The sequence below is a fragment of the Lactuca serriola genome, chromosome 4, assembly GCF_051521515.1.
Source record: "Lactuca serriola cultivar US96UC23 chromosome 4, Lser_US96UC23_V15, whole genome shotgun sequence".
NCBI lineage: Eukaryota > Viridiplantae > Streptophyta > Magnoliopsida > Asterales > Asteraceae > Lactuca > Lactuca serriola.
In genome coordinates this window covers 97262105-97406283 of record NC_136411.1, presented here as the reverse complement: position 1 = coordinate 97406283, position 144179 = coordinate 97262105, and the positions used below count along the sequence as shown (strand labels likewise).

General features: G+C 36.9%; 1 protein-coding gene across 1 annotated transcript; it reads left to right on the top strand.

The window, feature by feature from the left end:
- The first annotated feature begins 81776 nt into the window (after positions 1–81776).
- Positions 81777–82839, top strand: LOC145102161 (protein S40-5-like). The gene has a single exon (XM_079039532.1). The coding sequence runs from the start codon at positions 81921–81923 to the stop codon at positions 82539–82541; it is 621 nt and encodes a 206-aa protein (XP_078895658.1). The 5' UTR covers positions 81777–81920; the 3' UTR covers positions 82542–82839.
- Positions 82840–144179: the final 61340 nt, after the last annotated feature.

Here is a 144179-nt window from a genome sequence, read left to right as displayed (position 1 = left end):
ATTCTTAAAATTTCCATGTTTTTCATGTTCTTAATCTTTTTTGTCCTTGTTTTTTCATGTTGTTGATTCTTAAAATTTCTATGGGAGCATGCATGTTATTTCCTAATTCTTGAAAACAAGAAGTGATTTTTTTATTAACTACCATATATCTTCCAAAAACAAAATTGGTTCATATGAAATTATGATGGTGTCGAATTTTAAACTTTAACACAAGTTGTCATGAATTCTAAACTTTAACACACATAGATTAATTAGTAGAGTGACTTGGAAGATTATATATAACTCAAGTGGTTGTGTAACCATATATCTTTGTGGTATTATATCTCTTTAGAGCTGTGAATGTTATATATGACAAAGGTAAATGAAAAAGTAAAAGTTTTGAAAATAATATGTAGAAGGTAAATGTTGGAAACATGCAATTCGTAGAATAGTAGTGTGAATCTAAGGCAAGAGGTTTATGTTGGTGATGTTACTTTTATAAATATATGATTTTTATTTTTATTCCAAATATTTCTTGAAACATTCAAGACACTAGAGTGTGGTATTTTTTTACTATAAATTAACAATTTATTATATTTGATGATTTTTTTTAATCATTTTGTATCTTTTCATCTTAATAACATTTTTATTTTATCTGTTAATAATTTTTTATAATTATAAATATGACATATTTGTGAGTATTTGTGTACATGTGTGTGTCTATATATATATATATATATATATATATATATATATATATATATATATATATATATATGTGTGTGTGTGTGTGTGTGTGTGTTTATGTGTGCTAATATGTGTATATATTAGCATAACATGTTAAGTATTTATTTATTCATTAGACATGGCATAAAAGAGAAGTAGAGCTAGTTGGTCTTCGGATTTTGTGAACAAAACTTTTCTTGATGCATGTATCGAAGAACTGACAAGTAACGGTCGGGAGGGTAGTGGTCTCAAAGGTACTTCATGGAATACAATAGCTGAAAAACTAAAAAAAGAACATGGCTTTGTTGTTGACAAGAAACAAATGAAATATCGTTATGACTACTTGAAAAGCAAGTATGCAGTTTGGTTGAAATTAAAAAACAAAACTGGGAATCTCTACAATCCTATCATAAACACGTTTCAAATGACGGATGAAGAGTGAAAAGCGGAGGCGAAGGTAATCTATTAATTTAAAACACATTATTTTTTAAAGTATAATAATAAAATCAATTTTTCAAACAGTTGAACAAGATGGTCGAGAAATTAAGAAATGCACCCCTCCTTTACCCTGATCTGTGCACCCAGTTGTTTGACGGTGCGACCTCGACCGGTGCTGCTAGTTGGGGACCATCTTCGACACTCCCTCACCCTGCAGAAGTGTTTACTACACAAGATTATGAGGATATCGAGATGGTAGATACACCACCTAAAATGGATATCCCAGCCTCAGCTTCAACAGTACCCCCACCTACAAGTGCATCACATGCAAGTGGAGATTCGTCTGGTCGGTCCAAAAACAAAAGAGGAAAACGAAATGCACCCACGGACACGCTAGATGATGACATAAGAGTGGTTGGCAAGGAAATTATGAAGGCGGCTCAGGCGTTCGCGCAAACTAATAATCTTGACAAGGAGATGGATGAGTGTATTGAAAAATTGAAAGGCTTAGAGTGGGGAGATTCTGATCCGAAATACATCACTGCTCTTATGTTGTTTGCTGAAAATGCTGGTAACAGGAAAATTTGGTTACGCCTCGAGTCTTCGACTTGTGAGTTGTGGGTGAAAAGTGCGGGAAAGAATTTTGGATTACTTGGTTGACTTTAGTATGACTTTAGGATGTTTTTGTCTTTATGCTTTATGGATTTACATTATGGTACATGTTATGGATTTTTATGTGTAGGGTTGTTATGTGTTTTGTTTAGGATTTTTAAGTTTAGGTTGTTTATGTGTTATGTTTAGGATTGTTATTTGGTATTGACTTTTATGTTATGAATTTTTATGACATGGATTTTTATGTTATGGAGTTATATGTCATCCATTTTAATGTTATTGATTAATGTTATGGTTTATGTTATAAAATTTATGTGATTTGTATTTAATATGTAACATGATACATGTAACGCCCGCAGATCCGGGCTAGTCAATTTAGAGGCAATAGGGGTCGAAAACGACTTTTTGACAAAAAGATTATTTAGAATAAATAATCTTAACCAATTTGTAGAATATGTCACAAGGTTTCCGTACATATAAAGAACGCTGAAATCCGAGTTATAACGAAGAAGTTATGACCCGTCGAAGTTTCGCGTCGGAACCGGCACGACACCGGGAAGCGTAAATAGTAAATTTATGATATATAGAGATTTAGCCTTAGCGCTCTAAACAAAAGTCGTAGAATATGTTAAACTAAGAACATCGATAAAAAGAACGCCCAAATCTGACTTCGTATGAAGAAGTTATGATTTTTCGAAGTTTCGGATTAGCGGTGTACAGCCCGAAATTCGAATTTTAGATCGATTGATTTTTAGCCGACACAACCTAAACAAGAATCGAAGATCTCGTTATTAGTAGCGTAACGATAAAAATACAGACGAAAATGGACATCGAATAAAGAAGTTATGAGATTTTAACGGACCAATCCTGTCCTGGCCTGTTAAAAATATAACTTTAAAAATAAAGTCAAAATTAACCAACGGAGTCTAAACGAAAGTTGTAGAGTATGTCTCCACCTACGCGTGGATATAAATAACGTAAAAAACGGAGTTCGTATGAGCGAGTTACAAATTATAGTAGTATATTTACGTATTAAAATAAAGTATAAATCATGTATACGTACACATATATATACATATGTATATATCATTAGAAAGGTATCGACGATGCGGTTATTATAAAACTAATGTTGAGTTCTTTCGACATTAGTTTAGTACAAAGATCATTAAATCCATTTAAAATAGTATTATAGAGGGGTGTTTAGTTGTTTATATAACTAAAAGGTCATTAAGTAATTATGGAGGGTAGTTTTTGAAAATTCAATTAGTATAAATAAGAGCCTTGGGCTCTCATATTTCTTGCACCATTCTCTTGATTCAAGAGTCTTTCTCTCCTTATCCCCCGAGCATTTCGGTCCCTCGTGATTCGACTTCTCTTTCTGTAGTTTTAGTATAGTAAGGTGAGCGCTGAAGCGCTGCACGAATCTTTCTTAGAAAGATTCAGCGACGAAGTTCTGCCCCTGCAGAGCCCGACTCCTAGCTAAAATCCCCTTGAAAGTAAGTTATGTTTACCCTATTTTAAATATAGTTTATATTTAAAATTAGTAATGTTATTATAAATTTATAATAAATATTTGGGCTATTATTATGACTTATATAAGTGTCGTTATAATATCTTTTAACTACTCGCGGTACGGGGAATCTGGTTTAAAGGGCCGCATAGGGTTGTTGGATTTCAGAAGTGCTATACGCCAAAATGGTCCTGCCCTCCGGTGTTTTATGTCTGGCCCCTGTCTGTACATAGTAGTTGGAAAGTATTGTTTAAACGCTTATATAATAATAATAATAATAATAATAATAATAATAATAATAATAATAATAATAATAATAATAATAAGACTAATAATTAGTCACGGTAATATTAGACTAAAATCTAGTGGTGATAATACTAGGTTTCGTCAAAGGAAATTATTTTAAAGTAAACGAAGCGCTGTCCGAGTACCGAGTCACCACCTTCTCAGGTGAGTGCATAGTTACTTTCAGCTTACACATAGATATGAAGTATTTTATACAAATTACGTGCTGTGTGTGTATATTATCTGTATACTTGCTATCTATGCTGGATGAACGTTTTATACATGTTCTCAATGATTTAAACTGTATATGTAGTTTATATCTACAAAATGTGTTGGGTAAAACATGGGTAGATGTATTAGTTGTTGTGTGATAAAATGAAATAATGAGATGCCTCGTTATAGATGTTCTTGATGATCTAGTCATCTAGCGGAGTATAGATGACGACCACGGACTATTCTAGACAGTCCAGTGGAACACTAACAGGCTCGCAACCTGTAGGTGTTTATTCGAACTTTGTGTTTAACCGAACTGTGTGTTTATTCGAACTGTGTGTTTATTCGAACTGTGTGAATTGTGTGCTCACCAGATATACTCCATCCCAATGATAGTCCTTTGACTAGGTCCCTTGTGTTAGATGTTTTAGGGACGTAATGTGAGGATAACGGGAATGGGTAATTGGGTTGATTGTTTGATGTTTAAAAATAATAATTATATTATTGTGGGTTGAAAACCCTATGTGCTCACCAGGTTTCCCAACCTGACCCACTCAGTTTATTTTTATCACAGGTATTGATATGAAGTCACAATACACTGAGAGATTTAAAGAGATGTAGATCACTAGTGTAAATAATTGTAAGTTCTGTTTATGCTTATGTTTCTGTATTAACGATGACATCCCAAACGTTTTAAAATGAAATAAATACGTTTCATTGAAAATGTTTTAATAACGTATTTACCATGTTTTTCTGGGAACAAATTCCGCAAGATTTTTATAAAATGAAGTACTCTGATTTTTATAAAGCATAAACAAAATTCGGTCTTTTCTGGCCGTGAAAATGGGGATGTCACAATACATATGGATAAGGAAAGTGAGTTTTTAGGTTTCCTTATACTCTCATGCTATTGGTTCGAAAAAGAAAAAAAAGAATTGAAAGAATAAAAGCTAAGGAACCGGAAGAAACCGGGCATGCATATACACAAGATTTGATACACGGATGTCCTATACAATGTTTTGATATGATGCGTCTTTCACAAGATGCATTTGTATTATTATGCAATCATTTTACTCAAGAAATTGGTTGCAACGTAGTAGGACAATAAGCATTGAAGAGAAGATGGCTATATTTTTACATGTTATAGGACATAATGAACGTTTTCGAGCTGTTAAAGAAAGGTTTCATCACTCCATACAAACGATTCATCAATGTTTTCATGAAGTGCTAAAAGCAATGATGTGTTTTGCAAGAGAAATTATTGTACCAACATCTTCTAATACACCAAGAAATCCCTCGGAACAACATAGACGGCTAAAAAACATATTTCCTGGAGCATTAGGTACACTAGATGGAACACTTGTAAATGCAGTTATGCCTGTTGATGAACAAACTCGCTATAGGGGAAGAGGAAAATGTGAATGTTATCAAAATGTAATAGAAATTTGTGATTTTGATATGATATTCACCTTTGTATGGGCTGGATGGGAGGGCGTAGCACACGATTCTAAAGTTTTGAAAGAAGTTGCAATTAATCCGACTTCTGGATTTCCATTCCCTCCACCAGGTTTGTCATTTTTCTATAAATTTTATTATCTATATTATCTATATGATTAATTTGTCACCCATTTACAGATAAATATTACCTTTGTGATGTCGCATACACCAACACCCGTGGATTTATGGCTCCTTAACGCAATACTAGGTATTGGTTAGCCGATTTTCGAAGAAACAGAGCTTTAACAAAGGAAGAAAGGTTCAATCATGCTCATGCACAACTTAGAAATATCATTGAACGTGCTTATGGTGTATTGAAGATGAGATCTCCAATTTTAAAACGTATGGCTCTTTATCTTTTTCCAGTGCAAAGAGACATAGTTATTGCCTGTGTTGCGGTCCATAATTTTATAAAGAAATACGATATTCAAGATGACCTATTTATGAACTTTGAACAAAACACTATGGTTACTCCTAATTTGGGAGGTGGAGGAAGTGAGGGCCAAAACATACAAGGCATAGAATGGGGTTCAGAAGCCGTTAAATATATGACTACTTTGCGTGACCAGATTGCTAATCAGTTACTTTCAAATGGTTCATGTTAAATGATATACTTTTTTTTATTATGTATGACAATGTGTATTTTGGGTTTTCTATTACACTTTCTATTTGGATTTTAAATTACATATGCTTATTTTGGATATTATGTGTTAATTTTTATTTTTATAATTATTTTATCCAGCACAAAAGGACAACATAAGGATAATATGGTCATTTTTATCATTCAACATAATCAGTTAGATAAATAATCAAGCAGCATAAATTCAGTCAGATGTGGACTCAGTCAGAATTTCTAACCCAGTCAGCTTCTAACTCAGTCAGCTCTAACCCAATCAGCAACTATCAAACGACCCTTAACTCCAACGCTTACTAGTCATGATAATTTTCCTAATTGACAAATCTAGTCCCTAATTTTTATTACTCCCATCGCTAACTAGTAAGATTTTCAAAACTTGATTATTCATAAAAGTTATAATTTAAATTCGTGGATTATTATTTATTTATTTTTATAAATTTTATTATCTATTTATATTTAGTTGTTTTATTTTCAAAAAGAATATTTTTCATTTAAAAAATGATAAAAACTTCTAGACCTTTTTTAAGAATGTTAGTGCCTAGTGGTGGTGGTTAGTATAGGATGGTTGTGGTTGTAGTGGTGGTATATAGTGGTTTTAATGGTGGTGATATACGGTTATAGTAATGTTGAAGATATAATATAGTGATAGTGGAACTATAAGAAGGTTATATGATTGGTATTTGGTGATTGGTGGTCGTATAAGGTGTGAACAGTATTAAGAGCGGAGTTTATTAAATAAATTATCATATAATATATAGAACTAAGATTGTTTTAGTCATTTTGTATTTTGTATGCATTTAACTATGATAAAACTAAAAACTGTATAAAAGTGACAAATACAAGGAACAAAACTGTAATTTACTCAAAATATTATCATGAATCCGATAGTTACTTGTCCATTGATGCAAGTACAAGTCAGATGAGACCCATACAGGGTCCCTCTTTTTAAATGGTAACCATCCAATGTGCCTCGCCTCTTAATAATTTTAAGTAAAAATGCTTCTAAAGTTATATATATATATATATATATATATATATATATATATATATATATATATATATATATATATATATATATATATATATATATATATATATATATATATATATATAGGAAAGGGTTCAATTGAGAAAAAAAAAAGGTTGAGAATCGAGGAATCATTCTCAGTCAATCATTTATTTTTGCCGCAAAAGCCTCCAATGTACCGGCAGAAATAGGAAACGAATGCACATGTGTTTTCCAACATAACATATTTCCTTAAACTATGCTAATCATTACCTTAATATATACAAAAACATAGTTTTTTTTGTTTTTTTTTTTTTAATTTTTATAAGCTATTTTTATCAAAAAATGATTTTAAATATACCAAAATTCATGATTTTTTATTTTCTACAAATAGACATCCATATTGATATAGTTTTAAGATAAAATAAATTTTTATTTTTTTTTATATTTTCAGTTATCGTTATTTATAAATGAATAACAATGCATCGGGTTTTATTACAGTACATTCATTATTCACTTATGAATAAAAAGTATGATTTTTTTATACAATTTAAGTATCATTAACATATGAATATAGCATATAATAAACATAATATATTCATATTTTAATATTGGACGATGAATTCACTTGTGAATATTAACATAGTATATTCACTTGTGAATATTAGGTGATATATTCACTTATGAGTATTAAATGATATTTCATATGTGAATATTACATAGTATTACATAGTATATCACATGTGAATATTACAGAGTATATTCACTTGTGAATATTAGATGATATATATTCACTTATGAATATTACACAGTATATTCACATATGAATATTAAAGGGTATATTCACTTATGAATATTGAAGGTATTTTGACAAATATATATAATTTTTATATGTTATTCACATATGAATAACATACAGACTTGCATATTTGTTTTGTATTTTTAATAATCATATACTGATTCAGGTGATAAAACATATTCATATGTGAATATAACGTTGTAATTTAGTTTATGCATTTCATCAAACAGTTGGAGTGCACACACGTTAACAATTTTAAAAATGTTAAAAACATCAAGTTATCAATTCCAAATCATCATATACTTCCGATTTCGACTTCAGAAGCGACATCCTATCTCTGATCGATTTCTCAATTTGATTTTGATTTCCGAAAATCCGATTGGGAACCTGTGATTACCGATTCTAAGTCCCTCAATGTCGACTGTGACTGCAAGTCCAGAATCCAATTCCAATTTCATGAACAACGAAGAAATTCCAGTTTAGTTGAAGAAATCTGGATGATTATTGAAGGTTGGAGGAAAAAATTTGATGATGAACGAACAGTTATCGAATTCTTTATAGTTACGTATTTGAGATTGAAGGTTATTACGATATTTACAAGTTTGCCACCGTGTCTTTTATGCTTAGATTAAATGAGTGGTTGAGAATGATTCCCCCATTCTCAACCTTTTTTATTTTCTCAACTGAACCCACCTCTCTCTCTCTCTCTCTCTATATATATATATATATATATATATATATATATATATATATATATATATATATATATATATATATATATATATATATATATATATAGACACACACACACACACGTGCACGCACCAACATTCTTTACGATATGATATTTCCCCACGAGCCATTCTTAAAATGCCAAAAAAATGGCATAAAGCACCATTTCGGTCCTATTAATGCATATTCAGAAAAAAAAAATCTCGAAAGTATATGCATAGGCGACAGGTCTATATGTGAGTTTTTTATGAACCTGTGAATTTTTTGACATTTGTGTAAATATGCACCTGTCGTATATGTATATTTTTTCGAGATTTTGTTTTTCCAAATATGCTTCTATGGAACTGATTTGATACTTTATGTTAATATTTTGAAAAAGAAAGTATTACAGTAAAAAGTTCCCATATAAAGAGTGGTCGGCAGGAAAATATGGGTTTGCAAAAGTTCCTGATCATATATATATATATATATATATATATATATATATATATATATATATATATATATATATATGAAATGCATAAACCTAAAAAAAACCATAAAAATATATAAAAGAATACTTTAAGTTATCTAAGTTTTTTTGCTTTACAAACGAAAAAACCGAAATATTTTATTCAAAATCGCTGAAAAAAAAATTAAAAATAATATAAATATTTTTGCCTAACATCTCCTAAAGCTATGATGACAACTCTTGCATCTTAGGCGGTTCCAAGTGGTAAGACGCCTTGGCAATCGGGGCCGCACCTGGCACAAGATCAATCATGAACTCAACTTGCCTCTCAGGAGGTACATCGGGTAACTCTTCCGGGAAAACATCAGCAAACTCGATGACAACTGGGACCTCTAAAACTAAATTATGCTTCCCAAACCGATTATCAACCACATAAGTCAAATCACCTGCACACTCGTGTTAAATATACTGTCGAGCGTAGGCTGCCGAACAAAACCCTAGACCAACCTTGGTGCCCTCTCCATAGATAACCAGTTGTCCACCGCTTGGAGTTCTAACTACTACTTATTGGCCCTTACAATCAATCATGGCACCAAATCTACTCAGCCAATCCCTACCCATTATCACGCATACATTCCCCATAGGAATAGGGGTCAGATCAATCGGATAAGGCACCCCGAAGATCTCTAGAACACATCCCTGATATACCATAGATGCAGAAATCCCATGTTTGTTGGCGATGAAAACTCAAAACAGACACTCTAACTCCCAATATGCACCCCGAAAATCTCTAATATACAACCCTTATACACTGCAGATGTAGAAACCTTGTTTTCGTTAGCAATAGAAACCCACAACTAGCACTCTAACTCCCTAATATGAATATCAAACTCTCTATTGAAAGATCGAGATATAAATGACCGACTCGTGACCGAGTCAAATAACACAAGAGCAGGAAAAGAGTTCACTAAGAATATACCTATTAGGAGCATAAACATGAGCAAACATAAAACATATTGTACAAAATAATAAATAGAAATATACCGGTCATGGCATCTAGTGCCGACCTAGCTTCCTCTGCCGTTGGGATTCTGAACCCTTATATAGCTTGTATATTTGGATCGCGTTGTGAAAAGGTGTAATGATTATACACAATTGGTAAACAGATCTTATTAAATGTGTTGCCAAAAATGGCATGCGTTTTACCTGCAAGGACGAAAGATGTGATGGCAAGACGTGCGAAATTGATAATCTTTTTTTCAGTTTGAGATGACGTGCACTATATCGAGATGTGTGCAAAAAGCGCGATTATTTAGGATCTAAGGATAATCATTAAAAAATAACCGTTAAGTCATTTAAGAAAACGTTTCGAAAAAAAATTAATGAAAAACCTTTGAACTTCACTTGAAACGTGTGATCTCGCAACAAGGAAGTTCCGAGATAGATTTTCATAAGATGCTTCGAGGAGAAAATGAGAAAGCTTGTACATGATATTGAGTTCGAGATTGCACAGACTCACACTAAATATCAGAGGTTAAATGTATGAAGATCTTAGAGGACATTTTTAAATAGATTTGAGATTCCGAGACATGAAGAGTCAGAGCTCGGACACAGGTAAGAGGTGAATGCACATTACCATTTTGGATTTGAATTCTGATGTGAAGTTCATAACACATTTGGAGATAGATTCTTAGGAGAGATCAAAGAAAAATACCAATGTGACTATATTGATCATGAACTTCAAAGGACAGGAAAGGTTGTACAACTTAAAACTAGAAGAAGTGGTTACCTAAAAAGACAAGTAAAATTATCATATTTATTCCGAGAGGAAATGATTCTAAGATTAAAAAGATTTTGACTTCGGAATTATTTCACTTTCTGGTGTTTCCATCAGAGAGTACAAGCCTCTTGGAAGAACTGAGGATCAGGCAACATCATACCCATTTTGTTTAGAAACTCATTTAATTTGACTTCATCTAATGCCTTAGTAAAGACATCAGCAATTTCATCGTCAAATGGAACAAAAATAAGTTCAATGTTTCCTTTTAAAACATGATCTATAATAAAATGGTATCAAATATCGATGTGCTTTGTCATGGAGTACTAAATTGGATTGTGAGAAATCAGAATGGAACTTTGAGAATCATAATAGATTGGAATTTGTTGAAACGATAAGCATATTCCAAAAGCTGAGATTTCATCCAAAGAGATTAAGAAGTGCAACTAACAGCAACAATATATTCCACTTCGGCTATTGAAAGATCAATGCAATTATGTTTCTTAGATGACCAGCTAACTACTCTTCCACCCAAAAATTGACAACCACCAGAGGTGCTTTTTATGTCCAATTGAAGACCACCATAGTTTGAATAAGAATATGCTTGAAGGAGGAAAGTCTCATTTGCTAGATACCAGATTCCGAGACTCTTGGTACCTTTGAGGTATCGGAATATTTGCTTAACCGCCAAAGATGAGACATCTTTGGATTGACCTAAAATATGGCACACAGACATGTAGAGAACATTGTGTCTAGAGGAATTGTTGTTAGGTAGACTATCGATCCAATCATTCCCCTATACTTCTTTTCATTGACATCAACACCTGATGGGTCCAAGAATATCTTGTGTCCGAAACCAATAACAACCTTTGTAGAGGAACATGTGTGTGACAACCCGATATTTCGAGACAATGTAATGTAAAACCGATCAAATCTAGATCAAAATAGAATTTTCCTAAAATATTATTTGGGTTAATTAAAGTAGTGGGAATCGTATCAAGGTTTTCGTACATATAAAGAAACCTAAAATCTGACTTCGGATGAAGAAGTTATGAATTTTTGAAGAAATTCTTTAAACACGTCATTTTAATAAATAAATAATAAAAATAATTTCGGAATTTGCCAAAGGAATCTAAACGAAAGTTGTAGATCTTGGTCTCACCTTCGCGTGGATATAAAGAACGTCAAAAACGGAGTTCGTATGAGGGAGATATGAATTTTTGAAGTTTATTTAAAATAAATATAAATTTAATTATAAACTCCCGGTATTATCCGAAGGGGAGTCATCGGATAGGACCGAAGTACGCCCTGCGTACCTTCGTACGCCCCGCGTACTGAGATCAAGGGTCTCGGATCGTCCACGTCGCCCTATCCAAGGTTTCCGACCCGCCCGTCCGACCGACCCGTCCGACCCGCTGTCCCATCCGACCCGCCGTCCCGTCTGACCCGCCTCCCCACCGATCCGTCCCATCCGAAGCCGAGGCAGTCGAGGCTTCGGTCATGCATGACGTACGCGTACGCGCTGCGTACGAGCGTACGCCCCGCGTACCGAGGCGGTTCAGCCTTCCTATAAATAGAATGCGAGGCTTTCCGGAAATTTTGCTCACTTCTCTCTTTTCTCTCACGATCTTGCCTCGATTTCCGTGCCCATTCAAACCCGAAGCTCTGGTCTTTTTACTCAAGTCCCGAGGGTCGATTTTACTCCCGAGAATCCCGAGAAAAATCCATTTCCCAAGACGAAACTTTGCCCGGTTTTCCATCTCGCTTTCTTCAATCAATCAAGTGAGTTCATACCCCTTAATTTACCTTTTAAATGTTCTATAAATTCTTTTATATGTTTTCAAGGGGGGGATACAAGTTAAATACTTATAGTTATTGCTTCAATCACATGTGATTGCATTAATCACATGTGATTGATAACTAGGGAAACCAGTGATTTTATCACTGTTCAAACTGTCTATCAAACTGTTTTACTTCAAAATGTTTTACAAACCCATTTACTCTTCAAATTATATTACAACTGTGATTTAAACCAATGTTCCTTATACTTAAATTGTTTTAACCAACCCTATGCCTTCAAATTGTTTTATAGATTGACATCAAGTCGATCTTTCTTTAAAAATAATACTTATGTTTCAAATGTCTTATAAAAACTTATTTATGCTTTTATATTATAAATTGCATGCCCATATATGTATAGATGTATAAATAATGTTTAAAAGGGCTTAGGAAGGCCATCCACCCTATTTCATTTTTCTCGATTTGGATGTGGTCTGGTGGGATTTCGGGTGACCATCCGAAGGTCGTTTCAATATTAATTATATATCCATTATACATATATAGACATAAAAGTAATTCCATATTCATACGTACTAGCCACACCATTAGTAAGTTACCATCGGGGTAACACAGAATCATACTATTACAACTGCTAGATCAATGAGTCAGTTCATTCATGAGTCTATACTAGGAAGAGAATATATGCAACTATACTATGAGAACATATACAACTATACTAGGACGAGAAACATTTCATCACATATGCAAGAATACGATAACAAATGTGATGCACTGTATCGGAGCATGCGTTAGATGTCATGGCCCGAGTTGTAGCCAGAATTCTCTTGGAGGGAGAGCGTTGAGTTTGCGTATAGATCTATACTGGATTGACTATCCTACACCTTGCTGCTAGCTACAGCCGGACCTGCAGGTCTGCGGGTGCCAAACGTCATTCCGTTATTACGACCGTTCTTTATGTCGTTGTTATCAGTCGATAGTATGGTGCAATTATCACATTATACCTTAATATAAATTCGGTTTAAGGTAATTAGTACAGCAGTAGTCACTATAAAACTAAGCTACAGTACTACAATGATTTACCCATTACATATTTTTAGTGATAACCTCACTTGAATTTTAATGTACAAACTATATTTTGTTAAAAGATAGTTGCACTTGGGAAATTACACACTTTTACAACAAGCGAACATACAAAACAGTTAAAGCCTTGGTAGAAGGCTACTATTTTAGAAAATATAGGTTTTTCTGAGAGATTCAAACTTTTACAAACACTTACATACATGAACTTATATTTGAGACATGTTCAAATATTTTTGATAAACAAACACCGACATTAAAATACTTATGAACTCACCAGCTTAATGCTGATAAACTCTTTCAAAATAACTTGTATTCTCAGGTCATCAGTAGACAGGTACCGATGCCAGCTTTTGAGATGATGGAGCGTACTCAAGACTCATCATATTATTATTTTGATTTACGTTATATTTTTGGTGTCTAAAACTGTACAGAACACGCTTGTATTAAAAATATATATTTAATGCAATGGATGATGTTGTTTGCTTATTTACATTTACTGTGTTGTGATTATCTTACATGACGTCCTCCGCCCCAGAACGTTTCCGCCGTTCTTGGTTTTGGGGTGTGACAGATTGGTATCAGAGCATTGTTTATAGTGAATCAAGTATATCAACCCATAAAGGATATACTAAACTATAAACCCATTTGGGATTAAACTCTGACCAAGAGTCTATACTTTAAATATTAAAATATTTAATTAAGTATACTAGTCTGCATTCATACTAAAACCAGTGTCACAACGACAAGAACAAAAGTATTACGATTGTTAAATATCATAAGTGAGCTCGGGGATGTATGGTCAGTCATGGGAATGGCATAGCCTGATCAACTATGCCGGTCTTAGGAGTGATTAGCACATGCCCTAGAATGGTTGTGATAGGTTAACAAGTCTAAAAACTTACCAACCATACTACAAGAAGATCAGTAGAACTTAAGCTAAAAATACTATAGGTGTATTTTGTACTACTAGTTACACGTATACTATATTCTTAGACCTCCCTTCTCGCGTAGATCAAATGGCTAGATTCCATCACGGCGACCCGTACTTTCCAAATAAAGGCAATGCCGGGTGGATCAATGAAGAGCCCGATGATGCGCATCCAATCCCTTTGGATGATCACCTCGCAGAAGGCTTTTCTGATGGATCCTACTCTGAGCCTGAAGTCAACAACCTACCGCTCATAGGTCAAGCCCGAACAACAATCCTCGACCAGCGTCTTCCAGGTCCTACTCCCTTGTGGATAAACAACTTGAATCACTGGAGTGATGGACAGGGTCAACCCTTACCATACTTTGGGGACCGAAGCTTTTGCAACGTCAGCGATGGGGGCTCTGCTGACCGAGCTATGCCTGTCATTATCCACAGAATAGCTCGTAAAGTCGAGCAAGGTCGAGCAGCCATCGACCGGGTCATAAAGTTTGATGCCAACTCAGGCGTCAACACAGTTCGCATCCATCGTCTTAAAGAAGACATGGAACGGACCCGGAGAACAAATAAAACCCTGCAGTAGCAGTTGGCTGCCTCACGAGCTGAAATCTTGGAACTTCGAGCTCGTCAGAGGACTCAGGATCGACACCTTCAAGAGGTGTTTCGTCAAGTGTCCGACCGAAGTACTCGCCCGGGGAATTCCCATCGCCGTTAAACGATGTCTAGTGCATCTCTGTCTTTTGATTAAAGAGTAGTCTTTAACATCTGTGCTCTAAGTAGCACTTGTCTGTAAAATATTTCTAGCTTTCAGTACTCAAAGTTGAAATCTAAGAACTGTCAAACTTTTCTATATGGTATGATGTAAGACCTACTGTTAGGTCGATTTTCCCAGAACTTATTACATCAGTAATACCAGTATAATTGAGATCTGTCTATCTGTGGAAAAAAAATCGATACACTTGTGCTTTCCTACTAATATTTCTTATTGTGGTTTCAAGCACTCTTTCAACTGTTGGACTATGGTTAGTTAGTCCATGTGTCACTCTCACGTTGCTTACAAATTGATTCTTACCATTTTCTTATCTTTATAAACTTATAGCTGAAAGATGCCTCCTCGCAAATCTCCCAGGAATAATCCTGCACCACCACCTCCTCCGCCTCCGATCATCGATACTGTAGCCCTAAATGCTGCCGTAGCTGCAGCAGTGGCAACTGCCATGGCTCAGTATCACTCTTCTGATGCTAGCAGAGGTGGAACCCCTGTGGAATCAACCCCGGTTGAAACCCCTGTGCGCTCGAGAGAGTGCTCATACAAGGATTTCACAAATTGCAAACCGAAGCCTTTTTACGGCACCGGCGGAGTCATTGCCCTCTCACAATGGCTCGAGAAGACTGAATCAATCTTCGAAATCTGTTCATGCCCTGCGGCGAGTAAAGTCAAGTACACTGCATGCACCTTTGAAGGAAAGGCCCTGACATGGTGGAACGGCCATGTTAAGGCATTAACTCTCGTTGTAGCCAACGACATAGGCTGGGAAACAATGAAAGACCTCATGACTGAGGAATACTGCCCGAGGGGCGAGATCCAGAAACTGGAGCAGGAACTCTGGAACCTGACGATGAAGGGCACCAATGTGGTCGCTTATACTGCCCGATTCAGCGAGCTGGTGGCCCTCTGCCCCAATATGGTTCCCACCGAGGGGAAGAAGATCGAGAGGTACATATGGGGGCTAGTGCCTCCGTATCAGGGGAATGTGCTAGCGTCAAACCCCGCTACCTTTGACAGTGCCAAACGATTGGCACAACGACTCATTGACCATGGAGTCAAAACCCTTGCAACCACAACCACCCTAGCCATCCCGGAACCCTCCAAACCCGCTGATACTAAGCGGAAATTCTGGGATGAAAAGAAGAAGCAACAGGCTGCCAAAAAACAGCAAATTGTGGCAATACATGCCGCAATAACCCCTACTGCTGCTACTACTGCTCCGGTGAGTCGGTATGCTGGAAGTTCGCCCAAATGCAACAAATGCAACTACCACCACAACGGCCCCTGCCGTGAAATGCAGTGCTCTAACTTCAACAGGAAAGGACACACCGTCCATTTCTGTAAGTTCCCGGCACAACCTATCAACCAAGTCCCTGGCTCTGGCACGAGCCCAACCTGCTATGGATGTGGCGAAGCAGGCCACTTTAAGAGGGACTGCCCCAAAGCGAGGAATGCTAGAGGAGCAGAGAGGGTACTAGCTATAGGCCACGGGGAAGCAGTTGCTGACCCGACAGTGGTGACCGGTACGTTCCTCCTCCGTAACTCCTATCCATGCATTATGTTCAATAGTGGAGCGGAGCGAAGCTTCGTAAACCATAAATTTGCTCGCATGCTTAATCAACCACCGCACGCACTCAAAGAACTATTCACAGTAGAAATGGCTAATGGAAAAACTGAAAGTACGAGTAGCATATACTTAGGTTGTACCCTAACTCTAGATAACCATTCATTTCCAATCGACCTCATGCCAGTAGTAATAAAAAGTTTCGACGTTATCATTGGCATGGACTGGTTAAGCCTTCATCGTGCCGACATCATGTGCTTCGAGAAAGCAGTCCGTCTAATCGTTCCGTCTAACGAAACTCTTATAGTCTACGGCGACAAACCCGGTGCAAGTCTTCGCATCATATCAAGTATTCAAGCACAGAAATATCTACGTAAGGAATACCATGCATTCCTTGCTCACGTCGTCGACACGAGCCTCAAAACGAAAGAACTAAAGAACATCCCTATAGTGAGCGACTTCCCCGACATTTTCCCAGAAGAACTACCCGGGTTTCCTCCGCAACGACGGGTCCAGTTCAGAATCGACTTAGCCTCGGGAGCTTCCCCAGTAGCCAAGTCGCCCTACCGCTTAGCACCGGCTGAGATGCAGGAACTCTCTAGTCAACTTAACGAATTGCTCAGCAAGGGCTTTATAAGACCGAGTTTCTCACCTTGGGGAGCACCGGTCTTGTTCGTTAAGAAGAAAGACGGATCATTCCGTATGTGTATTGACTACAGAGAACTTAACAAACTGACAGTCAAGAATCGTTACCCTCTGCCTCGCATAGATGATCTATTCGACCAACTGCAAGGGGCGAACTATTTTTCTAAGATTGACCTGAGATCCGGATATCACCAGGTACGAGTGTTAGAGGAGGATGTGCCGAAGACAGCCTTCCGAACTCTTTACGGACATTACGAGTTCGTGGTGATGCCATTCGGATTGACCAATGCGCCCGCAGTCTTCATGGATCTGATGAATAGGGTATGCCGACCTTACTTGGATCAGTTCGTCATCGTTTTCATTGACGACATCCTGGTCTACTCCCGAAGTAAGAAAGAGCATGGCGATCACCTGCGACAAGTTCTAGAGACCTTACGAAAAGAGAAGCTTTATGCGAAGTTCTCGAAATGTGAATTTTGGATCCGGAGAGTTGAATTCTTAGGACACGTAGTAAGCGAAGAGGGAATCCACGTGGACCCATCCAAAATTAAAGCCATTGAGAACTGGTCAGCACCGAAGACGCCTACAGAAATTCGTCAATTTCTAGGTCTCGCTAGCTACTACCGCAGATTCATTCAGAACTTCTCTCGAATAGCGAAACCCCTTACAACTCTAACCCAGAAAGGTGTGGCCTTTGACTGGGAAGAGAAACAAGAAAGAGCGTTCCAAACGCTCAAACGAGCCTTGTGCACCGCGCCAATACTATCCCTTCTCGAAGGAATAGAAGACTTCGTAGTCTATTGCGATGCATCGAATCAAGGGCTCGGATGTGTCCTGATGCAGCGAGGTAGGGTCATCGCCTATGCCTCGAGACAGTTGAAGACACACGAGGTTAACTACACGACCCACGATCTTGAACTAGGAGCAGTAGTGTTTGCTCTGAAGATCTGGAGACACTACTTGTATGGAACGAAGAGCACTATCTTTACCGATCACAAGAGTTTACAACACATTTTCGATCAAAAGGAGCTCAACATGAGACAACGACGGTGGGTCGAGCTACTCAGTGATTACGAATGCGATATTCGTTATCATCCGGGTAAAGCCAACGTAGTAGCAGACGCCCTAAGTCGGAAGGAATATTTTGGTCGCAAAGTCAAGTTATTATCGATAACCATCCATTCACACCTGACTAAGCAAATTCAGGTGGCTCAACTTGAGGCCATGAAACCTGAAAATGTGTCAAGTGAATCCCTTAGAGGAATGGATAAGAATTTAGAAGCCAAGGGTGACAGAGCTTTATATTTCATGAACCGGATCTGGACACCGAAACACGGTGGTTTCTGAGACTTGGTCATGACCGAGGCGCATAACACTCGGTATTCCGTCCACCCAGGTTCAGATAAGATGTATCTGGATCTTAAGAAGCTATACTGGTGGCCTAATATGAAAGCAGAGATTGCTACCTTCGTAAGTAAATGCCTTACTTGCGCAAAGGTTAAGGTCGAGTACCAGAAGCCCTCTGGTTTATTGCAACAACCAGAGATCCCGGAATGGAAGTGGGAGCAGATCACTATGGATTTCATAACCAAGTTGCCCAAGACAACGGGTGGACTTGACACCATATGGGTCATCATTGATAGATTGACCAAGTCTGCACACTTCCTGCCTATCAAAGAAACCGACAAGATGGAGAAACTTACGAGAACATACATTAGGGAAATCGTACGGCTACATGGTGTACCTATGTCCATTATCTCCGATAGAGATAGTAGGTTCACCTCAAGATTTTGGCAATCACTACAACATTCCCTAGGAACGAGGCTGGACATGAGCACAACCTACCATCCTCAGACCGACGGACAGAGTGAGAGGACCATCCAAAGACTGGAAGATATGTTGCGAGCCTGCGTGATTGACTTTGGGAAGGCATGGGATGCTCATTTACCCCTTGTCGAGTTTTCCTATAATAACAGTTATCACACGAGCATCAAGGCTGCTCCATTTGAAGCTCTCTACGGCCGAAAGTGCAGATCCCCTCTGTGCTGGGCTGAGGTGGGTGATACCCAATTAGCCGGGGGGCAAGCTTCCGACAGTAATCTCACCGGTCCGGAGATCATTCGGGAAACGACAGAGAAAATCGTTCAGATCCGCGAACGATTGAAAGCCTTTAGAGACCGACAGAAGAGCTACGCTGATAAACGAAGAAAACCTTTGGAATTTCAGGTGGGAGACCGAGTCCTTCTCAAAGTCTCACCCTGGAAGGGTTTGATACTCTTCGGCAAGCGTGGGAAACTAAATCCAAGGTATATACGGCCTTTCGAGATTCTGGCAAGAGTCGGCCCCATAGCTTACAAACTCGACCTACCAAACGCACTTCGTAACGTGCATTCTACATTCCACGTATCTAACTTGAAAAAGTGTCTATCCGACGAGACTCTTGTAATCCCCCTCGATGAGATCGAGATCAACGAGAGCCTCAACTTCGTGGAAGAACCTGTAGAGATCATGGACCGTGAGGTCAAGCAGACAAAGCAAAGCCGTATCCCTATCGTGAAGGTTCGCTGGAATGCTAAGCGAGGACCGGAATTCACTTGGGAACATGAGGATCAGATGAAACTGAAATACCCTCACCTTTTTGCTTAGTTATTGGTAAATTCTTACTTGCTTAAATTCTAATTTCGGGACGAAATTCCTTCTAACGGGGGGATGATGTGACAACCCGATATTTCGAGACAATGTAATGTAAAACCGATCAAATCTAGATCAAAATATAATTTTCCTAAAATCTTATTTGGGTTAATTAAAGTAGTGGGAATCGTATCAAGGTTTTCGTACATATAAAGAACCCTAAAATCTGACTTCGGATGAAGAAGTTATGAATTTTTGAAGAAATTCTTTAAACACGTCATTTTAATAAATAAATAATAAAAATAATTTCGGAATTTGCCAAAGGAATCTAAACGAAAGTTGTAGATCTTGGTCTCACCTTCGCGTGGATATAGAGAACGTCAAAAACGGAGTTTGTATGAGGGAGATATGAATTTTTGAAGTTTATTTAAAATAAATATAAATTTAATTATAAACTCCCGGTATTATCCGAAGGGGAGTCATCGGATAGGACCGAAGTACGCCCTGCGTACCTTCGTACGCCCCGCGTACTGAGATCAAGGGTCTCGGATCGTCCACGTCGCCCTATCCGAGGTTTCCGACCCGCCCGTCCGACCGACCCGTCCGACCCGCTGTCCCATCCAACCTGCCGTCCCGTCCGACCCGCCTCCCCACCGATCCGTCCCATCCGAAGCCAAGGCAGTCGAGGCTTCGGTCATTCATGACGTATGCGTACGCGCTGCGTACGAGCGTACGCCACGCGTACCGAGGCGTTTCAGCCTTCCTATAAATAGAATGCGAGGCTTTCCGGAAATTTTGCTCACTTCTCTCTTTTCTCTCACGATCTTGCCTCGATTTCCGTGCCCGTTCAAACCCGAAGCTCTGGTCTTTTTGCTTAAATCCCGAGGGTCGATTTTACTCCCGAGATTCCCGAGAATCCCGAGAAAAATCCATTTCCCGAGACGAAACTCTGCCCGGTTTTCCATCTCGCTTTCTTCAATCAATCAAGTGAGTTCATACCCCTTAATTTACCTTTTAAATGTTCTATAAATTCTTTTATATACAAGCTAAATACTTATAGTTATTGCTTCAATCACATGTGATTGCATTAATCACATGTGATTAATAACTAGGGAAACCAGTGATTTTATCACTGTTCAAACTGTCTATCAAACTGTTTTACTTCAAAATGTTTTATAAACCCATTTACTCTTCCAATTATATTACAACTGTGATTTAAACAAATGTTCCTTATACTTCAGCTGTTTTAACCAACCCTATGCCTTCAAATTGTTTTATAGATTGACATCAAGTCGATCTTTCTTTAAAAATAATACTTATGTTTCAAATGTCTTATAAAAACTTATTTATGCTTTTATATTATAAATTGCATGCCCATATATGTATAAATTTATAAATAATGTTTAAAAGGGCTTAGGAAGGCCATCCACCCTTTTTCCTTTTTCTCGATTTGGATGTGGTCTGGTGGGATTTCGGGTGACCATCCGAAGGTCGTTTCAATATTAATTATATATCCATTATACATATATAGACATAAAAGTACTTCCATATTCATACGTACTAGCCACACCATTAGTAAGTTACCATCGGGGTAACACAAAATCATACTATTACAACTGCTAGATCAATGAGTCAGTTCATTCATGAGTCTATACTAGGAAGAGAATATATGCAACTATACTATGAGAACATATACAACTATACTAGGACGAAAAACATTTCATCACATATGCAAGAATACGATAACAAATGTGATCCACTGTATCGGAGCATGCCTTAAATGTCATGGCCCGAGTTGTAGCCAGAATTCTCTTGGAGGGAGAGCGTTGAGTTTGCGTATAGATCTATACTGGATTGACTATCCTACACCTTGCTGCTAGCTACAGCCGGACCTGCAGGTCTGCGGGTGCCAAACGTCATTCCGTTATTACGACCGTTCTTTATGTCGTTGTTATCAGTCGATAGTATGGTGCAATTATCACATTATACCTTAATATAAATTCGGTTTAAGGTAATTAGTACAGCAGTAGTCACTATAAAACTAAGCTACAGTACTACAATGATTTACCCATTACATATTTTTAGTGATAACCTCACTTGAATTTTAATGTACAAAGTATATTTTGTTAAAAGATAGTTGCACTTGGGAAATTACACACTTTTACAACAAGCGAACATACAAAACAGTTAAAGCCTTGGTAGAAGGCTACTATTTTAGAAAATATAGGTTTTTCTGAGAGATTCAAACTTTTAGAAACACTTACATACATGAACTTATATTTGAGACATGTTCAAATATTTTTGATAAACAAACACCGACATTAAAATACTTATGAACTCACCAGCTTAATGCTGATAAACTCTTTCAAAATAACTTGTATTCTTAGGTCATCAGTAGACAGGTACCGATGCCAACTTTTGAGATGATGGAGCGCACTCAAGACTCATCATATTATTATTTTGATTTACGTTATATTTTTGGTGTCTAAAACTATACAGAACACGCTTGTATTAAAAATATATATTTAATGCAATGGATGATGTTGTTTGCTTATTTACATTTACTGTGTTGTGATTACCTTACATGACGTCCTCCGCCCCAGAACGTTTCCGCCGTTCTTGGTTTTGGGGTGTGACAATGTGTCCATAGAATATTTTTTGAGAAGCTCGGAAATGTATTTTTCTTGGTGTATAAAGATTCCTTTGTTGGTTTGTTTTACTTAGGCCGAAGAAGAAACTTAATTCACAATTCATGCTCATTTGGAATCGACTAACCATTAACTTGGCAAAATCAGCAACCATTGATGAATATGTGGATCCAAAAATGATATCTTTATCGTAAATTTGGACTAGCATGAGATGTTTTCCATTTGATATTCGAAATAGGGTAGGATCGAGAATTCCTCTTTGAAAACCGGAAAGCTTGAGAAATTCGGTGAGAGTCTCGTACCAGGCGCGAGGAGCTTGCTTGAGGCCATAAAAAACTTTTCGGAGTTTGTAGCAATAGTTTGAATAAGAAAGATTGACAAAACCGGGGGACTGTTGGAGATACAGTTTAGTATATAGTTCAACATTAAGAAAAGTACTTTTGATGTTCATTTGGTAAACTTTAAAGCCTTTATGAGCTGCATAAGTAAGAAAGATTCTGATGGCTTCAAGACGAGCAACAAGAGTAAAGGTTTCATCATAATCAAGTAATTAAATCTTAGAGAATCATTTGGCCACTAATCTTGCTTTTTTTTTCAAATGATAACTCCAACTTCGTGTAGCTTGTTTCGGAAAACTCATGTTGTACCAACAATAGGGTGATCTTGAGGAGGAGGGACGAGAGTCCACATGTTATTTCTATCAAATTATGCAAACTCTTCTTGCATGGTTGTAATCCATTCAACATGTTCTAATGCTTCCTTGATGGATTTTGGTTCAACCGTCGAGATAAATGCTGAGAAATGACATTTGTTTTTATGTTAGTAGCAGAGCGAGTTTGAATAACAGCCTTGAGATTTCCTATGACCTAGTTTGGAGGATGATTGTTTGTCCAGATGTGCAATCTCGAAAGCTCTGCTGCAGCAGATGATCCGATATCAATAATGGGGTTATGTTGTTCCCCATGAATAGTATGAATTTGAGGATGATGTTCCCCCTGAACTTCTAAAGCAGAGATATCTACATCGTCTTCGTTCGGAAATTCAAAGAAGTTGGCAACGCCTTCGTTGTTGTTCGAAATAAGATCGAATCTGGCGAATTGATCTGTTGCATCTTGGAATCCTTCAGCAATTAATTCAAGATAGGGAAGACCATTCTCCCCCTCAGCCTGATAAGGTTGAATCGAAATGGAATCAAATGGAGGAAAAGTGGGAGTCGGACCAGAAACATTTTAGGAAATTAGAGTAGTGGTTGACAAGGACGGTCTTGATCAAGATTCTGAATCAAGAGCTATTTCTGATGGTCCGAGCAGGGTTTCAAAGTTAACTTCATGAATAATTTGAGGATTCGGACATCCTGGCAATGGAGCATCGGATTCCATGATGTGGGTTGTGACATGGGTTGGCCCAGAATTCCGAACATAGTTGTCATCGAAGGTGACATCAAAGCTTTCTTCAATAACACGAGTATAATGATTTTGGACTCGGTAAGTTTTCGATTTAGCTGACTATCCTAAGAACATTGCTTCATCGGCTTTGGGTTGAAACTTCGTGAGTTGATCACGATTGTTTTTACAAAGCACCTACAACCAAATACGTGTAGGAATGACATACTCGGCTTGCGACCATTCATGACTTCATACGGTGTCATGTTGAGGCTTCGATTAATGATGCTTCGATTTTGAGTGAAGTAGGTAGTGGATATGGCTTCAGGCCAAAGATAAAGTGGAACAATTTCAAAGTTGAGCATTGATTGTGCAATTTCAGCGAGAGTTATGTTTCTTCTTTCAACCACACCGTTTTGTTGTGGAGTGTAGGGAGTAGAGAAATTGTATTCAATGCATTTGACGGAGAGGAAGTTCTCAATGGTGACATTGGTAAATTTCGGGCCATTTTCACTTCAGATTCGTCTCACATGTAGTCTAACGAGAACTTTAATTCCTTTGATAAAGTTGATAAGTTTGGAGGCTGTCTCAAATTTCAGCTAAGGAAGAAGACCCAAGTGAACCTTGTAAAATAATCAACAATCACAAGAATGTACTTTTTGTGATGCAGACTTTCTATAGTGGAGGGTCCACAAAGATCAATATGAAAAAGTTCTAATGGTTCTGAGATTGATTTTTCAATAATAATAGGATGACATTTCTTCAATTTCTTCCCACATTCACATGCAACACACAAGTGATCATTTTCAAACTTGAGGAGTGGCAAAATCTGACCATTTCATCGGAAACAAGATCATTCATATATCAGAAGTTTAGATGAACAAGCCTTTGATGTCATAACCAACTGACATCAGGAACAAGTTTTAAGAGTAGACATAATTAAGTCTTGCCAATGATCGTGTTGATGTATAAATGATACATATTTTTGTTGCGATTCGATTTAATTAGACATTATTTTCGATCTTCTATCATGACATAGCTATGCTTTTTACATAACTCAACTCTTTGGTTAGAGTCGGTCAGTTGAGCCACACTAATCAAGTTATGCTTCAGTTCAGCAATGTACGCCACACTTGAGACAGAGAAATTACCATTGGTGTGTATGCCATAACCTTGGATCTGAGAGTTTGATTTGTTTTCATACGTCACATAGCAAACATTTGGTGAGAGTTTGAGATCACATAGAAAGTCTTCTGCCCCGTCATGCGCATGGAACTAGCACTATCAATATACAATATTGTATCTTGTTCCGAAGCACTGAGTATCTAAAGTTAGTGAATTTTGGAGTTTTTAGGCTCCGAGTTAGGTTTTGAGACTTTGGCATGGGCTTTGGACATAAGTTGTGACTTTTGAGCAACGGTAGTCTCGAAGGGATGGTTCTGAGATACTTTTGGAAAAAAGCAAAAAGCCATGATTTTTCATTAATCCAGAAATCATATTCAACAATAGCTTGTTCTGGAACAACTTTTCTTCGACCAACAATTTTTCAAATTGTAGGAATCACAGTGTCACTTAAAGTTATAGTTTCTTTTTCAACACTTTTAACTTTCCACTCAAAATTTTGTTTTGAATCATTTGAAATTTTTTGAGTAACAGTGTTCTTTGCAACTCATTCTTTGTTGCTACTTTTGATGGAACATTTAGTTTTGAAAGTTGTTGTGGTTTGATAATCGAACCTATAGATTTAGCAATTAATACAGAGGAAACTGTCTGAGAAGAGTTAGTTTTGGTGAGACGAGTATCAACATCAGTCTTTTTTGGAATGGGACTGACAACCTTGGTTTGAGCTACCGAACTAGGAGGGTTGGATGACCTTTTAAGAATCTTAACATGCACAAAAGTGTTGTGGTTCCTAGTGGATGGACTAACAGTCTAAGATACTTTCTTCTTGGAATTCTCAATGAATCTAGAATCATGTCTTGACCTAATTTCCATTTTGAGGGAATTTTTGTCTTTTATCTTCAGATCAACGGCATCTTTCCTATTTAAAGACGGTTTTTTCCTAGAGTCAGATGATGACTTGGAAGTTTTCCCAATAGATGGGTTGTTAAACTTAGGCTTGATTGGCACAAGGGTCGTCATTGAAATCACTTAAGAACTAGAAACAAAAAGGTCAGATGATTAATCACCTAAGATTTCTTCTTCAACATCACTATGTAAAGATGCGCAAACAAAATATGATCTATCAGAGTCAGGTCCAGTTGTCTCTAAAATTATTTCCTCAACAACACAATTATTAGGAGGACTAAGGTTCGAAATCTGAACTACAGTACGGGTACTGATAGGGAATGATTTTGAGGTTTGATTCAGGTCCAGGTGTATCAGAGGCGAAAGAGGTGTGAATCAGGAAATTTGACAACTATGGGTTGAAACTTAGGAATCAGAGATTAAAACTGGTCCGAGGTCTCAGGAAGGGGTGACAATGGTGAGACAGGGGTGTCCGAATTTTTGTGGTTCGAAATGTCTCCCATAAAAGTAAGATTTTGTAACTCCTTCAAGGGATGAGAAATAACTTTCAGAAACTCACTTCCGAGACCAGGTGCTTTGGAGAAAGGATGACTAAAATTATAATTCATTCATTCAGTTGCTTCAAGAATATCTATGGCATGATATAAAGCATCAATTTTGGCATTCAGATGTTTGTTATCATAAACTAAAACATTCCTTTTAGTATAAGTGATTTCACATTTGTCTTAAAGAATGATACATTCATCTTGACACACTACAAGTTCTCATTTTAACGATTCTATCTTAAGCTTCCTATCCTCGAAATGTAATTTAAGTCGATTCAATTCACTTTCCATCTTCTCACTCGCTTCTATGGTAGACTCATAAGCTTTATAGATGATGGTCATATCTTATTAGATCTGGGTTAGTTACGGTTCACAATGATATAAATAAAAATTATTATCAGTAATCATAGATATTACCTGTTGAACAATGCTTCTGTCGGGTGGATAGTTGGTTTCCATGTAGAAAACGTTTGTCTCCTCATCTTCATCATATCCTTTTGATTATCAAGACCAGTAGCCTTCATCGCATTCGGTTGTTTGTCTAGCCATAAGACACATGTTTCTTCCAGTGCTCTCATCGTCCTTAACTCCAGATGACCAATACCCTTCAGCATCTCTTGTCACAATGGTGACGAACACTTTTTCACTTGCAGCCATCACTTGGGCTCGACGGGCATAGTATGCAAAATCCTTGATCTTTGGTTTCTGTGTGGCTTCAACCATCCAATCTTTGGCAAATTGATTTCCATGACCACACTTGTGACAAACTATCTTGGGTTTGTATGATTTCGGATTATCGCAAGACTCTGAGGGATGACTTGGTGTAGAAATTTTGGGTTTATAAGTAGGTGGGATCTCTAAAGGTTTTTAAAACGGTCGAGGATTACTCTAGTGAGGGGCTTGGAAACAGTTATGATATGGTTTGAGAGTGGGATTCCATGGACGCTTGTATTTCATGGACAATAAAGCAAACTCTTATTGAAAGAGAAGTTCAGAATGCATAGCTTCAAGATCGAGGTCTCCATCAAACTGATAGTTGGAGTTATTAGGAAGATGCATGGTTAGTGGAGTGGGTTGAACAGATGGAATGGGAGGGATAAAAACTTTGAAAGGGTCCGAAATAGAGGGGTTTGAGACTTGAGGATCGAAACAACTAACAAGAGCTAGAGGAGTTCTTTTAATGTTTGTGCAACATTTAATTCATGTCCTTGCAGCTCATCAAACAACTGGAAAAGCTTCAGCTTCTTCAGAGATCCATTACTCATAAGACACGATTTACATTTCCCCATCCTTTACCAAGGCTGTTGATGAATTTGATATTCTATTCTAGTGGACTTCGGACAATCCCATGAGTTGTCATGTTGTTGACGAAGATTCGATATCTATTGGAAGCCGAGGCAACTGATTCATCAGGATTGGTGGTGAAAGTATCAAAATGGTTGACAACTTAAGTCAGACGCTTATCCTTCATGTTTTCTGAAACCCTCAAACAGATCTTGGAGAGTGTCCCAAATCTCTTTAGCAGATTCGCACAACTTAATGTGCTCAAAGAGAGAAGGATGGACACCAAACACCATCTTGAAAAATTCCACTTGATCTGCATGCAGTTTCTTGATGTCGGTCGCAGTGAGAGTTGTTGGGCGCTATTCTTCCTAGCCTGAGAGATTTGCAACGGCATCTCTCACAGTTTCTCTGACCGGAACATGTGGACCTTCTTTCACAGATCTCCATATTTCTTCACCTTTTTCCTTAGCAAGTAAGAATTTTCCATTCTGAATTTCCAATGATCATACTCTTCAAAAACTAGCAATGGGGCATGAGAAGGGAAACCTACGCTATTTTTTATTTGCATTGGATACATTTTTTGAGAATTAGGAGTAGCGATTAAAGTTACGATACTATAGCAGAAGTAGTATATAGAAACACTTTTATCATGAACACATAAATGATTGAAATACCAAGGTAATTTCAGATCAACTATAATTTGTTCATATGGATTCAAAGGAAAACCACTCAACCTTTGATTCCAATTGTGAGTATGATAATCAATGCGCAAGGAAAAGGTTTGACAACTCATACCTTGAATCAATATATAAGATCAACTTCTGTTCTTAAAGGAAAGTGAAAGTGATGTGAAGAGAATATTTCTACTCTTGGATTAACACCTGAATCGTTCACATGTACTGAAATGGTGAAACATTCACTCTTTATATAGTGGAGGAGGAACATAGTACAAATCGGAAAACACTCTTAGGACTGGACAATAATCAGTGTTTGACAAACTGATATCTAAAAGATACACATAAATAAGTCCTATAAACTGTTACATCAAGGATAAGACAAAATGCATTAAATGCGTGAACAGACTTCGGATCTCGGAACATCTTGATCTCAGACTTGATCTTCATTCTTAGAACATCACCATATCTCGGACTCAGCTAACATCAGAACTAGATTTCTTGGGACCTAGAGGTTCACTTTTCATGTTTCAACATGTACTCCTAGACATCCAAAACTCTTATTAAATGCTTAATGGCTTAAGTTCTTATGTCCATTTTTCAGATCCATGCCTAAAATACCCTCAAGATTCATAAACTTTCCAACTTTATGACTTTGTGTGTCCATTAAGATCTTAACTTAACTTCTTAATCCATTAAGACCTTCTAAATGATGGATGGAGCAAAACCAACCATTTGAGACCCATTTTTATGACTAAAACCCCTTCTAAGGCTCTGAAAAGACAACTTAATGGGTGAAGAACCTGCTTTGTTCATGAATCATCATTTTGGGACCAAAAAGAAGACTTAAAGAGAAAAAACTTAGATCTACAAGATAGAGTGAGAAATATGCAAGCTTTATACCTTCAAGATGTTGCAAACCATGAAGAAGTCCTAGATCCAAAGTGCACTCAACTCCAAGATCTTCTCACCACCTTCTTCTTTCTCCAAAACTCACTTTAAAGCTCATAGTTTGTTCTATCTTGCTCTAGGGTTACTTGAAGGTTGAAATCACAGAACGAGGTTAGGTAAGAAGAGGATATGAGTCCATAAGATTGCTTAAATAGGATCCAAAACACTAAAATTAGGGTTTGCATGAAATCCACGTATGCCTTGTGTACGAATCTATACCCAGCTTACTAAGATGCACCTTAGTACGTTTAGCGTACACACACGTACGCATGACGTACTAATCATTTCCCAATTTTTTTCCAAATTGTCACTATGGGCCCCTTTTCTCACTTTCTAACACTTAGGGACCAAAATGCATTATAATTCAATTATATAGCCATATTTAGAAGTACCTAATCACCGAGATGTTACACATCGTAATTCTTCTTTCGGTTTTATGTTGTCTGTAACCTCTGCCTGATCTATTGAATATGATCCATCGTCTGGGGAACCGCATGAGTCCTCCCCATGACCCTGTGGCCAACCACTCCCCAGAAAATTGGAGTACTATATCTCCTCTCATGTAGAAGCTCATACGGAGGTGCACCAATGTTGGAATGATAGTTGTTATTGTATGAAAACTCAGCTAGAGGGAGGTAGGACTCCCAAATCCCACCGATATCAATGACACAAGTCCTCAACATATCCTGAAGCTTCTAAATAGCCTTTTCACTCTAACCATTTGTATGAGGGTGATAAATAGTGTTGAAGTGAAGTCTCATGCCTAACGCTTCATGAAACCTCTATCAAAACCGTGGAGTGAATCACACATCACGATCAACATGATGGAAATCAATACACCACGTCGAGAAACAATCTCGCACATATACACGTCAACCAATTTCTCAGCCGAAGAACCCTCCCGAATGGAAAAAAATGGGCAATCTTAGTCATGAAGTCGATGAAAAACAAAATGGCATCAAATCCCATGGTCGTCCTCAGCAACTTGGTGATGAAATCCATGGAAATTTGCTCCAATTTCCACATGGGAACCTACAAGGGCTGCAACATGTCATGCGGTCTCTGGTGCCTTGAGAATCCCATAGGTCAAGTATCTCTCCACAAACCAAGCTATCTCACGCTTCATGTAGGACCACCAATAGCTAAGTTCAGGTCCATGTACATTTTTGTGGCTCCAGGATGTATCGAGAACTTGGACTTGTGTGCCTCCTTTAACAACGTCTTTTGGACCTCAAACATAATCCCTGAATGCGAGCACTATCCGCCTTATGTCTCAAAGCGTTGGCAACCACATTGGCCTTCTCTACATGATAAATAATCTCACAGTTATAATCCTTAACCACGTCAAGCCACCTCATTGCCTCATGTTCATATTCGGCCGATCCATAAGATATCTCAGGCTCTTGTGATCCATGTAGATGGTACACCAGAACCCCAGAGATAGTGTTTCCAAATCTTGAGGACAAACACTACCTTCCCCAACTCCAATTTGTGTGTCAGACACCTAATCTCATGAGGCTTTAGCTTCTTGGAAGCATACACAATGACCCTACCCCGCTGCATGAGGACCGCCCCCAAATCTATGATAGAAGCATCATAGGATACCACAAAATCCTCAACACCCTCTATAAGGTTCAATATCGGGGCCTCATATAACCTCTGCCTCAGAGTCTCAAATACAACCTGCTGTTGACACCCCTGTAGAAATCCACACTCTTCTTCGTCAACCGAGTCATAGGAACAACAATATTGGAGAATCCCTAGATGAAACTCCGATAGTAGCATGAAAACCCTAGAAAACACCTGATCTCATATGGGAACTTTAGGACTTCCCACTGCATAACTGCCTCAATCTCGACCAGAATGACCGAAATCCTATTATGATTGACAAGGTGTCCCACGCACTGAACCTCTTGTAACTAGAACTCACACTTGGAGAACTTGGCATATAGCCTCTCCTTACTCATAATCACAAGTAGCTCTCGCATGTGCTCCTCATGTTTCTTCGTGGTCTTTGAGTAGACTAGAATATCATCAATGAAAAAAATAACCAACTGGTCGAGCATGGGTCTACATACCCGATTCATCAAATCCTTAAATGTTGCAGGTGTGTTGGTGAGCCCAAACAACATCACCATGAACTCATAATGACCATAGCAAGTATGGAATGCTTTACTCTCCACATCCTCCTCTCTGACCCTCATCTGATGGTATCTCGACCTCAGATTAATCTTAGAGAACCAAGATGCACCCATCAATTTATTGAAAAAATCATCAATACTAGGAAGTGGGTAATGATCTTTAACATCAACTTGTTCAACTCCCGATAATCTATGCACACACGGTGAGACCCCTTCTTCTTCTTTACAAACATAACCGGTGCTACGGAGTGTGAACTACCCGGTGTGATAAACTTCTTGTCCAAAAGCTCCTATAGCTGAGAGGAAATCTCATGCATCTTTAGTGGTGCGAGGCAATATGATGCCTTAGCAATCCGAGCCATACCAAGTTCATATCGATCCTAAACTCCACCTGCCTCGCAGGAGGCAAACCGGGTAATTCTTCTTGGAAGACATCTTGAAACTGCCAAACCACTGGCATATCTATAACCGCAACCTTCCCCTCAACTTGATTGTCAACCATATATGTGAGATAATATGAACATCCACGTTGCAGATACTGTCTAGCCCTAGCAGCTGAACAAAAATTCGAACCAACCTTGGTACCCTCGCCATAAATGGTTAGGTCTCCCCAACTTGGGGTTCAAACCACCACTAGCGACCTCTCACAATCGATCATAGCTCCAAACCTAGTCAATTAGTCCTTCCCACAATCACGCTCACATCCCCCAGAGGGATGGGAAAAAAGTCAATCAGGTAAGGAACCCCAGAAATTTCCAAAATACAATTAACTATAAACACTCGAAGTAGGAACCTTTTGTTCGCTGGCGATGAAAAATCAGAACGGAAACTCTAACTCCCTAAGGTTCATGTCGAAATCCCTAATGAAGGACTTAGATACAAAGGACCCACTCACACCCGAGTCAAAAAGCACAAGAGCAGGCAAGAAATTCACTAACAAGGTACGTATCCGGAATACAAACATAAGCATACATAAAATAATTTTAAAGAATAATAAATGAATACATACTAGTAACGAGGTCAACCATTTCCCTGGCCTCCTATGTTGTAAGCTGAAATGCATAGGCCTTGGCCTTCGAGGCCTCAAGCCTCTCGTGTCATCTATCTATGATAGAATGGGTAGTCAGAACTAGTGTCTGAACAGGTCTAACATCGAGCAATGGACAGTTGGCCTTCACATGGACAACCTGATCACAGTGGTAACAAATCCTAGTGCTTGGCAGTAGAGCTTGCTGACGACACTCCCTCACCTACTTACCCTCCATGCTACAATTGCAACACCTTGTCGTTGATCGGTATTCTCTCTCGTGAATCTCCCCGCACTTGCCATAAGTGTGATGCCTCTGACATCCAGATTGTGAATCAGCATGCTTCAATCGCTTCGTTGTTGGTGGTGTATGAACTGGGGTCTGGTTCTTTTCTCTTTCCTAGGTCTCATTCTCAATCTACCTCCCCAGAACGAATAATTGTGTCTCAGAGAAGGAACTATAATAATGAGTCGACACAAACTCATGAATCTCTGTCTTTAGCAGCATACACAGGGCAGAAAAGGGCTCTCTTAGTAAAAATCTTGATGATCTCTGTCACCGACTTTCTCGTCTGCTTCAGCAACAGGTACTCTTGGGCTAACCTCTCCATCTCCACCAATGAAACATACGTAGCGCAGAACATATTTGTGAACTGCTCCTAAGTCACTGTGGCCTTTTCCACATGAGAATAAGCACCATTCACCAGCTTCAACCAATTCTTAACCCCCAAACGAAGAAGGTTCAATGGGAACTTGACCTTCTGGTCCTCTAGGCCTGAGCATCTGAAGAAACAACCCTCTACATTTGATATCCACCTCATTGAGACAATTAGCTCCTTGACCCCATCCAACTATGGGGGTTTCGTGTTGCTGAAGTCTAGGTACTGCATCATCCATCTCCCCTGAAATCCCACAGCAGCAACGGTTGTAGTGGCTGCAGTTACAACAGCCTCAGAGACAGTAGCATAACGCTCGTCGAATAGCTCAATCATGGTGATTTTGACAGAACCAAACATCTCTGTGATAGCGTCCCTCACTTCTCTAGTCACCTGGGTGGTGATCATCACGTGAATCTCATCATCAGTCAATCCTAGAATCTCCTGTCGGCAACTCCTGATCCTAAACCTCTCATGATTGACATACCGAAAATAATCTGGAATACATCAGAAAATCACATCATACTCTAACAAATCTCACTCGATCACTCAATACTCAGAAATCCAGACATCCTTGACACGTGTATGGGTCTTGTGCTTCCAGTAGTACGTGTGACATCCCCAAATTTCACGGCCAGAAAAGACCGATTTGTTTATGCTTTGTTCTATAAATCAGAGTGATCGTTTAAAGAAAACGGTTGCGGAATTTGATCCCAAAATAAAATATGATAACCATTTATCAAAACATTTCTCGAAAAGAATGTATTTTCATTAAATAATAAAACCTCGGGATGTCATGTTCGTTACAGACCAAAAGCATAAACAATATAAAATAGATCTTACAATAGTTATTTAACTACTGATCTATAATCCAAAATCTCTCGTCAAGTCCACCAACTTATACCCTTGTGCCATTACCTGTAATGAAAAGAAAACTGAGTGGGTCAGGCTTGGGAGCCTGGTGAGCATATAGGGTTTTCAACCCACAATAATATAATTATTATATTTAATCAGCAAACAATCAACCCAATTACCCATCCCCATTATCTTCTTAAGGTTTTACCCTAAGAACCAACTATCCTTCATTCATTTACTCGTAAGGAATTTGGCACGAATTCCATTGCTGCCAAAGCTTATTTATCAAGTACTAAATCCATAGTTATCTGGCGCTAACTTCATAGTCACCAAGTTTCACTTAACAAGCGCTAACTCCATAGTCGCCAAGGTTTACTCAACAAGTGCTAACTCCATAGTCACCAAAGTTTACTCAACGTGCGCTAACTCCATAGTCGCCAAGGTTCATCAAATAGGCACGAAGTCACATCGTCGCCAAGGTTTATACAATAGGCACTAACTCCATAGTCACCAATTATTCCATTTACCTATGTTCTACCCAACAATTTTGTAGATATAAATACTTACACAGTTTAAATCATTTAACACTTGTATAAAACTCCAATTTCCATGCCCATCTCAAATAGACAAATAACAAATAAACACATAGCACGTATTTGATAACAAATACTTCATATTTATGTGTTAGAAGAAAGTAACTACACACTCACATATATAAACAACAATATACTTAATACACTCAAACCATACTTGTATTATTATCGTGTTTATGAAAGGTAGTATACACTCACTTGATCAGAAGATGATCGGACAGCACTACGACTTGCAGAAGTAGTATTCTTCGGTAGATCTGGAAGATCTCCACAAAAATCGAACTTCTCGCGGGCAGAGCTTCGGCTCAGGAACCGCACTTCTTGGGATCTTCGGGATCTCGGGACTTGCTTCGGGGCTCGAGAATAATACCGGGGCTTCGGGGTATTTCTGGCACGCAAATCGATGCAAAACGGGAGAGAGAAGAGGGAAAATGAACAAAAGAACCGGCTGCCCTTGCATCCTATTTATAGGAGGCTGGAGCCTCGGAGTACGCGGGGCGTACACGTCCGAATTCGTCACTGCATGCGTCATCCGAAGAACTCGAGTGCGAAGGTTGTCATGCTTCGCTGTACGCGGGGCGTACTTCGGATGAGTCCGATGACTCGCCTTCGGATAATACCGGGATTTAATAATTAAATTTAATTATTAATTCATTAATAAACTTCGAAAATTCATATCATCTTCATACGAACTCCGTTTTCGACGTTCTTTATATCCACGCGTAGGTGAGACTACGCTCTACGACTTTTGTTTAGACTCCGTCGGCTAATTTTGACTTTTATTTTTATTATTTATTTTTAATAGGTTGGGACAGAAAATTTCGTTATAAATTCATAACTTCTTCGTCTGACGTCCATTTTCACCTAACTTTTTATCGCTTCGATACCAACAACGAGATCTTCGATTCTCGTTTAGATTGATAAGGCTAAATATCACTCTAACGTAAATTCACTTTTTACGTCGCGCTGTGTCGTGCCGGTTCTGTCGCGAAACTTCGACAGGTCATAACTTCTTTGTTATAACTCGGATTTTGGCGTTCTTTATATGCACGGAAACCTTGTAACATATGATGGGTTTTGGTCATAAGACATCCTATGTGCTCATACAAACCCTAATGCTTGGATCTAGGTTTCTCTATTGTACATGCTTTGAATCCAAGACTATAAACCCTAATTCTAGCATTCAAGTAATCATATTAATCATAAGAATAAGTTTATAATGTTACCTTGATTGTTATGTAGCAATAACAATCCCAATTCCTCCTTGGATTGACTTTGGAAGGCTTAGAGTCACAAGTGTCACTCGTCTAATGGTTCACAAACACCATAAGCAAGTGGAGAAGGTATAAAGAGAGAGGAGAGAGGTAGGAATTCGTCCTTAGATGCTCTAGGGATCAAGTGCACGAAATCCTAAGGCCTTAGGGGTCTTTATATAGGGTTGGGATTAGGGTTTCAGTCCTTATCCTTATCTAGTTACTTGCCCATCAAGCAACCATAAGATAAGCCTTGGAAATCCCTATCTCTTGGACCTTTGGATGATTTTAAGGATATCCTTATCCTTGAATTCGTACATCCTTTAACAAGGATAACCATTGCCCTATTTTGCAACTATCACATAATTACAATTCAGCCCCTCTAGTTTAATTAATTACATTTGATCACAAAACTAATTCTTAATTAATTATTGACCAATATTAATTAAACAAATATGATTTCTCCTTTAATATATTATTCTTATAACATATTAATAAATCATAATAACCTCTCTCTTTATTTATTTCTCCAATCAAGTTGCTTTGGTGAAGGCAACCCAAAAGGACCATGCACCATCGGGTCAAGTACATACCAAAATAGTTATGGACTTAGACACTAATCCAACAACATATACTACAACTTAGTTAGGATTATTCATACTAAGTAATCTTCTATCAAAAAGTCATTTTTGACGCTTATTGTCTCTAAATTGACTAGCCCTGATCTACGGGCGTTACAGCACGGGCCTATACTACCTTCCATACCTACCCGTATTTGTCTCGAAAGATCGTCATGAATTTACTCGGCCACAAGGCCCAAGAAACTAGGATACACAAACGTCATATATATACACTCTTAAGAGTAGCTAACCATTCCTAACACTGACTTTCTAGCAACCATACATAATCATACGTAACACTAGATTCGATAGACATTCGAATAATTCATTCTACCTTAAGCCCACAACTAAATAATCAACAGGATATATAGGCTAAATTAAACATTTTTTAGGCTGTTAAATCTTAGTTATGTATAACCATTATTCACATACTAAGCAGCTACATTAATAATGTCATTTCCACATATCATATCAAAAAATCCCCCTAATCATGTAATTCCTAAAGATCTCTAGCCTATAAACTAGCATGCATTTCTAACATATCATCAATACACATAAAAAAAGTGTGGGTATCTTGGGGAATAACTTTCCTTCGCTCCGACTGATTATACATATCACGTTCTCTTTTTTTATTATTTTAAATTTAATTAAGAAAAATATTTTGCAGATCTATATTTTGATTATGGAATCACACAATTGTTTATCGAATTCTCTCAAACCAGGGCTCTGATACCAAACTGCACTATCCCAAAAACCATGGTAAAATTTTTCATTTTTATAAAACATTTTCACCAAAACCATAAGATAATCAACCATTTTTTCTAGTAAAATCAATAGAATCGAAGTATTAAATAATCTCTCAAAATATAAATTTGTAGAGGATGTATATGATCACCCCTTCGTTATGACCCGCTCATCAAAAGTGCCTGAAAAACATTGAAATCCACAAATATAAGCCAAAGCATAGTGAGTTCCCCTCAAAATACCCCACACAACAATACATATACAATGCATGCACACTAGGCCCATAGCATAAGACTGGATTTCCCCTGAGCCCACAGTATCAGACTGGATTGTCCCTCCTCGCCCTCAGCTTATTACTAGCTTTCTCCCGAGCCCATGGCATAAGACTAGACTGCCCCTTTTTGGGCCCTCAGATTATGAGTAGATTGCTCCCGGGTTTGTTGGCTTACAGCACAACGTAATACCGCCTCAACCCAACCACACTATATCGACATATGCAAATAATAATCAATAGCTACCAAATACATGTTATCATAAACATCTACCAATCTAACAGATCATTACAATATACCAACATCTTACATACAAGGACACATACTACAGTACAAAGTATAGTGAGAAAACTCAAATTGCAATCTAGAACATAAAAACACTAATGACATATCCAATTACCAGCACTGTAGGTCACCTATACAGCAATCAGGGACCAAATCTTAAACTACCACACAAAACCCTAAATTTGACCTAAATTCAAACTCGGTTAAAAATTCAATGCTCAAGAGTCGTCCATCCATTTGCTACGTCGTGACTACTTGTTGGTCACATCTTGGAAGAAAGAAGATAAAATAGTCGTGAAACAAGCCATCGCCATTTTCTGACACCCAACCTGTCACGTCGTGAAGAATGCTCTGAACAACTTAATGCGTTAAAATCTTAATCCTTCAATCGAAGAAACCAAACATTCCAGAAGGCTTTCTCCATCTCAAAATTCCTTAAAATCATAGCTTTTTAGACATGTATGTCTTTAACATACACTAGTTACAAAAGTAAAGGAGAAATTATATCAAATCCCATAATATTCCAGATCTAATACAAAGAGATACAAGGGAGTCACAATAACTCTTAAAGTTGCCAACTTTATAAGTTTCCAACACTAAAACTCGCTCACAAAGTAAGAAAAGTGAACCAAACCCTAGATCTAACATGCTAGAACTAAAAAGGTAGGAACTTGAGGAATTACAAGAGTCCTAATTCATCTCAAGATGATGAGGGAATGGATTACTAGCTGAGATGATGCACCAAAAGTATTTCTCCTCTTCCTCAAGGCTTCAAATCACCAAAAGGGGGATCAAAGATCAAATATGGAGGATTATGGTTTCTTAATGGAGAATGGAGGTGATGGAGGTTGTGAAAACCATAGCCCTTCACCTCCCTTAAATAGGAGTCCGACCTCGAAATTAGGGTTTTCCATGCAAAGGCTATCACGTCGTGACCAGCATACGTGACACGTCGTGACAGCCAATGAGATGTGTGTTCCTCACCAGCACTTTCACGTCGTGACACAAATATTTTCATGTGGTAACTAAGGCTTTCATCCTCAAAATGTAAATAATTGTCCAGAACTGATACTTACCTGGAACTGGGTATTACATATACACCTAATAAAGTAATTCCCTCGGCACCCTTAACTCTTATTTGTTATAAAAGAATTCTTTAAAGATCTTCATCTTGTAAAACTCAGGACAATGTGATAATATTGAACACCAAATATAGACATTGAAGGAAGGTACATTACCATAATAGATAATGGAAGAACACATACTTTACCTTACTCAAAACAAGCATGCTTTTTTTTTACCATTTGAGTAAAGTACACAATTAAAACAATATCGTGTTTACTTTAAAAGCTTACTGGATCTGAGACACTGATTTGAATCAAGGAGTCGTTTATGGTGTTCGAACAGATGAAACTGAGATGCATGAAGAAATCTTTTTACCATTTACGTAAAGTACATGATTCTAACAAAGGCTTCCTTATATAACTACTTTAATAAGATAACAAGGACCAATTATGCCGGTCAATACGCACTTTATGCCCATAGAAGGCAAGAAAAATATCATGGGGATCATTTAAACTAATTCATGAATGTTCATTACCCAACAGTGACAATAACTTTTATTTTTTTGGTATTAGGATATGTATTGGAATGATTTCTTATGATATAATTAGCATTATTTTCATAATATATTTATGTGAATGCTCAATCTATTAATTAAAATTTTACTATTTTTATAATTTATATAATATATTTTTTAGATATAAATTATAAAACAAAGTAAAAATTAGTAAAAAGACAAAAATAAAAAGCCAATTATATTATTTTACATGATTAAAATCAAATTCACTAGGTATCTCCAAATCAAGCAAAATATAAAAACACTTTTAATTTGCAAAATATAAAAAAAAAAAATTAATTTTTTCTGTCAAGCAAAAAAAGTATAAAATTATATTCAAATCCCCGTCAAATTTTAATTCTTAGAACATGTTAATTTATTCGAAAATATTAGGTTATTCGTAATGGGCGTCACGACGAGCTTCATGGTCTAGGTGGTCACGAACCATGACCGTGTGCACCATCCTAGTATCTCATTGTGGGCAGTTTTCGTGACCTTCCGTGATGCATTCGACCATCGAGAATGGGCATGAGGAGCCGTTTGAAGCATTCCCACTTTGAGTTGAATTTTACTAGTCGTTTAACTTTTAAAAAACAAATTAAACAGAAAACGACCATTTACCTATATAAATACCATAATACACAACCTCATTTTTTACAACACTATTCTCTTTCTCTATTAAACAATAACACACACAACTTTCTTTGTAACCAAAAACAATGGATCCCAATCAAAATACTACCCCCTATCCCAACTATCGAAACCGCAAACCCGATGATGCTTTTGCTTTTGATACAACTCCCCGCCAATACCCCAAATAGAATCACCTTAAGTAGGTTTTATGCATTTGCTCCAAACCGGTTCTCGTGTTCAACAAACACAACTTTTCCAACAACAATTTTAACATTTTCCACCCTACCAAAAACAATTTAAACTTGGTTTCATGTACCAACAACCTATCCAACAATAACATTCACAACCACAGCAGTCACAACCACCACTTTCACAATCCCTCATTTGCCAGACATTGTATCAAAAACATACCCTTCACCACCACCCCAACCAAAAAAATGAATAAGAGAAGTTAACGGAGTTGTGGGTATCGGCTTCCCAAGATCCAATTAAAGGAAATTGTCATACCTTTAATTTTTTAAGAGGAAGTGAGAAGCATGTTCTATGAGATAATGGGAAGTGAAACTCGAAATCCCGAACAAATTATCTCGAAATGGCACGATTTGACACTAAAATGTCCCGAATTTGGAGACATTTACAACAACGTCAATAACCTACACCAAAGCGGGTCAAGCGATTTCAATGCGTTTAGGGCAGCTTTAAATAAAAATGGAAAAACACATGACAAACTCTTTTCCATATCTCAAACTATGGCTAACATTGAAAGATGCTCCAAAATGGGAAGAGCAAACCGAAAGAACTTCACAAAGCTCTTCTAGTTCAAAGCATTCAAGAAACCCCGACGTAACTTTCCAACAATCGGATGGGAGAACACATTCTACATCAATGATGATCCGATAGATCTTGAAAATGAGCAACCTCTTCACCAGTCCGTTGGATGAAATAAAGCAAAAAAATCAGGTTCATCGGCTTCGGAATCTAGCGTTATCAATCCTTTTGGAGACAAATTAGATCGATATGTCCAAATACAAGAGAGCAAGGCAGAGAGCATGAGTTAGATGGAAAAAAATGCTAGAAGAAAGCGCCAGTACTGTTGGATTACGTGTCTAAGCCAATAACTAAATTGGTATATACTTGAATTATTAACAATGTCCCTTTAGATTGCCCTAAAACCTAGTAATTGAATAAGATGCATTTTAGAGAGAGATATTGATTTATTGATTTATTATGTGATTAATAAATAGCAATAAATGATTTATTAATATATTATAAAAATAATATATTAATTATAAATAGTAATGTTTAATTTAGAATTAATCAGAAATTAATTAGAATTAGTTTTTGGTTTAATTGGATTAAATAAAGTGAAGGATTATTCAATAGTTGAACAAAAGACACTCTGGAACTTTCTATAAGGTGGAGGACGATTTTGGCATGATTCAAGGGTTCTAGAATATCTTGAGATAATTTGGAAACCAGATAATTACCTGATTTAAGATATCATTATTTTAATCAAGTAAGGCTTGTCTAGGTTTTTCCTATAAGCTATAAATAGGGTATTTTAGCTTCATTTTTTTTCGAACAATCATTATTTAAGAAGTATGGCCGTAAATTACCTCATCTCTCTTCTCTCTTCAAGTCTCCTTGGTTTCTAGGGTTTGGGTGTGAACCATCAGAGGCACGACATTTGTGGTGCTTGCTTCCAAGAGTATTTCAAGAAAGTGTTGACAAGTTATATATTACAGTAACTAAAAGATATGTGTAACTCCTAATTCTTGGTATGCATTAAATAATAATATACTCATTTATAGAGCAACTCGACGAGTTGGTAGCCTAAAGTTGTCGAGTAGAGACCAAAAGGGACGCGAGGTTTAAGCAATCTACTCGACGAGTGAGAGCCTCAACTCGGCAAGTAGGTATGCCAGAATGAAACCCTAATTCCGCGGTTTTGCACCCTATTTAAGCATCTTAATCCTCACTTCCTGACCATATTTCCCGCTGTAACGCCCAGGCTAGTCAATTTAGAGATCATAGGGGTCGAAAACGACTTTTTTCCAGAAGATTATTTAGAATAAATAATCTTAACCATGTTGTATAATATGTCTCAAGGGTTCCGTACATATAAAGAACACCGAAATCCGAGTTATAACAAAGAAGTTATGACCCGTCGAAGTTTCGCGACAGAACCGACACGACACCGGGAAGCGTAAATAGTGAATTTACGATAGAGCGATATTCAGCCTTAGAGATTTAAACAAAAGTCGTAGTGTTCTTTAAACCAAGAACGTCCTTAAAAAGAACGCCCAAATTTGACTTCGTAAGAGAAAGTTATGATTTTTTGAAGTTTCTACTTAGTCGTGTACAACCTGAAATTCGAATATTAGATCGAGCGGTTTTTAGCCGACAGAACCTAAACGAGAATTGAACATCGTGTTAATAGTAGCGTATCGGAAAAAAGATAAACGAAAACGGACGTCGGATGAAGAAGTTATGAATTTTTAACAGACCAATCTTGTCCCGGCTTGTTAAAAATATAACTTTTAAAATAGATTCAAAATTAGCCGACGAGGTCTAAACGAAAGTTGTAGAGTACGTTCCCACCTACGTGTGGATATAAAAAAACGTCGAAAATGGAGCTCGTACGCGAAAGTTACGAATTTTTAATGTTTGCACTCGGATTTGCGAAGCCTGATGCGATGATGATGACGTGGCCGAGTACCAGCCGTCCGATGCCGATCAAAGAACTCGCTTCGGATTGCGACACGTAGTCCTCGCATTATGCCTCGCGTACGAGGCTCGGAACGCGCCGTGTACGCCTCGCACTCCTCGGCCCAGCAAGCTCCACGTCGAACCACTGAGGCTTCGCCATCTGTCATCCCTATCCGAATTTACGACCCGCGTAACCTGCTGAACGCGCAACGTAGTCCAAAGCTGCTGGCGCCTATAAATCGGTGCGAACTCTTCCAAAAATTTCACACCTTTCTTCATTCTCTCCCTAAGATCCTTCTCTCTCTAGGGTTTCTAACCCCCCCCCCCCCCCCGCGCCCCTAAAGTCTAGGTGAGCCCCTAGCACCCTAATGAAGCCCCGAGGCTTCCGGAGTCTCGAGAAAAAAAGGATATTTCGGTTCGGAAACGCTGCTCCAAGCGAAGCCCCGATTTTCGATAAAACCCGTTGTAAGTGAGTTACGCCTACGCTATTTTTAATATAGTTTCTAATTAATTATAGTAACGTTATTAGAACCTTAAAATAAATATTTGGGCTATTATTATGAGTTATATAGTGTTGTTTAACGCTTATATAATAATAATAACAGCTAGACTATTAAATTAGTCTCGGTAAATACTGAACTAAACCATAGTGGTAATGATACTAGGTTTTGTCGAGGGAATTGTTTTAAGAGTAACGAAGTGTTGTCCGAGTACCGAGTCACCACCGTATCAGGTGAGTGCATAGTTACTTTCATCTTACACATAGATATGAAGTATTTTATATAAATTACGTGCTATGTGTGCATATTATCTGAGTACTTGCTGTCTATGCTAGATGAACGATTTTATACACGTTTTAAATGATTTAAACTGTATATGTATTTTATATCTACGAAAATGTTGGGGTAAAACATGGGTAGATGTAATAGATGAAATATGAGTTGGATGATCAGGTGAGAGGTGAAATAGACCATGAGGTGAGGGTGAGAGGTGGACGATGTGAGAAGCCTTGTACCCAAATGCTGGCCCCGTCATCTAGCAGAGTATAGATGACAACCACGGACTATTCTAGACAGTCCAGTGGAACACTAGCAGGCTCGCAACCTGTAGGTGTTGTGAACGATGTGTTCACCGGAGTACTCTAAAAACCCATTGACATGTATTGCTAGTTGACTCTCAAAAGCTGTCAATAAAACCCTGGAAGATGCGCCTAAAGGACTCTACCGGCAGAAGCGCCTAATAGAGAACCTAATAACCCCGGCAGATGCGCCTAAAGGACTATACCGACAGATGCTCCTTATAGAGAATGTCACAATTCTGGAAGCTGCGCCTAAGTGATAGAACTAGCAGATGTGCTTGACAACTGTGTCATAGGCAACGATGGTATTCGTACCTAATCCTTAGGAATGAATGAATGAGAAATAGCTGATTCTTGAGGTAGACCCTTAAGAGTAAAGAAGATAATAGGGATGGGTAATTGGGTTAATTGTTTGATGATTAAACATAATAATTATATTATTGTGGGTTGAAAACGCTATGTACTCACCAGTTCCCCAACCTGACCCACTCAGTTTATTTATATCACAGGTGTTGATATGAAGTCAAATTGCACTGAGAGATTAAGGAGATATAGATCACTAGTGATAATGAATGTATGTTCTGTTTATGTTTATGTTTTTGTATTGACGATGACATGCCAAACGTTTTAAAATGAATAAAAATACTTTCTTCAGAAACGCTTTGATAACGTACTTATCATGTTTTACTGGGAACAAACTCCACAACACTTTTATTTAAAACGTTACTCTGATTTTCAAACAAGCATAAACAAAAACGGTCTTTTCTTGCCGTGAAAATGCGGATGTCACAGTTGGTACCAGAGCAGTAGTTTAAGCGAACTAGGAATATGGATTTATTTCTAGACTTAAACTTAGAATGCTAAGCGATGATTGTGAGGTGTGAGCACTAGCTTATTTTATGAATTGTGCCTAAAATGCTTTTAATGCTTGTGCCTAATATGTTGTTATTTGTTCGGATCTATGGTCTATTGCCGACCGGATCTGCAAACCTTATGTGTTTAGGATTCTAAGCGTTTAACTACGATATTAGAACTAGCATATAAACGTTTCGGAGTGATAAGGATGATTTAAACGTTGATCCTAAATAAAGATCTTGATTCACCTTATTCGGTGAATAGATCAAGATGCCAAGGACCCCTAGTGAGACAACAAATACCAGTCGTAGTAGAAGTTGCACCTGAGCCAATCACCATGGTTGGTGTACAAGCCATCATGCGGGCTATGTTAGCTGTACAAAAGGAGGAAATGACGCAAATGGTGAATGAAAATAGGGACGAACCTACAATGCCAATTGAACAGCCCGAATTGAACAATGGGCAGTCAGAAGGAGGGAACTACAATGGGACTGTTAGTCATGCCAACCCACCAATAGTTCGACAAAACAACCAGGATGACGGAGTCGAGAGGAATGGATGCAAGTACAAGGATTTTCTGAATTGCAAGCCATCAACTTTCACTGGAAAGGAAGATCCGATCGGGGTCATGGATTGGATCTCGGAGATGGAGTTAGCTTTCATGACGTGTGGTTGCACAGGCAAACTACAAACCACGTTTGCGGTAAGCCAGTTTAGAGGAGGCGCGGTTCATTGGTGGAACACTCTGGGGAAGACTATAAGCCCCAATGAGCCCCTTAAACTGACATGGGCAGAGTTTTTGGTGCAGTTCAAACGTAAGTACCGCTTAGCCCAAAATCTGCTCGAGCTAGAAAACCAATTCCATACCTTGAAGAAAGGAAGCATGTCTATTGACGAATACACCAACAAATTCACAGAGAAAATGGAGTTCGCCTTGCGTCTTGTTCTGGATGAGCTGACGAAAATCGACAAGTACGCAAAAGGAATTCCAAGGGAGTGCGCGGTTCTAGTGCATCAGACACCTACTCTGGAAGCAGCTATCTGGGCTGCCAAATCTGTGGAGGATATGATTAAGGGAAGAACTGCCAGCAAGGTTGAGGTTGGCGAAAAGAGGAAATTCGAAGGATCGGCAAGGCCCGATGAGAAGAAAAATTCCAATACAAGGAAGTTTAGAGGAGGAGGAAGTGAAGAAAAATGGTGTGAAAAGTGCAAAAAAACACACTGGAAAATGTAGGGAGGAGGTGACTTGTTTCAAGTGTGGGAAGCATGGGCATTATGCCAACGAGTGTACATTCAACAAAAGGGTGTGTTACGGATGTAACGAGGAAGGGCACTTCAAGCAAGACTACCCAAAGAGAGATGGGCTACAAAGCCAAATGTGCTGCCAAAGCCAAAGGCGAGAGCATTTCAAATGATCCTTGACGAAGCAAATGAAAATGCAAGGATTCAGGAGTGAAGGCTTGACATCCAAAGATTGAGTTATGAAGTAGTCGTGTAGATAGTACCACGTGGTGTAGCCTATTAGAGGCATAGTATAGGTTGAAGCTGGACACCTATGTAATCGTTTCAAGGAATAATATAAAACTTTCATTTTGTTATCTGGTGTGTTAAGTTCTTATGTGATTTTCTTGTATGGTGAATTGGAAAACTATGAGACAATACTTGGGACGAGTATGAGTAGGTATGAATGGTAGTAGAGGCCTATACTACCGGAAGCACAGGACTCACGCTTGGATCAGGTAAGTCACAAGGTTACCAAGAAACTAGTAATCGATTTCGTTTTGTTCAAGTATGTAGTTACCATCATTTCGGTCATGATTAAGGAGATTATTGTTATTCCAACCCTAGTGGTCATATTGAATTGAGTCCGACTATGCCGAGTATGTTACATGGTTCAGAGAACCAACTCTGATGTAGCACCTGGCTCAATCCGGATGAATTAATCAAATCGATTAGTAGAGGTATCGCGATAGTTGCTTATAGCTAGGAATGCTACCTTTTAAAATGTGATTATATCACATTAGAACATGAAGGAAGGTATAGTTTGTTCTAGAATTTAACTCTAAGAGACCTAAGTCTAAACATGCATCACATGATGAAAGGTCATAATTTGGAGTCTAACCTAAGATAGAGAGCAGGTGCACGATCGAGTACTGCTTGCAGTCAATAAGTCTAAGAGATAGACTCAAAGGAATATAGAAGTTATAATTATTACCTAGGATGAAGATATGACGTTTGGATTCATTATACGAGCATGTTTCGTTGATGACTCCGAGACGTAATCATCCTAAGGGGAGCTAATTGTAACGTCCGCATATACGGGTTAGTCAATTTAGAGATAATAGGGGTCGAAAATGACTTTTTGACAAAAGATTATTTAGAATAAATAATCTTAACCAAGTTTTATAATATGTCCCAAGGGTTCCGTACATATAAAGAACGTTGAAATCCGAGTTATAACGAAGAAGTTATGACTTGTCGAAGTTTCGCAACAAAACCGACATGACACCAGGAAGCGTAAATAATGAATTTGAGATAGAGCGATATTCAGCCTTAGAGATCTAAACGAAATTCGTAGTGTTCGTTAAACTAAGAATGTCCTTAAAAAGAACGCCCAAATCTGACTTGGTATGAGAAAGTTATGATTTTTCGAAGTTTCGGCTTAGCCGTGTACAGCCCGAAATTCGAATATTAGGTCGAGCGGTTTTTAGCCGACACAACCTTAACGAGAATCGAACATCTCGTTAATAGTAGTGTATCGGAAAAAAGACAGACAAAAACGGACATCGGATGAAGAAGTTGTGAATTTTTAACGGACCAATCCTGTCTCGGCCTGTTAAAAATATATCTTTTAAAATAGATTCAAAATTAGCCAACGAAGTCTAAATGAAAGTTGTAGAGTACATTCCCGCCTACGCGTGGATATAAAGAACGTCGAAAACGGAGCTCGTACGCGAAAGTCACAAATTTTTAAAGTTTGCACTCGAATTTGTGAAACCCGATGCGATGATGATGACGTAGTCGAGTACCTGTTGTCCGATGTCGATCAAAGAACTCGCTTCGGATTGCGATAAATAGTCCTCGCATTACGCCCCACGTACGCCTCAAACTCCTCGGCCCAACAAGTTCCACTTCGCACCACCGAGCCATCGCCATCTGTCGTCCCTATCCGAAGTTATGCCTTGTGTAACCTGTTGAACGCGCAGCGTAGTCCGAAGCTGCTGGCGCCTATAAAAGGGTGCGAACTCTTCCGAATATTTCACACCTTTCTTCATTCTCTCTCTAAGATCTTTCTCTCTCTACGGTTGTAAACCCCCCCCCCCCTAAAGCCTAGGTGAACCCCTAGCACCCTAAGGAAGCCCCGATGCTTCCGGAGCCCCGAGAAAAAAAGGATATTTCGGTTCGGAAAAGCTGCTCCAAGCGAAGCCCCGGTTTTCGATATAACCCGCTGTAAGTGAGCTACGCCTACGCTATTTTTAATATAGTTTCTAATTAATTATAGTAATAGTATTAGGACCTTAAAATAAATATTTCGACTATTATTATGAGTTATATAGTATTGTTTAACGCTTATATAATAATAATAACAGCTAGACAATTAAATTAGTCTCGGTAAATACTGAACTAAACCCTAGTGGTAATGATACTAGGTTTTGTCGAGGGAAATTGTTTTAAGAGTTACGAAGTGCTTTCCGAGTACCGAGTCACCACCGTATCAGGTGAGTGCATAGTTACTTTCATCTTACACATAGATATGAAGTATTTTATATAAATTACGTGCTATGTGTGCATATTATCTGAGTACTTGTTGTCTATGCTAGATGAACGATTTTATACACGTTTTAAATGATTTAAACTGTATATGTATTTTATATCTACGAAAATGTTGGGGTAAAACATGGGTAGATGTAATAGATGAAATATGAGTTGGATGATGAGGTGAGAGGTGAAAGAGACCATGAGGTGAGGGTGTGAGGTGGACGATGTGAGGAGCCTTGTACCCAAATGCTGGCCCCGTCATCTAGCAGAGTATAGATGACAACCACGGACAATTCTAGACAGTCCAGTGGAACACTAGCAGGCTCACATGGAATAAAGGTGCAAACTTCATGGCTATGGAAGCCCCATGCAAGCTATAAGTTGCCATTTTAGCCTTTTGAGCTTCGAAAGTCCATGCATATGAAGAAAGTTAGGGACTTTACGTGTTCATGGAGTGCTTAGAGTCTGGATCTCAGTGAATATGCCTTAGTTGGAGTATGGATGGATTGTGGACCAAGATCTAAGTCCTAAAGGGTTAGGGTTTGGGATAAAGCCATGAAGAAGTGTTATTAATGGTTAAAGTTGGAAACTATACCCTTAAAAGGACGTTTTCAGTGTGCCTGAGGAATAAGAAGCTGAGATCTGAAGAGTAGGAGCTTAATCCTTTAAGAAGGCCCTAAGAGACTGAAGAACTCGTCGATTCCATGGAGGAACTCGACGAGTTGAGTCCTTTTGTCCTGATTCTTTACACGATAGAACTTGACGAGTCAGGGGGATGACTCTGCGAGTTGGATAGCGATTTCAAGATTTCTGAGTTATTAAACTCGACGAGTTGATAGGTCAACTCGACGGGTGGAGTCAACCCAGAATGTTGACTTAACCAGAATGTTGACATTGACCAAGGGTGATGTAGTCATTCTAACCAAAGAAAGATTTTGGATATTGATTAAGTGTTATTATGATGATGTTAGATGGCAAGTTGCGGAAGCAGCCGATAGAAACCCCTTACGGAGAGATTCAACAGCCAGATTTGCGAGGTGAGTTTTCCTCCAGTAGGAACGGGTCGAAGGCACCAATGCTGACCCATTTATGTATGATAGCGTATGACAGACTTAGGTCTGATTTCGGGGTTAGCTCGATGTAGTTTATATGATTTCGGACTTCCTTCTGATGACGGGGAAAGGCCAAGGAATGTTTGTATGCTTGACGTCTTTATGATTCTTGCATGTGTATGTTTATATGTTTCAGTCTTTGGTCCGATGTCGGGGCAAGCATGAGGAATGCTTAGCTTATATGATATGTGTTATGTGTTCCGAGCTTTAGTCTGATGTTGTGGCAAGCCCGAGGAATGTTTATATGTTTATGTTATGTGTTTATGATATATGCTTGTTGATATGTTATATGTATATCGGACTTCGGTCCGATGGCGGGTGGGGACTGATGTCAGACTTCGGTCTGATTCCGTGCGGGGCCTAATGTGGGATTCATCCGATACCGGTCGAGGCCTGATGTAGTGAGCAATGCCCAATGTATGTATTATGTGATTATATGTATGGTATGTGGTAGTTTGGGGATGTCACACCCCCAAAACAAGGATGGCAGAAACATCTGAAGGTGGAGGACTTGATATATAGTATCACAACAATGACTATAATAGTGCTCAAAGTATTTACAACCATCATAAATATAATTGAAAAAGTTACACCATACTATGTGTTTACATGTTTCAAATCAGTTACACTATGATGATAAAATGAAATGTTTGACAATTTAACGTTCCATCCTCAAAAGCAGTTGATTTCCTGTTTCACTGATTTCCTAATAATACAAATAGTTTTGAAAGAGTGTCAACAAATAAGTTGGTGAGTTCATACGAGTTTTTGTGACAACCCGAAATTCTTTCCGTTATTGTAACCTGTTCCGTTAATAAACCACGTCGATTTTGAATTAATTTCGTTTACGTTATTAAATTAAGTCATTAATTCTGAGACTTATATTATGACTTAATGGGTGTTCAAACACATTAGAAACTCATGATAACAACCCATTTTAGTAATCGGAAAAATTCTAGCATCGACCGTATCGGGTTACGACAACTTGATCGGGTGCGACCAAAAGCCACGTCAAACGTCGGTATCGGGTAGAATTCCACCCTGTCCCGAACTTAGAAAATATTTAAAGCCCAAAAGACTTCATTTTGAAGCTTTTTCACTCTCTCACTACTCTCTCTCTAACCTCTCTCCTCAAATCCAAGCATTAGGTCCAAAATCATCAAATTAAAGCTCCAAATCATCAAGGTAACTACCCTAACTCATAGATTAGCATTCTTAGCCTTCAAATTTGTGTTTAATCTATGAAAAAGGACCATGTTCATGTGTTTATGTCCCTGGAACACTCTTGGGCCGTGAACACACATAGATGGGGTTTTTGAGCCTTAAAACCCTTCCAAACCACCTTTGGAGCTTAGATATGACTTAATGGTTTAATGGATCGGACTTAGAACACCTTGAACTTAACTTTTGGGGAGTAAACATGAGTTTACTACCCAAGAACATGCTTGGGCCGTAAACTCATTATCATGGGTAGTAAACTCAATTTCAAGTGTTTAAATGCCACTTAAACACACCAATAGCCTAGGATTAAAGTCTAGAACCAACCACAATCGATTTAGGGGCCTTAAACATGATGAAAACCTTCCCTTTAGGAGTTCACGGCCGTAAACCCCCCAAGAATGGGTTCCTGCGCCGTAAACTCACATACACAAGTCAAATGATGCCCTAAATTCATTCTAAGGTTGTAAAATTGGTTTGAACCACATGTGATTGATCTAGGGCCACCAAATCTTGAAAGGAATGGACATATAGGAGCTTACGGCCGTAAAATCCTAGTTTACATCCGTAAACTCCATTTGGTAATGTCCTTGATGATTAAATCCATTCTTATGCCTTAGATTTAATCATATCAACCTTCCCCAAGTGATATTTGACCATTTAGCAACATAAAACCCCTCATCCATGAGTTCACAGCCGTGAACTCGTGTGGATTTGGTCTTAGGGCCAAAAACTCCATAAGGAGTTTACCCTTGAAGAGTAAACACATTATCCAAAGCCCTTTACGTCCGTAGATGTCACCTGGGTCACTCCAAACACTTGATTTGAAGTGTTTTCGCATCTTGGAGTGTATAATCATATCTAATTAGTGATTTAAAGTCTAATTAGATACATTTGTATATAATTTCATATTACATAGGAACCTCACGCATTATCAAGCCCCGAAAGGACACTTAGCATCCAATCCGTCATGTTTTCTCGCCTGGTGAGTTCATGCCCCTATTTTTTTCAATATTTTCACTGTTTTCAGGGGGTGAATACAAGCAAAGTGCAAGGAACACTTGTACTCAAAACTTGTTTTACATGTGTTATGTTTCATACTTCATATGCTTTTAACACTGACAGTCGTAACAAACAACCGTTTGAACTTGCAGAACACATTATCGTATTATTTGTGAAAAACGTTATAAAATGTTGTATTTTATATTTTCACAAATGGTTTTCCACATTATAACAGTTAAAAGCCTAACCTTTGAACTTTGAACATGAAACCTAGTACATTGTTTTGTCCTCGGTAACACTCCACAGAGATACGCGAGTGGAGGATCGTTTGTAACAGGATCTTTTTGTATTATTACTAGTAAATTTGTTATTCCTGTAAATTGGAGACACGTCCTCGGGAACACTCCGCAGAGATACGCAAGTGGAGGACCACTTCTATAACCAGAATCTCTTAGACAGGGAGCGTGACTTGAGTGTATAGATCTATATGGGGCTGACTACCCCGCACCTGGCTGCTAGCTACAGCCGAACCGAAAGGTTCAAGGGTGACAAAAGTCATAAAGTGATTTGGACTACTTATTGCCATATCTAGTCTATCGTATGGTAATGGAACTCGCAATTTGGATAACAGAGATTTACTTGTTAGTAATAATGGATTTAGTAACTAGTTTACTTTGTACTTATTAGTTTTATATACGTGTTAAAACTAATACTTTTCACAAGGATAATCAGGTTTTCAGTATACATCTTTTAAATTACATTTCAGATTGGTAACCAAATTTTAGGAAAATATGGGATTTTCCTGGGATAATAGTTGTTCATAACCAGAATCGTGTAACAAAACAGATGACTAAACTTTACATATAAGGAAATATGGGATTTTCTTGGATATATAACTTTTTCAGAAACTGAAAGGAAACTTGTACATTTTCAGAAAAAAAAAACCGCTTATGAACTCACCAGCTTTATGCTGATTTTCAAACTGCTTGTATTCTCAGGTCCGCATTATACAGGTACCCGATGATCCTTTTGGCGCAGACGGAGTACGTAGAAGACACATCTTACTTTTGTTCATATATATACATATTTATCACACTTGTAACACTTGGATTTCAAACAAATGCAAACCTTCATATGTAATGTAATGGTTGTTTACTTTGCTTACTATGTACATTGGTTATGATATTCAACATGAAGTCACCTCCGCCCCGGAACGTTTCCGCCCTGGGTTTCGGGGTGTGACAGTTTTATTTGAGAAAGAGTCCGTTTTCCTTGTAAAAGTGATATAGTATGATTCCAGAAAATTCAATATTTTCCTTATAAAAGTCATGTAGTCTTAAATCCCAAGACCGAGAATATGTGTGTGTTTTGTACTAATAATGTTTATAATAGTGATGTGTTTCCAAAGAAAATCCAATATTTTCCTTATAAAAGTCATGTAGTCTTAAATCCGAAGACCGAGAATATGTGTGTGTTTTGTACTTATAATGTTTATAATAGTGATGTGTTTCCAAAGAAATTCCAATATTTTCCTTATAAAAGTCATGCAATCTTAAATCCCAAGACTAAGAGTGTAATAAAGAGCTTCTTGGAGGTGAGATAAAGAATTCCCGACCTTTGTTCAAGATAACTTACAGGGGAAGGGTGTGGGGGGACAAGGAAGAGACTAGGGATGATGGGATTGGTGACAAAAAGCATGAATAGTGACATGGAGTAGGTATGGGAGGTTGCTTGTGTCATAAATTTATGGAAAAGTCAACACTCCACCTCAATATCTTATTCAATAGTTTTAATTATTAGGCAAATATTTTCCTCAAACTGTGTTTAAATTATGAATGTTTAGGGTCTTATATGTCAAAATATGAGTTTGGGTGAAAATCTCGCATTAAAATCACGAAAAAAGAGCGTAAAACGAAGAGAGGCTTACAGGCAAAAGTGTCACATGGGAGGCGAAGGCGAAGCAAGCAGATGGAGCTTCGGTTTGAAGGGTTCGATCCGAACCGAAGGTATGTTCGGTCCGAGGAGAATCGCATGCGAAATAGACCAAAGGTAGTTTGAAGCGAAATGGACCGAAGCTAGGAAGAAGCGAAATAGTCCGAACCCGAAGGCGACTTCGGTCCTTTAAGAGGCTTCGGTTCCATAAGGGCAGTTCAGTTCTTCTTAGGGTTTCGGTTCTTATGGGAGGTTTCGGTCCTTAAGGGTTGTTTTTCAAGTTATCTTCCCATTTTTAGTGATTTTTGGCCAAGTTAAGGGTCGGGAGAGATTTGGGAGAGATTTTGATAGAGTGAGACAGATTGAGAGAGGCTTCGTTTGTGACCTTTATTTGTGTTTTGCCTTGTAATGAAAGGTTTATAAACCCCGTTATGACTTGTTATGAGTGTTATATGCCCCCGAAGGGTAGGTATCAATGTTTTATCAAGTAGTTCCATCACTTACCCTGATTAGGGTTTAGATTTTCTGAACACATGATGACTCAAAGTTATACTTTGCACAGAGATAGTTGGTTGTATAGTAGTAAACATAAGGTAGACCCTAATATACAAGGGTTAGTTGAGTTGGTTGGTTTGACTTGTTGACTTTATTTGACTTTCACTTGACCGGGAATTGACGGTTGTCATAGGGGAGACTCACTAAGCTTCATGCTTACAATTTTCAGTTTTGGTTTCAGGTACTTCCAGTAGCAAGGGGAAGAGATCGGGATAATTGCAGTGAACACACCATTCGTTCCAGCCTAGGATGTTTAGACTCCGACAATTTAACATATGATTTTGATACATGGATAGTTGTTTATGGCGTTTATGAGATACACAGTTTATGGTTTTTATATGATAATTAAAACGGAATTTTTGGATTGTATTTTTGGGATGTTTCAACTTGGTATCAGAGTCTTGGTTTGAGGGATTCGGGCGCACTCTCAGGTATGTATGGACTCAAACTAAAGACTTTGTATGAAAATTTTCGAAAGAAAAATCATTTTTATAAAAAGAACATTTAAAAGGGAAAAGAATTTTTAAAAGAAGAAAGAACTTTGAAAATAGAAAAGGGTGTGATGCATACAATCACCCGAGCTCAAGTAAGTACTCCCAAATTACCCATACAAGTTTATGTTATGATATGCTTATGAGAACTGCATGCTCGATTAGGGCTAAGGATCTAGGAAGGATGCCTTATGTACTTGTTATATGTGTATGAGCTTTATGAACTTCATGCTAGTACAGATTAGTTAGTGATATGATGGCCTGATTAGGATATGCTCGATTATGTTTACTCAATGCTCGACTGTTGCTTGCTTGGTGGTTTTAGGTGTTCTAGTTATCTTTAGCTAACTAGTAGATGGATATGATAAGTTACATATTACGAGGAATAAATGATTTTAGAAGGTTGGGTTTAACTCTATTTTGCAGCTCTCGTTTGAGTCTAACCGTTGTAGGGTAAGACCTTTCATTCGAAGAATTATTTGGTCTTAGTGATATGTAATGGTATTCGCAAGCTAGTTAAGGCAAATAGTAGGGACTTCTTATGGAATTGATGGGGGAGAATGGGTTGGTGATTAACCTAGGGCAAGCCTAGGATGAGATTAGCATGAGAACAACAGTAGCAGTAGAAGGGACTTGGTGGAGTCAAGGCAGTTCTTGAGAAAAGTACGGATAGATGTGGAAGGTAGTATGGGCCCGTACTACTGAAAGCAAAGGATCCATACTCGAATTAAGGAAGGCTGAGATAAAACAGGAACTTATAGTATGTGAGATCCCCCGAGTTATGATGTGTATACTGATGTTTATTATGGTGTATTTTCCGTATGGTGACACAACGCACTAGGCCAGTCAGCAGTTCAGGTGTTGGGGAGGGATCAGGCTCGGGCTCTGGAGTCGGGCAGCTCGACAAGCAGACGATAGCGCTCATTTCATCTGAGTCCATACACAATATTTTAGACCAAACTCCTGTGATCTTCGGTACGATCAAGGAGGCCATGATGGGGTCGCGCACGTTGAAGTTCAGGGAGTTCCGAGCTTGAGGAGGTCCAGACTACCATGGGACTTAGCACCCCATTGCTAGTAGTAGATAGTTGGCTGACGTCGCCAACGCTTTCTGTACGAGCCAATGTCCCGATGGGAACAAGGTCTGACTCGCTTCCTCTATTCTGAAGGACAGGGCACGTGACTGGTGGGAGGAGGTCAGATGAGCCATTGGAGATTATGCAGTTCTAGATGCGATGACCTGGAGTGATTTCTCGTCCAGGTTCAGGGCCTCGTTTACACCAATGATTGAGATGCAGCAGCTTGCTAGGGAGTTCAAGGATCTCCAACAAACGATTGAGACGGTGACCGAGATCACCGCCATGTTCTGGGAGAGGGCCCTTCTCGTTCTGCAGTACATGGCGGACGAGGTGATAAAAAAAGGTCTGATATCATGAGATGTTGCATAGTGATATTCACCAGTTTGTGAGCCGATCCAGCTGCAAGACGCTGGAGGATATGATTGCTAGGGCTAGAGAGAGAGAGAGAAAGATATATATATATATATATATATATATATATATATATATATATATATAGAGAGAGAGAGAGAGTGTGTTGGATTTGGAGATGGGAGGAAGAGGAAAACCGAGGGGGTTCAGTCAGGGAGTTCAGGAAAGAAGCCAAAGGTATCAGACCACAAACCTAGGAGCCTGCAGAGTCGTAGCCATTGTGGAAAATGCAGCAAGTTGCACGAGGGTACGTGCAAGGCACGGACTTCAGGCTGCTTCAAGTGCGGCTGAACTGGTCAAGTAAGCAGAGACTGTACAGATACTACCACCACCATGACAGTATCACATATGATTTGCTTTCAGTACAATCAGAGGGGACACAAGCGGTCCTAGTTCCCAAGTTTAGCAGTGGCAGGGAAAGTGGTAGCACCCGCTCCTGCTACATTTAGGATTATAGACGGCCACCAGGGCCAGACAGAGGCGCATGTGGCTAGGAGCAGGGCCATTCAGTTGAGAACAAAGAAGGCACGAGCAGCTCCCGACATGGTGATGGGTATGTAACTTCTCCTTGTCTCTTTATTTATATTTATTATTGTTTATGTTTCTGTGTTTCATTATAGGATCACTCTTAGTGAATGGTATATCAGCTTTGGTATTGTTTGATTCGGGGGCTACCCGATCTTTTGTGTCGCTCACGCTCAACAAGTGATTTGTAGGGGCTCTAGGGGATCTGGATTGCCCACTTGACGTAGAGATAACAGATGATAGGACCGTTCGGGTCATGAGGGTTCATCGAGGTTGTACAATGTAGTTGTTTGATGAGCACTTTTTTGTGGATCTAGTCCCTATTCCCCTATGAGGGAATAATTTTATAGTTGGTATGGACTGGATGAGATCCAATGGTTCAGTGATCGACTGCGAGCAGAAGCTAGTGAGGGTTCAGACTCCTAGTGGGGGTGGGTTAGTTATTCAGGGCGAGAGGTCGTTGGGTGGATTGACCTTATGTTCAGCAGCAAGAGGGAGGCGCTACTTTCAGCACGGTTGAACAGGTTATGTCGCCTATGTCATGGATACCCAGGATAAGGGTAAGGCGACAGTGGATGATGTACCGATCGTGCGAGAGTACTCAGACGTATTCCAGGAGGATTTGCCTGGGGTACTTCCGGAGAGACATGTTGAGTTTAGGATTGACCTAGTCCCTGGTGCGGCTCCGATAGCCAAGGCACCATATCGATTGGCTCTTCCCGAGATGCAGGAGTTGTCTACATAGATGCAGGAGCTGCTAGACAAGTGATTTATCAGGCCGAGCAGTTCACCACGAGGAGCCCCGATCCTGTTTGTGAAGAAGAAGGACGAGTCGCATCACATGTGTATAGACTGTCAGGAGCTAAATAAGGTAACTATGAAGAACCAATATACTTTCCTGAAGATTGATGATTTTTTGACCAGCTACAGGGAGCATCTTGGTTCTCCAAGATTGACATGCAATCAGGTTATCACCAAATGTGAGTCAGAGACGATGAATTGCAGAAGACAACTTTTAGGACTCGCTATGCTCACTATGAGTTTGTGGTGATGCAGTTTGGGCTCACCAATGCTCCTCCCACGTTCATGGACCTCATGAATCGCGTGTTTAAACCAAAGTTGGATCGATCTGTGATAGTCTTCATCGATGATATCTTGGTCTATTCCAAGACTCATGAGCAACATGAGGAGCAAGTGAGGGAGGTTCTGGAGACTCTGAGATGGGAGAGACTTTTTGCAAAGTTTACCGAGTGCGAGTTCTGGTTAAGCGAGGTGCAGTTTTTTGGGCACCTTGTCAATCAGAAGAGTATTTTGGTCAATCCGGCCAAGATAGAGGTTGTGATGCAGTGAGAGGTTTCGAGGTCTCCAACTATGATTCACAGTTTCTTTGGTATAGAAGGTAATTATCGTATATTCATCCAGGATTTCTCCAAAATCGCTATTCCTTTGACCCAAATGACCAAGAAGTCGGTGACATTTCGATGGGGGCATGAACAGCAGGCAGCCTTCGAGACTCTCACGTAGCGGTTATACAGGGCATTAATTCTGACCTTGCTGGAGGGTGTCGATGACTTCGTGGTTTACTATGACGATTCGATCACGGGCATGGGTGTGGTTTTGATGTAGTGACGTCATCTAATAGCATAGACTTTAAGGTCATTGAAGCCTCACGAGGTGAACTATCTGACGCATGATTTAGAGTTGGGGGTTGTGGTTTTCGCCCTCAAGATTTGGCAGCCTTACCTGATGGGTTTTGAGCATTCTAACACTCCTATGGTGTACATGCAACCCTATAAACCTTCGATCTATGTTATCTCTAAATACATGCAAATAAGAATTTCCAAGGTTTACATCCTAACTAGCATGGCATGGGGAACGTGAATCATAAAATTACTAGTAGGATGACATACCTTTTAGTAGTGGTTGATTTCTTGGAGTTTGATAGCCTAGCACCAATAGTGTGGATGCCTCAAATGTAAATCAAAAATCACCACAAACTTTGGAAAACTCTTAAGAGAATAATGCACACTCATGAATTGGCCACCACTCTTGTACAAACACAACTAGTCACCATTTCAAGCATCATAAGCTCCTTTATATAGTGTGGAGGATTAGGGTTACATCCATGTAAACCCAAATACCCATGACTCTTCCTTTCCAAGGATCCATGGGTTAAAAGCTCCATGGATTATCCATGGAATCCCATGGAAGCCTAGCGCATTCCAAATGAGTATTAGCCTACACTATATAAATTACAAGAGCCCAAATTTAATTAGTCACCTTTTTTATCACAAAATTAACTCTAAATTAGTTTATGATCAATACTAATTAAATAATATGATTTCATATTAATATATTATAACTTATAATATATTAACAAATCATAAACATATTATTCTCAAAAGATTATCCATACAAATTGTTCGGGTGAAGTGCAACCCAAATGGACCATGCCGGGTCGGGTCAAGTGCATCTCAAATATTGTTATGGACTTAGACACCGTATCCAACAGTCTCCCACTTGGATAAGTCTAATAACTATATTTGCATATATGACTTCAGCAACCAACCAACAATCGTAGCTCTCAAAACTTTGTTGAACTATGAAGCGCCATTTTAGATAAGTGATCATATAATCCTCTGTTCTAGATATCGGTCGGACAAATACATGGAACAATGTCTTACTTATTGTCCATCAGTTTGTTTCTCGATTCCCGATTTGTTTGACATAGAACTTAATTCAACACATCAACTTAGTTTTGACCGGGCCCGGTACATGGGTCAAAACAAAATCATTGAGGGGCCCAGATATCGCTTCTAATTCAAGAAACAACAGATAAACTTCGAATCATATGCTTGTTATACTATTTGTTGAATCATACATAAGGGCACATTTTATAACATCGAGTTACCAATGCGTTAACGTACAATAAATGTATAACCAACTCATAGGCAACAATTCATATCTCTAGGTTTGAAGACTTATATGATATTACCGTCTCACGACCATTTGAGATAAATTCCATGAAGTGATGCAAGTGAGCGTGGTTTTATTCCAATACTCAGCACTTATGAGCACTCATGAATGTTGTAGCAACCATTGTTATGGCTAAATACCTTTAGTCATCTACAAGCCCAATTCATACCTACTTCCAACATATGACCGACTGTGGAAGTTGGAATAACTTAGTCATTCGGAAAGAATAACCTAGTTATTATGGAAGTCAAAACATGCAAAGGAAAACACAAGAATAATTGAATCTAATATGGTCTCAGCACTTATGAGTATAAATAAAACATCTTTTATTCATCACCATACTGATTACACATTATTCTGTTTCGATTTATCAACTTAACACTTGAATTAAAACAATAGTTGTCTCATGCTCCAAGCATGTACACTATGTTTTCTAAACAATAGTCATGCATACTTCAAGTATGCACACTATGTTTGTCAATGATCCTTACTTTGTGAAGTAGATCAACCGAACATGATTCCAATGATGCTCATTTCAGAATACCAAATCCTTACTGTAAATGTAAGAATATCAAATTCTTGGCATTTACTATAATCTATTAGATTTTAAACTCATATGCATTGATCCTCTTGCAATGACTATGTGTCACACCCCAAAACCAAGAACGGCGGAAACGTTCTAGGGTGGAGGACGTCATGTATAGTATCACAACACAGTAAATGTAAATAAGCAAACAACATCATCCATTGCATTAAATATATAGTTTTAATACAAGTGTGTTCTGTACAGTTATAGACACCAAAAAATAATGTAAAGCAAAATAATATGAGATGAGTCTTGAATGCACTCCATCTTCTCAAAAGCTGGCCTCGGTACCTGTCTACTGATGACCTGAGAATACAAGTTATTTTGAAAGAGTTTATCAGCATTAAGCTGGTGAGTTCATAAGTATTTTAGTGTCAATGTTTGTTGTCAAAACGTTTGAACCTGTCTCATTGTATAAGTTTGTAAAAATGTAAGTAAATGTTTGAAAGTGTTTGTAAAAGTTTGAATCTCTCAGAAAATCCTATATTTTCTATTAAAGTAACCTTCTACCAAGGCTTAACTGTTTTGTAAACTCGTCTGATGTAAAAGTGTGTAATTACCCAAGTATAACTATCATTTGATAAAATATAGTTTGTACATTAATGCTTAAGTGAGATTATCACCAAAATTTGTAATGGGTAAATCATTGTAGTACTGTAGCTTTGTATAATAAGAACTACTCTTGTACTAATTACTACTACCTTAAACCGGATTTATATTAAGGTATATTGTGATAAATTGCACCATGCTATCGACTAGTAACAACGACATAATGAATGGTCGTAATAAAAAGAAATGACGTTTGGCACCCGCAGACCTGCAGGTCCGGCTGTAGCTAGCAGCAAGGTGTAGGATAGTCAATCCAGCATAGATCTATACACAAACTCACGCTCTCCCTCCAAGAGAATTCTGGCTACAACTCGGGCCATGACATTTAAGGCATGCTCCGACACAGTGGATCACAATCGTTAACGTATTCATGTATATGTAATGTTTCTCGTTCTAGTATAGTGGTATAAGTACTTGTTTCTAGTATAGATGTATATGTACTTGTTTCTAGTATAGCTGTATATGTACTTGTTTCTAGTATAGCTGTATATGTACTTGTTTCTAGTATAGCTGTATATGTACTTGTTTCTAGTATAGCTGTATATGTTCATGTGTTACCCCGATGGTAACTAACTATTGATGTACTGATAAGTATGAATATGGAAGTCCTTTTATGTCTATACATGTATATATGATATATAAGTAATATGGAAACGACCTTCGGATGGTCACCCGAAATCCCACCAGACCACATCCAAATCGAGGAAAAGGAAATAGGGCAGATGGCCTTCCTAAGCCCTTTAAACATTATTTATATATCTATACATATATGGGCATGCAATTGAATATGTAAAAGCATAAATAAGTTTTCATAAAACATTTGAAGCATAAATATAATTTCAAGAGGAGATCGACTTGATGTCGATCTATAAAACAATTTGAAAGCATAAGTTGATAAAACAGTTTAAGTATAAGAAACATTTGTTTGAATCACAGTTTGTAAATAAGGTCGGATAGTAAAAGAGTTTGTAAAACATTTCAAAGTAAAGCAGTTTGATAAACAGTTTGAACAGTGGTAAAAATCGTTGTTTTCCTAGTTATTAATCACATGTGATTAAATGCAATCACATGTGATTGAAGCAATAACTATAAGTATTTGACTTGTATTCCCCCCCCCCCATAAAGTATTTAACACATTTAAAATCATTTCAAAGGTTGATTCAAGGGGTATGAACTCACTTGTGGTGAGTCGTTTGAATTGCAGTGTCGGATACCATGCTAGGTGGCAAACGGAGACTTGTTTACACGCACGAGCCTAGTTATCATATAATAAGCATATATATAACTAATTAGACAAATAATAACTTAATAAATAAGTTAAGACACTTAGGAAACATGTAAACACTTTTTATAAGTGTTTAAGGTCCAAATGGTTGCATCTAAGTTGCTACGGGACAAGGCAAAAGGGTTTGAAACATCAAATGGCCTTGCATAAGAGTTCACCACCCAACAAACCCCACCCTTTGGAGTTTACGGTCGTAAACTCATAGGTTTATGGCCGTGAACTCCTCACATGGTGGTTTTGGGTGTTTTAAAGTGTTATCATGATCCTAGAACACCCCTAGCTTTGTTGGAATAACACATGAAGTAGTTTAAGGCCCTAGAATGCTCCATAGGGGAGTTTACGGCCAAAGGACCTTATCCCCTAGAGTTTACGGCCGTAAACTCCTATGGGGTGATGGCTTTTAATTGTTTTGAGGCCCTTGCATGTGTAGGATAGCTTCTATACTTTTATCTAAGGCTAATGGAGACAAGAGGCACACTTTTAGGCTTTCACTTGGAGTTTACGGCCCAAGATATGTTCCTTGGCCGTAAACTCCTTTTAAGGAGTGATTATGATGTCTTTTGTTCTCCATTCAAGTCCCGTGTGTTCAAGGTAAATTGTCTTAAGGCCTAAGGTGTGTTTGGAGTGCCTTTAGCCTTTGGAAAAGGGGTTTACGGCCAAAGAGAGGTTCTTGGCCGTAAACTCCTACAAACTTATGATTTTGAAGTGTTTTGATGTCCAAAATAGGCACAATCATTTTAGGGTTAAAGTCCTTAAGCATTAGGGGAAGTTTTAGGGCACTAAATGCCCTTGAAAAGGGGTTTACGGCCTAAGAGAAGTTCTTGGCCGTAAACTCCAATTACTTGGGTTTCTTGGATGCTTTTTAGTCCCAAATGTTTATACACTAAACCCTAAACAAGTTGTCTAACAAGGAATCGGGACTAGGAAGCCTTTAGGCTCCGTTTTGGAGTTTACTCCCCAAGAATGTTCTTGGGCGGTAAACTCCCGGATCTTGTAATCTAAACATGTAATTGATGTTAATAAGCATCTAACAAGTATTGAAACACATTTAGTAAAGTAGACTCACAATCTGGGATGAAAACCCGAAGATCCGTCAGAGAGAATATGGCTTTTCTCTATTTGGAATTGTGAATAATGAATTAATTTAATTCAGAAAACTATTTATAGTCCTGGAATATTTTGGCAGAAAATATTTTTATTCCTGATATAGGACTGTAACATTATGAAACTTGAGATGCTCAAATTTCACAAAACCAGGAGCATCCACTCTCCTGATATCTCCTTAAACATAAACCCTAATGTACACAAACTTGTTCGGAAAAGTGTGAAAATCACAGAAACTGGACTAGCTTCTATTGGATAGATAATGTTCGTATAATGGAAATTTCGGGTTGTCACACTATGCAAAAAAGTCATAGAGACCTGGCAACATACATCACAAAGTATTCTAAAGGAGATCAATTCCATTGAAATGAAGTCTCACATTCAAAGGACATTCCTTTGAATATCCTTTTTGCATGAAAGTTTCTAACTTTCTCATAGTTCCAATATGGAAAATATTGCCATATTCCCATTTTGACTATCACTTCTGAACACGAGCTACCTCTTTTCAGAATATGTCAATATGGACCTTTCAAAAATCATACTTCCAGCTGTCCATGAGACACCAATCTAAGGTAAACCTCAGATTGTTCTCGACAATTGCTTAATCATTTTAGTCATATCCGGTTCTATTCCTTTTTCTCTCTTAATGCTCTAGGCATTTTGAATATTTAGAACGGATAGATATTATAGCACATGTGATCGATCCTATACCCAAAGCATATGGGACACAATTCATGATGTCTCACATAAATACATGATGCTAGATCAGTCTTTTCCTACATTTTTTTTATTTTCCATGTTTTCAAAAATCGACTATGAAGAGGGATGCCGTAATCATAATCGAAATTTGAGAACACAATATATATATATATATATATATATATATATATATATATATATATATATATATATATATAGAATTCCCTTATGGTGAACCATTCCAACATAAAATTCATATATATATATATATATATATATATATATATATATATATATATATATATATATATATATATATATATTCTTGACTAAAGATGATTAAAATCTCAATCCAAACTTTTAGGATTTGAAATGAAGTATAATCTACTTTCGCTTAATTATAGCAAAACAACCTTTCCCAAGCGAAACTTTTGTTTTCTATAATTAACAATACTTATGATAATTGATTATGCTCCCACTAGCATAATAATTATTTAGCATAATAATTATTTAGCATAACAATTATGCTACCACTAGCTTTGACATATACTCAGAAATCGACTTCTAGAAATCAATACTTTACTAACTTTCATCACCAAAATTTAGACTTCTGATATGAGATGCTTCGACAAAACTTTATCTAAGCTACTCAGACTCATACAACTTTCCTTAGATAGCTCACATGTGTGTCTAAACAAATATGAAGAGGGATGTCGTAATCATAATGTTTTAGACCTGTTTGCCATTTCTCACAAGTCCATGTTAGTGTGTCGGTTAACCACACACGCTCCACTAACGACTTTGAGAGTGCAAATATCATAATTGCTATCTACTTAAAATCTACTTAGTGAAAGCGTTTCCTCACCATCATTTTCATGAATCGGAAAGAAACCTTATGACACTTATATTTTATGGTGTATGTGTTCCTATCTATCTGAGTTTGTCAAAACCATAATCACAAGACAAGGTCAGTGACAAACTCAAACTCATATGGATTGAACTTGTTCAATCTTATGATCATTACTTTTGACCATGGCCAATTCCTTCCCTATAGGAGAAGGAATCATTTCTAGGATGTCCATGTCAGCTTGGTAGGTATACCTTCCAATCAATGTTCCTTGACCATTGCGCCAAATCATTGTTGATTCAGCAACAATTAGCAAATAGTCAAGATCTATTAGGGTAATGTCGAGATCTGTCACATAGTAGTTTTTAACAAACTCACTATATGACTCAGGAAGTTATTGAAGAACCCAGTCAATATCCAACTTCCTTGGGAAACCGACACCCATCATCCTTAGCCTGTCTATGTGTGCCTTCATCTCCAAGACATGTGCACACACTGGCTTTCCATCATTTTGTTTACTATCCAATAGGAATTGAGTAAGTTTGAAATTTTGAAGTCTTCGAGCTTGTGGGTCGGGGAGAATAATTGGAGGAGGTGGAGGAAGTGAAGCATGATGTTGTGGGACATCATCTTCAAGAGGAAAACTTGTTCCAATAGATTTGGGAAGATCATACTTGTCTGAACCAGACATCTACAATGGGAGAGATTCAAGTTAGTTGATTTAAAATCCCTAATATAACACCCAATATGAAATATTAAGGCTAGGACCCAACATAATATTTTGTAACTTGGAAAAGGGATGCCGTAATCCAAGCAATAGAATATTTGAAGGTAGGTGAATGACGATTCACCAATTTCCACCATGAAAATCGAAATAAAATTAGGTTTTAATTGGTTTGAAACTCCTAGATCTTTTAAGATTCACTAAACTTTTCAATGGCTTGTTTCAATCTCGATTGTGCCCTTCAGGTTTTGTGATCGGGATGCTGAGGATCACAATACAAGGTGTGAATAACCATGAAAATTCACTTGGTACCCATAATATTATCACCTAATCAATGTGCCGGTTAACCTCATGCGCTCCATCAATCTATGATAAACATTAAGTCGCCCTTTTCCATACTTACTAGTCCAAGTTAGCACCAAATTCACATTTTCCTAAAGTAACTGAGATTGGGAATTTATAAAAGGTTTAGTTACTTTATATTCATCATTATACTTTTAATGAGAATTATAGTCCTTGTCCTACCTGTTCGGCTAATGACCCTCCACCAACCAAGGAAGCGATGGGTGAGAGTGGACACCCATTAAGCTGCCATTTTTATGGGCAACAACCTTATACCCCCCGTATAGATCGGCTTCGTGAATGAGGCCTACTAACGGTAAGTCTGACTTGCTCTCATACATATATATATATATATATATATATATATATATATATATATATATATATATATATATATATATATAATTAACTTATAATACTATAAAGTATAATGGTTGAATTTTAACTTTTAAAACTCTAAGGGTTGGAACTAAAGTGTGTGTGAGACTTTACAAATTCCAAAACTTGAGGGCAAGTTTTAAACAACTCAAAAACTTTTGGATTTTCATAACTTATGAATTTAATTAAGGTTTAAAAACTTTTAATGAAGAGACTCTTGGACATCCATAACTTGAGGACAAGTTATGGAGTCCATAAAACTATTTATGATGAAAAGACTCTTCAATTAGTGTAACCTATGGTTTTTAATGGAATTTAAAAGAAAATACTTTTGGTAATCCATAAGTTGCGGAAAAATTATGGATTCCATTAAAACACATCAAGATCAAGAATTAACTAACAAATAATTTGCAAATAATTCCTATGATCTAACAAAACTCATAAGTTCATGAATATCCATATAAAAATTTCAAGAACATATGAACACATATAAACATGGAATTTTGATATTAGCCATTGTAAATGGATTAGAACAACCATTACCCCATCTAAAATAGGTTTTAAAACATCAAAACAGTTTAGGGTAATGTTTCTAGTCCATTTCCAGTAGCAAAAATCGAAAATCTGCACTCTGCCTGGCCAACTCGTCGAGTGCAAGAACTGACTACCAAGTTGGCTGAAGATATGCTTAGACTCATCGAGTCCCCCCATGGACTCATTGAGTCCCCTATGCAGACAGCAAGAATTTTGACTTTTTCAACTATTTTGCATCAAGTATTCAAGAAACAATCCTAGGCTCTGATACCACTTATGGGTTTTGAGCATTCTAACACTCCTAACTAGCATGGAATGGGGAACATGAATCATAAAATTACTAGTAGAATGACATACCTTTTAGTTGTGGTTGATTGCTTGGAGATTGAGAGCCTAGCACCAATAGTGTGGATGCCTCAAATGGAAATCACGAATCACCACAAACTTTGGAAAACTCTTGAGAGAATAATGCACACTCATGAATTGGCCACCACTCTTGTACACACACAACTAGTCACCATTTCAAGCATCATAAGCTCCTTTATATAGTGTGGAGGATTAGGGTTACATCCATGTAAAACCTAATACCCATGACTCTTCCTTTACAAGGATCCATGGGTTAAAATCTCCATGGACTATCCATGGACTCCCATGCAAGCCTACCCCATTCCAAATGAGTATTAGCCCACACTATATAAAATACAAGAGCCCATATTTAATTAGTCACCTTTTTATATATCTAATTAATTCTAAATTAATTTATGATCAATACTAATTAAATAATATGATTTCATATTAATATATTATAACTTATAATATATTAACAAATCATAAACATATTATTCTCAAAAGATTATCCATACAAATTGTTCGCGTGAAGTGCAACCCAAATGGACCATGCCGGGTCGGGTCAAGCGCATATCAAATATTGTTATGGACTTAGACACCTTATCCAACATTACCTCTATGGGGTTCGTTGTAACATTTACACGAACCACAAGAGCTTGAGGTACCTCATGGATCAGCAAATCCGAACATGAGGCAGCGTCGGTGGTTAGATGTGGTGAAGGATTACGACTGTGAGATCCTTTACCATCCGAGCAAGGCGAATGTAGTGGCCGAGTTCCCTGAGCCGCAAGTGTGACAACCCGAAATTTCCATTCTGAACAAACCATATCAAGTCAATAGAAGTTAGAACAGTTACAGTGAATTCCCAGACTTTTGGGTATAAGTTTGAGTATTTCAGGATTTACACTTAAAGAGATATCAGGAGAGTGGATGCACTAGGGTTTTGTACAACTCTGTTATTCCAAAACTCTACGATATTAGAGTTCATTTCGTGAATAAAATTTTTTCTGCCAAAAATCCCAGGACTATATATAGGATTCTGAACCATATTTATTCATTAGTTACATTTCCAACTAGAGAAAAGTCGAATTCTCTCTCACAGATCTTCAGGTTTTCATCCCAAATCCTGAGTACTTCTATCTAGTTGTATTATATAGCTTAGATTGTCCCTAATAACATCAAAATCATAACAAAACAACAAGATTTGAGAGTTTACCGCCCAAGAACACTTGGGGAGTAAACTCTTTTATAAAGGCCAAATGGTGCCTAGTCCCTTCCTTAAGCAATGAAACTAGTTTAGACTTGTACACTAATGAGTTTAAGGCTATAAAACAACCTCAAAACACCAAGTAAATGGTGTTCACGGCCCAAGATCTTCTTGGACTGTGAACACTAAATTTAGGGCCAAAGTGTGCCCAATGTCCCTCCAAACTTTGGAACTAAACCTAGAGACCAACCATGGCTTGTTTAGACATCAAAAACATTAAGAATCAAGGGCTAAAAGTGAGTTCACGGCCAAGGATGTTCTTGGGCCGTGAACTCCATTTTAAGTTGCCAAAATGCCCTAAATGCCTTCATTAAGCCAATAGACTAGCATAACACTTTACCTTGATGTGTCTAGGACCCAAAACAATCAAAATACCAACACCCATGAGTGTTTACGGCCGCAAACACATGACCAAATGGTCCATGGGCTGTAAACTCAAGTAAGGGATGTTTTGATGCCACAAACACTTCCTAAGGCTTAGGCTTGAAGTTAGAATGCTTCTTTATGACCTTTAGGACCCTCATAAACATAAATGGCCATGAATTTACGGTAGTAAACTCATTAGGGCCGTGAACACCTCAAAAACTCCAAGGAAGGTGGTCTTTTTCATCCTAGGTTAGAGCTAATGTCCCTAAATTATTCCATAGCCTTCAAACTTGCATTCCCACATGAGTAGCCATGAGTTTACGGCCGTAAACTCCCTTGGGCCGTGAACTCATGGTAGTAAACTCGTGTGAGTGCCTTTATACCTTTCTATGTTGAATCACATGTGATTCCAACACTTGATCAAGGTGTTTCCTAGTCCTGGAAGGTGTTTCCTCTCATATAGATGTTATAAACACTATATTCATGTCAATATGTGTCCTTATATGTCATTTAGGACTTATTGTGTCTCGGGACTTCATTCGTGGAACTTCTCATCCCTACACGCATACCCGTTAGAACCACTCACAACAGGTGAGTTCATACTCCTTAATCAATGTTTTAAATGATTTTAAATGCTTTAGTGGGGGGGGGGGGGGGGAATACAGGTAGAAAACAACATGTTATTAAATCAATCATATGTATTTATAACTGTGTTTTCATTCAGCAGATTTCACATACTACAAAATGTGATGCATGAAATGGTTTTATATCTTAAAAATACCTTTATAGCAAAAGTATTACGTTTGAAATGATTATTAAAATGACATCAAGTCATTGTTAATTAATGTTCAAAACTCTTAGATGTCTTACAAAACCATTTTAACCTTCTTGAACCAAACTATATCTATACACTTATGTTCTATTATATATGTATTGATGTTATAGTTTTCATCCTTCATTTAGTTTCCCACACTCTTGTGTATCAAGGGTGTATAAACCTGTTTGGACGATCAATTACCTTCCTGTTAACTATTATAGGGATAGTTAGGAGATACGAAACAATATTCCTATTACAAGGAATTACACCAGAGTCAGCTCATTCATGAGTCTATACTATACATTACATGTTACATGAATATGTCTACATAGATACGTTTACATGAATACACTTACTTGAATACGCTTACATGAATACGCTTACATGAATACGCTTACATGAATACCTTACATGATTACCTTTACGTAGATACATTTACCTGTATACCCTTACATGGATACTTGTACCTCGATTCACTAGGATGATTTATTAGTACCTTCTGTGTAAATTGTCCTGCCTATCCCAGTTCAACGGGATATCTAGACGGGACTAACCATTCTGAAACCCACCTGTTAGCGCCAGTGGTAGATGAACATCTACGGATGCCTACAATTATTACTTATATTAGGGGTACCTTTACGGGACTAACCATTACTTTGGCCTACTGTTCGCTACAGAGGTAAATGACCATCTACGGATGCCTACGGTTAATACTTATACTAGGTATACCTTTACGAGACTAACCTTTCCTTAAACCTACTGTAGCTACAGAGGAAAATTGGACAATCTACGGATGTTCAAAGGTTATACATGTCGCTATTCGCGATGTCGTGTTATTCCTAGTACAAAAGGATAGCACTTACATAGTTATATTTTTCCTATTACCTTATTTTGTGATACATTCACATAAACGATGAGTTAGACTAGGTACTGTTAGTAATAGTCAAAAAGAAGGAAAAACCATCTTTGTTATAGCAAAACACACGAGTCTTGGTAGAAGACTACTTACAAAACACACGAGTCTTGGTAGAAGACTACTTACATAACACACGAGTCTTGGTAGAAGACTACATACATAAAATTTAGGTCTTGGTAGAAGGCTACTCGTTATACTAATAGATATCATAGGGATTTGCTAGAGTATTCAAACATTTTCAACTGTTTTCAAACAATTCACACTTATACAATCTTTTTCCAAAGGTTTCCTAGTCATTACCTTACAGTTTTTACAGATCAAAGATACATTAATACTTGTGAATTCACCAGCTTTACGCTGATGCTCGCTTTCAAAATAACTTGTATTCTCAGGTCACCAGTTAAACAGGTATGATGGCCAGGGTTTTTTAGAAGACGGAGCATAGACAAGACTCGTATTTTATTTTGATTACATATTTTGATGTCTTATTACAATGAAAGAACACACATGTATTAAAACTTTACTTTTAATGCAATGGATTATGTTGTTGCTTGTTTACTACTTTACACTATTATGATACTTCACATGATGTCCTCCACCCCGGAACGTTTCCGCCGTTCTTGGTTTTGGGGTGTGACAGCAAGGCAGTGGCGGCCCTGATTCGAGACGTATGTCTGAGGATGACAATGATTACCCCATTACTAAAGCAGATGTGGGAGGCACAGGGCAAGGGCCTGAAGGAGGAGCGCCAAAAATGCGAGTGGATTATAGGCCAGGTGGACTCCTTTGATTATGAAAGTCACGGGTTGTTGACCCTGATTGGAAGGGTATGGGTTTCGTACTGGGGCATAGTACGACAGGTTCTGATGGATGAGGCCTATAAGTCGAGGTTCTCTATTCATCCCGGGGTGACGAAGATGTATCGGGATCTTCGCCCTGGTAATTGATGGCCCTGCATGAAGCGGTACGTAGCATGGTATGTGGAGTGGTGCTTGACCTGCAGGAAGGTCAAGGCTGAGCACTAGCGACCTCATGAAAAGATGCATTCGTTGGATATTCCCATGTGCAAATGGGAGCATATCACCATGGATTTCATCACCAAGCTTCCCAGGACCGCACGTGGAGTAGATTCCATATGGGTCATCGTGGATTGGTTGACCAAGACTACTCATTTTATCCCAATCCAAGAGAGTATATCGGATGAGAAGCTAGCTGAGATCTAGGTTTGCAAGGTGGTGGCATGTCATGGAGTGCCCATTTCGGTGGTGTCAGACCGAGATGTTCGTTTCACTTCCAGATTTTGGAAACGGTTTCACGACGAGATGGGTACTCATCTCCACTTCAGCGCCGCTTTCCATCCTCATACGGATGGGCAGAGCGAGAGGACGATTTAGACTCTTGAGAACATGCCACGCGCATGTGTTTTGGATTTCGGTGGCATTTGGGATATGTATCTTCCATTAGCGCAATTTGTGTATAACAACAGTTGCCATGCCAGCATAGATCGACCTCCCTTTGAGATGATCTACGGAGGAAATGTAGGACCCTAATCTGTTGGGGTGAGGTCGGTGAGAGATTCATGGGGAGTAATGAAGTAGTAATCAAGACTACTGATAAGATCCAACAGGTCCGGATCAGGATCCAGACTGCTCAGAGTCGGCAGAAGAGCTATGCCGACAAGTGGCATTCAGACTTGGAGTTTCAGGTGGGCGACATGGTCCTCCTGAAGGTGTCACCTTGGAAAGGTGTCATCCAGTTTAAGAAGCTGGGCAAGCTAGGCTCTAGATACATCGGTCCGTTCAGGGTGTTGGCTCGGGTGGGCCAAGCTGCTTATCATTTGGATCTTCCAGCAGAGCTCAACCAGATCCACAACACTTTCCATGTATCTCAGTTATGGAAGTGCTTAGTGGATGAATCAACGGTTGTGCCCTAGGGGATATTCAGGTTGATTACAACCTAAATTACATCGAGAGACCGGTAGCTATTCACGACAAGAAAATGTAGGAGCTAAGGAACAACAGGGTTGAGCTAGTATATGTGTAGTGGCAGCACCGCCAGGGCTCATAGTGGACTTGGGAGCCCGAGGAGGAAATGAGGGAGAATTACCCAGAGTTGTTTCCCGACGCAGCAGACTTCAAGGACGAAGTCTAAGATAAGTGTGGAAGAATTGTAATGTCTGATTCCTGGTATGCATTAAATAATGATTTACTTATTTTTATAGAGCAACTCGATGAGTTGGTAGCCCCAAACTCGTCGCGTAGAGACCAGAAGGGACGCACGTTTTAAGCAATCTACTCGACAAGTTGAGAGCCTCACCTCGGCGAGTAGGTCTTCCAGAATGAAACCCTAATATCCAGGTTTTGCACCCTATTTAATCATTTTAATCCCCACTTTTTGGCCTCATTTCTAACCTCTAAGTCCCTATCCCTAATCCACGAAACCCTAGTGCCTTGTATGAGCTTGTGAGTTGTTTTGAGTGAAGATTGTGTGTTTTGAAGATTGTTGAAGAATGATGAGCTTGGAGATTCAGAATGAAGCTAGTAGATCCAGAAACAACATCTCATCCTCTTCATTTTCTGGTAAGAAAGTCCCAACCTTGCTTAGTAGCTTGTTAGATCACCTTGTTATCATTTATGGGGTTTTTGGTCCAAGAAACATGATCTTTGGGACATGGACGTCCCAACTGGGTATACCTTTAGATCTATGAGCTTGAGGGGATCACATGGCATAATTGTGAAAACTTTACGGCTATGGAATTCCCATGCAAGCTATAAGTTTCCATTTTAGCCTTTTAAGATTCAAAAGGCCATGCATGGGAAGAAAGTTAGGAACTTTACGAGTTCATGGAGTGCTTAGAGTCTAGATCTTAGTGAATATGCCTTAATTTGAGTATGGATGGCTTGTGGACCAAGATCTAGGTCCTAAAGGGTTAGGGTTTGGGCTAAACCCATGAAAAATAGCTATTAAAGGGTAAAGTTTGAAACTTTACCCTTAAAAGGACGTTTTCAGTGTGCATGAGGAATAAGAAGCTGAGATCTAAAGACTAGGGGCTTAATCCTTTAAGAAGGCCAAAACAGACTGAAGAATTGGTCGAGTCCATAGAGGAACTCAACGAGTTAAGTCGTTTTCTACCGATTCTGTACCAGATAGAATTCGAAGAGTTAGGGGGATAACTCGGCGAGTAGGGTCGCGATTTCAGGATTTCTAAGTTATAGAACTCAACGAGGTTATAGGTCAACTCGATGAGTTGAGTCAACTTAGAATGTTAACTTAACCAGAATGTTGATTTTGACCAAGGGTAATGTAGTCATTCTACCCTAAGAAAGATTTTGGATATTGATTAAGTGTTATTGTGATGATGTTAGCTGCGGAGTCGCGGAAGCAGCCGATAGAGATCCCTTACCGAGAGATTCAGCAACGAGCTTTGTGAGGTGAGTTTTCCTACAGTAGGAATCGGTCGAAGGCACAAATGCTGACCCGTTTATGTATGATAGCATATGTCATACTTAGGTCTAATGTCAAGGTTAGCCTGATGTAGTTTATATGTTTCCAGACTTCGGTCCGATGCTGGGGAAAGCCCGAGGAATGTATGTATGCTTGATGTCTTAGTGATTCTTGCATGTGTATGTTTATATGTTTTGCGCTTCGGTCCGATGTTGGGGCAAGACTGAGGAATTTTTAGCTTACATGTTATGTGTTATGTGTTCCGGGCTTCGTTCTGATGCCAGGGCAAGCCCGAGGAATGTTTATATGCTTATTTATGTGTTTATGATATATGCTTGTTGATATGTTATATGTATACCGAACTTTGGTCCGATGCCGGGCGGGTCCCAATGTCAGACTTCAGTCTAATGTCGGGTGGGGCCCGATGCTGCATTCATCCGATGGCGGGTGGGGTCCGATGTTGCATTCGTCCGATGGCAGGCAGGGCCCGATGTTGGATTCGTCTAATGGCGGGCACGACCCGATGTAGTGGGCAAGGCCCAATGTATGTATTATGTGATTATGTGTCTGGTATGTGGTAGTTTGGAGAGACTAACTAGGCTTCATGCTTACAATTTTCATTTTTGGTTTTAGGTACATCTGGTAGCAAGAAGAAGAGCTCGAGATGATTGTAGTGCACACACCATTCGTTTCGTCCTGGGATGTTTAGACTATGATATTTTGATACATGGATAGTTGTTTATGGCATTTATGAGATACACGGTTTATGGTTTTGATATGATGAATGATACTTATGGTTTTTATTTAAGAATTAAAAGGAAATTTTTGGACTGTATTTTTTGGGATGTTTCAGTATGTTAGACCTAACTTGTTTAATTTAAACCTTGTATTTTTTATAAGTTCTAAAATACACCTTATATATATATATATATATATATATATATATATATATATAATATTAAAAGTTAATTACTATATGTATAAGATTAAGTCATTCAAACCGCTAGTATGCCTCATTCACGAAGCCATACTATAAGGGAGTTTAATGTCATTGGGTATCCATTCTTACCGCTCTCTTGTATGGTGGAGGATCGTTAGCCAAACGGACTTGATAAGACATAACTTCAGTAATAAGTATAATAACATTAAAAGTAAATAAAAATCTTTTATAAAATCTCACTCTTGGTTACTTTAGGAAAATGTGAAAAGTATGATCATCCATGAAAAAGACACATCATGCATTATATGTCGTTAGTTAAGCGTGTGTGGTTAACCGACACGCAAATAGGGACTATAAAGAGATATGATGGGCATCTCGTATATTATTATTTTTATTCGAGCATGTGTGGTTAATCGGCATATCAATGTGAGATGATAAATGATATCGAGGTTTCAAAGCGGGTTTGCATGGTTATTCACATCTCATTTGTGATCCTCGGCATCCCAGTCACAAAAATGAGAGAATAATTTGAGATTAAACATCTCATTGATAAGATTCAATGAATCTCAAAAGATCTAGGAGTTTCATAATATTTGAATTGTTAAAAACCTTACGTACCTAAATTTGATTCAAATTTGATTACGGCATCCCTCTTCAAAGTTTGAAACAAAAATATGGATTCTAGCCTTAATTTAAGTTTATGGGTTAATAATTAAGGATTTAAGTCAAGTAACTTGTATTCTATTGACATGTAACTACTAAGTTGGAAACTTTATGTATGCATGTTCTGAAAAGAAATTATACATTGACAAGGTGGATAGATTAGGTATCGTTTCCCAAAGGAGCAAGCCATTGATTGGGTTATTTTCTTGCTTCCAAAGTCATATGATTAGTTCTTTGAACTTTTATATGAGGGATATCGACATGACCCTAATTGATCTGACCCAAATGTTGAAGCATAAATGCTTCAGAGCATATCTAAAGCATAAATGATTATGGGGACTAATTCCAAGGTTTACATGGACATTGACAATGGTGACAATGGTGACAATGGTGGTCCAGGAAATATTTCTCTTCCTAATTGAAAGGGGTTGTCCAAGATCAAATTGTTTAATCATATGGAAAAGAGAAATGGATAGTTCTGGGATCGTTCCATGTATTGACCCCAAAGAGTCCATTTTTTTACTACAAATTGAGGCACATTGGAAACAAAACTACCCAAAATACCTAAAAGATCTTAGAGTTAGTAATTTCATGTCTTGTGACTCTACTTCTTGTACATCCATTATCTGACTCCATTTTTATAGGTTCCTATTTGCAAACTTTTAATACATGATGTCATGTTCATATTTTGATAGTATTAAAGGAGCGAAGAAAAAGAAGGAATCTTGATCATAGTGAGCTAAATTTGAACAATGTTTCCATTTTGCAAATTGCAAAGTCTGGAAATTGTTTCACTATAGTAGGCTTAAGGGATAGGGCACTCATATTTCATTTCAAATCTAAAGGTTTAGATTACATAGTTTAATATAACTTAGTGATATACATATGTGAATATCATGTTGAAATAGTTCAATATAGGAAATTCCATATATGAAAATATTATAGCAAGAGATTGAATAGATATTAGATATAATGAATCGAGTCCCATATGTTTTGGATATAGGATCGATTACAAATCCTATAATATTTGCGTATTCTAATTCTTTTGAATGCCTTGACCACTGAGAGGAAAATAGACTAGAGTTTTGTATGAATTAAGTTATTAAACGACTGTCAAGAACATTCTAAGGTTATACCAAAGACTGGTAGCTTGTGGAAGTTAGAAGTATGATGTTTATCTGGGCGGACCATAGTGACATGTTTTAGATCAAGATGATTCTTGGTCAAAATTGATGGTTGTATGAGAATATGTAAATGTTTCCATAATAGGAGATACTTGAATAGTATACATGTGAGTTAGAAACTTTAATGTAAGAGAAGTGTTCAAGGAATATACCTTGAATTAGAACCTTCATTACCATGCAATTGTTTCTAAGAACAACGTTCCAATAGGATGTTCTGTAAAATCGTTGGATCAATCTCTGTGACTTTGAAGCCTCAACATCACAAAAGGTCAATGCATGTAAGGCTGGAATTCCAATAAATTTTAGATTGTGACAAGAATGTGGAATTATGAAATGAGCATCATTGGAATAGTGTTCAGTCAATCTGTTCACAATGGAAGGACCATAGAGAGACATAGTATGCATGTTCATAACATGACATGACTGATGTTATTTAACTCAAGTGGTTAGTTGATTACTTGAAACATTATACAATGAATAAAGTCGTAATTATTATGGTGATTAAATAATAGAGATTTATTTATTTTCAATAAGTTTGAAACCATAATTAATTAGTTTATTATTGTGTTTTACTTTGCGTGTTTTACTTCCTGAATAATTTGACTATTCGAAGCTCCACAATCCCTCATACTTTTGGAAGTAAGTAATGAATTAAGTATGTCATAATTTGAATTGTAAGATTGTCTATAAGGATTATACATTGCAATAAGATTGATATAATGTTCATGAGTACTTCGAAATGCAGATTTTAAGTTTTGGATAAACACACGCTCAAAGAATTACTTCATGGATTTTATCACTAGTAATTTTGAGACAATAATATCTTATATTCTTGAAATGGAGATATATGAGTCGAGTATGCATTGGTGTTATGTAAAAACATCAGTAACTTATTGTTATAAAACGTACTGTCATGAATGATTTGATGAGTAAAAGACACAAGCATATAATTCGAAGTTTATTTGTTCCTTTTTCCCTAACGGGAAAAACAATATCTTTGGTCCCCTCGATGATTAGATGTCGCCATCTGAAGTGCTTAGCCGAGCCTAGACTAAATTGATGTGTTCAATTAGTAGTCAGAATTCAATAGTCCTAAATCAAGAAATCGGGAAACATAATTTTAGACAAAGAGATTGATTTTAATCCATGTCTCGTGTCCATACGATATCTTGTAGAATGAAGGTTTATTTAAACACTTATCTTAGGACTAATGTCTGATTAGATCAGAGACCGTAGTTGCTCTGGGAAGCACCTTTTGCTTATAATTTAGAATTTATACTAGCAATTAATAGCAATAAATGATTTATTAATATATTATAAAAATAATATATTAATTAGAAATAGTAATGTTTAATTAAGAATTAATCATAAATTATTAGAATTAATTTTTGGTTTAATTGGATTAAATAAAAGTGCAAGGACCTAAGTTGTAATTGTTCAATAGCTTAATGAAAGACACTCCAGAACCTTCCATACGGTGGTGGACGATTTTGGGACGATTCTACGGTTCTAGAATATCCCTTGGAGATAATTTGGAAACCAAATAATTACCTGATTTAAGATATTATTATTTTAATCAAGTAAGGTTTATCTAGGTTTTTCCCATCGGCTATAAATAGGGTCTTCTAGCTTTATATTTTCTTCCAATCATTCTCTAAGAAGTATGGCCAAAAATTACCTCCTCTATCTTCTCTCTTCAAGTCTCCTTGGTTGCTAGGGTTAGAGTGTCAACCATAAGAGGCACAACACTTGTGGTGCTTGCTTCCAAGAGTATTTCATGAAGGTTTTGATTAGTTATTTACTACAATAACTAAAAGGTATGTAAACGCTAACTTGTTTATGATTTTCGAAATAAGCATAGAGTTCATAGGGTTCTTGATGTTCAATAGAATGTTACTTCAATAGTGTTATGACTTAGATCTTTAGATTGCATGTACCCTTAAGTGTTAAGGAGATATTAAGAAAATTAAAATGAAAGCGTACGATATCGAAGGCGGAGATTTGAAGATTTTTCTCGCGATGAAAGAGTCATTTTGAGCTTGATATAAGAATAGGGGTAGTTTTTTTAGTTATGTTAGATATTTTTAGGTTTTTTTAGCGTTGTGTTTTTTTAATTAATATAATTTTTTAATGTAAAGTGATATTTTAATTCAATGAAAAAACTAGTTTTAAAAAATATATATGTTTTAATGTATTTTTGAATTATAAAAAAAAATAAACAAATGATTTGGAGTGGTGTTCTAGTGGTAGGTATAATATAGGTTTACTTGTTGAATGTGATAATGATGTAACATCTACCACTATAACAATTAATGGTTAGACTATGGGGTATTTGGAGGAGGGGGGGGGGGGACCACGCGTAAGGATCTACGTGGAGGGTTTCTTCATGTGTGAACACATCCTCCAGTAGGAGTACGTGTGACGCGGATTGGTGCTGGTCACGGAAGATTTGATTAGTTATTCGAATTTTGACCGTTTGACATTCAATTTAGGACCGTTCAGCAAATAAAAAAAATATTCTTTTAAAATTAAGACTTCACCTATATATACAAAAACATAATACAAATCAAATATCTCATAACAAATACACTCAACAGTATGTTTAATTTTTTGGGTGTCATTTCTTCTTCTTCATCCGATGAAGATGATTATGATGATGATGAGTTGATTATACATACGTTGTTGTCTGCAGCACACGTCATTGTGTGTTTGAGAGGCAAAAGCTCAAATCCCGAGAAGAAACGTAGAAAGTCGATCAACTGGGATCGTATTACGATAAAAGAACAATTGGTATGTGATTACTTTACCACTTATAGTTTATACGACCTATCGAAATTCGAAGATCGTTTTCGTATTAGTAGAAATTTATTCATACTATAGCTAGAGATTTGGAAAACAATCATGAGTTTTTTCAATTGAGATAAGATGCTACAGGTAAACGTGGTTTTACTATATTTCAAAAATGCACAACAACTCTTAGACAATTGGCATACGGAATAGCCGCAAACATTTGAGATGAATATTTGAAAATGTCTATGAGGACCGGTCAAAAATACACATATCTTTTTTGTGAGTATGTTATAGAGCTTTATGGTGACATATACTTGTGAAATCATACTATAAGTGATGTTGAACAATTGTATTTCGCACATCAAGCTAAACATGGATTTCCATGAATGCTTGGTAGCCTTGATTGTACAGACTGGGTGTGGGAAAATTATCCCAATGCATGGTGAGGACAATTCACGTGAGGTGATCATGGTGTGCTGACTGTTATACTAGAAGCAATTGTTTCACATGACCTATGGTTTTGGCATGCATTTTTTGGTATGGTGGGGTCAAACAACGACCAGAATGTGCTTGGAGCATCTCTATTATTTAACGACATTTTGCAAGCTAAAGCACCAAACATGTCATACGTTATACATAGACATGAATACTATTATGGATATTACCTTGGTGATGAGATATATCCAGAGTACACTATATTTGTCAAGTCATACTCATATCCGACTGATGAAAAACGAAAAATTTTCAAGTTAGTACAGGAATCTACAAGGATGTGGAGCGGGCGTTTAGAGTCCTCAAACAGAAGTGACACATAATTAAACATTCAACACGAACATGAGATATAACAAATTGTTGAAGGTGATGAAAGTGTGTGCTATTTTACATAACATGATAATAGAAGAAGATGATAGGGCTATTTTTACATATACTCCGATCGATATACTTAATCGACCTGTAGTAATACAAGTCAGCAGACCAACAAACTTTACAAGACTTTGGGAAATATAAAACACTGAAACACAACACAATCTACATCAAGATTGGGCTGAGCACATATGACAACGACAATTCGAAGAACACAATGACAATGACGACGGGGAGGATGAGGATGCGGACGATGAGAACGAGATCGAAGTTGAAGACAACGATAACGACTAGTAGTATTTTTTTTTTTAATTTCAATGTTTTATTAATGTTACTTTTTTTATTAGTAAAATGTATGTTGAATTTTAAAAGTATTATTTTTATTTAAGTTAATGTTTTATTTATTTATAAAATATTTATTTATGTTTAATAATTGTATTTTTTTATTAATAAAATATTAAAAAAGAAAATAGATAATATATAATGATAACCGTTTCCAAAGGCTCGTGAGCATATAATACACATAGAGTGAAAATAATATGATATATGTAGATAAAATCACTTTTTTAATGAATTTTTTAATCATTCCCCCCCCCCCCCCCCCCCCCCCCCCCCCATAACTTCAATACTGTGGATGACCCTACTAAGCAAATGACACCATGACCTTAATATTGTGGTCTGTGGATGACCTTACTAGGCAAACGACACCTTAAATTTAAATTAATTAAGCTGGGTTTGGAATGGTGACATGTCAGCCTCTGTAAAACATGAAATATTACTGACAGCAAGAATCCAATACATGTAAACAAACTTCTCTAACTCCAAAAAAACAGACACTTTTCAACTTCACCCCACGTGCACCCAATCGCTGCTACTTGCGCGTCGACTTCCCATTTTGTCTTTATCTTCCTTTTTTTCCTTTTTCCTTTTTCTTCCAAATTTTCACAACCTCGTAATGTAATGTACTTGTTCTCGGATTGGACATTATTTAAATAAGATGCACATCAAATTCACTCCAAATTCAAATGAAATTCAACCCTCGTTTCTTTATTCAAAACCTTATATATACAGCTTCGTGCTTCAATGGCGGACTCTGTATGATAATAATTCCACCGATTATGGAGAGAGATATACTATAGTAGGTATCCACCATAATCTCCTGAATTAGGTCGCCGGAAATTTAAAAAATCCGGTGATCGTACCTGGGTGTCTTGTTATGTTCCATGGCTAAAGGTCGGAAACTGACTACCAGTCGGAGTGAGCTCTTGTTGGGGAACTACGGGTATGGGGGGAACACCATTCAAACAGGCGGAGATGACAGCGAGGAGCTTCGAGAAGATGATGTCTGGTCCATGGTTGATGGTATGGTTAACCGCAGCGATCATGACTGGAACTCACGCGCCACCATGGAGAGTAACACAAGGAGCCGTCACCGCAACCCTGTCCCAAGAGGTGATAGCTCTGTCGGAGGTTTATCATCGGCGTTTGAGGATGCAACAGGGAAGGTGATGTCATCGCCCAGAATTGTTCACCAGTTTCCCAACGGAGACAGCTTCCCATCTCCACGTGGACGCCATGTGGCCACCTCAGCACCTGTGAATGTGCCTGACTGGTCAAAGATCTACCGAGTCGACTCGGTTGAGTCGATGCATGACTCGGATGATATAACCGATGATCCAGATTCAGATATGGTCCCACCTCACGAGTATCTAGCACGAGCTTATGAACGTAGCCATAACTCGGCTGCCAATTCTGTTTTTGTGGGTGTCGGCCGAACTCTAAAGGGCAGAGACCTGAGCCGAGTTCGGGATGCAGTTTGGAGCCGGACTGGATTTAACGGTTAGGCACGAAAAAATGGAATGCATATCAAAATATTGTCTTGATCATGTTATTTGGATTCTTAAATCAAGTTAGTTGTCCAAATTAGTAAAAGATCCAATTTTATTTAGGACATGTGTGATTTTATTGGTTTTATTTTTCTTGGGCAATGACACCAGTCATGTTGAACTCAAACTCAGTGAGTCAACTCAGTAGGGATCGAGCCTAAGCATGAATCCCATTAGGACACTGCTTGATGTATCTATATCATTTTGTTTATTTCTTTTGATTATTTTGGTTAATTAAATTCCAAAAGATTATTCACGTTTTTTTGTCATTTCTGTACTTTGTTTACATTAACATTTATAAAATCTAATGTATGATTTCCATCTAAACCAGAAACTAAGCATTTTTGGTAAAGATGGCCGGTTTATATTAATACAATCATAGAGGTTATTTAAAACATTTTAGATGATTATTACATTTAATAAAGTTATGTCGTAAAAGACAAAATTCATGTCACTGTCTTGAATTGGCCACAAATGTGATGTCATTTCCGATTTATAGAAGCACACACTCGAGCACTTTGATGGCATCCCTAGTGGCCAAAAACACATATTTTAGTAATTTAAAATAAAATTAAAATAAAATCTAAATTTTAGGGTATGTATGTTTTGGTTTTTGTCGGTTCTGTTATAAAAAAATGACTTAACTGTCAGACTTTTATAATTAGACAGTTGGATTTAAAAATTAAAAATAAAATATATCACAAAACAGAAACATAATAATAAAATTATCCTTCAATGCACACATTTGTTATTCTTGTATAGTATAAGTTTCTGATAAAGACATTCATATTTGAAATATCGATATTTATATACAGACATTTCTTGCTCTTGTGATAAGATGGTACATCCACTTACACAAGCTCTTGGTAGCCATTTTTGTCCTGAAAAATTGGTTTCAACAAATATCCAGATAGTTCTTTTAGAAGTACTTTATAAGTTTTCGTATTCGGTGCTTAAAACAAAATTTATTATGTAAAAATGTTTGTTCTTTTTTCAATTTATGCAACAATGTTATTTATTATATAACATATGCAAGGACATTTTATACTGTATAAGCATATGATTTAGAGAGGTGGAATTTTTTGTACAAGTGGCTTGTCTATGGTTGCAACAATGTGGGTTTATGTTCGAGAAATGATGTCACTTAATATACTTAACGGTTTTAGGTTGATTGGTATGGTTTCATGGCCGACCTTATGTATAAGTAAGTAAAGTTAGGGATGACCCAATTCTAAAGGGTCTCACTTAACCCAATATCTCAAATGTCGATCTTCCTTCTCTATTCGTAGTACGCATGCTTGAAGCCTCAAAAATCAAAAGTCAATCTGGATTCTTACAAGTGAGCGATGGTCACACTTATGTTCTTCTTCCTTCTCCATTCTTTGGACTCTGATTCTCAATTCTCAGTTCCTCCAATCTCCATTCTTGCCCACTGAAAAGGTTGAAGCGTTGAAATACCTTTTGTTCGTCTTTCTTCTACGTTCTCGACTTCTCTGATTATTCTCTGATTCTCCATTGTTCAATCTCTGATGATTCAAGGTTGTCACTGAAACAACATGTGTAGTGTTTTCACTTTTCAGTTTTTAGTTTCCATTATCTTATTATCTATTAAGGTTAATAGCCGATTATGGTTAATTTTTTTTAATTATCCATTGTTATTTGATTACAAAATATAGAACCAGGGTTGGAATCAATTTGAGTTTTCCATTATCTTCTATTCTCAAGGCAACATGTATTTCAATTAATCTATAATCCATTACTTCAAGTTTATTTTTGTTCATTTGTAGTTGTCCAGATGATTTGTGACAACCGGGAAAACTTCGTCACTGACCACCGTTTTAAATTACTTTAGATAAATAAATGTAATAGAGTATCAATGTGATATTATGTTTTTATAAATGAATATGATTGTGTATGCTCTTACATTTAAGGATAAATTAACTCATAGGTTCAAAATTGAGTATCCAAAAAGTCGTGTCGTTTTCTAAGCTAGTTAACATATTTGGAAAGTACAGGATGATATGATTCCAACGATATAAGCTTCGTAAAAATCTAAATTCGATTGGAGCAGATATCATTTTTGTAAACAGTAAAATCTACATTGAAATAGGATTAAGAAATCGGTCGAGTTTTGGCTAGTGTTACCAAAAAAAGTCGTAGTATTTCTCGAAGTGAGAACAATAAGACAAAGAACGCCGAAAACGGAATCCATATGAAGAAGATATGATTTTTATAAAGTCTTTAAAATCATACCCCTGTTAGGCCAAAAGGTGAAATCAAAACTAACGAAAACAATCTAAAGGAAAGTTATAGTGCTAGTTGAGACCATTACATATATATAAAGATGGTTAAGATTGGAGCTCATACACATGAGATATGATTTTTACAAAATCATTTCTGCGTGTGCAAGGTGTACACCTTGTCGGTGTGCATTCTGACCATGGATTCATGAATATTATAGTTGATGTGGCTCAACGAGAGAGTAACTCGTGGTGACTCCCGAATGGAGCCACGAAGCTCATGCACGACGCGTACATATATTTGCGATTTGCTCACCTAAAAAATTAGCTATAAATAGAGGTCTCCTCAAATCCCATCTACACACCTATCTTAAGATGGTACATCTTAATCCTCCAAGTATTATCAAGATTCTTCATCCTAATCCTCCAAGTATCATCAAGATTCTTCATCCTAATCCTCCAAAAATCATAAGTGATCCTTCTATCCTTCTCGATATCTTCCCTAGTCATGTATCATCTCATGATTCATCCATGAAAAACAACTCTTTATGATAGGTCTTCAAATCTTCATTCATTTCACCAAGAACACCAATAACACACACTTGTTCTTGGGTCGTGAACCCCTTACGACCCTCAAAAGTGTGATTATTCCCTCTATCATCTAGTTAGACATGTTAAACACTTGTTTCTAGCCTTGAAACATCATCAAACTTAGGATCATCAAGAGTGTATGGCCGTACACTCTTTCTACGGTCGTATACCCTTGTTTAGTTCATAACCATGAGCCTTAAACACTTCTAGGTACTTGCTCTCCATTGGAACTCTTGAACCCTTGAATCCCCATGAATCAAGACCCAAATTGCACCATTTTAGAGTGTGTACGGCCGTATACACTTGGTGGGCCGTGAACCTTAGCCGTACACACCTTAGTGTGACCGTGAACTACCCTTGGATCAATCACATGTGATTTTACACTTCTTTCCAAGTGTTCCTTAGTCCCTTAGGTTGTTTCCCTTCATGATTAGTCGTTTTTACACTAATTATGTACATATATGTACCAATATATGTCAGTTAGGACTCGTTTGTGTCTTGGGACTTCATTCGTGGAACTTTTCATCCTTACACGAATATACAATTGAATCACCCACATAAGGTGAGTTCATACCCCTATAATCAATCTTTTAAATGTTTTAAATGCTTTAGGGGGGGGGGGGGGGAATACAAGTTGAACACAAATGATATTGTGTAAATGTTATTTGTGATAACCATCACATTATAGGATTTCTTATGCCTTTATAAGTGATCAAAACCATTTCAAAAACTCTTTCGAAGCTATGTTACTTTATTGTTTATAAAACATCATTTTTAAAAGTACAATCATAGCTCAGTAGATAAATGAGTCTTTTATTCAAGTCAGTAACAGTTCAAGTAAACACACTAGTAAACTATAATAGGTATAGTTTAGTGGTTCAATACATAAAAAAAACAAGACAAAAAGAACATACTATAAAGAGAAACAGGGAGGATGATAATACACACTAGAACAGAAGGAACATACTATAACAAGAACAAGATCACAATAATGTGATACCACTACTTCACGACATAGCAATATACTTATTAGGTTGCGTTTTGTAACTAGAGTCTCCTGGAGGGAGAGCATGAATTTGTGTATAGATCTATACGGGATTCACACCCTACACCTTGTTGCTAGCTACAGTGGGACTTGCAAGTCTACGGGTGACAAATGTCACATCAGTTTCGGCACCATTCGGTCGTCGTGTTAAACACGTGTCATATCAGTATGATTACAATCATCTCACATTTTAACCTTAATTAACAAACTGGTTTTAAGGTAGTTAGTGATTCAGTAATTACTTAAATAATATTGTTGAATACTTTCATTTTCCCATTTCAATCATATGGTGATCTTCTCCCATATAAAGTAATGCAGACTATTTTCTAGTAAAGATAGTCTTAACTTGGGAAAACTTACAAAAGACAATCAGTACAGTCGAGTCTTAGTACATTCATTTAGAAAGGTGCCTATAATGCTAACTTTATGATTCCTTAGTGTATACATCAGGTCATAGTATATAAATTCAATACACCAGTTTCTAGTACAAAAACATACTTTTTAGATAGAACATGTGATGGGTTTTGGTCATAAGAACATCCTATTTGCTCATACAAACCCTAATGCTTAGATCTAGGTTTCTCTATTGTACATGAAATTTATCCAAGACTATAAACCCTAGATCTAGCATATGATAATCAATATAACATATACATAAGGGTTTAGATCATACCTTGATTGTTATGTAGCAATAACAATCTCAAATCCTTCTTGTATTGATTTTAGAAAGCTTAGAGTCACAAATGTCACTCCTCTAATGGTTCACAAACACCAAGAGCAAGAGGATGAAGAAGAGAAGAGAAGGAGGCTCTCAAAAACGTGTGGAAACCCTAGAGAACTAGTTCACCACGTTTTTGGGGCATAAGGGTTCTATATATAGTGAGGCTATTAGGGTTATCTAACAAGGAAACCCTAATTTGGATGCTTAAGCCCTAAGCAACCCATGGACTCCTTTCCTTAAAGGCCTTGGACGATTTCCAATGGGTTTCCCCATAGAATTCATCCAACCTTATAATATAAGGCGATCCATAGCCCAATTGCAATTATCTTATGATTACAATTCCAGTCCCTTAAGTTTAATTAATCTCTTTTAGCCACAAACTTAATTCTTATTAATTCTTGACTAATATTAATTAAACAATATGATTTCTCCTTTAATATATTATTCTCATAATATATTAATAAATCATATTTAATCCTTTCTCTCCATAATTCATCCTATCAAGTTGCTTTGGTGAAGACAACCCAAAAGGACCATGCACCATCGGGTCAAGTACATACCAAAATAGTTATGGACTTAGACACTAATCCAATAGTCTCCCACTTGGATAAGTCTAATAACTATTTTGCGTATGACTTCAGATCCTGATCTGCAATCGTAGCTTTTCAAAGCCGTTGTCAACTCTGATCCTATCAGATACGCGTGTCCTTTAGATAAGGGATAATATATTCCTCCATTCTAGATATCGTATGAGACATGATTTCTAATCATTCTCTCTGTACTATTTCTAGACTTCCAATTTATGACGACTGACTAATTGAACAAATCAAATTAGCCCTAGCCCGGCCGAGCATTTACGTTTGTCATCACTAAATCATCGAGGGGCCCAAAGATATCGCTTTCATCCTACTTTGGATAAAAGGAACGGATAAACTTTGATTCAATGCTCGCTTGCACTCACTCACCGAATCACACACAACAATATGTTTTATGACACCAAGTTACTGGTGCGTTTACATATTATCAATGTGCAACCGATTTGCAAGATACAACTCACACATCTCGGTTTCAAGAATATAAGATGTTATCGTCTCACCAATCACTCGTGATACAATTCATGGAGTGATCCAAGTGAGCGTGGGTTTAATCCAATGCTCAAATCATATTCATAAGCACTCATGAACGTTGCAGCAAACATTTGCTTATGTCTAATACTCTTTAGACAATCCACACACCAATTCATGACAGTCTTTATTCATACCTACTTCCAACATATGAACGACTGTGGCCCGTTCGAATAATTTGACTATTCTAAACCAATTAAATTATTCAGGAAGTCAAAACATGCAAAGTGAAACACAAGAATAATACTAATCCCATATGGCCTCAAACCTTTAAGCATAAATAAAACACCTTTTATTTATCACCATATCGATTACTCATTATTTGTTGTTTCGGGTAATCAACTTCTTACTTGAATTATTACACTTGTCCCATGCTCTTATCATGCACACAATGTTTACCTATGGTTCTTACTTTGTGAAATAGATTAAATGAACACACTTCCAATCATACAACTCCAAATCCTTTTACATAAGTGAAAGAATATCAAATTCTTGCTACTTATGGAATATGCTAGATTCTAACATTTTATGCAATGATCCTTTTGTAATGTCATAGCACAAAAAGTCACAAAGACTATTGCCAACGATATTACAAAGTCCTCTATTGGAGATTGTTACAATACAATTCATTAGATATGATGTCTCTCACTCAAAGTACATTCCTTTGAACATCCTTTTGCATAAAAGTTTCTAATCTAGACATAGATTTTCAATATTCAATTCCCAATATGGACCCATTTCCATATTTTCCATATGACAACTCATTCTTAATAGAATCTTATCTATTTATAATAATGTCGATATGGTCCATCAAATACTATACTTCCAACTACTCACAAGCGACCAATCCTTGGCGAACTTTGGATTGTCCTTTGTTAATTGTTTAATTATCTTAGTCAAAACCGATTCTTGTCCTTTTCCTCTAAATGCCCTAGACATTTGGAAAATTTTAGAATGGTCAAATATTATAGCATTTGCAATCAATCCTATACCCGAAGCATATGGGACACGATGCATAATGTCTTACATGAAGATTCGATACTTTATCAATCTTCTGCCATAATATTTTATGTGCTACGTTCTCAAAATTCGAACTATGAAGAGGAATGTCGTAATCATAATCAAAATTTGAGAACACACTATGTTTCCTTGACTAAATTTATTAACATTTCACAACCTAAACCTTTAAATTTGAAATGAAGCATAATATTCTCTCCCTTAATTATAACAAAACAACTATTCAACCCTTACAACTTTGCAAAGTATGACTCTTGTTTTCTAAAATTAATATTGCTAACTAGCAATACTTGCCTTAATAATCATACATTCATAACATTTATGCTCCCACTATCATAATGATTATTATAAACATAACACTTATGCTCCCACTAGCTTTGACATGTATCCAGAAACCAGCTTAACTTCCAGAAAAACAATACTTATTGAATTTCTTAAGTTCATGTTTCTAATACTTAATGCTTTGATAATCCTTTATCTAAGCTTATACACTTTTCCCTTAGATAGCTCATATGTGTGTCTAAACAATTTAGACTAATTGCCAAATCTCACAATTCGAATCATGGAAAGGGATACCGTAACCATAATCGAATTTGAGAATACAATTTCACAATCACTATCTTCTTAAAATCTCTATTAGTGAAAGCATTTCCTCACAGTCATTTTCATGAAGGAGGGAATCTTATGACACTTAGATTTTAATGGTGTATGTATTCCTATCCATGTGAATTTGTCAAAACCAAAGTTTACGACAAATTCAAACTCATATGGACCGAACTTTCTTAACTTGACTTCTTGCCTTATGGTAACACAGTTGCCCACCATGTCTTCCAAATAGTTAAGCAACTCACCCTTTCTTATCAATGTACTTTCCATTGATCAAGGTCCTTGCCTTTTATGCACTCAAATGAGAACTCATAGAACTCACATACATAATTAACTCAATTGGAATGGCACAGAAACAAAATAGTGTCAACACGATAGGTTGTAAATCTCAACTCGTGTGCTAGTGATGATCGATAAGGTTTATTTTTGATTTGTTCTTGAAACCTTTTAAGACCATTAGGACTCCCACTGACTCCTTGACATATAAGATTCTCTTGTCAATAAACATTTGTTGACAAACAAATATTTAAGAGTTAGTGTAGTTTTTATCAAAACACTTCATAAATTGGTCCTAGTTGGTCTTTGTCTTATCCAAGACATCACAACTTTCCACATTTGATGAATGCTATAAACCTTCTTAATACTTTTCATTCAATGTCACAATCTTAACTTTAAGACTTGTTTTGGAACGAAGTATGATTGACTTCTTGATTTAACCATTTCTTCAATTCTTGATTCCTTTTCTTAGACATACAATTGTACTAAGACTCACTTAGAGGATCAATTGAGATATGGTTCTTAATCATTAAGACCTATCATAAAGCATAAAAGGTACTCTCCCTTCTTCTTAGAATGGAGAAAATTTTATCTTTCTGCCTACTTGATTCTTCTTATTCGTTCTGCTATTGATTTAAACTTTTTAAATCAATTCAGAATTACACTTAATCTTATAAGTATAATCATATTTACTAAACCTTTAGTAAATCATGACGAATATCTTTGTTACTCTTATGGTGGACTTGATCAACACGCAACTTTGTGTACTAGGTCTCCTAGTCCTTCACTTGACACTTTGTCAATGAATTAGTCTAATTTCCAAATATGAAATTTCTCATTCATCGTGCAACCAAGTTGCATGATTCCAAGTTTATGTCCAATTGAAACTTGGGCGATGAGGAACTCTCCCTATTTGGTAAATTCTTGACATTTCCACAAACAACATAATTAAGAATCAAATCCATTATTGTTAATATTAGAAACGTTCAAACATCAATTTTTCATATACGCCATTGCAAGGATAAATAAATAATATAAAATCAAAATTTATTTCATTGCGGAAATTTTTTTTTGTCCTTACAATGTAATTCATTGAAAAACTATGCTAATACATCTTTCTTAGCAATCTAATTCTAACTCTAAGTAGTAGCTCAAGAATCTAATCTTCAGTAATGCGATCGAAATCCATTTCTTCACGGTTAGATTCTGCTCACTTCTTCCCTTAAGCTTCCTCTCTTTTCTTCGATCCTACAAAACATCAATTGTAATCTTATCACATTATGCATTAAGAATCTAGAATAGAAGCTTAAAAGAGTTAGTCAATGCATTTTACCTAAAGCAGAGCCATACGTTTTGACTCTCCCATCTCTTAGATCTCTTAGGTAAATAGGGCTGCTTCATCTCCAATGCCCATTCTCTTGGCAATAAAAGCAAATTGACTCTTTTGGAACAGGGCATGAAACTACTTCAGACATTGCCTTTCTCTTATGATCAAACTTTTCGATCATAGCATGTCTTTTGTTGCCATTGTCTATATCCATAGAGGTCTTGAAGGCAGATTCACCAATCAACTTTGCTTTTCTATTGCACCAAACCATTGCTGATTCAGCAGCAATAAGCATATAGGTGAGATCTATAAGGGTCATTTCGCAGTTCATCATATAGTACTCTCTTACGAACTCACTATATGAGTTAGGAAGTGACTGAAGAACCCAATCAACAGCCATCTCCTCACAGACAACAGATCCCAACATTCTTAACCTATCAATGTGTGACTTCATCTCTAGGACGTGTGCACACACTGACTTTCCTTCTTTATGTTTACTTACCAGAAGGGCTTGAATGAGCTTGAACTTTTCAAGCCTTCGAACTTGTGGGTTAGGGAGAATAATTGGAGGAGGTGGAGGAAGAGAAGCATGATCTCTTGTTCCTCGATCGAATCGTGGAATATCATCTTCATGTGGAATGCTTGTTCCACGGGATTTGGGAAGACCATAGTTGTCGTACTTTGACATCTACAAAACGGGAGAAAACGAATTCAAGTTAGTTGATTGATTGAGTCCTTAATAAATCACCCAAATGAGATATTAAGGCTAGGACCCAACACAATACGCTACAACCTAGAAAAGGGATGTCGTAATCTAGTTGCAGAATATTTGAAGGTAAGTGAATGATGATTCACTAATTTCCACCATGAAAAACGAAAAAGAAATTTAAGTTTTAAATCTATGAAAACTCCTAGATCCTTTGAGATTCATTGAACATTTCAATGGCATGTTTAAATCTCGATATGCCCCTCTAGTTTGTGACTGGGATGCCGAGGATCACAAAGTGGGTGTGAATAACCATGCAAACTTACATGGTGCCCTCACATGTTACAGTCACCTATTCGAGGTGCCGGTAAACCACACACGCTCCACGGAACTATGAGAAACATTGAGTCACCCTTTGCTACCTTTGCTTAGAACCATTTCGTGTGCCGGTTAGCCACACACGCTCCACTAACGTCTTCGCAAGGGCACAAAGTGTAATTTCATGGAATTGCATCAATTCACTTTTTCCTAAGTAACTAAGATTGGGAATTTGAAAAACATTTAGTTACTTTTGTACTTCATTATACTTATAATGGAAGGTTTTGTCCTATCCTACCCGTTCAGCTAACGACCCACCACTAGTCAAGAGTGCGGTGGGTGAGAGTGGATACCCATTCAATCGCCATTTTATAGGCAATTTCCTTAAACACCCCTTATAGACTAGCTTCGTGAATGAGGCCTACTAACGGTAAGACTGACTTTTACTCATACATATATATAATGTTAGACTTGTTATATATAGTATAGGGTGTATTTTAAACTTTTAAAATACTAGGTGGTTAAATTTAACGATTATACTTTTAATTCAATTAAATTGTAAACCAAAACTTTTTATGGATTTATTAAACCTCTTTTAATTATACACCTTAATTAATTAATAAAACCATAAGGGTGTGATTTGAACTTTTCAAAACAATACTAGAGTTTTAGAATTTAACATTCCTAAATTAAACCTTTAATCAACTTTTAAATTCCAAAACTTAATGGCAAGTTTTGAAACATTTCAAAACATTAGGGTTTAGAATTTAAATATACATCAAAATTAAACTTTTAATCAAAATTTAAATTCCAAAACTTGAGGGCATGTTTTGAAACCTTTTCAAAACATTAGGGTTTCAACTATTTAAAATTCAAAACTAAACTTTTTGAGTTTAAATTTAAACTATAAAACCTAAAGGGGAAAAATGAAACTTTTCATAACACAAGGATCAAATCACAAATAATATAAATTAAACAATTAATTTCATCATTATCTATATTTGACCTAATTTCAATTAATTGAAAAATAAGTTACCCAATTAATACAAATAATCCAATCTTTATCATATAAGAAAGTTATTATCTAATCAATTAGTAATTATCTTTTGTTTAATCATGGATATACTCAAAAATATGAATAAAATCGGATTTTAAGGATCTAAAATAGATAAGGCAATTATCTATGAGAAAAACAGCAAGAAATCCCGAAATCCCCTCTTTCTGATGCTCGAACTCGCCGAGTACCCATATGGACTCGCTGAGTAGGGGCCTACTCGCCGAGTCCACAATGGGACTCGCCGAGTTCATCAGGCAGTTTCACAAAAATCGAATTTTTTCAACTTGAACAAACATACAAGGCATCAATACAATAGAAACCAACCAGTCTCTGATACCACTGATGGGTTTTGGTCATAAGAACATCCTATGTGCTCATACAAACCCTAATGCTTAGATCTAGGGTTCTCTATTGTACATGCAATTTATCCAAGACTATAAACCCTAGATCTAGCATATGATAATCAATATAACATATACATAAGGGTTTAGATCATACCTTGATTGTTATGTAGCAATAACAATCTCAAATCCTTCTTGTATTGATTTTAGAAAGCTTAGAGTCACAAATGTCACTCCTCTAATGGTTCACAAACACCAAGAGCAAGAGGATGAAGAAGAGAAGAGAAGGAGGCTCTCAAAAACGTGTGGAAACCCTAGAGAACTAGTTCACCACGTTTTTGGGGCATAAGGGTTCTATATATAGTGAGGCTATTAGGGTTATCTAACAAGGAAACCCTAATTTGGATGCTTAAGCCCTAAGCAACCCATGGACTCCTTTCCTTAAAGGCCTTGGACGATTTCCAATGGGTTTCCCCATAGAATTCGTCCAACCTTATAATATAAGGCGATCCATAGCCCAATTGCAATTATCTTATAATTACAATTCCAGTCCCTTAAGTTTAATTAATCTCTTTTAGCCACAAACTTAATTCTTATTAATTCTTGACTAATATTAATTAAACAATATGATTTCTCCTTTAATATATTATTCTCATAATATATTAATAAATCATATTTAATCCTTTCTCTCCATAATTCATCCTATCAAGTTGGTTTGGTGAAGGCAACCCAAAAGGACCATGCACCATCGAGTCAAGTATATACCAAAATAGTTATGGACTTAGACACTAATCCAACAACATGTAGTAGACCAAACTAGAAACTTACTAGTAAAGGGTTTAATCTATTTTATTAAATCAGTATAACTTAAAGGACCTTTGGTTGTTAATTCTATAATAACATAGTTTATACATCAGATTTATATGTAATTAATATCCGATCAGCAGTTGGATGTGTGTTTTCCACCTTACTTCCCGTTCCTTGTTTGGTTGTGAGGTTACAGCAGATTCACACAACTAACTATCTGTTCGATATTAGATTATATATAGCCAGTATAAACTAAGTGATTATAGAAGGAACTATTGTGGTTACCATTTTTACTAAAGGAAATAAGGGTTTTTCTTAAAGAATGTTTTCATCAAATATAAAGGAACTATTACAGTTAACTCCGTGAGTACCAAATGAATACGCCAGGGCTATATACAATGAAGATCTAACAAACAATGGGATGTGTGACTTCCGCCTCATTTCATGTTCCTTGTTTGATTGTGGGGTTAGGGTAGATACACACAATCGATTGTTTGTTTACTCTAGGTTTTATATAACTTGTATCCATTTAGTACTCATAGAAAGGATTGTAGAGTCATTTTTACTATCTTTCATCATATCCAAAGATATAGGATCTTTTGGAGGAACATGCAAACTTTTCTACAAAGAACTTACAACTTACTTTACATCACTAAAATACTTATGAAGTCACCAGCTTAAATGTTGATCTACTCTTTCAAAATAACATGTATTCTCAGGAAACTAGTAGATAGGTACGCATGCTGGGATTCAGAAGATGAAGTACAATGGCTTCATGTCTTGTTTTGTTAATTACTTTTGGATTCAACCTTTTGTGAATCACTACTTTGTAAACACTTTAATATTAATACAATGGTTGTTTGTTACTATGATTACTATTATACATGTTTTTTGATACTAAACATGACGTCCTCCACCCCCAGACATTTCCGTCATTCTGGTTTGGGGGTGTGACATAAGGGAACCTTTTTGCGCCATATGTTGAAGGGATGGGCAAAGAAGGATGTTTCTATGCCAAGGGCATTCCTTCTTCCTCCATTATGCTCCCTCTTGCGCCTTGAGAGGTTCCTCCTGTGCCATGAGGATCCCTCTTGCTCCACGGAGTACTCCTGTTGAGCCATGCAATATGATCTTGCACCATGCATGGTCTTGTTGTGCCATGTATGTTCCTGTTGCGCCAAAGTGGTTTTGTTGCTCCAATTTTGATGTTCTTGTGCCACACTTGAAGCATGTTGTGTCATCCATACACTTGTTGCGCCGTCATGGTGCAAGTTGGACCATCTTGTTCCTTGATGAGCCAAGTATGCTATGAAGTCCTCTATGATGCTCAAGAATGTTCCAGAAGATGTTGAATGGCAGATTGTGATTGGTTGACACCATTCATGGGCCTATGGGTCTATGGTGTTGACCCATTAGGATTTTAGGTATGATCCCTCAAGTATAAATAGAGATGCATGCTAGGTTATTTTGTATCTTGAATTCTAGAGTGATAGGCGAATCTCAGTGTAATTGTACTTGTAACCTCTGTTTAAGAGTTGTGAAATAAAAGAATACTCCCGTCTTGCCTGTGGACGTAGGTCACCTTGACTGAACCACGTAAATATTGTGTCTTGTGTACTTATAGTTTGCTAGTTATCCGCTTTACTTCCTCACAAAATGATTATGGAATAAAACTATATCAAAAGAAAACGTAAGAATATGCAATGTACTTAACTGTATCATAACCTATCAAAGATATCAAAACAAAGGTAATTATTATATATAGGGTTAAGCATATATATATGAATAACTAAGTAAGGAAAATTATATTGAAGGATAAGCTAAAGAAAGAATAACAAAGATAAACAATCATACTTAAAAGGGTTAACAAAGTAAGTGTTAAATGAGGCGTATTATTCATCCATAGTTGATTGATATTCGGCTGTCCCCGACCCTATAATTGTTAATCTTTAGTGAGAATTAAAGATATGTATAGGTCTCTATAATATTGACACTCCCACATGTGGTTTCTCGCTACAATCCTGACAGACATAACTTTATAGTATTTTTTACGTTGTCCGATGAAGTGTCATTACGGGGAAATTTCAAGTCATATAGCTCGATTATAGGGACTCGTTGGAACATTACCCACCAACCTTTATAAATGCAACTACCTAGAGAAAAATTCTTAGGGATTACTTTAAGTATGACAAGATATGAAACATGAAAGATAAAAGCTATAAGATAAATACTAAAAGCGTAGTTTATCCTAGGAAAACAAAATAAAAGAATAGAAACTTATTTTAAAGAATTATAAAACAATTGTAAAAAGTATAAAACGATGAAAACCTGTGATTTTACCAATATTATGTTGACGTTTTCAAAACCCATGAATTCTCAGGAAATAAATAGTAGTGGAAGTAGAGTGTTGAAGGAAGTCGTCAACTGGTCGATGGAAGTTTTGTTTTGCTTTCATGTTGCTTCGTTTATGTTTAGGGAGTGTTGGAAGTCAAACAATGTAACACTTTTCAATAATGAATAAAATAGGTATTTGTGTTATATTTGCATGTACTATTCAATATACTTGTCTTCATATTCAACATCCCAGAACGTCACACAGCCTGACGTTTCCGTCGTCACCCGGGGGTGTGACAGGCTGGAATTAGAGCTACAAGTTATAGTGAACTAGTAATTCCTTAGGATCTATGACTATAACTTAGGGAAAGTACTCTAATTAAGTTTAGTACTTAATCCTAATAAATAAAAGTATTATTATTAGTTACACTACTAATAAACTACTTATGGGAGAGGTATCTAGTTTGAACTTTCGCTTGGCTTGCTCAAATGCACTCCAACACTTCTCACCTGGCCGATCCTTACTTGATAGTCTTGAAATACATAACATAGAATTAATAAAATACCTTTAATCAAACAATAATCAGATATAGAATTATATAAACACTTATAAATAAAGATCCTCCATTTAAATAACAATTTAAGTTTCTAGTTCAAAAAGCGAATCCTAGGATTAGTACAATACTGTGACCGTACCACAACTTGACCTAAAATGCGCAAATAAGTTTTATTATGGTCTGAACAATGCACGCCTAAACCTGGATTTTGTACTTGAAAATGTAAATGCTTGAGGATTTGTGGATTAGTAGCCTGGTTCGATTAGTTGAGAATCGTAGATTGGAGGATTAGGCCGAGACCTATTACTCAAGGATTTGATGAGTAGTTTGAGTTTTGCATTCGAGGCTGTATAGATTGATGGTCTATAGCTCTATGTCCGACATACATATGTAAAGAGAGTTATAAGAGACATGATACTATCTATTATATAATATAATTAAATTTTATATGTATTCCTATGCTACCTTTCATAAACATTTAACCCTTTTGATGTTTTATGTAGGTTCACGGGAGATAGAAGGCCGACATGGGTATTTGGATGGAAATTCCCCTTCCAGAAGAAGATCAGGTAGTACCTCGCTCGCCAAAGTCAGATGAACATTACAATCCATGGATACTAGTGTCGCCTTTGCCTATATCACAAGAGAAGTCATTTAAGGAGGAGGAGCTCTAGGAGGATGAGCCATTTGAGGAGGAGGGACCCCTCGAAGGGGAGGAGTCACCTGAGGGAGTGAACGACGAGGTTCCAACTGATAGTTCCCAATATCTAGAGTCACCATCCAGTGAGGAACCCGCAGATCATGTTGAGACAAAGGTTTAGGTCGAGGATGACACCACCATAAAGAGTGACTCATAGCCCATACATCCAGTAGAGGTTCTATTATCCCCGCCATCACCTTCTCACTAGCTAGTTAGCCTTCGTGTCATTGGACCGCTCCCAAGGAATACCCCTAGGAGATCCATTTCCATACCCTCCCAGAAGAGAGCAGCATCACATCCATTATCACCTAGAGCCTCGAAAAGGCCTTGCCCCACCCATAGATGGAATCCCCAGATTTATGAGTGGATTGATAAGGATAAAAGTTACGAGGTAGGTGATTCATCGTAGGCACCCTTACAACATCCCATCCCATAGTCCCCCGACCGATCGGGCGATATATGTATTGGTTCCACGAGTAACCCGATATACAAATAGGATGCATCGTATGGAGAAGGATCTTTGGTCATTAAGGAGGGATGTTAAATTGTTAACCGATAGAGTTCTTTAGCTTGAGCGGGGACGAGATATTGACAAGATGAGTTCACGCCTATGATCATATTAAGGAGGATCATGATTAGATTCAGTCACATCAGCTTGAAATTAGAGTGTTGGAGCAGCGTGTGGAGGAGCTGGGAAGAGGGCGATAGTGTCTGAGATCAGGATGGTTACCTCGAAGGTGATGATCAATTACCTTCATTATCATATGGCACACTTAGTAGCATTGGTGGTTTTGTATTTTGGGATTTAGTGGTAGCTTTAGCTAGGAAAGCTATGAGCTATATTTCTCAGTTTGATGGATAGAAAAGTTGTAAATAGATAGTGGATATTGTTATATCTTTTGTATGTAAAATAGAAGCTTTTCCTGTTCAAACCACACTATTTTTATGATTCTGAAAAATCATGTTGTACAAAGTTAAACTTGTAATCAAACCTATGTATGTATACGAAAAATATGTATTTCACGAATGAATATCTTGCATTATGAAATGATTGTGTGTGATATAACAAAATTACTTGATTGATGTTTTATTTTTGCGACATTCGAATTTTCTAACCCTCGCGAACTAATAACCGAACGATCAAGGGATTCTAATATCTAAAAAATACCTAGACGTTAATATAGAATCATGCCTCGTACAAGAGCCAACTGAAACCAACCAGACCCACAGAACAACCCAGATCCTAAACCTATGAACCCAATGACTATCGAAGCATTAGTATCCTAAAGAGTCGTTGTTGTTATGGCTAACTATGAAATCAATAGGAATACTAGATTAGGAGCTGGAATTGGAGGAGAGAGTTCCCACGGAGACAACCGAGGTCCTGTTCTTATAAATATTTTATGAAGTGAAAGACAAAATCATTATACGGAAATGAAGGTGTATTAGGTTTAACCCATTGGATAGAGAAAATGGATTCTATTTATTAGATTAGCTTTTGCGTTGAGGACTGCAAAGTGAAGTGTCCTGGAGCGAACTGAAGAAGCTCATGATATATATGAGTATTGTACACACATGGACATGTAGAAGCTAGAAAAAGAACTATGGAATTTGGAGATGAAAGAAGCTGATGTGAATGCCTACACGAACCGTTTTAATGATTTAGCTACCTTGTGTCCCGGAGTGGTCACTCCGGAATACAAGAAGGTAGAAAGATACATTTAGGGTTTGTCCCAGCCCATTTAAGGACTAGTTACTGCTTCTAAGCCGACTACATATGATAGTGCCAAAAAGCTAGCTTTCAGCCTAACGAACCAAGAAAGACATTGTGGCAACATGTAACAAAAGGTTGATCTTCCAAAGGCGAGGAGTAATAAAAGGAAGGTTGGAAGAGATTCAAAGGGAAGGACTAGGCAGCCATCAGAGAAGAAGCGTGAAGTGGTTGAAGCGTATGTTGTTACAGCAGTAGCAACCAAGACTACCGCCCCGAAGTAATATACAAGAGGTAGTCCAAAGTGTTATCAATATGGGTATCATCACAATGGTGCCAATTGGATATGTAGCAATTGTAGCAGGAAGGGACACCTTGCTCAACAGTGTCGAGTTCCAACACCTACACCAACACCTATGAGAAACCAAGGAGCCGCAATAGCAACAAGAAGTTGAGCTTGTTACGAATGTGAGGAGGTAGGGCATTATAGGAGAGGTTGCCTGAAGTTGAAGGGATGAGAAGGAAATTCTAGAGGAAGGGAACTTGTCATAGGAGAAAAGGAAGTCGTCCATGACACAACGTTGGTCTCATGTACGTACCTAATTAACAATATATATATGCAAATGTACTTTTCGATTCTGGTGTTGATAGGAGTTATATTACCCCCGAGCTTAGGAAAATATTAAATCATCCATCTACTAAACTTAGGGAAACCTATATAGTAGAAATGGCCAATGGTAAAAAGCAATAACACCCAGGAAGTACTAGAGATATGCACTATAGAATTAAGTAATAACAAATTTCTCGTCGACCTCATGCCTATGATTATCGGAAGCTTCAATGTCATAATAGGCATGGATTGGTTATCCCTTCATCATGTCGAAATCTTACTCTTCGAGAAAGTAGTACGAATATCCTTGTCAAATGGAGAATACTTAACTGTCTATGGAGAAAACCCTACTAAGAACCTTAGGATCATTTCTTGTATAAAGGAAATACCTGCAGAAGAAGTATTACACCTTTTTATCCCACATTGTTGATAAGAGATAGAAGAAGAAAGAAATCAATAAAGTACCTCAGGTGTGCGACTACATTGATGTATTCCCTAAGGATCTACCAGGATTACCACCTGCACGTCAAGTCGAATATAAGATTGATCTTATTCCAGGAGCATCCCCTATAGCAAAGTCTCCTTATAGATTGGTGCTATCAGATATGTAAGATCTCTCTAGCCAACTATATGAACTTCTTGATAAAGGCTTCATTAGACCAAGCTTTTCGCCTTAGGGAGCATTAGTACTATTTGTCAAGAAGAAGGATTGATATTTCCGGATGTGCATCAACTACCACGAGTTGAATAAATTGACTATCAAGAATCGGTATCCACTTCCTCAAATCGATGGTTTTTCGATCAGCTCCAAGGATTGAGTTATTTCTCCAAGATCGACCTAAGTTCGGGATACCGTCACCCTCGAGTCATGGAAGAGGACATTCCAAAGACTGCGTTTAGGACACGCTACGGTCATTATGAATCTTTGGTCATGCCATTTGGACTGACTAATGCCCCAACTGTTTTCATGGATCTTATGAAAAGAGTATGCAATCCCTACTTGAACAAATTTGTGATTGTATTTATCGACAATATCCTAATATACTCACGAACCAAGGAAGATCATGGGCAACATCTACGAATGATCCTGTAATTATTAAGGAAAGAAAAATTGTATGCAAATTTCTCTAAGTGTGAATTTCTATTAGAGAAGTATACTTTATAGGGCACATAGTTAGTGAGGAAGGAATTCATGTTGATCCTTCCAAGATTGAAACTGTGAAGAACTAGGAAACACCCAAGACACCAATTGAAGTGCATTAATCACTAGGTTTCACAGGATATTATCAGAGATTCATAGAAAAACTATCACAAATAGCCAAGCCTGTCGCAAAATTAACGCAAAAGGGGATAATTTTTTGGGAGACAAGCAAGAAGCTACTTTCCAAAAGCTAAAGGAAATGTTGTGTAGTGAATCAAGACTATCCCTTGCAAAAGGCACCGACGACTTTGTCGTGTATCACGACGCTTTGCATCAGGGGTTATAATATGTATTGATGTAGAAAGAGAATGTCATAGCTTATGCCTCACTACAACTCAAGGTACATGAGAACTACTACACCACCCACGATTTGTAGTTGGGAGTTCTAGTTTTTTCTCTTAAAATATTGTAATCTATACATATCACAAGAGCCTTCATCACATCGTTGATCATAAGGAGCTCAACATGAGACAACGAAGATGGTTAGAGTTGCTGAACGACTACGAATGTGTGATTCGTTGTCACCCAGGCAAAGCCAATCTAGTAACTGATGCTTTAAGCCAAAAGGAGCGAGTCAAACCCTGAAGAGTTAGGGAACTCACCATCACTATTTAGTCTAATCTGACTACACAGATTCTGGAAGTTCAAAAGAATGCTCTCATAGGAGAAAACTTGAGTATGGAGGATCTGTGAGGAATGGCAATAAAACTCGAAGTTAAATGAAAATTTTGCGGGATATTTCATGAACCGAATTTGGGTTCCAAAATTTGATAATACTATGGAGCTAGTCATGAATGAAACTAATAAGAAAAAATATTTCATTCAACCCAGAACAAAAAATATGTACTTATACTTGAAGAAGCTTTATTGGTGTCCAAATATGAAGGCATAGATTGCTATATATGTACGCAAGTTCTTGACTTGTTTGAAAGTCAGGGAGCACCAAAAGATATAAAGATTGTTGCAACAACCAAAAATCCCAGAGTGGAAGTGGGAATAGGTTTTGATGGAATTTGTAACAAAACTACCAAGAACATCTAGTGGTTATGACACTATGTAGGCAGTGGTCGATAGAATGACCAAGTCCGCCCACTTCCTACCAATCAAAGAGACGGACAAGATGAAGAAGTTGAACAGAACATATCTCCAAGATATAGTAAGATTACATGGGGTTCCGTTATCCATTATCTCAAATAGAGATAATAGGTTCATTTCACGATTCTAGAGAAGTCTATAGAAATCTCTAGGTACTCGTTTAGATATGAGCACAACCTATCATCCTCATACCGGCAGTCAAAGCAAAAGGACAATCCAGACTTTGGAGGATATGCCCAGGGCATGTGAGATAGATTTTGGAAATGCATGGAACATTCATCTACCCTTGATCGAGTTCTCGTATAATAATAGCTATCAAACCAACATCAAGGCTGCGATGTTTGAAGCCCTATATGGTCGTAAATGTCGACCATCAATATGCTAGGCAGAAGTAGGATATATGCAAGTAGCAAGGGAATTCGCAGGAGATACCTTGCTAATAGGCCCATAAATCATCCATGTGACCACTGAGAAAATCGTGCAACTACAAGAGCATTATAGGACCGCTCATAGTCGTCAAAAGAGTTATGTTGATGTTAGATGCAAACCACTTGAATTCCAAGTTAGAGACAAGGTTATGATAAACATCTCTCCTTGGAAAGGAGTCATAAGATTCGGAAAGTGGGTGAAGCTAAACCCACGATACATAGGGGCATTCGAGATCCTTGAAAGAATTGGTCTGGTAGCTTACTGGATCAAGTTGCCCCGAGAACTCAGCAGTATGTACGATATCTTCTATGTGTCAAATCTCAAGAAGTGTTTATCCAATGAAACACTTATCATTCCTTTTGAGGAGATTTAAGTCAAAACCAAGCTAAACTTCGTTGAGGAACCGATAGAGATTATGGACTGAGAAGTAAAAAGGCTTAAGAAAAGGTGCATCCCCATAGTAAAGGTATGATGAAACTATGAGCAAGGACCAGAGTAAACATGGGAACAGGAAGACCAAATGAAGATAAAATACCCTCATTTGTTCAAAAGAATCCCGAATACAAGATGAATTTCGGGATGAAATACCTTAAATGGGGGGAGAATATGACAACTGGGATAACTTCATCACTGACCACCATTACAAATTAAGCTTAGATAAATAAATGTAATAGAGTATCAATGTGATGCTTCATTTTTATAAATAATTATGATTGTGTATACTCTTAAATTTAATGATAAATCGACTCATAGGTTCAAAAATGAGTATCCAAAAGTTCGTGTTCTAAGTTGGTTAACAAATTCAAAAATGAGTATATATATATATATATATATATATATATATATATATATATATATATATATATTGTTAAATGTATATATCAATAATTAAGTAAGGAAAAGTATATTAAAGGAAAAGCTAAAGAAAGAATAACAATGATAAATAATCATACTTAAAAGGATTAACAAAAGTAAGTGTTAAATGAGGCGTATTATTCATCCATAGCTGATTGATATTCAGCTACCTCAGACCTATAATTGTTAATCATAATTGAGCATTAAAGGTATGTATAGATCTATACAAGATTGACAATCCCACATGTGGTTTCTAGCTACAACCCCGCCAGGTATAACTTTATAGTGTTTTTCACGACGTACGATAAAGCGTCATGGCAGGTCATATACCTCGATTGTAACTAAAACAAAAATGTTGATAATTAACTAGAACAAACTAATATTGATAATATTAATCATGAAAAAACTAATATTGAAATCGATAATGAACAAACTAATATCGAAAATGATAATGAACAAACTAATATTTAAAATGATAATGAACAAACTAATAGTGAAAATGATAGTGAACAAAGTAATATTGAAAATGATAACGAACAAACTAATATCAAAAATGATAACAAACCTTTACACATATATGAACCAGTAGATGTAATAATATTATACAAGAAAATGGTCATATTAGGATTTTTAATTTTAACTTTCCATCAACCTTTAAGAAGCTTTACTGCATCTCTTTATGTGCAAAAAATACCAAATAAGGAAAATGCGAACAAACGTGGTTGGTTTATTCTCTCTCTCTCTCTCTCTCTCTCTCTATATATATATATATATATATATATATATATATATATATATATATATATATATAACAATTATTAAAATAATATTTCTAGTATACTAAAAAGACATGAAGCAAGAAACCGACACATTCTTAATATGACAGCATAGATTGACTTACAAACTAGATTAGTAAATAATATAACAATTGGCAAGCAAGCCCAAAAACAAATAAATAAAGAAAAAGAACATTGGAAAAATGTGTTAATTAGAATCATCATTTTAATAAAAACTTTAGGAAAAAATAATTTAGCATTTTGTGGAACAAATGAAAAGATTTATGAAGAAAATAATGGTAATTTTTTAAGTATAATTGAAATGATTTCGGAATTGATCTTATTATGCAATAACATATTAGGTGAATTAAGGACAATGAAATTCATAATCCTTATCTTTGACACAATATTCAAAATGAACTTCTTAGTTTATTAGGAATAAATGTCAATTATCTAACGATGCTTAGACTTTTTTCAGCAACTCCTATAAAAGTTAAAAAATATTTTCTAAAATTTTTTATTATAGATAATACAACCGATAAGGGCTTATATGATACTATAGCTACTGAAATTAAAAATATAGAACTAGATATAAATGATGTTAGATGTCAATTTTATGACAATAGGTCAAATATGAAAGGAAAACATGAATGCATACGGAAACGATTGTTAAATATTAATTCAAGAGCATTCTATACTCTTTATGATTGTCATAGGTTAAATTCAATAATTTGTGATATGGCTAATTCGTGTCCTAAAGCTAGTGAATTTCTTTGGAGTTATACAACATATATATTCGTGAAAAATATACCATTCAAAGAAGTAAATGATTTGATGAAAACGTTGCAAATGAAACTGCTAGAACTCTTATTGAGTTATTTAAAACTGATTACTTTTTATATTGAGTAAAGTTATTACTTTACATAAAAGTAGAGTTGATCAGTTTAATGAGTTTAAAAATATTTTTGGTTTTTTATTTATTATAAAAAATCAAATCATTTGATAAAAATATTTTAAAAGAAAATTTTTTAAATCTTAAAAAATCTTTAAATAATGATAATAGCTTAGATATTAATGTTTTAGATATATTGCACAAAATAAAACTTTTAAATCATATTATACATTTAGAACATGATACAATTATTAATATACTAAATTACATTAAAAAGTTTAGTTTTTTTTTTTGAAATGTATATGTTGCCTATAAGATTATGTTAACTATTCATGTAATCGTTGACACTATAGAAATAAGTTTTTCTAAATTAATTTTTTTAAAGAAATTATTTAAGATCTATAATGCACAAGCAAGATTAAATGAATTAACTATTTTGTCAAATGAAATATATTTATTAAAAGAAATTCACTATGAAAATTTTATTAAAGAATTTGCATCTAAAAAAGGAAAAAATAATTAACTTAATGTTCTAAATATATTCACAAAAAAGATATACGTACTAATAAAAATTAACTCCGTTATTTATAAACTTATTTTTGTTTATTATTGTTGGTTCCAAACCCGGATAAAAGGCGAAGGTTTATAACATCTACTATAATAAATAAAAATCTTTTAGACATATGTCACATTGTTATTCATTTTGCCACATGTAATTTTATGGTTATTTTAAATTAATTTTTATTCACATGGAATTTTATGGTTTTCTATTTTATTAAATTTCGTATATTATTTATATCTAATAATAAATGCATATAAATTTCATTAATGGATTTTTCTTCTAATTTCAAAATTACTAAATTAAAGTTTCATCAATTTCTTTTATTTATTTATCTAAATTATTTGTTTAAATTTAAAAAAAAAAAAAAAAACACTTTAATTTTTATTATTCAATATTTTTCTCACTTTTCTTAAAATTTCAAACTTTTCAAATATTTTGAATTTTATATTTAAATAAACTTATGTAATACATAGATCTCACACCTAGCTAACTATAATAAAAACAAAAAGTTTCAAATTTTTAGTTCGTTAAGAACTTCCAAACTGATTAAGCCACAATTATATGATTTATTCTTAATATAAATATAATTAATATAAATATAATTAATATAAATATAAATGGCATTTAATATACAGTTATTTACCTTTAGTACGAGAAATAACGTCATCTAAATCAAAATTACTATTGCTATAATATCAATCATATGGTATGATATATCTGTTATCGCGAAAAAAAAATAAAGGTTAATCGGAGGAATTGGGAGGGGGTTGGGAAGAAAAATGCACAAACAGGTTGTGGGGGGTCCAAACTTCCAAGTTCAAAGGATGGGAAACCAAAATTGCTTTTTAGGGAAGGTGATTGATTGAGTCAAGAGAGTCGCAACTTGGAGGAATCTGGGCCAAAGAGAAAAAGAAAGTTGTGAAAGCTAAATAATAAAAATTAAAGAAATGATCACATAATTAAGTATTATTGTATAAATATATACCAACAATTATTGGAATCTCTTATTTTTTTATTATAAAATTAAATAACTACCTAATTTGTTGTATAGTTTAATGAGATCTGTTGTATAGTTAAATGAGAGTGTTTTATAACAAATATAATTTTATTTTAGAAAAATTAAATATCATCCTAACTTATGTTCTTATTGATTTTTCTATTCATATAAAATTATGACATGTAAAATTTATTAATTTTATGTTTGTGCTTATTGATTTTTCTATTTATATAAAATTATGACATGTAAAATTTATTAATTTTATTTTAATAACCTCTTTTGAATTTTATGTTTCTCTTTGATCTAATGAGTGGGAAGAAAAAAACATAAGAGGCTGTTTTGATTTCACTTTATATATATATATATATATATATATATATATATATATATTATATTATATGATAGATCTGTTTTTTATCATAAATTTTAAGTTAAAAATTTATCTTGAATCATATTTATTTGAAACTATAAGTTATATAGTTACATCTTGTAAAACTTTTTAACTTTATTATAAACATCAAGATTGTATTTAAAACTAGTAATGAGTTAGAAAATTACAAACGATCAAAGTTCACCCAAGATTTTTTAATCCAACCATCATAATCTTTCTTTTTATGGCACGTACATAAAAAAAACTATTAAACATATTTGCATCTAACTACATAGGGATTATTAGAGTTATTTTAAAAAAATTCAGAATTCTTTTAAATCATAAAAATAAAACATTTTACATCTCACGCAATATTCGGGTTTAAAATAAAATCACACATGATTAAATAAACAATAAGGTAAAAACAAGTAAAATGACAATCTTGTTTAAGTCCTTATACTCCTATCTTCTCACGTACAACGACTACTATCTAAACTTGCAAAACATGAAAAACATCTACTACATCAGACCACAAGTCTAGTGTATTATATTCTATCTATTTTCAATCTACTTTTCTTTTAATCTTTCTAACTCTGCACGCTCTATCTTTCTTTTCCCTTCTTTCTCATACTCTCTTCTCTTCCCAAAACATACTTTGTTATTCTTTCTCTTTATATACTCTTCTACTCTTGTCTAATGCCTTATCATGTCATCTATCTTATACATAATCTTCTACTCTAATATTTCTCATCATCTCTTACTCACTCTTAGCCTCTTCTTAGTCTTATATCATATTCTACACCTACTTTATCCTTTTTTTTTATCTCTCTCATACTCGTATTTACACATCTATAATCTTGTCTCATACTCTTATCTCATCTCATATCTTGTTTGTTCTTCTCATACCTTATGCATTCTCTTCTCCTTTTTCCTACTCTAGTCTTTTCATATCTCTTACTCTTAGCATGTATGTCTCATACTTTGCTTACACTCTATCTCTATATTCTCAACTTCTCATGCCTCGACATTCTATTCTCATCTGGACCCAAGTGGCCCAATCACATATGATCACTACATTATTATGTAGTGGGCGACATTTCTCTAGTCTTACCGAGAACAAATCATTAGACATAATCCCCTCCTCTTGATCCATCATGGATCCCTTAACATTCTTCTTCCCTTGAATCCATCACAGATTATATCTATGTTCGTAAAAGAACTTTCTTGATTTGTTCCACTCATGGAACCTTTCCTCTATTTTCTCTAACCACGTAATCTTATTCTGGTAGGAATCATATTCTTATTTCCACAGGTATCATATCTCTTTCCCTAAGGAATCATCTTTACACTCTTCTAATAATCTTTCTATATATATGTCATATGGACATTCCATCTCTGTATCTCATCAAGAGATATTTTCTACTCATCTAGTACTTAACTCATTAAGTACTTAATCTCTATATTATTCTAACATCTCTTAGGTATTGTAGACAATATTGTTAACATCTATACATACATGCATACATACATACATAATCTGTTATATGAATATAAGGCATCTGATCATATTCTATCTCTTTCTATCATCTCTTAGGTATTTAATAAATACCCTTCTCTTCTAACCATGCATACACTAACTGTACTTTAACAATTAATAAAAATAGGTTAGAGTTCGACAGTCAAACTATCATGAACCCATATGTATTAAGACATATTATATGTATTTTTGGAGTTTATAAAGTTTACTAGATATATAATATTTATAATTGCTTTCTGAATGTCCCAAATTGCTCAAAAAACATCTACCTCTAAAGATCGAAACAAAAATCACAAAAATTGATACTAATTGTGATGCCAAAAATAAAATTCTTGCATCAGGTATACTTAGGACCGATTTATGATCAAATTGGATAGATTATACTCTTAGGACTTCGCAGATATAAAGTACGTAAAAAAAATATGCAAAAGTTACATCCACTTTAAGAAACCAAAATAGTATAATACTGATTTTCTTCATAAACGAAAACCGAATTGATCCGTTCAGGTACATGTACTTCTCATACGAGAATTTCGTGAATGTTTTTGAACTCAGACATAGGTTGATAGTCTATTTTATTTACTTGTTTTATATAGTTTATTTATCAAATTTAGACCTTTCTGTTATTGTTGCATTGCATATTCTATCCCATTCTTTATCTTACATCGTATTGGGTGCCTTCTATTTTGCATAAGGTGTTTTACAGGTTATTGGAGTCTCATTATAGTTGTAAATTAGCTTTTCGCTGGGATTAGTGGGCTTTCGAGAAGTTTTTGGGATTTGTAGATCCATTTTTGGAAGAATTGGGCTTGGCATATTGGAGACATGGATAAATTGGGCTTATGAAGATGGGTCATGGACACTTGAAGATTGAATTGGACTATCCATATTGAAGCTTGAATATGATTGGTCCATTTTGAATCATGTGAGGTGTGGAGGTGTGTAAAGGAATCATGAGTAGTGGAGAAAAAAAGCCAATAGTATTTCAGTGCCATTTGCGAGGGTGGAGTCTCACCCATGTAAGTTTGCCAGGGTACCTACAACTTCACTTCCAGGGGCGTTTTGGCCATTTGGCTCATCATTTACCTTGGGGGTTAGGTCTTTCAGAAAAGACTTTGATTTTTCCACCATTGGAGCATGTCAGAGGCAATTTTGGAGAGTTATAGTTAGATTCTTCTCATTCTTCTAGTAATCGCTAGTTTCTTGATGTTAAAACACTTTTGAGAATATTGTCTTGTTGCTATGAGCGACTAATCTCTTCAATTTGGTTGACTTGGACTTAAACCCTTGGATATTTGTGAGATTTTAAGGATTTATTTTTCGTTATTATTTATCTCATGTTTATGATTTTAGTTCATAATTTGAATGCTTGTTTAATACTTTGATTATGATATTGGTACTTGAAGATCAATTCTTATTTTTTTTCTTTGGTTTAGCATTGAATCGTTGAATTTGCTTAGAACTAGGGCTTCTTGATGGTAGAAATCATCTCTAGCTTATTAGATCTTGACTCCTTTATGGATATGTAAGCATTGACATCCTCTTGGAATTGGGAATTCCTTTATTCTAAATGCTAATCAATTCTCTTGATTTCAATTGGTTTAACTAGGTTCTTGATTATGATTAAGAAGGTATGTTGCGGGTTTCCCCAACCTCCATCTTACCTTTGAGGAATTTTGGCATATCATGCTTCATGATTGCTTTAACCAGTTTGGGTTGAACCATAAGCTTACATATTGAATCCTAATGATAAACAAACAAATGCCCATTGGGTTGAATTACCTTGGTTGACTAATTTTCTCTAATATTTGAGCATCTCACCATCTTGCTTAATTACAAGCTTTTTAGTTAGTCAAGTCTTTTAGTTTTCAAACAAATCACTAAACCCCCATTTTAGTTTAGTTGTAGTTAGTTTTAATTCACTTGTTCAACTGAATTGCATTAGTGATTTAATGCAATCATTTCCCCGTGGATTGATCCATTTCTTACTACTATATTATATTTTATTTGCAAGCAAAAGGGTGTAATTTTCTTGGTGGATTTGTCATCTCACCAAGTTTTGGCGTCGTTTTTGGGGAAATTGGTTTATTGTTATTTGATTGTTTATGCCTAGTTCTACAAGAACGGGTGAACTAATCTATAATCACGAGAATGAAAAAGAACCAAAAAATATTGAAAACGTTAGCTAAAAAGCAAAACAACGACGCGTTGACGCTTCTTGTTCTTCTCCATTAATCAACATAGAAGACCAAGTTAATACTTCAAGCGATACCGACACCAAGCTGGGTTCTCTAATTGTTGGCCATTTCTTTGAAGACGTGTCATTTGTAACCCACATAGCCATGAATCACAGTCTACCTCACAACCCCAACCCAAACCCAAATATTCAAGACACCAATACCCACCCCAATAACCAAGACAACAACACCAATAACTTGTGATACATATGCCATGTTGGAATCAACCCTTTGCTCATTTAAATCAACCCAATTATCAACAACCGTAACCACAAAACCAACACCTCCACCAAAACATCCAATCTCCAAACAATGTTCTTCAAGTTCAACAACATTAAGTCCAACAACACCAACAACAACCCATTTACCAAGAACCTACAATGTACCAATACCCTATATACCCAAAACAACAACCTTTCTACAACCAATATCCTACCTATCAACCTAATCTACCACAAATGTACAATAACCAACAATACCCATAACCACCTTACCAACTACCACCCAATTACATGCAACAAAACCCAATCAACCCAATCCCCCTCAAGAGTTGACACTTAGGTGTTGTTTGTTTTTTTGAAGCAAAAGTCCATAAAGTCTGCGGACCACCTCTGCAACCCTCTGTATTAGAAGAGGTGGACCAAATAGCTGCAGACTGTAATAAGAAGCGTGTTTGTTTTCTAACTTCTGTATGCTGCTGCAGATATTAAAAAATTAAAATAAAATGATTTTATAATCCGGAAATAGTTTTTTAATACCGAAAATTTAATAAGATATGACATTTCAGCAAGAATTTATGATATTTCAGCAAAATGTAATGATATTTTAACAAAAAATAAAGATATTTTAGCATAAAATAATGATATTTCATCAACAAATTATTATTATTCAATATAAAAAAACAAAAAAAATTAAACAAGAATATACAAAAAAAATAAAACAAAAAAATTTGTGAAATAAGATTTTAGCAATATATAATCAATCTATTAGCAAGAAAAAAAAAGAGTTGGAAGAGGTAGGAAGAGGCAAAACAAGTGATGCGCCAAGAAGAACATACACAAAGGTTTTTTAATCCGAAACTTCTGAAAAACAAACAGTTGTGAGATGAAAAGTGTTGCGCATGTGATGCTCCGCACAACAATAAGAGGCCTGAAGAGGTTTTTTCTAAAAAACAAACAACATCTTAGACAAATGATGGAAATGAATGTTACTCACACACCTCTTGGAATTGTTTATCCAGCAAAACATTGAGGTATTGAATTGAAGTTAATCTTCATACATCAACCCACCAAGTTTCATGGTTTGGATAGAGAAGATCCTCAAAGGCAATTGAAGTCTTTTCACATGATATGTGTTAGTATGTTTCCCACACATGTCATGTCAACGTCTTTTCCACTCACCTTGGAAGATAAATCTAGAGAGTAGTTGTTCAAAGCTTTCAATAAGAACTTTTATCCCACACATTGAATATCAAGTAAAAGGAGTGACATTATTAGGATTCGTCAAGGGGAGAATCAGGCATTTCATGATTTTTGGGAGCAATTCAACAACTTATGTACAACTTTTCTTAAACACAACATACCCAAACAACTACTTCTTCAATAATTTTATGAGGGCATGAATGAAAAAGATCGGAGGATGATTGATGCTTAAAGTGGAGTTGAAATCTTCAACAAGACACCTCAAGAGATAAGATCAATTTTTGGTACCATTTCTCAAAATCATAGAAACTTCGGGACTCGAAATGCCATGTAGAAGTTCGTTGTTGGTGAAGTTAACAATACCCAAAATATGGAATCAAAGCTCTTAGATTTGACTAATGTGTTGAGCAAATGGTGGTGAGAAGTGGTCAACAATTAAGGATTTGTGGTCTTTGTGCATTGACTAACATTATACGGATAAGTGTCCCACACTTGGAAGTGAATCCAAATATGTCAATGTAATGGGTGGATATCAAGGTCAATCAAGACCTATAGGATTTCCAAATACCAACAAAGGAAAAATTCCCACAAAGGCAAAATTCCGGGCATTTGTGCTCATTTTCTCTTCTCTCTCGCAATTACTCCCCGTTTAGCATCTCGAGACGACCCCGACACCCCGGTTTCATACCCCAACCCCGACGAAGGTCCGAAGCCCCTAGATTCCCGAGAATCTCGCCATTTTTCGGTCGAAGTGCCGCCTGAGAAAAAGCTCGCTTTCTTCGAATCGTCACACTTTCCAAGTGAGTTCATACCCCTACTTTTTCATGCCTTTTTCATGTTTTAGGGGGGAAATACAAGTGTAATACGAGAAAACATGTTGCTTTATATAGATTTAAATACAACATCTACATTTTTAAATACTTCGATATCAACATTATACTTTACATGGAAAGTTAGTATTACATCGAGTTATTATCACCAAATGGAGCACACTTTCGGAAAAACTATAATGGTTATAGTTTGCGGGTTATTCATTACATCCTTACGTAAACATTGTGAAAAGGAAATACTTTCATCTGCATGAAATATAGACTTTCTTTTTCGTAAATCTATTAATACTAAGTGTTGTGAGATATTCAAGTTCAACGTACTCTCAAGTATGCATTTCAAGTCCTGTATTACGAACCATAATCTCTTGGAGGGAGAGCGTGATACTTGTGTATAGATCTATACGGGATTGACAATCCTGCACCTAAACTGTTAGCTACAGATAGACTAGCAGGTCTGGGGTGACAAACGTCATAACACTACAACGCCTGAAGAACATTGTTACAGGCAGTCTGGGTCAATAACATGGTTATAAAACTCACACGGAAGTATTAAAATAAGTTTGATTTACGAGACTCTTGAATGCATTCAGTAAATACATTATTTTGAGTTTAAATTTACTTTCATCATTTGAGCATGAAAGATACTAATGCACTCCAACCTTTGGGACTTTTTCAAACTATATGTAGAAAATATTGGATTTTCTAGAAAACACATTCATCTATTTTTACTAAAAGACATGCAAATTTTAGTACAAAAACACTTATGAACTCACCAACTTAATTGTTGACACTTTTTCGAAACTACTTGTATTTCTCAGGGAATCAGTAATACAGGTAACCATCAGCTTTTGGAGAAGGAACGCTAAGACGTCTATTATCAAAACATTTTAAATCATCATATTGTAATATTCTTTTGAAACATGTATTACACGTAACAATGTAAGTTTTTGTTATGTATATGATGGTTGTGTTTACTTTCTTTACAATATTCCACTGTGATGATACTACATGAAGTCACCCACCCCCGAACGTTTCCGCCATTATGGTTTAGGGGCGTGACAGTGTATATGTCAAGGCTAGTGGGAGTATAGTTAGCTTTTTGGTACTATATATGGATGGCATACTACTCATAGGAAATGACATTCCAACCTTGCAGGAAGTGAATTCCTGGCTTGGGAAGTGTTTCGCTATGAAAGACCTAGGAAAAGCTGCCTATATTCTAGGGATAAGGATTCTAAGAGACCGGAGTAAAAGACTAATTGGACTTAGTCAGAGTACCTACTTGGATAAGATGCTGAATAGGTTCAGCATGCAGGATTCCAAGAAAGGAGAGTTATCTATCCAGAGTAACGCTAGATTGAGTAAGACTCAGAGCCCAAGTGTCGAGGATGACATAGCATAAATGAGTCGCGTACCTTATGCTTCCGTTGTAGGCTCGATCATGTACGTTATGACTTGTACTTGTCCTTATGTAGCCTTTACTTTGAGCATGGTTAGCAGATATCAGGGGAATCCTAGCAAGGCTCACTGTGCTGCGGTAAAGAATATCCTCAAGTACCTACAGAGGACTAAGGACTGGGTCCTTACCCTCGGTGGGAGTGATGAATTGAGAGCTGTAGGGTATAGTGTTGATAGCTTCTAGACTTATAGGGATAATTTCCGCTCTTAGTCAGACTGGATCTTTACCTTAAAAAGAGGTGCAATTACTTGGAAAAGTTCCAAGCAGGAGACAGTGGATGATTCAACTTTCGAATCAGAGTATATAGCAGCAAGCGAGGCAGCAAAGGAGGCAATATGGCTGAAGAACTTCATTGGAGATCTTGGAGTAGTACCAGCTATATAGGAGCCTATGGAAATTTTCTATGATAGTGAAAGTGCAGTTGCCTTAGCAAAAGAAGCAAGGGATCATGGGAGATCCAGAAACATCTACAGAAAATACCATTTCATCAGACATCGAATAGAAGAAGGACTCCTCATGGCAAAGAGGGTATCATCAGATGAGAACCCAGCAGATCCCCTCACGAAGGGACTGGGTAGGGTTAAGCATTTGCATCATGCGAGGCACATAGGGCTGAAGGATGATATTAGTTTTAGTAGTTAGATAGCTCTGAAATTTGTAAAGTGTAATTGACATTTGATGATGAATAAAAGTTGTATTTATTTATGAGTAAAGTGTTGCTATCTTTTGTCAATCGTTTACTATTATTTCTTTTGCATGTTTTGACTTCCAGAATATTTATGTTATGTATATCATATTATTCGAATTCTCCATAGTCGGTCATATGTTGGAAGTAGGTATGATTCAATATTGTTATGAGTTAGTTGTAGAGGTCTAAGATGTTGGACGTTGCTACAACACTCATGGGTGCTCTTAAGTCATGAGTATTGGATTCAACCGACACTCTCTGGTATCACTTCATGGAATTTATCACGACTGATCGTGAGACGGTAATATCATATAAGTCTTCAAACCTGGAGATATGACTTCTTTCCTATGAGTTGGTTATGCATTGATAGTATGAAAACGCATTGGTAACTCGATGTTATAAAACGTGTATTTGTGTATGATTCAACAAGTAGTAGAACAAGCATAAGAGTCGAAGTTTATCTGTTCCTTCTTGGATTAGAAGCGATATCTGGTCCCCTCGATGATTTTGTTTTGACCTATGTATCGGGCCTGGTCAAAACTAAATTGATGTGTTCGATTAAGTTCTTTGTAAAAAAAATCGGAAATCGAGAAACAAACTGCTGGATAATAAGTAAGACATTGTTCCATGTATTTGTCCGGATGATATCTAGAACAGAGGATTATATGATCACTTATCTTAAATGGTGTATCTGTTGGATTAGTGTCTAAGTCCATAACTATTTTGGTATGTACTTGACCCGATGGTGCATGGTCCTTTTGGGTTGCCTTCACCAAAGCAACTTGATAGGATGGATTATGGAGAGAAAGGATTAAATATGATTTATTAATATATTATGGGAATAATATATTAAAGGAGAAATCATATTGTTTAATTAATATTAGTCAATAAATAATTAGTAATTAGTTTTGTGACTAAAAGAGATTAATTAAACTTAAGGGACTGGAATTGTAATTATAAGATAATTGCATTTTGGGCTATGGATTTCCTTATATTAAGGAGTGGACGAAATTCTATGGGGGAAACCTATTAGAAATCGTCCAAGGCCTTAAGGAAAGGAGTCAATGGGTTGCTTAGGGCTTAAGCATCCAAATTAGGGTTTCCTTGTTTGATAACCCTGATAGCCTCACTATATATATAGACCCCTTATGCCTCAAAAACGTGGACATGACTCCTTCTAGGGTTTGTAGACGTTTTTGGGCAGCCTCCTTTACCTCTCCTCTTCATCCTCTTGCTCTTGGTGTTTGTGAACCATTAGAGGAGTGACACTTGTGACTCTAAGCTTTCTAAAGTCATTACAAGGAGGATTTGAGATTGTTATTGCTATATAACAATCACGGTAATATCTTAAACCCATTCTTATGTTAATATGATTACTTGTATGCTAGAATTAGGGTTTATAGTCTTGGATAAATTGCATGTACAATAGAGAAACCTAGATCCAAGCATTAGGGTTTGTATGAGCACATAGGATGTTCTTATAACCAAAACCCATCAGTATCATCATCGTCTCAGTTCCGAGAGACCTTGAAAGAGCTACGATTGTTGATCGGTTCCTGAAGTCATACTTGCAATTATAGCTATTAGACTTATCCAAGTGGGAGACTGTTGGATAAGGTGTCTAAGTTCATAACTATTTCTGGTATGTACTTGACCTGGTTTGGCATGGTCCATTTGGGTTGCATGGCATCATGCATTTGGATAGACTAAAATGAGAGAAATAACACTTATGGTTTATTAATATATTATAAGTTCTAATATATTAATAATATTATTTAATTAGTATTGATCAAGAATTAATTTGGAATTAATTAAGTGATCAAAAGGATACTAATTAAATATATGGGTTGATTGTGTAAATCATCCATACTTATATAGTGGTCTAATGGTTCATGGATTATTAAGTTGGGCTAATACCCATAGGATGCTCCATGGTGTTTGTTGCACCCATAGGTCATCGAAATGAAAATTCATGACAATTAGGGTTTACATGGTGTAACCCTAATTGTAACACACTATATAAGGATCCTTATGTACACCAAAATCGGTACTTAAGTAAGAAAGAAGAGGGCTAGCCGATTTCAAGTAGTGTGACATTTCTCTAAAGTTTATTCCAAGTGCATTTGGTGTTGTGTGAGACATTTGAGGCATCACACTTGGGGTGCTAGGCTCACAAGGTTCTCAAGGAATCCAAAGTACTACAAGGTATGTTTTCTTACTAACTTTTAGGTTTAAAAGTTCCCCGTGTATGCTAGATAGGATTATGAACCCTGGAAAATCAATTTTGCATGTATCTTAGTCAAACATAGATCCAATGCTTCTAGGGTTGCATGAACACCTTAGGGGTGTTATAATGCTCAAAACCCTTCACCATCAAACTTCTTTTTGTCACCAACTTCAAACTTGCAGGTGGCTCTTCCCTTGATTATCTCCTCAACAGACTTGGCAGCCCAGATAGATGCCTCTAGAGTAGGTGCCTGGAGGACTAGTACAATGTACTCCCATGGAAATCCCTTCACATACTTATCGATTTCCGTTAGCTTTTCAGGGACGATGCGCAAAGCAAACTCCATCTTGTCTATGAAGGCATTGGTGTAATCATTAATGGACATGCTGCCCTTCTTCAATGTCAGGAACAGGTTCTCTAGCTCTAATAGGTTTTGGGCCGATCAGAACTTGTGTTTAAAGTGTACCAAGAACTCTGCCCATGTCAGTTGTAGTGGCTCATTGGGGCTTATGGTATTCCTCAGTATGTTCCACCAGCGAACATTTCCACCTTTGAACTGACACACTGCATATGTGGTTTGTAGCTTGCCCTTGCAACCACATGTTATGAAGCCTAACTACATCTCTAAGATCCAATCCATAAATCCGATTGGATCCCCTTCCCAGTGAAAGTCGTTGGCTTGCAAGTCGTGAAGTCCTTATACTTGCATCTGTTCCTCTCGATTCCTTCATCTTGGTTATTCCTCCTAACCACTGGCGGTTCAGTTTGACCAACGGTGCTATTGTAATTCCATTCTTCTGATTGTCCATCATTTAGTTCTAGCTATTCAACAGACATCGTAGGTTCATCCATATTATTCAACTACATTTGCCTCATCTCTTCCCTCTGTTCGACCATCATAGCCGGAATCATGGCTTGTACTCCTGCCATTGTGATTGGCTCAGTTGCAACTGCTACTTCTGGTTCATGCTCAATCACTTGGGGTTGAGACTGTTGGTTCCTATTTCCATCTGCGTTTCCAAGTCCACTTCGGGTTCTCGCCATGTCGATATATACACCAAAGTAGGTGAATTTAGATCTTTGATTGATGTTTAATCCTACTTGTCACTCTGAAAAAGTTACATGCTAGTTCTAATACCATAATTATATGTTTAGAATCCTGAACACATAAAGTTTCCAGATCTAGTAGGCAACAGACCATAGATCCAATCAAATATTAGCATATACGACACCATTATAGCTAAAACAAATCATTTAGCACATAATAACAATTTAGGCATCTTTCCTAAAATAAGCTAGTGCTCGTGTCTAAAATGTACCAGACACTCATCTCACAATCATCACTTAGCATTCTAAGTTTAAGTCTAGAAATCCTACAAATTACTGGCTTTCTAAAACTAATGCTCTGATACCCACTGTGACTTCCCCATTTCGATGCCTATAAAAGACCGATTTGTTTATTCTTTGTTTGAAAACCAGAGTATACTTTTAAGAGTGTGTTGCGGAATTTGTTCCCAAAAATATGATAAATACATTATCAAGCATTTCCAAAGAAATGAATTTTGTTTATATTAAAACTTTGGGATGTCATCGTCAATACAGAAATATAAGCATAAACAAACCTTAATTCATTTACACTAGTGATTTCCATTTCCTTTAATCTCTCAGTGTAATATACTTCGTATCAACACCTGCGATACAAATAAACTGAGTAGGTCAGGCTTGGGAGCCTGGTGAGCATATAGGGTTTTCAACCCAAAATAATTAAGTTTATTATTTTCATCTAATCAAAGAACCCAATTACCCATTCCCGTTATCCTCACTTTATGTACATAAAGCATCTAATTCAAGGGACATAGCCTAAGGATTTTCGTCGGGGTGGACAAAATTGCTCTAGGGATTCCTCAACAATTCATGTCAAATAAGGCAACCGTGAGGGGGAAGGATTACACTTGGTGAACACGTAGTTCAAATAAATACCTACAGGTTGCGAGCCTGCTAGCATTCCACTAGACTGTCTAGAATGGTCCGTGGTAATCATTTATACTCCTTTGGATGACTGGATCATCATAAACATCGAGGCATCTCATCATTTTATTTCATCACACATTAACTATTTTATCTACCCATGTTCTGTCCAACATATTCGTAGATATAAAATACATATATAAAGTTTAAATCATTTAAAACATGTATAAATCTTTCATCCAACAAAGTTATCAGGAACATAGATAATATGCACACATAGAACGTAATTTATATTAAATACTTCATATTTATGTGTAAGATGAAAGTAACTATGCACTCAATTGTTAAAGTGATGATTCCCAACTCGGGCGGCGATTCGCTTCTTAATAATTTGTTTTCCCTTGACGAAACCTAGTATTATTACCATTAGATTTTAGTATAATATTTATCGGGACTAATTACGAGTGTTATCACTATATAAGTGTTAAACAATACTTTTCAATCACTATGTACAGACAGGGGCCAGACAGGAAACATCGGAGGGCTGGAGGATTTTGGCATTATAGCACTTCTGAAATCCAACAACCCTATGTGGCCCTTCAAACCAGATTCTATGTACTGCGAGTAGTTCAAAGATATTATAATAACACTTTTTATATTATATTTTATTATATATATATGGTTTATAAGTTCATAATAACGATACTAAATTTAAACGTATGCTATATTTAAAGCAGGGTAAGCATAACTCATTTACCGGGAGGTTTGCTAGAAACCGAGCTCTACGGGGGATGAACTTTTATATAGCACTAGGGAAGTACTAGTGCTTGGGAAGGCATATAAAGAAGTTAGTGAGAAAAAGAAATGGTTTTTGGTGTGAGAAATGAAGGCTCCCTCACATCCCTTTTATAGGCGTATGGCTTCGGTTACATAGGGCATACCCTCGCAGGTACGCAGGGCGTACCAGCTTACGCAACATGTACGAGAGGACAGGTGTCAGAAATTTGGTGGGGCTACGTGCAAGATCTGAGACCATGCATGCGAGAACGCGGGGCGTTCCGGCTTCCTCCGCAGAGCGTTTGTGGGCAGCCTCACATTTTACACTTCCGACTACTAATTTCCATAACTTGCATATACGAGCTCCGTTTTCGATGTTCTTTATATCCACGCGTTGGTAAAGAATACTCTACAACTTTCTTTTTGACTCTGTTGTCTAATTTTGAATTTATTTCTAAAGTTATATTTTAACAGGCCTGAACAGGTAAAGGCTGTTAAAAATTCATAACTTTGTCATCCGACGTATGTTTCCGTCTGTCTTTTTATCGTTGAGCTCCTATTAACGAGATATTCGATTCTCGTTTAGGTTGGGTCGGCTAAAAATTGGTCGATCTAATATTCAAACTCTAGACTGCATACTGCTATGCCAAATCTTAGAAAAATCATAACTTTCTCATGTGAAGTTAGATTTGAACATTCTTTTTATGCACACTTTGGGTTTAATGTATACTATTACTTTTGTTTAGATCTATAAGGCTAAAAAGTACTTTATCGTAAACTCGCTTTTTACGTGACACAACATCATGCCAGTTTTGTTGTGAAACTTTGATAAGTCATAACTTCTTCGTTATAACTCAAATTTCGGCGTTCTTTTTATCTCTGGAATCCTTGTCACGACCACTACAACTTTGTTCATAGATATTGGGTTTATCTATTATTTTATTTTTGATGCTTATTTTAATCCTTAATTTATTATATCTTATAAATAAGTATAATGCACTTAAAGTCATATAACTCACATAATATTCAAGTAATTCCTCTTTATTACTTCAAGCTAGGTTACAACCCTTGACCCTAAATATTACATCATTATACTAATGCTTAGCCTAGAAACACGGGCGTTACAAATTAGGTGGAAGTACTATTTGTTCTCTGATTGTTTAGTCTTTGTGAAGAAGTTTCGTGTGCTTATACTACAAACAATGATGTAACTAATTATCAAATGAATAAGACTAATGTTTGTGTTATTTATTTTATTGTTGTTCAATGTACTCAATAATGTTTTAGCACATTGAACATTGCACAGCCCAGTGTTTCCGTCGTCATGCGGGCATGTGACAGACTGGTATCATAGCTATTGGTTATAGAGAACTAGTATTTCCTTAGGAAATACAACTATATCCTAGGTCTTACATTCTAATTAGGGTTAAACCTTAAGTCTAATAAATAAAAGCATTTTTTTAATTAGCTTACTGATAGGATACTTACATGAAAGGTGTCAAGAATGGAAATTGTCGCTTACTTGAGGATTATTGGATAGGTAACTTAGTTCGATTACTTGAGGATTATTGTATTGGACATCTAATTTGAATTATATTACTTGAAGATGTATGGATTGATCGCCTAGCGTGATATATCTTACTTACCCAATGTAGAGAATAACTGCAATCACCGGTACTATCTTATGAAGTATCATAAACATCTACCTTGTTTGATGTCTTATGCAATATCATAGGAATATCATGGCCAACATAGGGAGTTCGATGACAGTTACACTTCCTGATGATGACCAAGTGGTGCCTCATTCTCTAGAGCCAAAGGACGATCATGCCCCAGAGGTTTAATTACTACCTTCACCTCTGTCTGGGGATGCGGATGAGCCGCATGAGGAGGAAGAGCCTCATGAGTATAAGGATGATGAGGAGATAGCTGATAGTTCACCCTATATAGAATTACCATCCGAAGATGACTCCACCGACCACATTGACTACTCGGAGCTAGAGCATTCTCCACAATCATTAGAGGTTCCACCACTACTTTCCCATAGATGATTTAGGCTACATATCAAGGGTCCTCGAATAAAGAACACTCCAATAAGATCCTCATCCCTTCAAGGAAGAGAGTCTCTTCCCTTACATCATCACCAGTGGCACCTAAGACGCTATGCCCCACATACATGTGGACTCCCACATCATTTAGGCTACATATCATGGGTCCTCGAAAAAATAACACTCCAAGAAAGTTGATCCCCATTCTTTCAAGGAAGAGATCTGCTTCCTCTCCACCATCACTAGTGGCACCTAAGAGGCCACACCCCACCTATCCATGGACTCCCCAAGTCATGGAGTCGCAAGAGGAGGAAAAAAGTGGATTTCATTATGAGGTTGGCTAGTCGTGCAGAGCTCCGGTACATGATCCTATTCCTGAGACTCTGATTGATATATATGTGCTAGTCCCACGTACGACACAATATTCCAATAAGATACGATCTACAGAGGAAGAGCTTAGGATCTTGAGAAGCAAGATTGGGCATCTGTCTGTTCGAATCCAAGATTTGGAGAATGTTAGGGATATTGATAAGTTGAGGATCCTACGTGCCTATGACCACCTTAGGAGGCATGCTCACAGATCTAGATGCAATAGAATTTGATGGAAGAGATAGAGCTCACCATATAGATATTGGAGGAGAGACTTGTAGTGTCCGAGGTGAGGGCATATGCCTCAAACATGATGGTTGATTTTCTTTATTATTATATAGTGTAGTTAATAGCACTTTTGGTTGTTTATTTTGATTTTTGATAGACGACACTATTGGGGGTTGCTAAGAGAGATATTTTTGGGTTTAGGGCTACGAAAAAGTTTGTAAGCAAGATTATAGTACAATTTTTGTCTCTTTTAATTAATGTAAAATACCCTACTTTTCATGTCATAATCACACTTTTTGGTGTGATTCTAGAAATCAAGTTGTAAAAAATAGTATTTGTAAGCAGAACATATGTATATATGAAAATTTTGTATTTCATGAAAGAAATGTGCTATATTATGAAATGAGTGTGCGTGATATAACACACTTATATGATTAATGTTCATAATATCTTGCAACATTGAAAGACATAAAGAATTCTTAAAAATTACTCTAACTCTCAGAACTGAAAACGAATCACAACTATATGTATATGAATGACTAGTAAAGGTAACAAATAACTAACACCTACCTCCAAACTAACTAATACAGGATGAGAAACATGTTGCCACTGAGAGCTACCCGAAGTAAGCCTAGACCCTAAACAAACACAGATTCGATGCCTATGGAATTAGCCTCCATAGAAAGAACTAGTAGTCCAACATTCATGGATGTAATGGCTAACTTTGAAGTCGTAAGGACTACAAGATCGGGTGAAGGAGTTGTAGGTGAAAGCTCTCAAGGTGATAACCACGCTCCACCAAGGGACTATACATATAAAGAATTTATGATTTGTCGGACAAAATCTTTGTATGGAAACGAAGGAGTTGTTGGGTTGACTCGATGGATAGAAAAGATGGAATCAGTATTAAAAATTAGTTTCTGCACAGAGGACTGCAAAGTGAAATTCTCTACATGCACTTTAGCGGATGCAAGCATATTGTTGTGCAATAGCTATACAAAAACCATAGGCAGTAACATCTGAAACGCCATGTATTGCGATGAACTTAAGCAGATCATGATGAAGGAATGTTGTCTCCGCGAGGAAATGCAGAAACTAAAGCAGGAATTGTGGAATCTGTCAATGAAAGAAGTTGATATAGCAACCTACACCAACCATTTCAATGATCTCACGACCTTTTTCCTCGGAATGGTTACCCCAGAATACTAAATGATAGAAAGATATATCTGGGGATTGCCCCACACCATCCAATGAGTAGTCACTGCTTCTAAACCATCTACCGAAGATAGTGCTAAATGGCTATCCTTCAGCCTAACTAACTAGGAAATTCGTCGAGGTAAGATGGTTCAAAAAGATGATATCCTGAAGATGGGAAACAATAAGAGAAAATATGGGAGGTATTCCAAGGGGTGTTGAGGCAACCATATGAAAATAAGCAGGAAATGATGAAGGCGTATGCGGTTACTCCATCAACGACAATTGCAATTTCCACCCCATGACAATATATTGGGAATAACCCAAAGTGAAACCAATACATCTATCATCATACCAATGTTGTTGGCTTTGTAGAAACTATGGAAGGAAGGGCCATCTCTTCAAAGAAAATGTAGGTTCCTAGCAACCACACTAGCACCTATCACCAATGGGGCGCAACAGGAACCGAGGTAGAGCTTGTTATGAATATGGAGAGATCGGGAATTTCAAGAGGAGTTGCCTAAAGTTAAGAGACCATGGAGGAAATATTAAGGTAGGGAATTTGCAATTGGGGCTAGGGAAGCCACCAAGCGTCCATATGTGGTTACCGGTATGTTCCTAATTCAGAACTTGCATCAAAATATACTTTTTGATTCGAGTGTCGACATAACCTATACCACTCCTAAGTTTAGGCAATTATTAAACCATCCATTCGGTAAGCTTAGGGAAACTTATATAGTAGAAATTCCTTGTAACAATTGAGAAAATTATTACCGACCGTTAATCGCCAAAGGTAACAAACGTCAAGTATAATAGAGTTAATATGTAATATGTATTAAACTATGAACAAAATACAAGTTTCATATTAAGATAAATAGGAAAAATCAAACGAATCATCCGTAAATCGTAAAAATTAGTGCACCAAAGCATGTATATATTATTATATCTTTTGAAAGTACACGTCAATGTGGTAACATCCGGACTTTCAGGTATATTATTGTGTTTAATTATTTTGAGACTTATGGAGTGACTCGACAGGTTATGAGTCCAACTCGTCAAGTAGAGTTAGGGATGAGATTTAGAACCGGAAAACCGAACCGGAACCGGAACCGGACCCGTTAGAACCGGAATATATAGAACCGGGTCCGGTTCCGGGTTTAAAATTTGGCTTTATCTGGGTTCCGGGTAATCCGGGTTTGGGTCCATTGGGTCCGGGTAAACCGGGTCTAAAATCCGGAACCGGGTTTTGGAACCGGAACCACTTTTTGTGAAACGATTACAAGATGCATATCTTATTCGTTTCAACTCCAATTGACATACGGTTTTTTCCAACATGTAGTTTAGAGTTTGTACATGATTCTAGACTATAAGTTTGTCATTTTTAGTTTTATATTCATTGACTTACAGTCCTCAAAAGTTGAGATACCAAAGCTGAAAGTTTTTAGTTTTATAGTTTTTTTGTATTCGGTGAAAGTTTTAAAACATGCATATCTAATTTGTTTGAAGTCGGATTGAAATGTGGTTTTTTCCAACTTCTAGTTTACAGTTTGTACATGAGTTTAGACTATAATTTTGTCATTTTTGGTTTAACATTCAATGATTTACTGTCCTCCGAAGTCGGGATATCAAAACTGAAAATTTTCAACTTTTCAGCTATTTGTTTTTGTACTTTGTATTATGTGAAAATATTAACACAAGTAAATCTCATTCGTTTAAATTTGGATTGACATGTGGGTTTTTCCAGAGTGTTATTTTAGAGTTTGTACATGGTTTTAGACTCTAATTTTGTTAATTGTGGTTTCGTATTCAATAAGTTACAGCCCCCCAAAGTCGGGATATCAATATGAAAATTTTCAAAGTTCAACCCACTAAATAGTAAGTAATTACCAAAAAATTCCGGTTTTTTCGGGTTTTCCGGGTCTAAACCCACTTTATCCGGTTCCAACCTACCCACTTTGATGTTTCCGGGTTTTCCGGTTCTAGACCCACTTTACCCAGAACCATACCCGGAATCAAACCGGAACCGGTTCCTATATACCGGTCCAGTTTCTGGTTTTATAAAATCCCGTTAACCGGTTCTGGGTTTTCCAGGTCCGGGTCCATCCGGTCCGGGTTTGGACCCACTTTCATCCCTAAGTAGAGTCGAGCTGTCCGCATAGGATTAATGAATGGACTTGACGAGTCAGAGAGCCGACTCGACGAGTAGGTGCTGGGCAGAGAAACCCTAATTTCCCGGGGTTGGAGCCTATATAAGTGAACTTATGCCCCATTTCAGCCTCACCAGCTGCCTAACCCTTCTATCTGAAACCCTAAGAGAGTGTAGTGAGCTAAGAGAATCTCCAAGCAAGCATTGAAGGATTTTAGTGCATCTTTGAGGATCGCGGGAAGGCACCGGCTTGACTGTACACAACAATGAAAGAGTTATGTTTTGAAAATCCTGGATTTTAAATCAAACAATTATGGAGTTGCGATTTGTAATTTAAATAAATGAGATTTTGTGAAATGTTTTATGAGAATTATGCGATTTTAAGTGAAAATTTTATTTGAAAATTTACGGTGTTACAAGTTGGTATTAAAGCCTTGGTTTGAGGGATTCGGATACACCTTCGGGTACGTCTGGACTCAAACTAGGCATTTGAGAAAAAATTTCAAAATAAATGATTTTTTTTTAAAACGAGCAAGAGTTTCCAAGAGAAAATGAGATGGAGCAATGTGTACAATCAGCAAGAGCTCAAACGGTGATTTCCCAAAGTACCCTTACTTAGTTGTGTTATGAGTTATTATTCAGATATTAGTGATGCATGCTAGGAGATAGGCTAGGTATTTCTTATTTTAGGGCTAGAGGTGCCTGATTTGTGATGCCTTAGCCTAGGAATTTTGCTATCTGTTATGTGCTTTGAGTATGTGCGGAGTAAGGGTATCCAACAGGAATATTTCAGAGATACAGCTTTGAGTAGAGGAGTAATCAAGGAGAGATACCTAGATGAGCATTGGAGGAGCCTACTGAGAGAGTAGTTAGATACCTACGTGGGGTAGAGTTGCTTGAGTTCGGTGACACTTTTTCAGTGTGAGTAGAGCAAATAGAGTTGTTACCTAGAGTGGTTTTACGTGCTAGTGGAGATTATTCGATGCCCGAATGTTGCTTTCTTTGTACTTTGTGGAACTCTCGATGATGGGAGTCAGCTACTAAGTGAATATGACGATATTTAGGAGGTAGATGGCTGACATCATAAGGAGTTCTTCAGTAGTTGTTGGCAGAGAAGTGTGATAACCTAGGGAGAGCCTAGGGAGTGACCTTAGTTAAATGAGTACGCTGATAGATTAGAGTATTCACTGGGGAGCGACTAGGTTTAAGGGGATTGGTGGTCGAGAAGGTTGAGCAGCAACTTAGGAAATCTAGGACGATATGTGTGGAAAGTATGGGTAAATGTGGCAGGTAGTATGGGCCCATACTACTGAAAGCAGAGGACCTGTGCTCGAAACAGGGAGAGTTCCAGAGGTTCTAAGTAGCAGATTAACAGGAGATAACATGGCTTGGGTACCATGATTTATAGCAAATTGAGAGGAGATAACATGGTTCAAGTACCATGACTCGTGGCATTTAGTGCTTCTGGTTTTACCAGTTACCCCATTGTGATTGATTAGAATGAGATCATATGTGATAAAGTGTGGGGCCATAGGTCCATGTTGAACGAGTTTCAATGGAGCATACATTGAGAGGGAAATCGAGTTAGTTTCCGAGATATTTTTAGTGAGATGTTAGTTGGAGTCGCAAGACTCAGGGATGAGTAGAGATGGTGCTTTGTGGAGGATTACATTTTGAGTTGAGCAATCGGCCGATAGTGGAGATGTCACTTTCTGTGACCAGAGTTGTGCTATTTTCGTTTCTTGTGAGAAGCAGAAGAGATATTGAGCTTCCGATTTCTAAGCTTGGAGGTAAACCCTATGGGTAGCATTGGTTGCGATCTTTCACCAGAGTATCTAGGCAGTATGTCTGCCGCAAGGTAATATTATAGCATGAGAGGGTCATCATTGGGGACTAAGATGGTCAAGGACAAGGATGTACCCTATTTGAGTATAGTAGGGCATATGTTAGCAGTAGTGTCGGGTGATCAAGAGGAGTATTTTGGGGCGGTGGCTCTCATTTTCTATGATGGATATCGAGTGTAGGGGTGAGGTCTCTGCTCTCATGATGGGACGTTGGTTGGGGAGTCGAAGATAAGGAGTGTGATAGTTCATTATTTTCAGACTGTGAGTCATGGCTACTACGGGACAGTTGAGATGTCCGGTAGTGTATCAATGTGAGATTTTGGATGACACGTTGGGAAGTTTTTCAAGGATTTTATCTGAGATTCGGGATGTTTGGAGTTGCTTGGTCTCTATCAGGAAGATCATCGAGTATTATTTGGTACTTTCCAAGAGTAAGTGTGATGTACCTAGTGGAACAGTCTGTGGAATAGATTGTTGGTGTGCCAAATGGTGATGGTTCGAGCCCTGAGTGGGGGAGAACCGGATATTTTACTGAGAGTGTCAAAGATTTGTTCAAGAGCGGTTAGAGGGCTGGATATTGTGACCTACGGTACGGATACATGAGACCAAGGTTATTGGTGGTCGATGCGAGGTGTAGAGCGAGATAATGGATGTTGTACATGTTCAGGAAATGATGAGTGTCTCCACTGCAGGTGGTCGTTAGTCGGAGACCTTGTGGTGGTTAGGTATTCTTCGAGGTTGTAATGGTAAATTCGAGGTGGGTGGCTCGTAAGGATAGTTTCGGTGGTTGAGAATTTCTGGTTCAATGTACGGGTTGTTATATGTACTCTGGGAAGGGTAGAAGTTGATTGGGCAACCAACATCAGGGTCAGTATGTGTATTCTTGCATGGGTTTTGAGCAATAGAGGAGGGAGTTTTGGATGGTCGTCAACGTGTTTTGAGTCATTGACGATTCCTCCGTGTTTCAATTGAGAGTTGGAATATTCCGAAGTTATGAGTTATGTGAGAGGAAGATCAATTATGAGATTCTGAAAGGATGCGTTGTTGTATCTGAGTATGATTCCGTAAGTAGGAGATCAGTGGTTGAGGCAAGACATCGTGAGGTTCTGTGATGGTGTACCAAGGTATCCGAGTAAAATGCCCTGAATTGTGGATTATTTTGAGACTTGAGTTATGAGATGGCAAGTGAAGTATCAAATGACTATGGTTCCAGCGGGATCCCTATGGCTAATTTTTATCAAACGGGAGTATCCAAGAATGCAAATTGCAGCGAGAAAAATTGTTGGTCACGACGGTTGTTGTCAGGAGTGGTGATGCTTAACCTGGGTGGGTGTGTGTACATATCTATGTTGAGCCGTGGAGTATTCGATATTGAACTCAGTGGGGTGATGACTCGAGGAGGATGTTATGGGGGATAAGAGGGTGAATGGATCCGAGTAGGAGTAATCACTTCGGATTATCAGGGGAAAACCATGGAGTGAGCCCATGGTCAGTTAGTGAGAGAGAGTGTTGTGAATTGTGATACTACGGGGAGCCATAATGTTCACCAGTATACAAGAGAGTGTTGTGATACTATGGGGAGCCGTAGTGTTGACCAGTCTGCAAGAGAGTGTTGTAATACTGCGGGGAGCCGTAATGTTCACCAGTCTGCGAGAAAGTGTTGTGATACTGCGGGGAGCCGTAGTATTCATGAGTCAGTGAGAGAGTGTTGTAGGCCTACGGGGAGCCGTATTATTCGTTAGTCAGAGCATGAAGCAGAAGAGTTTTTAGGCTTGGGTAGCCTTACTCTTTGAGTTTTGGGAACTTGGTGGTTAGACCAGGGGCGAGACTGGGGTCTCCATATTTGTTAGGAATCGTTATATTCCGAGTTAAGTTGTGGTTATCACAGTTGAAAGAAATTGGAGAAGTGATGTACGTGTGGGTTGCGGGTCATCGGTCATGCGTTGAGTGCTTCATTTGGACGAGTGGTTCCAATTCTGTGTCGGACCAGACTCTCGAGTTTGAGTTTGGCTTTGGTGGTGTATTAAGTAGGCGAATGAGATTCCGGATTCAGAGATGGGTTTCATTTTTAGGAGTATTGTGTGTCATCTGATGTCTTAGACCTGAGTGGGTCAGTTCGTTTGTATGGGAAGGACCGTGAGACGCATGAAACTAATGAGTAGTAGACGACAGAGGTCGAGGGTGAGACAATTTCAGTTGGGATTGTAGTATTTGCTTGGGGTAAAGCGAACTTCATGACTTGTGTGTCACAATGGTCCGAGATAGTTGTTGTGAGAAGGAAGTTAGTGAGACGTTTTGGGGCATGCTATGGGTAACCTTTGGAGGTTCAACTGTGGGGTCAGGAGTTGACCTGATGCTCAATGTTGAAAGGGATATCTGAAAGGGAGTTGGGCTTATGATTGTTAGATGATAGAGGATACTTCTGAGCAAGCATGGTCATTTTCTTGTGTCTAAGGATAGGATGTTGAGATTTCTTTGTTTAGATGGGTTTCGATTGCAGTACAGTGGATGGGTCTCTGGTGTAATTTGACCCTTTTGTTCCTTGGAGTATGATATCGATCATTTAGTATGTCTGGTATGTGTGATCGGTAGCTAATTTATGGGCATTGACTTGTTTATATCAGTCGCAACACGAGAATCAGAGGGATTGTGAGTTATCATGGTTGTTATTCAAGGAGCGAATAACATGGTGATAGATTGAGAGGGCGGTCTGGCAGTTAGACAGGCCACTAGAGTTTCCAGATCCTGGAGGGTCAGAAGGGGTATCGTAGCTGCAGAAGGGTATCCTCTTCCGGGTTTGGGAGTTCCTGTTTGGTTTCAGGTGTCTATGGAGGAAGTTAGTTGTGTGGTATGATATCCTTTCGGTGGTACTTTTTTGGTTTTTGGGTTCGATCTATGTGACGTTGAGAAAGAATTTCTAGGGCGAAATCAAATTCAAGTGGGGTAGAATTGTAACATCCAGACTTTCAGGTTTATTATTGTGTTTAATTTTTTTGATATTTATGGAGTGACTCGATGAGTTGTGAGTCAAACTCGTCGAGTAGAGTCTAGTTGTCCGCGTAGGATTAATGAATGGACTCGACGATTCAGAGAGCCGACTCGCCGAGTAGGTGCTTGGTAGAGAAACCCTAATTTCTCAGGGTTGGGGCCTATTTAAGGTAACTTATGCCCCATTTCTGCCTCACCAGCTGCCTAACCCTTCTGTGTGAAACCCTAAGCGAGTGTAGTGAGTTAAGAGAGTCTCCAAGCTAGCCTTGAAGGATTTTAGTGCATCTTTGAGGATGAAGAGGAGTCTATTCAGCAAGGAACATGAAGGAGTTTTTGGGGTTAAGGCCATTTTGTCCAGATCTTCAAGAGGAAGTTAAAAAGCTTGAACCTTTCCCTTTATTTGGTTAGATCACATGAGTTGAGAAGCTAGGGTTTTCTTCACATATTATTTGGGACTTCAAGAATACTAAGTTATCTAATGTTTTAAACCTCAGATCTGGACCTTGTGAGGTCCCTAGAGCCCAAAAGTCCTAACTTTATTCATCCATATGAGGAGTATGGTGTTAAACACCTTATGAGAACATGTATTGGTAGTTTGGAGCAAAAACACCATGCATGAGTGTAAAGATAGAAGCTTTACGTGACAATCGAGCCTTAGAATGGTAGATCTAGTGTTTGGAGTGGTAGATCTACCTTAAATAGTCTGAATGAGAAATCAGATCGAAGGGACTCGCCGAGTCCATGGCCTGACTTGACGATTCGGTGAGGGTTTGTCCCGATGAGCTTGATCGTGCGATAACTCGTCGAGTTAGGGGTCAACTCGACGAGTTGAGCTGGAATTTCTTGAGACTTCTGAGGAAACGAAGGGACTCGATGAGTCACAAGAGTGCACTCAACGAGTCGGGTCAAACATGGATTGTTGACTCGAGTTTGAATTATGTTGACTTTAGGGTTTGGTCAACATGAGTAATGGAGACCATGGAGGGGTAAAATGGTCTTTTACTCAATTCAAGAGTTAGAGAGAAAAGAATAACATTTGGTTAATTTGAGTCAAGAATCAAGTATTAATTAGATATATTTACCCTATGTGTTAGGCGGTGGCTAGTTCAAGATTCGAGTTCGAGGATTATTGCTTGCTGGCTTGCAAGGTGAGTCTTCTCACTATAGTTACAATGAGTGCTATCTTTGTGTGACTGAGATGTCTTATGTGTTTATTTGAGTACTATGACATCCTACATTATGTCTATGTGATTTATGTCGAGTATTATTCTGTGCTTATTGAGTTAGGACCTGACGGTCCACTTGAGTTATGGGACCAGAGGGTCCCACTGAGACACCTTGACCGGAGGGTTTTATTGTGTTATAGCCTCGAGAGGCTAAGAAGATATGTGTGGTATTTGGGGGAACTCAATAAGCTTCGTGGTTACCATGTTATGTGTTATGTGTTTCAGGTTTTCTCAGGATCGCGGGAAGGCACCAGCTTGATTGTACACAACAGTGAAAGAGTTATGTTTTGAAGAATCCTGGATTTTAAATCAAACAATTATGGAGTTGCGATTTGTAATTTAAATAAATGAGATTTTTGTGAAATGTGTTATGAGAATTATGCAATTTTAAATGAAAACTTTATTTGAAAATTTAGGGTGTTACAAATGTGATCCCGAAAAGATAAATTTCATAGAAATCTAACTTTGTATGAATTAGTTATAAGTTTTAGAAGACGTAAAAATCAACCGCATACACAAATTTTCAATGTCAAAAAGCTACAAAGAGAGTGGTTGACTTTTAACTAAATTTACTAAAAAAAGAATCGTAGTACTCCTCGAGATAAGAATTTTGAGAAAAACAATATCATTCACTATCAACTAACACTCCTCTTTCAATAAACTATAATAAGATCCAAATGTACCTTAGAGAAAAGTCACCAGAAGGAACCCTAGGGGACAACAAAACCTTGACCTAATAACCATGGAGGCAACAACAATCGAGGAAATGATCGCCCAACGAGTTGATGAGCCCTAGCTAACCTTAAAAACAATAGAAATATTGGATCCGGACAAGGAGGAGGATGCGAAGGAGATAGTACTCAGTGTGTTAACAGAGGTCACCCAAGGATATGTAATTATGAGGAATTCATGAACTGTAAGCCCAAAACCTTCTATGAAAATGAAGGAGTAGTAGGAATGACTCACTGGATCAAGAAGATGGAGTCACTATTTGAGATCAACTTATATGCTGAAAATTGCAAAGTAAAATTAGATGCATGTACCTTCGAGGACATAGCATTGTCATGGTGGCACAACCATGTCAAAACCATGGGAATTAGCACAAATAATGCCATCTCCTGGGATGAACTAATGCGGCTGATGATTGATGAGTACTATCCTAGAGAAGAGATGCAAAAGTTAGAGCAAGAGCTCTGGAACCTTTCTATAGAAGACGCATACATTACAACTTATACCAACCGCTTCAATGATCTCATTATGTTTTGCCCCAGCCTTGTTACACCAGAGCACAAAAAGGTAGAAAGGTACATATGGGGATTAGTTCAACCTATTCAAGGGTTGGTCACTGCATCTAGACCAAATACGTATGATAGCGCCAAGAGGCTGGCCTTTAACCTCAACAGTCAGGAAATCCACAAGGTCACTGTGGGCCAGAAAGCTTACCTTCCAAAGTCTAGAAACAACAAAAAGAAGTCTGATGATGACTCAAAAAACCCACTAAGGAGAAAAAAGGCGCAGGGAAAATTTATGTAGTAACCATCCAATCATCCACTCCATTAAGACAGCATACAGGAGATCTTCTGCTAAGTAAGGAGTGAAACTAGGACCATGAAGGTGCATGCAGAGAGCTAATCTGCAATAATTTTAGTAATAGAGGCCACACCGATATGTCCTGTAGGAGCCCGAAACGTGCCACAAACCTGAGAACTCATAATCACAACTGTTATGAATGTGGAGAAATCGGCCACTTCAAAAGAGACTGCCAAAGATTGGAAAATCAAGTGAGTAATGTTTGGGGAAGAACATTTTTCATTGGAACAAATACACTACTACGTACAAACTAAAATGATGATATAGTTTTGTGAACACTAGATTTAAAAACTCGTTAAAACATAAAACTAATGAAAGATATGAAACACATATCATTAATTATTAGGAGGATACATAGGTTACATGATTCTAGAATTAAATAGTTTTAGAAAATGCGATTTAGCTCTACTATGAAACTCTCGTCTGAGTCCAACCATAACAGGGAGAATTCATGCGGTCGAAAGATTGTTTAATTTCAGCAGCATGTAATAGTATTCCCCAGATTATTAGATAACATTAATTAGAACTTGTAGTAACATTATGAGTCAATTTTTCCTCGTCTGTATCCACTTGAAAGAAGATAGCTCACCAATGTGTCATACCATGCTCTGTGATCCTGCTTTAAACCATAAACATCTTTATCTAAATGATACACATGACTTGGAAACTCTTCACTTTCAAACCCTGGAGGTTTCTTTAGAAAAACGTCTTCTTGAGGATCTTTATGTAGAAAGGCAGTCTTGATGTCCATTTGATAGACTTTGAAGTTCTTGAAAGAAGTAAAGGCAAGAAACAAACGAATTTGTTCCAATCTAGCAAAAGGAGCAAATGTTTCATCATAATCTAACCCTTCAAGCTGACAGAAACCTTTAGATACAAGTCTAGATTTTATTCATATCATAATCCCATCCTCGTCCGTTTTGTTCTTGAAAACCCACCGAGTTTTATGACAACCGTCAAATTAAAGTCAGCAAATCAAAGTCAAAGTCAACAATTCAAAGTCAAATTCAACAAGTCAAACGGGTCAAACTTAACTAGAACTTGTATGTTAAAAGTTATTCTATGTATAAAAAAAAGTGCATTTGTATATCAAGAATTCAAGTGTCTCGAAGAATTTATTTGTTTAGCAAGGTAAAAACCCTAAAAAGAGAGTAAAACACATCAAAACACGACTATGGACCCTTTTGGGAACTTAAAACAATCATAAACGAAGCATAACGAGGTTCACGAACCTTGCATTACGAGATTATAAAATAATAATGGCTAAGATTAAATCTCTCCAAGTATGTGAAATCTCTCCCAAATCTCTGCAAGTATGTGAAATCTCTCCAAGTATGTGAAATCTCTCCCAAATCTCTCCAAGTATGTGAAATCTCCCCCAAATGTCTCCAAGTATGTGAAATCTCTCCCAAATCTCTCCTAAAATCTCTCTCAAAATTTTTATAGTCATCCGGGTCATTCCGACCCTTAACTTGGCCAAAAACCGCTTGAAACGGGAAGTTAACTTGAAAATTAGCTAAATAGGTTCGAAACCCTTCTTACGAACCAAACCCTCTTAGAGGGAACCACTGAGAGCCGAAGCCTCTCAAAACCGAACTTGTCAGAAACGAACCTGTCAGAACCGAACATCCGAACCGAAACACAGTAGACCGAAACCATGCAGGACCGAAAACCTCCTTTCGGGTCCGAGACCCACCTTCGCTTTTGTCACCTTTGGGCCAGAACCTTCGCACCTTCGGTTCCTCCTTCTCCTACTCTCGGTTCTCGCTTTCTAAGAGCCGAACCTCGCAGGTTCGGTCCATAATGCCCGTTTTCGACTACTTTCGCTTCCTAAGCCCGTTTTTGACGTTTCTGATGGGATTTTTTTCAGCAAATTCATATTTTTACCATTTTAAACCCCCAAAACTCATATTTTATTTATTTCTCAAGGATTTATTAATTAAAATCATTATTTTATATTAAGAGGAGTATTCTACCCCACAAGTGGGTCAAGTGTGCCCACTTGCCTCCATGTGTCATCCTCTCACTCGCCTAACGTTATCCACATCACACAAACCAAGGTAAACATCATTTCAACCTTGCCACTTGCTCCAGCAACATCTATATAAAGAAATCCCTGGAGGATTTCTTTGTTCACTTTGATCAATCCTTCAGTTACACACTTCTCAAACCACCTCAAGAAATCTCTTTTCTCTCTACTTCCCACCACTTTGTGTGTCACACCCCAAAACCGAGAACGGCGGCATACGTTCTGGGGTGGAGGACGTCATGTATAGTATCATAACAATTGCATAATAGTAAAAACAAGCGACAACAACCACTGCATTAATATAGTAATTGTAAATACAAGCGTGTTCTGTACAGTTTGATAAACACCAAAAGTATAAATAAAAATAAAAGATGGTCTTTTATATGCTCCATCTTCTCAAAAGTTGCACCTGTACCTGTCTATTTTTGACCTGAGAATACAAGTTATTTTGAAAACGAGTATGAGCATAAAGCTGGTGAGTTCATAAGAATTTAGTGTCGTTGCTTGTATAAAAGTGTTTACAATCATGTGATATAAAAGTTGTAGTTAATATTTGAGAATAGTAAAAATTCCTAGAAAATCCTATATTTTCCAGATTTGAACATTTGTAAGTTTGATCCTTTGAGTTTGTAAAAGTATTCCCATTCGAACTTTTAGTTATAAAAATAAGGTAATAGATTTCATTCAAGTAAAGTAGATAAGGAAAGATATTGTTGGCCGGCTGTAGTAGGGTTGTAAACTTCAATTTGTAAGATATATTTATTTACTTCGGGAAATTAGCTTAACCTTTAATCCTTAGTGTGTTAATTTGGATAAGGATATGATTTCTCATGTAACCAAACTGAGTGATAATAGAGAGACCGATGACCTTCCTGGTCATACGTAGTGTAGCGATGTTTTGTCACCCCTGGGCCTAGTCGGCTTGGACTGTAGTTAGCATTCGGGATGTAATAGTGTCTGTCATGTATAGATCTGTACATGTAGTGGTTGCTTTCCCTTCGGGAAGCTCTGACTACACGGTGTTTGCACAGTAGAGTGCCATATAGAGGGATATTGTGTCACATTCTGGATTATTGTATTCTCTTGTATCATAGTATAATGAACTTTTTAGTATAGTATATAGAGTGTTCTCTTTAACATGCATTACTCGTAATAGTAGTAATTATAGTGAGTATCATAGTGATAGACGAAATGAACAATCGTCTTAACTATACCTATTATAGTTAAATAGAGTGTGGGATTACATGCCTTTGATTTACAAAGGTAATGAATAAGATGAAGACCTTCATATCTAACACAAATATATATGATATATAACTAAGAATTCAACGACAGTCAGATGGATAACAGTATACCCTAAGACCCCAATCAAACAAGAACAGGAAGTAAGGCGAGCTATCGGTCCTAAGTCCTTCAAGTCTTACTTATATAAGCATATTGGTGTAGATATAGTTTAAAAGAAAAGTAGTTTAAAAACAGTTTGAAAATAGTTTAATATCAATTTAACATAGAAAATGCGTTGATAATTATTTAAAATAGTTTTGTTGACAAGTAGCTAAAAGTATAGAAAATCCTTTTTGATTTCAAGTTATAAATCACATACGATTTGATACTATAACGTGTTGTATTTAACTTGTATTCCCCTCACCCCTAAAACATTTAAAAGAAACATTAGAAAGGTTAATTAAGGGGTATGAACTCACTTGCAGCGAGTGGAGTGGATGGAATGTCGGGTAGGATGCTAGGTGTCAAGTGAAGACTTAAACACATATAGACATCCTGATGCGAAGAAAATCTCTTTGGTCAAGTACTAGGAGGCTATTGGGTTGCAAAGAAAGAGTATAAGGCCTCACTATGGACTTTACTCCTCAAATACTCACCTTAGGTGAGTTTGTGGTTGAGGGACCAATTCCCCCATGAGTTTACGGCCATAAACTCATGGGAGGGATGTTTTAAGCTTCATGCCTCACCAAGGAAGGTTCTAGGGTTGATTTCAAGGGTTTAGGAGGTGGTTAGGGCATGAATTGCCCACTTTTTGGAGTTTACGGTCCTTGGACCCTTTTTGGGGAGTTTAATACCGTAAACCCATGAGTTTACGGTAGTAAACTCATGGTTTATCCATCCACTTCGAATTTTGGGGTTCCTAGATCATCCAAGCAAGTTCCTAGTCCATAAGTCATGCTAGATAGGGAGTTGGTTCATCAAAACACCCTTTTGGGGTGTTTACGGTTCTTGAATGGTTCTTGGGAGTTTACTACCGTAAACCCGTTAAACTCATGGCTACTCCATCCATTTCTTGATTTGGGGTCCTTAGGTCATTTATGCAAGTTTCTAAGTCAATATCAAAGTATTGGGGCGTTTTGGGGCATCAAAACCCCTTTGTTGGGTGTTTACAGTTCATGAATGTTCATGGACCGTAAACTCATATTTACCCCCCCCCCCTAAAGGCACGATCTTGGCTTTCTAATTTCATGCATGCAAGATCCAAGTCATAGACAAGCATTAGAAGGGTTTTGGTGGGATTTTGGGGCCTTAAAACCCCTTTATGGGAGTTTACGGTTTTGGGAGGTGTTCCCCAACCGTAAACTCTAGTTTTTGGGGGTATTTGGGTGATTAAATCCCTAATTTTCATGAATACAAAGCAAAACAACAAGCTATGAATGATTACTTACGGATTTGGAGCTTAAATGAGGTGTTTCTTGGCTAGACCCACTTGTAGAGATAGAAAGCTTCTAGAGTTAGAAAAAGTTCATGGGGAAGGCCATTCATCCCTTATATAGTGCTTGGGTTAGTGGCCAGGTGGGGATCCACCCCATACCGACGTTAAACGAAGTTTAAATTTTTAACTGATTAAATGGTTGTAACCCGGCTTAGTTGCAAACTAAATTTTTTCCCAAATAAATTTGAGGGTATTACACGTGTTTTTATTTATTTCATCTAGACAGTAAAATAAAATAAATCATTATTTAATTTGGCTAACCCAATTGTTAACGGAAATCTTAATAACAATAATAAAATAAAATGTTCTATTAACGGAAATGGGTTACAGCAACGGGATAAATTTCGGGTTGTCACATTGTGCTAGTGTTCTTGAGCTACTACTTCACTTTTGGTAAGTATTGCATCTAAACTCAAGTTTTATTCCATGTTTTCATAACCTCCTTGAATCATCTTCACACATTTTAACACCAAATAATTGTTCTTAGGACCATCCAAGCTTTCACGTGTTCATCAAGTGTTCTTGACTTGATACTCCTCGTCTTCGACCTTCCGTTCTTCAAGAAACCACTCAAGGTGAGCTCATACCCCTACATTTTCCAGTTTTCTTTAGTTTTCACGGGGGAATACAAGTTAAAACACCAAAACATAATTAAAACTTAACATGACAGCTTACAACAGAAAAGGTGTGACCTGTTCACGAACTGTTTTACCCAAATTAAACTTAATATTTTTCAATACTATTTAATATGAAAATAGTTCAGGTTTATACCTTTAAAATGACTACTTGAACATCTTCATAAGATTTTTCTACGATTTATAGTAATTTTTACAAAACTGCCTCTCACTGCAGCAACGTATTCGGACTAGGTGGAAATGAACGTTTTCACACTGGTTAGAGACCAGCAAAAATTATAAGAATATTTATGAACATAGTAGACTCTCTTTCCAAACTCTCAGAGTTTACAGACTCAGTTTTCAACTTACGATGATTTTTTTTATAAATATTCTAAAATAGGGATAATAGAGAGTAAAAATTACCAAAAACAAGTTTAAGAGTTATTCACACTTTGTAACATGTCGAGCAAAGTATGTAATACTATGGTTAATTATACTTAGTATTTTGTTGCCATTTTATTTTTCTAAGGAATAAAAATCATAATTATAAAGGTTTTACATCATAACAAAACATTCATGTTAAACTATAATAGGTATAGTTTGTTAGTCACATTCACCTACACAAAAAGGAAAACACATACTTTTACAAACAAAAAGGGATTTGGTTGCTTAATACGTAAACTTGTTAATGAATAAATTTGTGAGGTATCCTCCTTCGGGGTACTCCTAAGTGCCACAGAAAAGTCTTGTAGTTATAATCAGAATCTCTTGTAGGGAGAGCGTGATAGTTGTGTATAGATCTATATTGGGTCTGACAAACCCGCACCTAAGATGGTTGCAACAGCTAGACCGGCAGGTCTGTGGTGACAAATGTCATAACAATTCTGACGCTTGAAGAACGTCGAGTACGAGGTCTTCGAGTTTTAGCATGGTTATAACAACTCACATGGGGTATTAACAACACATAAAGTTTACGGAGACTTAAGAACCACACACACACACACACATACACACACACACACACCAAAAGGAGTTTTATGCACATTTAAAACCATGTATACTATTTTAAGTACGGGAATTTACTTACAAAAGTGGATTCTTAATACATTAAAGGCTACAAACTATCTTTTTGAAAATACATAATCTACCAAGTTAAGCGTCATCGCTGGCAAATTGAGGACATCTTCAAACTAATTTTATTAATAGCAAAACTACACAGTTGTAAACTAAGTATGGTGCTTATACTTACCTATTTCGGCCTTGGTTCAATAAATGCTATAACACACTTTATGGAAAATATAGGATTTTCTTGAAACATTAGAGAGTTAAGAAGCACACAAAAAGGGGTTTTATGCACGTACAAAACTACATATACTATTTTAAGTATGGAGATTTACTTACAAAAATAGCGTCTTAGTAAACACGTAGTGGATCCGTTCGATCTAAAAACTTTACTAACAGGTACACACCGAGAAATCGCACCAGGAACGTATTTTGCTTACTATTCTTTCGAATTTTGAAACGTTCTTTAATAACATGAGAAACACGAATATAACTTGTTCTTAAGAATCTAAGGCAACATTTCATTTTTTCAAAGAACAAAAGGACGTATCTCTTTTACAACAAAAATACTTATGCACTCACCAACTTTAATGTTGATACTCTTTCAAACTACTTGTATTCTCAGGAAATTAGTAAGTCAAGTATGCATACAAGTTTCGAGAAGATGGAGCATCATAGTGCCAAGTCTTAGTTTTGTTGTTTGCTTTTGAAAGTTCAACTTATGTAAAACAATTACAATGTAAACTATATGTTATCAATGAAATGGTTGTTGTTGCTTTGATTACTATTGTACAATTGTTGTGATACTGGGCATGACGTCCTCCGCCCCCGAACATTTCCGCCATTCCGGTTTTGGGGTGTAACAGATTGGTATCAGAGCATTGTTTATAGTGAACTAATTATATCAACCTATAAAAATTATACAACTATAAATTCAATGGGGTCGAAGTGCTCTGACTAAAATTATACTTTTAAAATATAACAATATTTTTACGTAAGTATACATACACGCATATATGTATTTATATATCTACATACTAGAGCAAGTATCACAAGAAGAACAAAACAAAAGTATTTAGAGATTGGACACTACAGTCAAACCTAGACAGTTATGTAATCGTATATGGGATAAATATAGCCTGATCAACTATATTTATTCAAGATATGATCAACATGTGTTTAGGAGTGAGTGGTGTGTCAACAAAACTAAAACTTACCAATACCACATAAAGGAATACTAAAACCAAACATAAATATTTAAAATACTATAAGAGTATTTTATGAAACCATGCAATAAGAAACAAATCTAAAAAAAAAAAAAAAAAAAAAAAAAAAAAAAAAAAAAAAAACTCATCAGCTTCGTATATCAAGAAGCTCAAGAATCCATCATACAACTAAAATACTATGGGAGTATTTGAGGTACTATAACTAACTTATATGAAAACTAAAAAGACCCTGACTGGGTGGTCTATGATTTCGGAGTGTATACTCTCAAAGTTATATATAATTGAGATTTTATAGACTTAGAATTTGTGATCTTGTTCCTTGTTTGCTTGTGGACTTAGAGTAGGATCACTTATTCGAAGGTCTATTTAATCTTGGTTATGTATAATCAGTATACACTACATAATTATAGAAGGACCCAGTGAGGATCACCATAAAAATCTTAATATTTTAACTAATCTCATAGATTCATTAGACATTTTCATTCTGGTGCAACCAACACGCCTAGATAGAGCAAGCAGTCAACGGATGAGTCGAGACAGAACTAGAAAAAAGGTTCACAAGGAGGATTCTGAGAAAGAATCGAAAGAAAGGAAATAATCCCTTCTAGAACCATAAAAATCGACCCTCTTGAAAAATCAGTATCGATACTCGATTTTGGTCAAACTAAATTCTAGATAAAATACCTATTTCTTTTCTCTACCACAAGTACATCATGGGAAAGTAGAATGAGATATTAAAAGATCGTATATCGAAACAAGACATTTATGCGCGTGTATAAATAAATGAGTGACACCAAGAAATAACTATTGTTACTTACCAGTTTATTTCATACATTGCAACAAAAACATGCCTCCGCATGGAAATAACCAGCCAACCAACGAAACACCATTCCTGCATATAGACTCTGATACCTTTCAAGTTGCGGTTTCAGCCATCGTATCCGCCGTTATGGCCCATCTCAATACAAGTAACACTAGTGAAAATGGGAGTGGTGTATGCAATTCAAACCGTAGTAACAACCAAGGAAATCGACAAGTACCTACCTTTAAGAATCCTTCAACTCACAAACCTAAGGTCAATAAACGAATGTTCTGGAACGAAAAGAAGAGCGGAGTATCCCCAAAATTTTCCAAGAGGCAACAAATTGCGGCAACCCCTGCAACCACAACATCTACTACCCCAGCACCAACGCCAGTGCGTTAATATGATGGAAAGCTTCCAAACTGCAACAAGTGCAACTACCATCATATTGGAGCCTGCCGAGTGCTACGTTGCATCAGGTGCAATAGAATTGGGCATACCTTCCCTTTTTGTAAAAACCCATCCCAACACTTCACTTCAACCACCAAGGCTAATACAAGTCAGATATGTCATGCGTGTGGTGAAATAGGGCATTTCAAGAGAGATTGTCCAACAGAGAAGAATGATGGGGGAGTAGGAGGTGTCTAGCAACAGAACATGGCAAAACAACAAGGAACTCTACTAGAACTTTTGGTACGTATCCTAGCAACGATGATTTAACATCAAATTTTACTCTAAAAATTCCGGCATTTAAGACAAAAACTCATAAATTATTCTCTCACCCAAATAAACCCAATCGTCTATATGAAAGATAAGGACCCTCGCATGTAAGCTAGTACGGCTTCGCGTATACCTCAGAGTCATCTATAAGTAAGTTTTGTAGACTTAGAGTGAGTGATTCCGCCTTATTTCATGTTCTTTGTCTGGTTATGGAATTAGGGCAGCATCGCTCAGTCGACGGTGTTTCAAATCTTAATTATGTGTGACTGGTATACCCCAAGTAATAATAAATACACCCGATAGGGATTCTATTCTAAAAGGGCATCATTTTCAACTTCTCAAAACTCACAATACTCACTAAGAGGCAATACACAAATGT

What these genes read in the sequence shown, in the direction of transcription:
- LOC145102161 (XM_079039532.1), top strand. Translation starts at nt 81,921, where the DNA reads ATGGCTAAAGGTCGGAAACTGACTACCAGTCGGAGTGAGCTCTTGTTG.